This window comes from Salvelinus sp. IW2-2015, linkage group LG26, assembly GCF_002910315.2.
Source record: "Salvelinus sp. IW2-2015 linkage group LG26, ASM291031v2, whole genome shotgun sequence".
Taxonomy (NCBI): Eukaryota; Metazoa; Chordata; class Actinopteri; order Salmoniformes; family Salmonidae; genus Salvelinus; species Salvelinus sp. IW2-2015.
The window spans coordinates 39,984,407-40,112,015 of NC_036866.1; the positions used below are offsets into that span (position 1 = coordinate 39,984,407).

The window sequence follows — 127,609 nt, forward strand, 5'->3', positions numbered from 1 at the left end:
CAACAATCAGTCCAGGTGGAGTTATCACCAACCACATGAGTAATGGRTGTTGGAACCACCTGAAAGACGCTTTCAGATGAACCGTGTTCAGCTGCTCACAACAACCCTCAGTGTGCTGACTGTGCACCCAAGCTGCAGGAGATTTAGGCTTATCAGACCAGAACAAACCCCTCCTGTCTCATTGTGGCGTGTTTAGGCACTGAGGGCTGGTTACTGCTACTCCTCATTGTTTAGAAACAGTTCATGTACTGAGTGGATCATTACAGAGCAGACTCCAGTGCTTCCACATGCCTACACGCAACTTGTGTCTAACAGACTCTCTGTAGAGGATTGGAATTTTGGTAAAGAGGCTGGGAAAACAAAGACTTGCCTACAAAGAGTGCATGCAGCATGCTTCCATCTGGTGGGAGTCTGCTCAGAGTCTCAAACAAGGTGTGGAACTCATCGGGGAATATGTGCGCCGGAGAACCAGGAGTGAGAGAGTCTTATTCCATTCATGTATCAATGATAAGTCCATTCAACATTTTGTTTATTTTGTCTTTAGAATTAATATTATTAAGTGCCTATTACAGAGATAATGTGTATCTGATAAAGATAATCCATCAAAAATATGTTTTTGCTGTACGAACGGTTTCCTGCAATTTTCATCAAAGCGATGACTTAATGAAAGTTCACGACCCAAAAAAAGCACTRTGCTGATTTACAGCGCCATTAGTCTGGTCTGTTTAATTAAGCCAGATTTCATTAGCACGTCTATTACACAGAAACAGTGTGATTTAAGAGGTTTACCAGACAGGTGTACAGAGGGAGAGTGTGTGAAAATGACATGCTWTCATGAAAGGTTAGGGAGGTCTGGAGTGGAGGTGGCACAGGAACCAGAGATATATCAAGTAACTTTACAATAATGGGCTCTGTAGGCTATACCGTTCATCTACTCATGATCATTGCCAAGGGCTGCTTAGACAGTATGCCTAAAACGATAACTACTCATTGGGCTCTTGTAGCAATTAAGTAAAATATGAACTTTGATGCATTTAGTTTTAAGTCAGATATTGATCGGCGTGTTTTTTTCTCCCGTCTTTCCCGTTTTTTCCAAAGTCCCGTCTCGTGATGCCCTGAACGCTCCTCTTGTCAGCTCTGACAACAGACAGCAGATACATTCATCTCAGCAATGAGAGTTGTTTTGAAAAACAGAAGACACTTGTTGAATCGCTATGTATGAAGTGGGTGAAACAGTATGTAGGTAGGGCAGGAGTCTCTAAGGTGCAGGGTAGAGTACCAGATGGTAACCGACTAGAACAGTGACTAAGGTTCAGGGCATTGTATTAGGCGGAGCCCGGCTAGTGGTGACTGTTTTAGTTGTTTTGAAAAACAGAAGACACTTGTTGAATCGCTGCTTACAGTGAATAAATATTGAACTCTGACCATAATTATGATGATATTACTGTATGCAGGAGCGTATAAAACTATAACTTGAACACATCATCGGACTGTCTGAACCCACACAGTACAGTGTGGCAACACCTTCACCTTTAACAGTTTGTGAACACACAGTATACCGGCTATAATTTGTGATTTAACTGTCTTTAATTGGCAATGAGATGCTCTTTAACCTGGGACACCTTGTGGCACCTGAGTTATGTAATGTATGGAAAAAGTGTGTACAGTACTTGTACATATGAATCCTGTCTCGAAAAAACAAGCATTTCATTTGCCACCACATGGCCATTTGCATTATCAGTCTAATTGTAAACATATTGCAGTGTATAGCAGGAGTGTCTGTGTGCGTGCAAAACTCAGTCTAAACAAGTCCATCTGATATCTTGTTGTACACAAGTCATGGAAAATGTCTGCTTTTTTTTCTTCTCACCCTCCCTGCATTCGTTTATAGTGTAGTGGCATTCATATGAAATCATTTTAACATCTCCAGAGTGCAAACAAAACAAGGGCAGTAATCAAATCAAAATCAATTCAACGTTTTTGGTCACGTACACAGATTTGCAGATGTCATCGCAGATGCAGTGAAATGATTGTGTTTTTAGCTCCTAAAGTGCAGTAATAATACCTATCAATAAAAAAAAAATGTTTACACACATAAATGAACAAATTAATATATATACAGTTGAAGTCAGAAGTTTACATACATTTAGGTTGCAGTCATTAAAACTCGTTTTTCAACCTCTCCACAAATTTCTTGTTAACAAACTATAGTTTTGGCAAGTCGGTTAAGACATACTGTATACTTTGTGCATTACACGTGATTTTTCCAACAATTGTCTACAGACAGATTATTTCACTTATCATTCACTGTATCATAATTCTAGTGGGTCAGAAGTTAACATACACTAAGTTGACTGCATTTAAACGGCTTGGAAAATTCCAGAAAATMATGTCATGGCTTTAGAAGCTTCTGATAGGCTAATTGACATAATTTGWGTCAATTGGAGGTGTACCTGTGGATGTATTTCAAGGCCTACCTTCAAACACAGTGCCTCTTTGCTTGACATCATCGGAAAATCAAAAGAAATCAGCCAAGACCTCAGAAATAAATTGTAGACCTCCACAAGTCTGGGTCATCCTTGGGAGCAATTTCCAAACGCCTGAAGGTACCACATTCATCTGTACAAATAATAGTACGTAAGTATAAACACCATGGGAGGAAAAAGGGGGAGGCTTGCAAGCCGAAGAACACCATCCCAACCGTGAAGCAGGGGGTGGCAGCATCATGTTGTGGCGGTGCTTTGCTGCAGTAGGGACTGGTGCACTTCACAAAATAGATGACATCATGACGTAGGAAAATTATGTGGATATATTGAAGCAACATCTCAAGACATCAGTCAGGAAGTTAAAGCTTGGTTGCAAATGGATCTTCCAAATGGATAATGAGCCCAAGCATACTTCCAAAGTTGTGTCAAAATGGCTTAAGGAGAACAAAGTCAAGGTATTGGAGTGGGCATCACAAAGCCCTGACCTCAATCCTATAGAAAATGTGTGTGCAGAACTGAAAAAGCATGTGCGAGCAAGGAGGCCTACAAACCTGACTCGATTACACTAGCTTTGTCAGGATGAAGTGGGCCAAAATTCACCCAACTTATTGTGGGAAGCTTGTGGAAGGCCACCTGAAACGTTTGACCCAAGTTAAACAATTTAAAGGCAATGCTACCAAATACTAATTGAGTGTATGTAAACTTCTGACCCACTGGGAATATGATGAAAGAAATGAAAGCTGAAATCAATGATTCTCTCTACTATTATTCTGACATTTCACATCCTTAAAATAAAGTGGTGATCCTAACTGACCTAAGACAGGGCACTTTTACTAGGATTAAATGTCAGGAATTGTGAAAACTGAGTTTAAATGTATTTGGCTAAGGTGTATGTAAACTTCCGACTTAAACTGTATATATTTGGCTCATGGCTCATCTAATATAACGTTTTTTTTATTGCTAGGTATTACTGCACTGTTGGAGCTAGAAACACAAGCATTTCACTGCACCTATGATAACATCTGCAAATCTGTGTATGTGACCAATAAACTTTGAATTGATTTTAGAATGCAAAGTCCCGTCTCGTGATGCCCTGAACGCTCCTCTTGTCAGCTCTGACAACAGACAGCAGATACATTCGTCTCAGCAATGAGAGTTGTTTTGAAAAACAGAAGACATTTGTTGAATCGCAGCTTACAGTGAATAAATATTGAACTCTGACCATAATTATGATGATATTACTGTATTCAGGAGCGTATAAAACCAGGATGAGCCATGACTAGAATACAGTATGAAGTGGGTGAAACAGTATGTAGGTAGGGCAGSAGTCTCTAAGGTGCAGGGTAGAGTACCYGATGGTAYCCGACTAGAACAYTGACTAAGGTTCAGGGCAGGGTATTAGGCGGAGCCCGGCTAGTGGTGACTGTTTTAACAGTCTGGTGGTCTGYAGATAGAAGCTGTTTCTCAGTGTCTCGATCCCAGCTTTGATGCATCTGTACTGTCACCGCCTTCGAAATGGTAGCGGGGTGAACAGGCCGTGGCTCGGGTGGCTGAGGTCCTTGATGATCTTCTTGGCCTTCCTGTGACACCGGGTGCTGTAGATGTCCTGGAGAGCTGATCACAGAGCCCTATGGAGAGCCTCTAGAGAGCCCTATGGTTGCCGACGGTGCAAATACCGTACCATGCGGTGATACWGCCCGACAGGATGCTCTCAATGGTGCATCTGTAGAAGRTTGTGAGGMTCTTAGGGGCCAATACGAATTTCTTCAGCCTCCTGAGGTTGCCACGCTGTCTGTGTGACGCTTTCAGGTTGTCGGTGAGCTTTAGACCCTCTCCACTGCAGGCCCATTGATGTGGATGGGGGCGTGCTCTCGCTTCTATCTTCTATAGTCCACAATCAGCTCCTTCCTTTTGTTAACATTGAGGGAGAGGTTATTTTCCTGGCACCAATCCCCCAGGGCTCTTACCTCCTCCCTCTAGGCTGTCTCYTCGTTGTTGGTAATCAGGCCTACCACTGTTGTGTCGCCATCAAACTTGATGACTGCGTTGGAGACGTGCGTGGCCACGCAGTCATGGGTGAACAGGGAGTACAGAAGAGGGCTGAGCACCCACCACTGTGGGGCCCCTGTGTTGACGATCAATGTAGCYGAGGTGCTGTTGCCTACCTTCACCACCTGGGGGCGGCCCGTCAGGAAGTCCGGGACCCAGTTGCACCGAAAGGGGGTTCAGACCCAGGGCTCTGAGCTTAGCGATGAGCTTGGAGGGCACTATGGTGTTGAAGGCTGAGTTGTAGTCGACAAACAGCATTCTCACATACCACAAAGTCAAAGATTACGTGATGAGTGTAAAAACACTGCAGTGCATCAGACGATTACAGAAGATCGAGAGGGCAACAAGTACAGGGGAATATAAGAACATACAAACTGGTGGATCATTATGGACAACTCCCCCAGGTCAGCAYAGACATTTCCAGAGCACCTCTCCTGCGGTCATTCTACCTCTGAGATAAAGAGGTGGTTTGGTCTCTGGATGTGAAGGGGATGTGGGAGAGACACACAGGGACAGAAATAGCTGCTGGCGGGCTCTGGGATTAGAGGAGGTGGTGCTGATGGGTTGTGTGTGTTTGTGGGGAGGGGGGGCACAGCTGGCCATGTGGAGGTGAGAGAGGGGATAACAGGATACACAGGAACAATCACATAAAGCCCCCGCAGAGGGTGCCAGTCAATAGATAGAGGGAGAGATAGATGGAGAGGTAGAAAAATATCCCAAACTGGACAGTGGCAGCAATAGAGAGAGCTGCTCTGGTCTTGTTCACAATTACTGTGCTAAGTGTAGACACAGAACAGTAACATATTATACAGTACCAACCAGTCTAAGAAAAGCCTAGTCAGAGGACGCCTTAGAAACCCACCCAAACAAGGGCTAGGTTTAGGGCTACACTCTTACACTCCAAAAGGGTTCTTTGGCTGTCCCCATTGGAGAAACATTTTTGGTTCCAGGTAGAACCCTTTTTTGGTTTCATGTAGAACTGTTTTTGTTCCATGTAGAACCCTCTCCTGAAAGGGTTCTGCATGGAACCCAATAGGGTTCTATCTGGAACCAAAAAAMATTCTTCAAAGTTTCTCCAATGGGGACAGCCAAGGAACCATTTTAGGTTCTAGATAGCAAAAAAATATCTAAGAGTGTAGGGTAACGGTTGACCAGAGATGTGGACACAAACCTATGGTTAGAGATGTGGCCATGAAGCTAGGCTTAGTGTTATCTAGTAATGGTAGCTAATACACTTATTCACACTGGGACAATAGTGCAAGTCCTGACAAGTCACTGAGTGTTATGATTTGTATCCATAGCTGTGGGAAGTAGGGGTGCTGAGGACGCTGCAGCAGCCCTGATAAATCACAATAAATCAAATAATAATAATAGTAATAATAAATAAAATGAAAAAAATATTATTGCACTAGGCCTTTATTACTCCTGTATGATCTGAAAAAAATACTAGTCAGCAGAGAGAAATTCTTCACCCTCAGTATACAGTGCTCCCAACCCTGGTCCTCGAGTACCCCCTACAGTACACCTTTTTATTGTAACCCAAGCACACCTGATTCAACTTGTCAACTAATCATCAATGAGTTGAGTGAGGTGTGTTTGTCCAGGGCTACAATGAAAATGTGTACCGTAGGGGGTATTCAAGGACCAGGGTTGGGAAACACTGCTGTAGTAATCCTCAAATACTTTAAATGCTTTGTCCGGCACACTGAGAAAATCCTACATTAGAGTCGTGGTCGACAGCACCCCCACCCCAAAACATTTTCCCGCGGCCATGCCTTTATCCCTTTGTCTCAGTTTAGGTCTGGCAACCTACCCCTGGAACGTAGCCTAAGATGTGTTCATCAGAAGAGTTCATACTCTATGACACAGAGATCAACCTATTGGTAACATCACTGCAATCTCTCTTTCAAGAGTAAAAAAACAGTTGTGCCGTCGTCAAAAACACCAAATGTTATGAGGACGTATCATCTAAATACACCTTGCAATGAAAAGGAATCATGGTGTAGGCGTACACCCAAACTTTTGTCAATACATTGGTACATTGAGATAAATACTTTTTGTCCCAGAAAACAATTTCACATGGAACGGCTTAATATTCTGTGCTTTCACACAGGCTGTAAAATTGTATTAAAGGTTATTTCCAGGTCACTGACTTCTTTAAAACAGAGGACAATATTCTGTGCAGAAAGCTGCTGCTGTCCACCGCTACCATAAAAATACAAATTGCCTGCAGGATATGGTTATATTCTGTAATCAATTATCTTGGGGAAAGTCTCGCAAAGCCAGCTAAACTAGAAGAGAGCCCCAATCGATACACAAGACCAGACAATGAGATGTCATATTCAGGAGACTTAGATGACAAAATGGCATCCTTTCAGAGAAAAGCATGCCTGGCTCTTGCTTTCTCTCCCATTATTGAAGTGCAAGCATCTCTTCCTGAGTGCTACCTGTAATTGTGGCGGTGCTGCGAGGAGTCATTAGTGTGGAAAGGAGACAACAGTGTGTGTGTGTGTGTGTGTGTGTGTGTGTGTGTGTGTGTGTGTGTGTGTGTGTGTTGTTTGTTGCCTGATGTGTGTGTGTGTGTGTGTGTGTGTGTGTGTGTGTGTGTGTGTGTGTGTGTGCGTGCGTGCATGCTTAGAGTGCTGATATTGCATCCCCTACTGCCTGATCATTTGCATTTAATAAAGCAAAAAAACATTCGTTCCCGAAACTCATGAAGTAGGTCTCTGTGTTATAATTGCCTTACATTGCCTCTCCATCAGTGATTTAAATTACCCACAGTGTATTTCTTGTGTATCCTAAGATAAGTGACATATTCTGAAGAGAGGGAAACGTTACGCTGAAGGAGACTAGCAATACATTGGGGATAAGTGATCACTGCAATGACTGTTACGATTTCATAACATGAACAAAAATGGCCTACATCTGACAAAACATACAKAGAGACATACACACACTGCAGAAACGTTTGTAAGATCTGTAAAGTTTTAAGTGCCAAAGGCTTACATATTTCATCACTCTCCTGGCTCGCCATTTCTGCCCTCCCCCTCTCTCTCTTCCGCTGTCTCTCTCTCTCTATCACTCACTAGCTCTCTCTCTCTCCCCCCTGCCCTCCACCTCTCCCCCCTCTCTCTTCACTTTACAGGTCTTCACATTACTATTTAATCAGAGCCTCTCCTCTGCCAGGTATATTCAACTGTAATTACAGTTTCAGTTTCTTATTAGCAGATAAGACTTTGATAATGGGCCCTGGGAGGGAAACCAAACCTAATTAATTCTGCCCAAACAAGGTGTCTGGCTAACTCTCACCGCTCCCATATTACACTGGAACAAACGGCTGTTGAGATCAGCGTCCCAGAACAGATAAGAGGAAAACTGCAGCCCTCTACTGGCCTGTCCCTCGTAGTTTACAAAGACAGCCATCTAGAGCGAATGGCACCCTGTCATCATCCTGGCTCAACTGAACCAGTGTCTCCCCCTGTGGCTTTGAATCTAACAAGGACATCCAATTCTCTCAATGAATGACATCCGCTATGAGGCAGTGGCTTCTTTCCACCATCTCTCCATTTGGTCCTGCCAATTACAAGGAGACACTCAGGCTGCGTTCCAAACACAAAGTAGACAGCCCTTGGCCCTCTGCCATCAGCCCTTGAATTATGTTTTACATTGTCACATCCGAGTGTAACTTAAATGTCTCTTGCCCAAGCGAGGGAGAGTGATGATCTAAGAGGCAACGTCCTTGATGGAAATCTTGGAAGTTGTGCCTAAAAGCAACCAACCTAAAGCTATTGATGTACCTAGAAAGCTAACCTAACCTGAGTGGTGTTTCTTTCTTTCCGGTCCTTTACCGGATTGGTTCTCTTTTGCACAGTTGAAACAAAGAGAGGAATAGGCGGGAGCTAGCCACCCGGCAGTTCCGCTCTATGGACAACGATTCCCGTTATTAGGACGGAGACATAAGCATCTCATCATTATATCCATATCTCTGGCCTTACTGACTCCCAGCTGAATGAGGGTTGGACGATAAGAGCTAAAAAAACATGAATTATTCTTACAATGATGGCTCAAAAAATATGACAAACTGAGAAAGACACTGGTAGTAGTTATTCCTGTTTGAAAATTGTTCACTCAGATTATATTGAACATTTTGAAATAAGTCCCATAATTGAGCATTGGGTGATTACATTACCAGTAGGCCCTACATGTGATATTTTCAAAAAAATGACTGATATAGCCTATTTACTCAAAGAAGGGTAGTTAGCCAAGTGGTTAAGCATGTTGGCCCAGTAACCAAAAGGTTTCTGGTTCGACTCCCTGAGTGGGCTAAGTGAAGAAATGTCAATGTGCCCTTGAGCAACGCACTTAACCCTAGTTGCTCTGGATAAATCAGGGTTTCTTGAACCCAATCCTGTTTTGMTTTTTGCCCTAGCACTACACAACTGATTCAAATAACAAACTTATKATCAAGCTTTGATTATTTGAATCAGCTGTGTAGTGCTAGGTCAAAAAKCAAAACGTGCACCCGGGGGGCCAGGACCGAGTTTGGGAAACCCTACGCTAAATTACTACCGTAAAACGGATTGTGAGATCGGAGAAAATGTTAGCTAAATATTAAGAAAAAAAAATCGGGGGAGGTTCTCTTCTGCACTGTTCAACCAATCCGGTAAATGTGAAGGAGGAGTTAAGATGGAGTGTCGCCTTGTTAATATTCCGGATAGAAACAACTTCAGAGAGCTAACGTTAGCTAGCCATGCCTGCTACGTTAGGTTACAAGCTAGCAAATGTGCCGTAGCTAGCTGCTATATGTTTCACCGGGGACTGTAAATAGCAAGGTGCACATCCAAAAGCAGAAGTTGTGTCACAGGCTCTCTTCCTTTTCACCTGAAAACCGATTGTCTCGGATTTTTGCTGATGGCACAGAGGGTGTGGTTTCCAATACTCCTGATAGGTTGATATTTCATTGGGGGTGGGAGTAGAGAACGTAGACAACAGATGTCTAGTATCATAATCCCTTGACACGGTAGTGAGAGATAAATCGATCTGTTGGTTTATTATTGTGGGGTTTTGGTTGCAATTAAGCATGTAATCTCCTGTTACTAGCGTTTTAAGAAATCCAGTGATAACCTGCAGGAGCTCGTTAAATTCTGCCTGTCCGTTGTAAACGACCCAGTATGATCGGCACATTGGCGCTTTGAATCATATCATCAGTGGCCGTCATGTCTAGCTAGCAATTAGCAATTTCGCACATTTTTATATTTTGTGACATTTGTTGGGTATGGTTACGAATAACTCAGAATTGTCAAATATTTTATTTACGGAATTTTGCAGTTTGAGTTTGTTTGTTCATTGATAGTGCTATCCGGGATCCTTGGGACGTGCCTACCCTAAACCCTAACCATTTTACATTTCAACTTCAATGGGGTAGGGCTGTCCCAAGGACCCCGGATAGAAAGGATGTTTGTTCATCACAGCCTGATTTTACGATGAAGTGAAATAGAGTGGTGGACATAGTGATCAGACTGGTTCCACCAGGCTAGCTCGCTGCCATGCCATTTTTTCTCTCGTTTTTAGATTGGCACGCTGTGCTTTGTGACAACAGTAAAAAGTTTTTTCTTTGTTTTTATAGCTAAAGAATCTCTGTAGTTTTCCTTCCATTTTTAAAACTGAAAAACGCAAGTAGGCCTAACCTATGTGGAATTCTCCATAAAAATACATTCTTAGTACACTGCAGTTAGAGCAGCAATTTCCCCTGTGTTCCCATTCTCTATCAAAACGTAAATCCTCTGAACAGTTTGAGCCCTGTGCTCTGATCTTTTGCTGAGTTCCCCAATTTCATAATTCTCATTTGTTTGCCTTTCAGTGATTGCTCATTAATTACTGTGAGAAGCGATTAAACATCTCTCATTACAGTGGGCCTCCCAGGCAGATGAGCTGAGCCAGCACTGCCTGAAGGGCCTCCAAGCCCTTATTTACACACACACACACACAAACTGCTGGCCTAAAGATGCTGTTCTGTGCAAATCTGATGGACAAGTGCACAGTCCAAGCAAAATCAACTCCAGCAGGCGGTGAAAGGATTAAGAGGCAAGCCATCCAAGGACAAAACAGAACATTCTCAAATCAAAATCCTTCGCAAGCACAAAAGAAAGCTGTCGGATTTTTCCATTCAAAGTTACATGTCCTTGGGCCATTTGGAAGACAGAACAATTAAAAATGTGTTGTTCTGATAAGCTAATTATCTATCTACAGTACCAGTCAAAAGTTTGGACACATCTACTCATTCCAGGGTTTTTCTTTATTTTGACTATTTTCTACATTGTACATTTGAGCTATAAGACACCAATATTGAAAGGGGTGTTGGTTGTTTTGCTCAATGAAGCACACAAGCTTCACAGGAGTGAAGGCACAACGTGCATAAGGGGGTCAACAGTGCCATGAATAAAGTGACCAAACTTGTGTCTAAATTGTATCTATTGTATCTCAGATATAGGATAGACATTTCAAAACCTTATTCTTCATGATACATTTTTGGACTGTCTGTTTTGCCATGTACAAATGTGATACTCAATGCATTTCTATGGGCTATAGCAGTAAAGGACAAATTCAATGTTTTATCAAATATTTTTTTATATAGAGTAACAGTCAAAAGTTTGGACACACCTACTCATTCCAGTGTTTTTATTCTTACTATTTTCTACATTGTAAAATAATAGTGAAGACATCATAACTATGAAATAGCACATATGGAATCATGTACTAATGAAAAAAGTGTTAAACAAATCAAAATATATTTTAGATTTTAGATTCTTCAAAGTAGCCACCCTTTGCCTTGATGACAGCTTTGCACACTCTTGGCATTCTCTCAACCAGCTTCATGAGATAGTCACCTGGAATGCATTTCAATTAACAGGTGTGCCTTGTTAAAAGTTAATTAGGGGAATTTCTTTCCTGCGTTTGAACCAATCAGTTGTGTTGTGACAAYATAGGGATGGTATACAGAAGATACCCCTATTAAGTCCTTATTATGGCAAGAACAGCTCTAATGTGACCCATTTCAGGAAACTAGGCGTATGTCATGGGTCACTACTTCACACGAGAGCCTTTTGAACGTAATCTTTTTTTTTTTGCAAAATGAGTTTTTTTGGCAGCAACGCCTTCTGTAACATGTGAACTTTCACGTGCCTTAATAACAAACGTGTATGCCATCTGTAAATACGAATAAAATTGTCAATTTACGAGCCTAGTTAGTTTAGCCACAGAAAAAGTCAGCAACCTTCCCGCTAACCATGCTTGGCTGAGATAATGAGTGGGCTGGACATGCCGGGAGATGAGTTTGGATTGGACTGCCATATAGCACGCTTCTGTTTATTTGAGCTGGTTAGTATGTGTAGGTAATCCTGTCTAACACAGCTTTTAAAATATATATATGTTGCTTAGTAGAACTGCATAAGTGTTGCTCTCCACTTTCTGGAGGACCGAGTTTTGAAATCAGTGGAATTAGAGTATGGTAGCTAAGGAGATGTATAAAACACCTGTCTCCAGATTACATCTTCAAACTAACGGCAACCATGGCATCTGTGACAGAGAGAAGTGTCCAACCATGATGTATATGGATAAGATAGTCTAGCTAGCTACATTTTCAGATATTACACGTTTCTAATTTTGACGAAGTTGTTTTCATTTCAAGTTAAAGTGTCTGGCTTGCTAGCTAAAGTTACGTGTATTATCATATTATTCGTATCTCAGAGCCATTTGCTTGGCTAGCTATAGCCCAATGTTAGCTAGCTAACATTGAACCTGGTTGGTTAGCTACCTGCAGATTCATGCAGGGTAGTAACATCATGAGTTGGAATTATGTTTAATTGTTTAGCTAGCTAGCTACATGTCTAAACAAAAGACTCATCAATGAAAGTGTCCATTTCAATTGAATGTCACTGCGACAACTGTTGATAGACGTAACTTAGCTGATAAAATCGCTCTGGCTATCTACTCCGATTTCAGACCACGGGTAAGATAGTCTAGTTACAGTAGCTACATTTTCAGATTTATAACATTTCTAATTTTGACATAGGGTAGTAACGTCATGAGTTGGGATTATGGTTAATTGTCTTAACAAAAGGCTCCACTATGTAAGGAACCATTTCGGGTGAGTTCGTAAATTCAGTCTGGCTATCTACTCCGATTTCAGAGCACTCTCGTCTGAGTGTGCCAGAGCAGCAGAATAACTCATTAATTTACAAACACTCAACACCCGTTGAATATGGCCGGTGTCAGGAAACGTTGGCAAAAAAAAGCCTAATTCAATTGTTGCCAGCAGCACTGTTACAGTCACCAACACTCTGGATAACATGAAAACAGTTTAACCAGCTCTGCGAGGGCGAGTAAAATGGTCAGAGTGGGGTGTTCTCTCATTTCTCTCATCTCAAGCTAGCCAATGTTAGCCAGTTAACTTGGGTGCTTGACTGCCGTTGTGAGGTCAGAACGTTCGGATCAACCCTACTCATCGGCCAGATCGTCCAGGGTGCGCTCTGAATACGCCGAGAACGAATTTACGAACGGACAATCTGACAGCACAGTTGCAGTCACCAACGCTCTGGATAACATAACAGCCTAACCAGCTCTGCTAGGGCGAGTAATGTTCAGTGAGCTGTTCTCTCATTTGTGTCTGGAAGTATTTTGCAAGTTAGCTTGGGTGCTTGACTGCTGTTGTTAGTACAGAACGCTCGGATCAACCCTTAAAGAGATGGGTGAGGCTGAAGCTTAAGAGGGTGTGAATAGGTGATGCTGAATGGGTGTAGACAAAGAAGAGCTCTCCAGTAGCAGTACCAAAATATTCAAAGGCCATTTTCTCAAAAGTGAGTTTACAAGTTTATCAACTTTCTAAGCAGAATTACTTTCCCATTGCTCCTCAACTGTAGTGTATGATATACCATTTTATAGCTCTTTTATCCAATGAAAAAAACACAATTTCAAATTTTGCTGCATAAGACCGATTTTAGCCAGTCGGTCACAAATAAGCAAAGAGAAACAAGACATGAAAGTCAGTCAATCCGGAAAATTTCAAGAACTTTGAAAGTGCAGTTGCAAAAACCATCAAGCACTATGATGAAACTGGCTCATGAGGACCGCCACAGGAATGGAAGACCCAGAGTTACCTCTGCTGCAGAAGATAAGTTCATTATTTTATTTATTTATTTTATTTATTTTATTTATTTTATTTATTTTATTTATTTTATTTAACCTTTATTTAACTAGGCAAGTCAGTTAAGAACAAATTCTTGTTTACAATGACAGCCTACCAAAAGCCAAAAGGCCTCCTGCAGGGACAGGGGCCTGGGATTGAAAAATAAATAAAAAATACAATATAAATATAGGACAAAACCCACATCCTAACAAGAGAGACAACACAACACAACATAAAGAGAGACCTAAGACAACAACATAGCAAGGCAGCAACACATGACAACACAGCATGGTAGCAACACAACATAACAACAACATGGTAGCAACACAACATGGTACAAATTAGAGTTACCAGCCTCAGAAACTGCAGCCCAAATAAATGCTTCACAGAGTTCAAGTAACAGACACATCTCAACATCAACTGTTCAGAGGTGATTGCGTGAATCAGGCCTTCATGGTTGAATTGCTGCAAAGAAACCACCACTAAAGGACACCAATAAGAAGAAGACTTATTTGGGCCAAGAAACATGAGCTATGGACATTAGACCGGTGGAGATCTGTCCTTTGGTCTGATGAGTCCAAATTTGAGATTTGTGCTTCAAACCGCCGTGTCATTGTGAGACGCAGAGTAGGTGAGCGGATGATCTCCGCATGTGTGGTTCCCACCGTGGATCATGGAGAAGGACGTGTTATGGTGGGGGGTGATTTGCTGGTGACACTGTTAGTGATTTATTTAGAATTCAAGGCACACTTAACCAGCGTGGCTACCACAGCATTCTGCAGCGATACGCCAACCCATCTGGTTTGCGCTTAGTGGGACTATCATTTGTTTTAAAACAGGACAATGACCCAAAACCCACCTCCAGGCTGTGTAAGGTATATTTGACCAAGCAGGGTGATGGAGCGCTGCATCAGATGACCTGACCTCCACAATCACCTGACAACCCAATTTAGATTATTTGGGATGAGTTGGACCGCAGCGTGAAGGAAAAGTAACCAACAAGTGCTCAGCATATGTGGGAACTCATTCAAGACTGCTGGAAAAGCATTCCAGGTGAAGCTGGTTGATAGAATGCCAAGATTGTGCAAAGCTGTCATCAAGGGTGGCTTGATGATCAGCAAAGGGTGGCTACTTTGAAGAATTTGAAAAATAACACATTTTTTGATTACTACATGATTCCATGTTCTTTCATAGTTGTGATGTCTTCCCTATTATTCTACAATGTAGAAATTAGTACATTTAAAGAAAAACCCTTGAATGAGTATATATGTGTGTGTGTGTTTCTAGAGGTCAATGTTGCCATTATGGTGGTTAATTCATTAATGATTTCACCTTCTGTGTGCGTAGTTTGGTCCAGTTCAGGGGTAGTATGGATCCATCATGACAACCAGATGTAGATCAAGCAAYACACTAAGCTATCAGGGATTGAGAGCAGTGGAGTCTGCTGAGGGGAGGACGACTCCATTCCAGCCATTGTTATGAGCCGTCCTCCCCCCAGTAGCCTCCACTGGTTGAGAGGCACCCTGTTATTAAAGTTGGATATAATCCCATTGCTTTTGCAGAAGCAGTGGTCCTGGAGGCTGTGCTCTGTGTGTTGACTACCTCAGTAGGAGAGAGGAAGAAACAGATCAAAACCATGTGGTGAAGAGGGGATTGTTTTTGTCACTGCATCACTGCCTGGGGCTTGTTCCATGGTCAGGGAGATGAGACGCGACAGACACCTTGGCAGGTAGGGACATCAGATCCAGAGCCGCAGGGGATGGGTTACCTGGGTATTGTGTTGTTGTTAAACAGGGTTGTCTCAGCAGCAGCAAGATAAAGAGCAAGCAATGACGTCATTCCAACCAGTGTTGCCTGCTGGGCAGGCCCATTAGACAAGAGCCATGTCTGGATAACACTATAACGTGTTTGAGAAGAAATCCAGGGGCATCATGGGAGGAAAATAGCATCTAGACCTCCATTAATGCAAGAAATGTTTTGCAAAAGGAGAGTAAGATGAAACCTTAATGCATTAGAGGAATTCTGCCTCCCCCTTATGGAAATACAGGAGAACTGCCAGTTGAGAAGCACACATTTACTACGAGCTGAGTGTGTTTTGGTTCAAGTTGGTTCAACTTCTTTAACATCATTGTGCGATCCTGGTGCTGTCCTATCACAACCACGAAGGGCGCTCCAATCGTTTAAAACAGCACTCATCAAGATCTGTTGCCTACGCCTAATAGTCCTACTCATCACGTATTATTATTATTACAAATAGAAGATGATCCCTTTGCACAATGGTGGTCGTTTAGAAAATCTCGATCAAAGCTGAATTACTGAATGATTGCCTCGCTGCTTCATGTCACGAGAATCTGTCTATGGGAGATTACATAACGAATCACTAGTATTTTACATAACAGAACCGAATATAATAGCATAACATACAACATACAAACATTTTTCTTGAGACAATATGTGTGGGCATAGGCAGACGTTGGAGACAATTGGAGGATGCATTTTATGCATATTCTATCAGGGCTCTCCAACCCTGTTCCTGGKGAGCTACCATCCTATAGGTTTCCATTCCAACCCACATCTAGTGCACCCGATTCTAATAATTAGCTGGTTTATAAAATGAATTATGTTAGTTATAACTTGGGTTGAAGTGAGGGTTGAAGTGAAAACCTACAGGAGTATAGATCTCCAGGAACAGGGTTGGCGAGTCCTGTTCTATAATGATACATACTTCATTTACTTTTTTGTTGTTGCGTTCCCTCACCTAAAAAAGTCAAGGTCCATGACGTGGGTTTCAGTGCTCGTAGAAAAGTCAAGAAATCCAGTCAAGAAAAGTCCTTTAACAGGCTAGAGCTGCGGTCTTTGTAAATCCTCCAATGTCACTGGTCYAATGAGTTTCACACTGGGGAAGTTCTGCTCTTTACACAATGGGAACAATGCACGTTAGATGACTGTGAGACCCTGACATTTATTCAGTGAACTAGTAGAAAATGTCAAACACTGAAAATGTCAGACACCTCCCTCACATGCAGGTTTCTACAGTAGGGGAGAGTGGGGTAAATTGAGCCAAAGGATTAGTTGAGCCACCCCTTGTTTCTAGGAAACCATACACAAAGTGAATCATGTGACCAAATATTTAGTAAGAGGTCATCATTTCATGGAGTCTGTGAAGGAAGAAAACACATGAAAAAAGTGGTAAGCAAGTTAGGTCATTTAAAAAAAACTGATTTTCACAAAGTCAAATTAATTTATTAATGTTATAGGTTTCATGATGATTATATCTAAACCCCAACATCAGTTGGGGTCTCTATAAGCTACAATATGAGGTTCTAAACCTAGCATGAATGTCCATTTTTGTAGCCGTGTTGTCCAATATAGTCAAAATGTTTGTCTTGGGGTAAGTTGAGGGGGGGTGGGATAAGATTTGAATCCCGAGCCAGCTAGGTGAAAAATCTGCCGAAGTGCCATTGAGCAAGGCACTTAACCCTAATTTCTCTTGTAAGCCGCTCTGGATAAGAGTCTCTGCTAAATGTSAAAAATGTGAAATGGAAGGGTAAGTGATATTGAATAGAGAGATCTATATCCGAATGTTGGTCTACATTTATGATGTGCAATATACCACAACCCCATTCCATTAATTAAAATTGGACCTACCAACACCATCACCCACTGTCACAGGACACCATCACCCACTTACCCCAAGGCAGCTCAACTTACCTTGTCCCTATGCTCAACTTACCTCATACCTGGGGTAAGTTGTTTCAAGAGAACACTTTTTTTGGACAAGCTATATTTTCAAAACTGTAATGTTTACATGAATTCTGATTATTRCCAGGGATATACAACATCCTGAAATATATGTACAGTAGATATCTTTGTTAGAAAGAATACTATATTTCCAGTAGGGAAGCTGAATATAAAGAATGTCTCAACGTACCTCACTCTCCCCTAACTATTCTTTATTCAGAGTTGCAAACTGTAATGTTCCACACAAGAAACAAATTCTAAGTTGTAAATGTATTGTTTTTTATTTCACCCAAATTCTGCATAACTACATCCAACTGCATTCTGCATGACATGATTCAAACTGCTGTGCCTTCCGACACCTCAGGGGCCTATAATCACATTCCATCTCAGAAATGTGTCTGATAAAAGACGCATCAACAGTACATCAACTTGTGTCAACTCATTCATTATGTTCCCTTTGACTGTRTTAATCAATCATATTTTCCATTCATTAGCTTGAAATATGGGTAACTGAACATACCAATGATTTTATTTTAGCCAAATGGGAGTACCTTTTGTCTTTTAGCGATACAAGTGATAATGATGATGATTCCAAGCACCAACCAAATTGTTTGTGCTTGACAAAGGCCAAGATGTTAAATGTATAGGCTACATTATGATTCCTTTTCAAGTCTCAACCACATTGTTGAGTGAAACTTTACTGTGAATAAATCTGGAAGAGGAATTTTTACAAATGTATGAGTAGAGGTGAAAAGGGATGTAGTATTACAGAGCAAATCATATAGATTCTCAAAAGGTATTTGCGTTTCAGCTTTTTAAAATGTCATCATATTTCCTTTGGAATATTACGCTTAACCTTTTGGAACTACATCTCCCAAAATAATTGATTCATAATTTTGTAGAAAAATAGTAAAATAACATTTGTCAAACTGGGTAGCAACAGTTGAGATCCATTTAAAGACACCTACCCAGTCAAACAAATGGACTAGATACTGACTTTGCATTTGCTCCATTATCATTGAGTATGACTCAAATAATTTGTTTTTAAAAAATCTAATATTTCAAATATGAATATTGCATGCTTTAACAAAGTATTCGCATTGATACTGCAGTTTTGTAGGGCCAGGTAATCTAAGAAAGTGCTATGTTCATCTAATCCATACTAAACTAATGTCGTACCTACATTGTGATAGACCAAACTGTATTTTCTATTTCCTATTATATCACATTGATTAGACCTTATTCTGTTACTATTTCAAAGTGTGAACGCTTTTCCAATGCTACGTCATTATCAGATATGCAATATCAGCGCAGTAATACACATCGCCAAGTCTGGTAACATCTTTTGGTGCACTGATGAACTGAACTCGTAGCATGTACAGTACATGGTAAAGGGCCCTAGCCATCACGTTTTCCTTGTTTTGAGATTCTGGAAACTCAGTAAATACTAGTAAAACATAGAATTATCCATCATTTTGCTTATGTTATGACCGAGTGAGTAATTGTGCATATACCAGCATATGCACCGACATGAATACATTCGAAATGTGGTATTTGTTTTACACTATGTGATCCTGTGTTGGTACCCTTTGACAAATTAGAAAATAGGATTGAAAGCAATCTGACCATCCTTCAAATTCAAAAATGCAGTAAAGCAAGTCAACATGTCTAAAGAAAATGGTGTCAAAATATACAAGAAAATCTCTCGCTCTCTCTTGTCTCTCACGGCTGGCAGAAGTCTCGTCAATAATTCATGTCATCACGTTACATAATATATTTAATCAACACACCTGTGGCCCATCCGACACCCATCTTCTTTACCACTCTGTCCAGTGAACGGATAGGACCCAATATAAGTCAACATTTCCGAATACAAAACCGTAACACGTGAGGAACCATCGTAAGATCATTTGTGTGCAGCAATATACGCCTCTATCCATCTTTTCATAATCATGGTCAGTAGACAAACTTCATGAACATATGAATGACAGAACAGGTGACCGTTGTTTTTTTTTTACTGTAATCTGATTGGGTAAAGGTCATGAGTACATTTTAAAAATACAGAATGACATAGCCACTCACACCAAAGCCTTTCTTCGCACGTTTTTTTTTTTTGTTGGGCCTTTTAATAAGGTGAGCGCACAACATACACTCACTAAATTATTTTCCCCTTTTAAAAAGAAGTAAAGCATGAAAGTAAACGACAAAGCACACAAATATCCAACAACTGAAACTGAGAGACTAAGTTAGTTTTTTAAATACACACAAACCACCAGTAGTAGGTACAACTCTTCTGTCCATTAAGGAATTTGGATAATCAAAAAGCACAGTTAGTTAGACCAGCTTTGCCAGCCCTGTCGTTGGATGGTGTGGACCAGGGTAGAGGATGTATGTGGCACTACCATGAGGGATAGTGCTGCTGTACTGTAGTCTAGGCCATCCTCTGCTGGCTGGTGGCAGTTGACATGGAGGCTGTGAGGTCTGGGAGACCTGGGGCTCAGAGAGCAGAGCAGAGAGGGCCTGGCTGGGCTGAGGAGGAAGGCCAGGGGCCAGTAGCCAGAGCCAGGGGTGAAGGGCAGGGCGGGGTGCTCGAGTCCAGGGGTACTCAATGTGAGGGAGGGAGGCCCTACTGCCTAACCAAAAGGACACCTGGAAGACAAAGAGAAGGAAATGGAATGAGAGGAAATGAGCCACAACAACCCTGTACATTGATCGGAAAATTCTGTGTTGTGTTACCCACCGAAATATATGCTGTCTCCACTCAGCTCCAAAGACCATGTAATCTCAACAAATGGTTTCTAAATGACACGGATTCTGCAAAGAGAAGAGACTGATTTAAAACAGYGACAAATAGTGGGGATAAATCCAGATCAAACCAACAGAGTTATATAGGGACAATATCAGAGGATATTGTTTGGTTCAGATACTAACAGTATTTACAGTATCATTCCACTGGTGTGGGATGTCCTCGGGTTCTGGTGGGTAGGACATCCAGGATGGGCTTCCATACGACGCTGGTGGAGGCATGACAAAGTAGTCTGAGTAACCAGGGCGGTTGGCTGATATGGCGTAGACTCCTGTCATTGGGTTTCCTGTATGAGATAAGCAGTGTTTAGCCAATCAGAGGCTTGAATGAGTGAACTGAAGCAATTTGACAGAGAAAGGTATACATATACATTTACATGTATATACGTATACATTTACTAGTCATAATATATATATATATATATATATAATATTTATTATTCTGACCTGAGTAACTGGTCATGGACTGGTCAACAGTAACAGCAGGGAAGGGCGCTCTGTTGATAAGCAGATAGGGGGCACCATTGTGCTGACTCTGCATCTCAGAGGCCTCGGAAACACGAGGCTTCAGGCTGACATCGGGTGAAGAACTGCAGAACAAAGACAAAAGCCTTGCAATTCATACATCTCACCACTGGGTGGCCTGTAATACCGCACACGCAAACCTGGTAAGAGTCAAGGCATTCAAATGAAGATGCTGTTTGTTTTAAATAATGCGGAAAAAAGTACAGCTCAGAGTAGAATTACAACACAATGCACGAACAGTATAACATCTAAAGCCAAAGGACTTAAACTAAACAATTTTTCAACTTCATATTCATCATCTCTAGCACCATCCCAACATCAACACCAATGGCAAAAAATGGCACATTTCTATGTTTGTAGTAAAAAATATAAAGAAAGACAAGTGTTTCTAATGACATCATCAACCAATTAGCAGGCAATTAGCAGGCAATTAGTAGGCAAAGCCTCCTCTAAAACTGATCAAACTCACACGATGCACACCGATGACGTCCTAGGAAACGCTTATCTTCCTCTATATTTTTAACTACAAAACATAGAAATGTGCCATTTTCACACGTGTTGACGTTGGGGTGGTGCTGGAGATGATGAATACGAAGTTGGCATTTTTCTTCTCCGTTTCCCTTTAAGCGATAGACAAAAATATCGGGGTTGCACTACAAGGATACACAGTGCACTAGTTAAGTAGACTCTCAAAATAAAATAAAAATAGGTTGGGCATGTTTAGCATTGGGAGGATGTGAATATATCAGAATMAATGTTATGTTCATCAGTTTACTGTCTTTCTAACAGCTAGAGGAGTGTTGAAGGGAAAAGGAGGAGGGCGGTTCGTACAGCCTCATTGAGGTCCCGGTTGGGGGTCCAGGCCTGGAGGGTATCAGAGGAGGTGGCGGTCCAACGCCCATGTCAGGAAGCTGAGTGAACCTGAAGCCCTGCAGCACCAAGCACAACACACACACACACAACATAGTTAAATCAGTGTGTAGGTGTTTAAACATATGTACTGTGCAGCTACTCTCAGGATTTTTGTTCGGAGCACCACCATAAGCAATTCTACAAGAGCACACGTACACAAATGCTTCGTTCTAAATAATGTGCTTTACATTGCACAGTCTAATCAATGCACTCACAGGTTTGGGTAAGCTACACTGGTGGATCTCCGGCCCGTAGGCAGACCCGCGCTGGTGGCCTCCTCCGCATGGATGGTTCATGGTGCCAGGGGCGCTGGTCACCCCCTCGGAGTAAGCGCTAGTGTGGCTGGGATTGTAGGAACTGTGGAGGTGGGGGTGAGGGTGGTGGTGGTGGTGGTGGCTGGCAGGCGAGGGCTCGTCTGGGGCCAGCCCAAAGGCATTACCCAGCAGGATATGCATCTGCTGCCGGACCTCGTCGATGGAGGGCTGAGAGCTCAGAGTGGACGAGTCCGAGAGACCTTTGACCTGATGGCTTCCACCATAACCCAGGGAGCACATCAGTCGGTCCACGTTGGTCTCCTGGAACGTCTCTGGCTCTGCCTGACTCACAGGAAGACAAAATACACACACACACACACACGAATCGTACACATACATGGTTATCCATTTGCAATTTAAAAGCACCGAACATTCAGAGCTATTAACTGGTATCGAACTTCCAATCTAAATCACTGAACAGGCTATAAATCATATTCACTGTCATTGACATTCAGCAAGGTTCAGGCAGCATAAAGAACGGGCTCGCAGGCTGCACTAGATGGAGGTTTTAAAGTTCGGCTGAAGGTAATCCTTTTCATTTCAGCCATGGAGCTTAAAAGTGAGGATTGGGAGAGATAGGTATAATGGGAAAGGCTTTGTCCTAGGGTTTTCCCTAGGTTATTGCACCCCAGTTCCAGAACTTCTCTAGGCTCAACCACCTTTGCCCCTGCAGTGACTCCAGGAGTACGGTGTTAATTTTAGGACATTCACCCTGCAGTTACTTCGGCAGTACGGTGCACATTTAAGGACATCTATGTCTCATGGATGCAGTGATATTCAGTGATGACTCACGTCATAACCGCTGTTGCGGATGCCTCTCCTGGACCTCTCCCTGAGGACCAGCAGGTCCATCTCCGTCTCCACGGGGCTAGGGCTGCTGGCGACCAGGGACTGACGGCTCCAGTAGGCTGGCTCTCTCGACGGGGGGTGCCTGAAGTAGGGATATCATAGTTGCGGTCGTCATTGTTATAGCCATCATTAATATCATCATCATCATCAGTAAAAAATGTCATCTGCAAACATCTACAGTTGGGCTGATTCAATGATTTCTCTGCGCTGCAGCACAGGTTTATACTGAACACCTGGATATACAAAATGGACTTACAATGCTCCCTTACAGTAATATTTCAGACAGTTACTAAACAGGTACCAGGGAGAAGTGGCAGTCAAGCATCGCGTCAGCAGATACTCTCGCCCAGACAAAGCACCGGTGCTGCAGCACAGGCATTTTGAAAAGTGACTTAAAATAGTGGATCTGCATACGCTGAACGCCCACTGAACGCCCACTCAAACATGAAATGAATGCTTCCTGTATAGCATACTGTATGTCTCTTGGCATATTACCTCCTGATGTGGCATCCTGCATAGGAGGCCCTCTTCTCCTCAGCAGTCATTGGCTCCTTTGCCATCTCAGGCCTACTGTGCCTCTCTCTGGGGTTGAATGGGTGGATGCCATTGTCTGTGATGGGGAAATCACAGTAGCCTTTTCTCTTGGCTTTCTGGCGTACTTTGTTCCTGTAGTGTTCGATGTCGGTTTTCTGCTTGAGCCCCATGTTTGCCTGTGGACAAAGTCATTTGTATCCATTACATTTGTATATTGATTCTAGTTTGGCATTGCTTGGTATTATGAGTATACTTGGTGAGGTTCCTCTTCCTTATAAATAAACAACTGGTTTCAATTCCATTCTTATTTCCCCTTGGCTCTAACTCATTGATGTTTGCAGATCTGTAGTCCAAGTGCAATATACAGTAGCTCCACCTCTACACTGCCTGTTCTGTACCTATCCAGAACTATCTTCAGATCTGCGTATAAAGGGTTGGGGCCAAGGGGAAGGGAGCAATTTGGGACAGGCTGGCAGACTCAGTATGACATCATTGCCAGCAGGCCGGGGACGGGCTCTCACCTCCCCGTTGAGGACGACTGAGTCCTGGCTGTGACTGGAGGAGGATGGGTAGGAGTATGTGGGCTGGGCCGCCATTGGCTTGATGGTGATGAGTCGCAGTGAGCCAGTGTGGTCGGCTCCTCTACGCGGCATCTGCTGGGGTGAGAGGGACATTGGGCTTATTTAGCACAGCACTAGGCTAGCCCAGCTACTACTGATGTCCTGCTGTTATCCCCACTACCACTGCCTGTTACTTGCAGCTAGACATGCGTGGTTGTGGTGTGTGTGTTGTCCGTGGTGTGTGTGTGTTGTTGTGTGTGTGTGTGTTGTGGTGTGTGTGATGTGTGTGCCGTGCGTAAGCTGGGGCTGGTCGTGCGTGCGTGCGTGCGCTGCGTGCTGCGTGCGCGTCGCGTGGGCGGTGCGTGCCGTGCCGTCGCGTGCGTGCGTGTGTGAGAGGGGAGAGAGAGCACCGTGCTGAGTAGAGGGCATTGTGTCCATGCATATATGTGTTTATTTACAATTCATTAGCTCACTCGCTAATTGGTCCTACCAGTTGGTCTCAAGCCTGTGTGATTCGATCACATAACATAATGTCAGTGGACAAGCAGCAGTAGCCTACAGTAGCACAGACGTCGCCTCTCTCTCAACCGTTCCTCTTGGTCAGCAGTATCTTCCTTTGGTGCATTCTTGCTGTGCCGCCAGCCCTCCGTGCCCCAAGCTCTCTGCCCGTGCTTGCAGTTCCCGGATTCGCTGCTTGCCAACCGGGAGTCCGTCCATCGCTTTGGCAACCGTGCTTCGGGTAACCCATAGCAACAGAGGCAGGCAGTGGTCAAAGCTCTGTGCCATACCAGTATTTTCCAAAGGTATAATGCTGCTATCCCCCACACCAGCCCCCTGGCCACAGTTTTAACCCGCGAAAGACTCGATGCCAGTGCGTAACACCACCTTCAGGTTGGCTCGGCTAGCTAAACCGGACCCAGGCTAGCACAATGGGTGCTCTCTATCTTATGCTAAAAATATCTCCCCTCGGCTAATCTTTTCAGAAGTAACCAACAAAGGCAGATCACAAGTGACTAACACACCAGTCTGCATTTGACTGATGTCATAATAAGATAGCTGCTGGACAACAAGCTACACACATCAAATGTCAGCTTCCATTGATCGAACATTCTCATTCAAGAAATGTGATGAATCAGAATCATTCTATAGGCGTGTACGTTACGCATTCAAGAAATTGCAAAATGAATCACATTCGCCATTCATAGGCTTTGTAATAATGACCGGACGCCGCTGGCGACTACATACCGTCATATGAGCCATAGAGAGAGAGAGAGAGAGAGAGAGAGGAGAGAAGGACAGCAAGAGAGGAAGAGAGAGAGTAGAGAGAGCCAGAGAGACACGCATGAGAGCGCACGGGGAGACGAGGAGACCGATCGGCAGAACGAGCGAAGCGAGAGCGAGGAGAGCGGAGGAACGGATGAGAGGGGAGGCAGAGGAAGAGAGCAGAGACAGCGAGAGCGGTGAGACGACGGAAGGCAAGAGAGCGAAGCAGAGCAGACGAGACGGAACGGAGAGAGACGAGAATAAGAGAGAAAGGGGCGGCCCAGAACGAGGAGAAGACGCAGGAGAGCAGGAAAGGACGAGGCAGGATGAGAGAGCGAGGCAGAGCGACGGACCAGAAGAGAGAGAGGAGGAGCAAAGACGAGGAGACGAGGAGGGAGAAGCAGACTGAGAAGAGGGAGCGATGGGGAGACGAGGAGAAGAGAGAGAGAGAGAGAGAGCAGAGAGAGAGAGAGAGAGAGAGAGAGAGACGAGAGGAGAGAGAGAGAAGAGAGAGAGAGGAGAGAGAGAGAGAGAGAGAGAGAGACAGATGAGAGAGAGAGAGAGACGAGAGAGAGAGAGAGAGAGAGAGAGACGAGAGAGAGAGAGCAGAGAGAGAGAGAGAGAGAGAGACGAGAGAGGAGAGAGAGAGAGAGAGATGCAGAGAGAAGAGACGAGAGAGAGAGAGAGAGAGAGAGAGAGAGAGAGAGAGAGAGAGAGAGAATGTCTGTATTCCTGTCAACGTGAGCCCAGAAAAACACTGAATCAAACATGGCCCTGGAAGCATCTCTCCAGGCTGTGTAGTTCACTCACGTTTCCATGCCCAGTGTTCAGCCTCTATTCACTATACACCACTGTGTGTTTACCCCTTGTTTGTTTTTTCCCCAGTTATTATTCTCAGTATCCTTTCAAAGGCGTTTTAATGTATAATCATCACACTGCAGAATCCCAATGACAGCAGCAGAGGAGCTGTGTTTGTAGCCTTGTGAAGCCTTGCTAATCCCAATCTGAATGAGCCCTGGGGTCCATCCAAAGGGTGACTGGAACAGCAGCTGCCGCAGCAGCAGACCTGGGTTCAGATACTATTTCAAATCGTTTCAAATACTTGATCAGTGTTTGATTGAGCTTGCCTGGTTTAATGAATCAATAGAACAGTCAAAAACGACAAAGCCCACTCGTCTGGTACTCCTGGCAGGCTAGAGCAAAGCAAATACTCAAAGTATTTGAAGGATTCACAGTACTATTTGAACCCAGGTCTGCACTGCAGTGCCTTCAAGGCCCAGTAATCATTGCAGCAGACTCATGTCACACCTCCAGCATGGCGGCCGTAAATATGYCACTAAAAAGTCCAAGTGGGTCTAAATCAGCCAAAGATAGGGGAGATCTGTTGGACAGCTGACAATGACTGATGTTTTGGGTTGGGTCGGTAAAAAAAAAAATCAAGCCTTTGGTGGTCTGTACATTTCTTCCAGTGTGTTAGAATGAGCATTTTATGCATTGTAAATTCAAAGGAAAGATGGCTCAATAGGCAGCTCAAGCTTAGCTTTGGCTGCGTTTAGACAGGCAGACCGATTCTGATATTTCTTTCACTAACTGGTCTTTTGACCAATCAGATCCGCTATTACAAAGATCTGATGTGACAATATCTGGTGTGATTGGTAAAAGACCAATTATTGGGAAAAAATATCAGAATTGGGCTGCCTGTCTAAACACAGTCTTTACTGTTCTACACTAGAGGGAAGAGAGAAGGCTGTATTCATTTTGTGGCACGGCAATAACGCATTCATGAATCACATGTTTTTCATGACAAATATTTCTTTCTATTGCCTTTTCCTAGTGATAGATGGCTACAATTCTTGGAATTGGCAACACCCAGGCAAACTGTAAGCCAGTCAACATGAGCAGATTTAAGCAGATTCTATGCAATCTGTCCAAGACTGTCATATTTCTGCTGCATTTTCCTTGACTTAAAGTATTGCCACAAACAAATCCAAATGTGTTCTGGTAATCTAAAGAAAACAGGGAGATCATTCTGTTTAAATTGAATTCAGTGTTCTTCTTACCCTTTGTGGATGATGTCAACAGAAGGAGGTCTTTTAGAGGCGGTCCCATCCTGGTGCACCTTCCTGTCCAATGACAACGGGGCATCTCTCACTGGGAGGCCCAGAACCAGTGTCTCCTTGGTAACAGAGATGGTCTCCTCACCTTGCTGATGGCCCATGTGCTTCTTGGCATAGTCAAATCCCTGCACATGCTGGGACAGAGAGGGTTTACGATGACATATGATCTATGGTAAAGTAAAGGAGTGCCTTAGGAGAACGACATTTCATTTACAGTTAAGGTAAATGAGCAAAGTTGGCTCGGTGAGCTCTGATTTCTCTCAGTCAGCGAAGAAAAGACTACTAAATGTTAAAACGAAATGTCTAATGGCACCTTTGAAGTTGGGATATATTGGAAGAAAGAAATGGACAATTAAATTGGTTTATGATTTATATTGTACCTAGGCAGTTTCTTTGTTTCACCAAATTACTCTCATTTCATGAAGCCTCTCTGCATTGCAAAACAGCGAAAGGAACAGAATYTACAGATGTATTTGTTTTCAAATTCCATTTTTTTAATACTAATTTTGGAAAACTCTAAATATGTAAATACATTTTCTAGTGCATGTGGGGATAGAAAGGGAGAATACAACCTCACACAGCTTTAATAATTAAACTGTCTTGCACGGTGCCATCAATTGTATCATCAACACCTGGTTGTGAGATAAATCGATACACTGTTTGTGCAGACATCTTTACCTCATCCTGAGATGAGTGATATTTCACAACAGTGAGAGTCTGGCTGAGATAATGTATGAGACCAGCATGGTTTCATCATATTGGACATTCACAGTTAGGGGGAATGTTTCTACAGATMAACCTTGAATTTCACTGGCAGGAGGCAGACCTCTCTGTCTACTTGATGCGGTTAACTTTATAAATGGTCTCCTTTCATCTTTCAACTGCCCAGTTTGATAAAGACATGGAGTTGATCCGAGACTCTGCACAAGGCTACTCTGTGATGTACTGGCCAAAGATGGATTCTGTGTTTTGACTTGGGCTCCRTTGGTATACTGATGGAGAAGGAGAGGTTTGATTTTAAAAAAGCCAAGGGACTTTATGTAAAGAGACCTCATGGTAGAACCACTCGAAACAACMCAATTATGATTGATATGTCAAAAATAAAGCCACGTGACGGACTATACCACATACTGTATTTGGAGAGCAATGAAATACGCTCACATATTGAATGATCAACACAAAAAAACACCCATGCAGACTGAAGCCATGCCATTGATTTGCAGCTTTGTGTTGTTGTCCCACTTTGATGGATAATGATGTGCTGGGACTCGTGTATCAGGAAGTCCACTATCTCCCTAACGGGTGATGCTCTGCTTGGCGTTCTGTCGTCATTCCCAGAACGTTTGGACACAAACACATTCCACGGCAACAGACTGCACATATGTGCAGCGTAGTGGAACCAGAGAGCTCAACTCAGCACATTTACCACTAACGTCCTTTTGTCATATCGCCACGAGCTATTCATAAGCCAAGTAATTAGAAGAACGTGTGTCTAATTTGCGCATGCGTGCCACATCTCTGGATCAGAAAGGGAAAGAGAGAGAAATCTGCCTCGCAGCATCGCATGCGAATCTCCTATTTGGTACCGTTTTAAATCATTCATGTCACATTCAAAACCAACCCAGTGACATTAAATGTTTACAAACAGTTTCACAAATCAACAAAACCTTGAAGCACTGTACTCGCACATGTAAAATACAGTTGGCAAGTATGGTGCTATTTGGCCACGTTTTGGGAGAAAAGTCCTATCCAACTGTCCTATTTTTACTTGACACTAGTGTATCTCTGACCTTGTCCTACASCATAAACTGGAGCTAGCGCTTGTCTTTCCCCATCCAGAAATATGCAATTAAGTATACATCTGTTCTTCTGGAGGGAGTGATTTTGTTATGACGTACAGAAATTACACTGAAATCAGCTGACTTTCTCTGCTGCTGCACGAGTGCACGTTGAGTCGGAAAGGTTGCGGGGCAGATTTAGATATGAATCTAAATGGCACAATATTTAATCCAGTAACAAAATTACTGATCGCTTGGATTGCGTCACTGAGCCACTGGCTGGTATGAGATGAGTAGAAGCCTGGTGGATAAGAATCATTACTATGCATCGCAAGGCAACAAGGATGTATAAAATGGCCCACTGATCGTAGACGATGAGCCATGGTGAGCCCACTCCATCCCTTCCATTGATTTCCCCCAGGCACTGTCAACATGCTTTATTCACAAATAACACTCAGTCAATACCTGGTGGTGATAACTGCCCTCCCTCCGATAGGATGTCTAAACAAGAAGACAATTAAAGGGACATTTAGCCGAGGATTCATTTCCATCACATTAACCTGGATTCTTATTTTGTCCCCCCCCCATCATGCTTATTGAGCACCCATCACTATCGTCACCGTTGGCTATGAGTAATTGAGCGAACGCAAGACGAAGTGTTAAGACCTGCCCAGATGTGACATTTCTCTGAACTGCATGTTAAGATTTTAAGAGATATGTAAAGTTCACCTTGGAGCGGGGTTTGAAGCTCCTGAAAGCATTGGTCTTGAAGATGACCCTGTTCCTCTTGCACAGGATGGCGGTGACCATGGCGACAACGACCATCACCAGGGCAACAGGCGTCAGCACAGCCATGATCCACAGATTGGCAGGCGGGACCTTTACCACAGCTGTCGGGAAACCATGGAGACAAAATAAATAAACGCCTACACACACACTATCTATCAATATGTATTTTTGTTTGCAATCATTACAAAATGATTGAGGCACACAGCTATTCAACAGGCTACGAGACAGATAGAAGTGCTTCAGCCTGAGCAAAACTAACATATACTGCAATAACTCCTGTGCATCCATCTGTTTATGACTGAAAAGCTAGTTCTGTACACTTCATGTAAGAGAATAATGTCAAGGCTGTTTGGTAAAGATGTGTAAAAAAATAACCTACGATCAGCTTGGAGCAGGACAAAGTAGCCCAGAGTGAGGGCCATGGTTTGGGAATCCAAGGTACTGAGGGTCTTAGCTGCAGTGGTGCCAGTTATGGGGGCACCGTTCAGTTGGGCATAGTAGGTCATTTCGGCTGAGTTCTTCGGCCCAGGGAGTCGACGAATGCCAACCATCTAGACAAGAGCCACACAATTTGGAGGATTCAGTGCTGTCATATGGCATGAAAGAGCCATTGCAAAAAATACAATAGCAATAACTATGTATCTGAAGGGGCAAACACTCAAAAAAGAACAGCACTCAGGGAACACACTCATGGGATGAATATGAATCAGTGGAATTCATTGTGTTTTGGTATAGATCAAATGTTTAATGTCCATAATACGTCATCATGGTTTCATCAAGGGCTGTGATTAAAGCTTGCCATAAAGAAGGGAGGGTGTTAAATGGAAGAGATCAACATCCGTTACTGAGCTCTCCCCCCCRTCATAAAACCTGATCATCTGTGACGTTACATAAAAATGTTAATCTGTGACAAAACCTAAAAGGGGACATAGAAATTACGTGAGTCTTCATTAAAATAGTGAAACTCTGGGGCAAGTGAACATAAAATGGGACTGAGTGGTTTATCAGTGAGTGAACATGCAGTCCCCTGTGTGTATGTGTGTGTGTGCGTGCCCGCCTCACCTGGACGGTGTAGCTCCCGACGGTGGTGGCCCTTCTAAAGCGGCTCCCCTGACTCCCCTGACGCCCAGACACCAAAAACAGCTCAGCCAGCCGCTGCTCCATTAAACTAGCAAAGCTCTGATAATTCCTCTCCAGAGATGAGCTGTCAACATCCTGAATTACTGCAGAGCAGTGGAGTACAGAGTGAGAGAAAGAGAGAGAGAGGTGGAGACGGGGAGGGGGACGTGAGAGGGGAGAGGGGGGAGAGAGGGAGTGCAGGGAGGATGGAGGGAGGGAAGGAGGGAAGGAGGAGAGAGGGAAAGAGGGAGAGTTGGAGAGGGAGAGAGGGGGGGAGAGGTAAGAGGAGAAGAGAGGGATAGAGAGGTGGGATAGGAACAGAGGAAGAAAGAGAGGTTTGGTCATTCCTCAATTTAAAACTTGTAAGTCATATTATAGTAGGGCTGACCTGGGCGCAGTGCAGTCTCATCACGACAGTGGCAGAAAGGTATGCCATTTAGAGTCCTCTCACAAAACAGGGCCTCCTTCACACTGAGCATTTATCCGATGTGATCTCACAYAAACAGATGTCAGGAAGCTCTAAATAATGCATCGATAGGATTCGGAAGGAAAGGAGGAGCTCAAAGATGTTGGGAGAAGAAACACCACAGGCAAATGTACACAACACACAGTCGACCAAAGCACTAACTAACTAGCAGTTAGTGAAAATCAYTGACAGTTTAAATTACCTGTGATCACCCAGTAGTGCTTTGTGGCAGTGGATGTGTTGAGGTTGTGGTACTCTAGTGCTGTGGAGTGAAAGGGAGAGAGAAAGAGAGAGGGAGAGGGAGAGCAGAGATGAGAGAGAGGTTACAGAGAGTAGTGTAGGCTTGGGCAATATACCGTTTATACCGTATACAAGGGGCTGCAGGGGTGCGTGCTAGGCCACTGCTTATAACAATAAGTTAAGTATAACTACAAGAAATCTAAGATGTGCCAAATAAATMATATCCAGCTCCGGAGTCCAGCTATGCATTTGGTTGGCTGACTTGAAAGCTACGTGGCTAGATACCAAGATCAAGCCTCTTGGTTACAGCAGAGACATTCAATCCCCTTCTGGATCAAGATCCCTGTTGCCTAAATAGTTTTGTGCTTAAAAAATGCATATATACAGTACCAGTCAAAAGGGTTTTTCTTCATTTTACTGTTTTCTWCATCGTAGAATAATAGTGAAGACATCAAAACTATGAAATAACACGATGGAATCATGTTGTAACCAAAAAAGTGTTAAATAAAGATTTTAGACTCTGCAAAGTAGCCAACCTTTGCCTTCATGACAGCTTTGCACACTCTTGGTATTCTCTCAACCAGCTTCATGACCAATGCTTTTCCAACAGTCTTGAAGGAGTTCCCATATATGCTGAGCACTTGTTGGCTGCTTTTCCTTCACTCTGRGGTCCAACTCATCCCAAACCATCTCAATTGAGGTCAGGTCATCTGATGCAGCACTCCATCACTCTCCTTTTGGTAAAATAGCCCTTACACAGCCTGGAGGTGTGTTGGGTCATTGTCCTGTTAAAAACAAATGACAGTCCCACTAAGCACAAACCAGATGGGAATAGTATCSCTGCAGAATGCTGTGGTAGCCATGCTGGTTAAGTGTGCCTTGAATTCTAAATAAATCACAGATAGTGTCACCAGCAAAGCACCCCCACACCATAACACCTCCTCCACCATGCTTTATGGTGGGAAATACACATGCGGAGATCATCCGTTCACCCACACCGKGTCTCACAAAMACATGGCGGTTGGAACCAAAAATCTCCAATTTGGACTCCAGACCAAAGACAAATTTCCACTGGTCTAATGTTCATTGCTCGTGTTTCTTGGCCCAAGCAAGTCTCTTCTTCTTATTGGTGTCCTTTAGTAGTGGTTTCTTTGCAGCAATTCAACCATGAAGGCCTGATTCACACAGTCTRCTCTGAACAGTTGATGTTGATGTGTCTGTTACTTGAACTCTGAAGCATTTATTTGGGTTGCAATTTCTGAGGCTGGTGACTTTAATGAACTTATCCTCTGCAGCAGAGGTTACTCTGAGTCTTCCATTCCTGTAGTGGAATTTTCCTCTTTCCAGTTTCCTCATAGTGCTTGATGGTTGTTGCGATTGCACCCCCCCACACACACACACACCTTGTCACAACACAACTGATTGGCTCAAACACATTAAGAAGGAAAATAATTCCACAAATTAACTTTTAAGAAGGCAAACCTGTTAATTGTAATGCATTCCAGGTGACTACCTCACAAAGCTGGTTGAGAGAATGCCAAGAGTGTCCAAAGCTGTCATCAAGGRAAAGGGTGACTGTTTGAAGAATCTCAAATATAAAATATATTTTGATTTGTTTAAGACTTTTTTTGGTTACTACATGATTCCATGTGTTATTTTATAGTTTGATGTCTTCACTATTACTCTGCAATGTAGAAAATAGTCKAAATAAAGAAAAACCCTTGAATGAGTAGGTGTTCTAAAACTTTTGACCAGTAGTGTATAACAAGGCAATTAGAAATGCCGGACGGGCAAATTTGTCTTACTTGATCACTACTAATCAGAATTATTCGAGTGCTCTTCTCGATCAGTTGATGGCCTGATAAATCCAAAACTATGTGAACTTTCTTCCACATCTAAATGTGATGAGTTTGTGGCATATTACAGAGATACGATAAACAACATTAGGCTGGGTATCAGTCAAGCAAMACCTGATGACAGGCTACCACGCAAAGGCACAATGGATGTATTTGACCTGGTTGACACAGACATGCTCAGGAAAGTGATATCACAACCTCAGCCATCTACCTGCCTTCTCGATCCTATCCCCAGCACCTTCGTCCAAAATGGTTTTAATTGCATATCTGAAGAACTGTAAGCTATTGTTAATCATTCCCTGGAGAAATTGGTGTTCAAACAGCAAAATTATTTTTAAGTGCCAGCTGTATTTWAAAAAAAATAATACAATATGGTTTACGTGCCAACCACAGCACATAGACAGCCTTAGTTCAAGTGATAAATGATCTTAGAGCCAACACAGGCCAAACAGCTCTCTGTCCATGTACTCTTAGGTTTAACCTCTACAGGATTGGTGTATCCCTCTCGGGACGGTTGAGCTAACGTAGGCTAATGCGATTAGCATGAGGTTGTAAGTAACAAGGACATTTCCCAGGACATGGACATATCTATGGGCAGAAAGCTTAAATTCTTGTTAATCTAACTGCACTGTCCAATTTACCGTAGCTATTACAGTGAAAGAATGCCATGCTATTGTTTGAGGAGAGTGCACAGTTATGAATTTGAAAGTAAAAAATAAACCAATTAGGCACATTTGGGCAGTCTTGACACATACATTTTTACATAAATGCAATGGTTCATTGGATCAGTCTAAAACMTTGTACATACACTGCTGTCATCTAGCGGCCAAAATCTAAATTGCGCCTGAGCTGGAATAATACATGATGGCCTTTCTCTTATTATCTTTTATCAGATCTAATGTGCTATATTCTCCTACATTCATTTCACATTTCCACAAACTTCAAAGTGTTTCCTTCAAATAATATCAAGAATATGCATATTGTTGCTTCAGGTCCTGAGCTACAGGCAGTTAGATTTGGGTATGTCATTTTAGGTGAAAATGGAAAAAAAGGGTCCGATCCTTGTGCTGCATTTGACACTGTTGACCATGATGTCCTTCTGGACGGACTGGAGATGTGGGTTGGCCTCTCCGGTCCAGTTCTACATTAGTTTACATAACTCAGAGAAAATACATATCAAATGTTGAGTTCCACGAGGTTCGATTTTGGGTCTGATACTGTTCAGTTTATATACTGTATGTTACCCCTTGGCAGTGTTATCAGAAAGTGCAGCATTGATTTTCACAGCTACGCAGACGATACACAACTTTACATTTCTGTGTCACCAGACGACTTTAGCTCCACAGATAAATTATTATACTGTATTAGTGATTAAAATACTTGGATGGCTCACAACTTCCTCCAGCTAAATCAAYACAAGACCGAGGTACTCATTGTTGGAGCCAAAGCACAGAGAGAGAATCTGGCCCTACATTTGAATTCACGGGCAATAAAGATAAAACACCAGGTAAAAAACCTAGGTGTTACTTTAGATTCTGAATTTGTTTTTTAAGAATGTGACTAAAATAGCTTTTTATCACCTGAGGAACATTTTCTCTCTCTGGCTGATACAGACAGACTCATCCATGCTTTTATTATAAYCAGGCTTGACTACTGTAATGCTCTCCTGTCTGGTCTACCCAAGAAAGCCATTGGTGAACTGTAAAACATACAGAATGCTGCAGCACGGGTACTGACCAAGACCAGACGGAGAGCACACATTACACCGGTTTCAAGGTCTCTGCACTGGCTGCCTGTGAGTTTTAGAATTCATTTTAAGATTCTTCTATTGGTTTTTAAATCAATCCACGACTGTGCACACTAATACATGTCAGACATGCTTTTAAGTTATGTAKCCAGTAGGTCCCTCAGGTCCTCTGGCACTGGCCYTTTAACTATCTTAAAACCCAGGACCAAGAGGCATGGAGAGGCAGCCTTTATTTATTACGACCCCAGTCTCTGGAATTGCCTGCCAAAGAAACCTGGAGGGGGCCGAAACTGTGGGGGCCGAAACTGTGGGGGGCCGAAACTGTGGGGGCCGAAACTGTGGGGGGCCGAAACTGTGGGGGGGCCGAAACTGTGGGGGGGGGGGACGAAACTGTGGGGGGCCGAAATCTTAACACATCTTTTTAGCTCCCCTTATTCCTAAGGGTGCTCTTTAGTTGTTCAGTTTGTGTTATTCTTTGTGTTTTTTATATTATGCTTTTTGTGTAGTGGATATCTTAGGTTTTATTTTCATTGTTTTTATTAGTGTTTTCCTGTAAAGCACATTGGGTTGCATTCCATGTCTGAAATGTGCTGTATTAATAAAGCGTGATTTGATGGGTTCAAATACACTGAGTGTACAAAACATTAGGAACACCTTCCTACTATTATGTTGCACCCCCTTTAGCCCTCTGAACAGCCTCAATTCGTCGGGGCACGGACTCTACAAGGTGTCGAAGGCGTTCCACGGGGATGCTGGCCCATGTTGACTCCAATGCTTCCCACAGTTGAGTCAAGTTGGCTGGATGTCCTTTGGGTGGTGGACCATTCTTGATACACACTGGAAACTGTTGAATGTGAAAAAAGCCAGCAGCGTTACACTTCTTGACACACTCAGACTGGTGTGCCTGGCACCTACCCCATTCAAAGGCACTTACATATTTTGTCTCGCCCATTCACCCTCTGAATGGCGCACATACACAATCCATGTCTCAATTGTCTCAAGTCTTAAAAATCCTTCTTTAACCTGTCTCCTCCCCATCATCTACACTGATTGAAGTGGATTTAATAAGTTACATCAATAAGGAATCATAGCTTTCTCCTGGATTCACCTGATCAGTCTATGTCATGGAAAGAGCAGGTGTTCCTAATGTTTTGTGTACTCAGTGTATAAATAGAATATTATTTGATCTTCCCTTCGTGCTCAAATCATCCATTTTCTAAAGAAACACCCAGAAGGTGCTGCAAATGATTGCAGGTTAGCATGAAGTGAGCTAATCAGCCTCCTCTCCACTGCACAATATTGGACCATAACTTCACCTTTGTCAATTAGTTCAACATCTAATTATCTACTTACATCTAATTATATGCTGGTATAATGAAATAAAGACACTATTCATATTTTCGTGTTCAGACCACACACTTACAAACACACAAACTCAAGCTTTCGCTGAAGGACAACACTCAGTGGAAATATGACATATTTCTGTACAAAAAATGAAGAAAACAAGAAGAAAACGCCACTGGAAACTTCTATCACGCAAACCCTTCCCATGATGCCCTGGGGCACTTACGCTCAGCGATGATGAGCGGGGGGAAGAAGAGGAAGTAGCCCACCAGCTCTGCGGTCAGCTGGTTCAGGAGACCGCTGGAGACGGTTCCGTTCAGCACCGCGTTCTCATTCTTCACCACGTAGACCAGAGACACGGCAGGAGAGCCAATCACCTGGGCGGTGCTCTGGATCTGAACAAACACAGACGAGGATGTTGTACAATATCAGACATGTCGAAGGAAATACAACACGCTAAACAGGTATGCTAATTGCGTGGGATTGAATTTGGCCCAAAGTCATTAACACACCTCCACAGAAAGGCCGTTGTAAGATTCCAGCACTTTGTCCTGAGCTTCCTCAAATGCATTCTCCAGCCGTTGTTCCATCATTTGAACAAAACTGCAAGAGTTGACGTTGTCTTCTGGCCCTACGAACCTGAGAACTAAAACAAAACGCAGAGCAACAATCAATATACAAGTAGAGTACATTCAGTTACAGTACATAAGAGCGCAGTACTACATTTTCTACAATCATGGTCACATCATTCAGCAGTGTTACTGCGTTGGATGTGTTGTTGTGGAGTGTTGTCCCTATTGGGCCTCACCTGTTTTGAGCTGCAGATGGACACTGAGGCTGGAGGCCCAGGGGGCTACAGGGAGCAGAACAGCCTTCACCAGAGGACTGTGCTGCCGGATGTCTGCCAGCACTTTGTCAAAGCCATAGGCATTCATTGTCTCCACCACCACAGATGCTATGTAGACCGTTTTCCCACTGGCTACATAGTACCCAAGAGTGACATTATGAGGGCTGCAGAGGTCACGTTCAACCTGAGAAGAGAAAACGTGTTGTTTATATCTTGATCGCTATCGCTAACACCCAACACAATTGCAGTGGGTCAAGACTAGTGTTTCTAGCCCTATGTACTACCACTCACTCCTCTCCAGTCTCCACCAGTATGTGTTAGCTAGCTATCCCCGGACACATAACTATGCAGCTTGTGTTTGTGTTGTTTCCTGCTGATCACTTCCGGGCTCAGTAATAATACATGGGTTCTGATGGGGAGAGAAGAGGACTGGGATAGAGTAGCAACCACTGAATTACACCTCAGACAGACAGACAGACAGACAGACAGACAGACAGACAGACAGACAGACAGACAGACAGACAGACAGACAGACAGACAGACAGACAGACAGACAGACAGCACAGACAGACAGCACAGGTTTTTTATTAATGTTTTTAAGAGAGAGAGAGAGAGAGAGAGAGAGAGAGAGAGAGAGAGAGAGAGAGAGAGAGAGAGAGAGAGAGAGAGAGAGAGAGAGAGAGAGAGAGAGAGAGAAAAATAACACATATAGATGTGTGTATGAGACAGAGAGCACAGAGAGAGAGAGAGAGAGAGAGAGAGAGAGAGAGAGAGAGAGAGAGAGAGAGAGAGAGAGAGAGAGAGAGAGAGAGAGAGAGAGAGAGAGAGAGAGAGAGAGAGAGAGAGAGAGAGAGTAAAATAGAAAGACAGTAACACAGAGAACAAGAGAACTGAATAACGGACATGTCTGAAGAGGAGCTGGTAATAATAGGTTTTAGTCATTCAGCTAGTAGGGTCAATAAAGAGCTATTCTCTTCACATACTGTTAACAGCCTCTATAAAGCAAAGCCTATTCACCATTCAAGATGCCATTTATCATCATATTGAAATCCTTTCACCGTTAGTCACTTCAGTCTCCTCCTCTATCAAAGTGAGAGATTGTACCCCATGAATAGTATGGCTAAGAGGGGTGCCAGAATAAGTAAATACACTCACTATAGTTCCTAGAGCTATATTAGTTACTCTGGCCATCTAGAGTAACTAATATGAAATCCTTGTCCAACAACGTGAACATGGACTATCAACATTTAAACAGGACTACGGCACTGTATTCTGTATTTGATGTAGTCGATTTTCTTCTCCAGTTACACTACAGCAGTAACAACATCCGAACACAGAGAGTAGAGTGCGGAATAATACGGACCTGGACATAAACATTGGTGTCATTGAAGGCCCTCTGTAGAGCATGGGTGAGTCCTTTAGACAGATTCTGCCTCGTCATGATATCAAGCCTGTTCCTCCACAGCTGCATGGACAAAACTTTGGAGGAAAACAAACAGTTATATATATATTTTTTTTATGAAGGTCTTCATTAGGGATGTAATCATACGGTGGCATCTCAAATCTTGTTTAATTTATTTGGCGAAACAGAGTACACTAACGAAAGGTTTTCAAACTGAGCTGCTGTTGATTGAGAGCCCATACTGTACCTGTTTTGACCCAGGTCTTCTCAGTGATGTTACATGGTAGATGCTCCCCTTCAGGACTGGTGGGGGTAGGTTCAGTTGTGGTCGGTCCAGGGGTTGTTCCTTTAGTGGTGGTGGTGGGGATCGTCAAAGTGGTAGTCGGTGCATTTGTAGTTGTAGTGGGAACGGTTGTGGTTGTGGTCGTGGTTTGGTCAGTTGTGGTTGCCATCACTGTGGTCTCTTGGAGGGTGGTCACTTCCTGTGTGGTCGTAGTGGTCCAGGTTGTGGTTGTAACAGCCTCTGTGGTCGAAGCTGTGATGGTCTGGGGTGTCACAGTTGTGGTGGTCACGGTCAGGGGCGTGACGGTTGTGGTGGTCACAGTTGTGAGCTGTAGACTGTCATTGGTCACAGTGTCTGGTGTTGGGTTGGTGTGTGCTGCTGTGGTGGATGGTGTAGTGGTGTTGGTGTCAGCCCTTGCGGGTGTAGTGGTGTTCCATGTGTGAGTGGAGAAAGGACTAGTCACATTGTCTGGGAGGATGGCGTCGCTCTCCCCCAATGTGGCCAGAGAGGACACTGGGACTGTAGGTAAATCTGGGTTCGCAGGCAAACTGCTGTCTCCCTCCTCTGCAATGAAAGATGGAGCAGCGTTTAAATGATGCAAAAATCGGTTCATATCAGGTCATTCATGTCAGGTGAAAAATGTCCCGTTTGGATGATGTCCCATAATGTGAGGATGAGGTCAGACCTGGAGAGGCAGCATGATGGAGGGGATGGAGCAGGGTAATGTGGGACTGAGCTGGACCAAAAGAAAATGGGATTTTGAGGGAATGAAGGTGCAGAGCATAATGATGATGACGATGATAATGATGACAATGATGAGGATGATGATGATGACGACAACGATGATGACAAGAAACCAAAGTGTGTAGAGACACTAACAACAGTCATGAGGCTGTATGTACGTACATAACATTCCGATTGTTTTTTTTTCCCTTCTACAACAAGATGGGGTTGATTATTGTTTGAAGACGTGTCCTACCTGGGCTGATGTTTGAGGTGCTGTTGGTTACAGGGGCTAAAGACAAAGGGTCTGTTGTTCCTGCTGTTTGATTGTCACTGTTGATGGCTGAGGAGGAGGCTAAGGAGGAGGCATTAGCTAGCACTGACGGTTGCACAGGCTGCTCTCTGGTGCTTTCTGCTGTCACCCCTGATGGGTCTGTTGGGTCCGTGGGTATGGCTGGAGGGGCCCGGGGCCCGTCCTCCACTGGCGTTGCCCTGGCAGAGGGTATAACGGAGGGACGGTGGGTCTGAGGCGGCAGGCCGCATGCCTTGATGACTCGTTGTAGTGCCCTTCATCTGGAAAACGAGGAGAGAGATGGGACGTAAACAGCAACTGAAGCATGTAGATGTAGCATGGAAATGTAGAGAACACATTCTATATGGTCACCTCTCTCCCCGCGGGCCGGCGCGCGCCGCAGCACCACACACACACACACAACACACACACACACACACACACACACACACAGCACACACACACACACACACACACACACACACACACACACACACACACACAGCGCATACATTCAGGCACGGATAGAGGTTTACCTGTGCCTGAGCACCTGCCCCTTTGCCCTCTCACTCTCTTTTGGGTATTGGTATCATTATTATTTTTTTGTATACAGTTTATGTCGTTGGCCCCAAATCGTTGTGATGTCGTGAAGTTCACCACCCCCCCCACCCCTAACCCATCTGTTGGTCTGTACGGAGCTCACGTGTGCCCTTTTTTGCCTTTTCCCAGTCTGCCCTGCAGGGTACAGAGATTGCGTGTGCCCAGTATCCAAACATGCATGGCTTGAGAATTGACCGGTCGAGTGTGTGTAGCAAGCTATTTAGTTTAAATATCAACATTAGGCTACTACCACAGCAGCATAACACTTGATTTAGGCTACATCATCATCAATATTCAGTCTGGTTGGCCTACACACAGCAGCAATTCATCATTTATTTCCTTATAGAATCATAGCTATGGGAAAGGTGCTGGAGGTACTGCAACCCCCTGATGAATTTAAATACATTTGCCAAAATTATAGAATTAACTGCCGTATGTTCAAATGTAAATTAAATCATTCAGAACAGCCTACTACACCATGAGTAGGCTTATAACATAGACACAGAGGAGCCATAGCTTCTTTAAAAAAATGGCCTACCTGTGGATTGTATGTAGCCCAATAAGAAGGCATAGCCTAGGCTTGCAGTCTGGGAACACGCGATAAATCTATCAGTGAACAGCATGCAGACAAAACAGGCCTTTCACTAAATTTCTGGAAATGGCTCCTACAGAAAAGAGAAGACTATAATCTGTCTGCTGTAGGCTACCAAAATATTCTCTTAACATCCAAATAGGCCCATTGAGCAAACATTGTTTTACAAAGCAAAACAAGAGAGAGATAGGCTTTTAGCACGAGTGCATCAGCCATCAGCGAGTGAGCTGCGCAACGTTAGGTATTTTAGTGAAACTGGAAAGCTTTTTTAGSACTCCTCATATTCAGACACCTAGGCGTAGGCTAATCTATTGATGGATTCAAGATGAGATCCTTTTGATTGATTGTAGCCTGTCGTGATCATTTGTGAGCTATTGAAAAAAGTTTCTGTGAGGTATTGAAAAAAGATTCTGTGAGGTATTGAAAAAAGATTCTGTGAGGTATTGAAAAAAGATTCTGTGAGGTATTAAAAAAGATTCTGTGAGGTATTGAAAAAAGATTCTGTGAGGTATTAAAACAGATTCTGTGAGGTATTGAAAAAAGATTCTGTGAGGTATTAAAAACGATTCTGTGGGGTATTAAAAAAGATTCTGTGAGWCATTGAAAAAMGWTTRTGTGAGGTATTAAAAAAGATTCTGTGAGGTATTAAAAACGATTCTGTGGGGTATTAAAAAAGATTCTGTGAGWKATTGAAAAAAGYTTCTGTGWGGTATTAAAAAAMWTTCTGTGAMGTATTAAAAAAGWTTCTGAGGTATTGAAAAACGATTCTGTGAGGTATTAAAAAAGATTCTGTGAGGTATTAAAAAAGATTCTGTGAGGTATTGAAAAAAGATTCTGTGAGGTATTAAAAAAGATTCTGTGAGGTATTAAAAAATATTCTGTGAGGTATTAAAAAAGAGGCTCACAGGTAGTTTAACCACCATACACTCAAATTAGCCAGCCAGCCAGCCATAAATCATGAGTTAGAAGGTTATGAATATTAGGATGTATCATAAAATTATTATTAAAGAGCACTGAAGCTAAATCGCAATCAGTAAAACAAATATTTAAAGAGCTAACTAGCAGATTTACATCAATCATCAACAATTTGGAACACCTGCCCCCTGAAAGGTCTGTGCATGGCCCTGCATGCAGTGACGTGGGCTGGTGTAGATAAAATGGCAGGGCTGAATTCTTGTCCCAGTCCACCCCTGGCTTCACTGACATACAAGGACTGTTTCCAATAGACCATTCCCTTAATGTCAATCAGAACTTAACCAGAAGGTGGTTACCATGTTCTTAGAATATTTAACATTAATGTTCCTGTCACGTTTCTTGGAAACGTTGCAAAAGCATACCTGCATCTAGTTTTTTATGGGTTAGGAGAATATTCCATCAACGTCCCACCAAACATACACAGTACATGGGTTTCAGGGTTTTTCTTTCTTTTTTACTATTTTCTACATTGTAGAGTAATAGTGAAGACATCAACACCATGAAATAACACATATGGAATCATGTGGTAACCAAAAAAGTGTTAAACAAATGAAAATATATTGTATATTTTATATTCTTCAAAGTAGCCACCCTTGCCTTGATGACAGCTTTGCACACTCTTCGCATTCTCTCAACCAACTTCATGAGGTAGTCAACTGGAATGCATTTCAATTAACAGTTGTGCCTTGTTAAAAGTTCATTTGTGGAATTGATTTCCTTCATAATGCGTTTGAGTCAATCAGTTGTGTTGTGAAAGGGTAGGGGTGGTATACAGAAGACAGCCACTACTAAAGGACACCAATAAGAAGAAGAGACTTGCTTGGGCCAAGAAACATGAGCAATGGACATTAGACCGGTGGAAATCTGTCCAAATGTGAGATTTTTGGTTCCAACCGCCATGTCTTTGTGAAATGCAGAGTAGGTGAACGGATGACCTCCTCATGTGTGGTTCCCACCGTGAAGCATGGAGGAAGAGGTGTGATGGTGTGGGGGTGCTTTGCTGGTGACACTGATTTGTTTAGAATTTGCTCAGTGGGATGAGTTGGACCGCAGAGTGAAGGAAAAGCAGCCAACAAGTGCTCAGCATATGTGGGAACTCCTTCAAGACTGTTGGAAAAGCATTCTAGGTGAAGCTGGTTGAGAAAATACCAAGAGTGTGCAAAGCTGTCATCAAGGCAAAGGGTGGATACTTTGAAGAATTTAAAATATTAACTACATGATTCCAAATGTGTTATTTCATAGTTTTGATGTCTTTACTATTAAAATAGTCAAAATAAAGAAAAACCCTTGAATGAGTAGGTGTGTCCAAACTTTTGACTGGTACTGTATATACTGTATATATTTTTGTTTTATGTACAAGGGTCCTAACATTAAAAATCAAATAGCTAAATGGTCCATTTTATGACCCTCTTAAAATAATTCCATATGTTAGCTAGGTTTTGCTTCTGGGCAGGCCGAACAAGCACATGACCTAGAGATATCCCTTATTGGGACAGTGATTAAGGTGTTTGTCATTGGCGCTGGTGGCCTGGGTTTGAGACCTGCTAGGGGAGTCACACTACTCTCACATTCTTAGCAACATATGTTAATATCATTACTTGGCAACATTTACAACACCCTCATCTGGTCTAATTAAAATCAGTTCCTCATTGAAAGATGAGAATCTGTAGAATTCTACTTTCAGCACAAATAATATTCACTATCTCTCATAAATGATGAGTATTTATTCATTATGAATAGCTGAGCATCTCTCCATCGTCTTCTTGAAATGCACTTTGAAGTAAATCTCAGCTCTCCTAAAAGTACACTCAAGAAAAACTGTTTTATTGATTATAGTGATTCAGGAGTAACATTAAGACCGGGTAAAATGCCCCACCAACATTTAGACCACTACACAGAAATGTTCCTGCAATGTTCCCATGAAACGTGTCTACAACATTAATATCTTATATTCTGAGAACATGTTAACCATGTACTGTGTATGTTTGGTGGGACGTTGATAGAATATTATCCTAACCCTCAGAAAACTGGACACAGGAATGTTCTTGCAGCATACAATGAAATGTGTCTCGAATATGAATATAGGATATTCTGAGAACATGGCAACCACGTTCTGTTTGACATTTAGGGAACGTTCTCCTAACTCTAATTCCAAAACATGCAAAATAGCTTCTCAGGAGAGTTTTGCTTACATACATAGAATGTTCACCTAACTAACTGAGAACTGGACACTTAAACATCTAACAATACAAAAACCTTCTCTCTCTCCCTAGAATTGTTAACTGGGAAGGCAGGAACACATTAATTCTCCATTTGACTCATCAATCCCAGAGGCCTGATGATGACATCCTGACTGTCCCCCTATGTTTCTCATCAACATCGTCTCACTCTATAKCTACATCTTGAAAGCATGAAATATTGTTCTCCAAAACGCAGCCTGGCCGTGCCCCCTGTCAACAACATGAGTGGCACGGGGAGAAACCGACTTCAAACTATGGCGCAGAACATTTGAGGATACAAACACTTCTTAGTCATCCAGGAGCAGTATTATGAAACCGTGACGGAGGACAAATAATCTTAATAAGTAGGTCACTTATGTTTTGTTCAGGATAAGCACAGGGAATTAATTTAGATGCTCTCAAGTACATATCTGGGGCACACATAAGCAGCTGCTGTGATTTAAAAAACATATCATCTCAACCTACGAGGGAAAGCTWGTGCGTTGAATCTGTGCTGATACGGTGGTGGTGTTTTCAAAGACATCTTTCCTCGGTACAAGTGAACGATGAGGAATGGGCAGCTAGCAGGGTTTATTGCCTTCTATAAGGGAGACGATTAAATGCTGGCAAACCTCCAGAGCGCATTTGTACTTCCATACCGAGCACATGCTTCCCCCACACTCTAAATCTATTCATTGGAGGATTGTTTAATTAAAAGGAAGGATTTCCGAACCAGGCTGGCTTTGTACAGTACAACCAGGCCTGTGCTTACATCCCCAGGATGCAAGCCCACTGTTTTCCATTAACACTACCTACTGGACTGTTCATCTCAAACAATGAGTCTAGCAGGAACTAGCAGCGCTTAATCCTACAAAAAGCTCAGATGAACCAATCATTTAAAGCCCTACATGAATATATATATGACAACGAGTTTGTACGTTCTTTATAGCAAACATGATCATTAGATATTTATCCTAAAAGACCCTATAGCCTCAGCAGTGAGAGTGTGACAGTATTTGGTGTCTTCAAGACAGGACACACTGAAGACCTCTCCTGTATCTATCCTATACCCCCACAGAAAGCCACCTGCTCTAACAGGGTGCAACATAAGGGCCCTCCCTCAGAAGCACTGAGAGATCACTGAGAGGCTGAGCCATGGCAGTAGACACCAAAGCTCCTCCATTGGGCTCCTATGACAACACATGGCAGCTCCAGCCGTCCTGGGATTCATGAAGAACCTCTGCCCATTCAAAACAGTGAGCCGTTGGGGCAGGAAAGAGGGAAGCATGGAGAAACACAGTGCACCACCATCCAAGGCACAGGTGGTGAGGAGGGGGCCTTTGGGAAGTGTCCAACTGAAATTAAACCCATTGCGACAGTGTGGTGTGCTTTCCATGGAGTGACACCTTTCCAACAGGATGTACAGATACACAGTTCCTGAAACTATTCATAGTGTCCATCTGTCTCTCTGGGTTGAATATTGGATCTAGAGAGTAAGTTACACTTCTACAGTACTTTTCAGGAAGACTACAGGACCCAAATGCAACAATTAACCTTGAAAAGGATGATTAGAGCAATTTATTCCACAAGCAAAACACAGGAAATGTGAATATGAAAAATACAAAAATAGGTATCACATTTTATTGTACTTAGCAAAACTGCACGAACCTAAGACTCCCTAAGCTATGTTTTATCACAGCTACAGTGGCAACAAAAAGTACACTACCGGTCCAACATTTTAGAACACCTACTCATTCAAGGGTTTTTCTTTATTTTTACTAATTTCTATATTGTGGAATAATAGTGAAGACATCAAAACTATGAAATTACACATATGGAATCATGTAGTAACCAAAAAAGTGTTAAACAAATCCAAATATATTTTATATTTGAGATTCTTCAAATAGCCACCCTTTGCCTTGATGACAGCTTTGCACACTCTTGGCATTCTCTCAACCAGCTTCATGAGGTACTCACCTGGAATGCATTTCAATTAACAGGTGTACCTTGTTAAAAGATCATTTGTGGAATTTCTTTCCTTCTTAATGCTTTTGAGCCAATCAGTTGTGTTGTGAGAAGGTAGGTGGGATATACAGAAGATAGCACTATTTGGTAAAAGACCAAGCACATATTATGGCAAGAACAGCGCAAAAAAGAAAGAGAAACGACAGTCCATCATCACTTTAAGACATGAAGGGCAGTCAATATGGAACATTTCAAGAACTTTTAAAGTTTCTTCAAGTGCCGTCGCAAAAACCATCAAGCACTATGATGAAACTGGCTCTCATGAAGACCGCCATAGGAATGGTAGACCCAGAGTTGCCTCTGCTGCAGAGAATAAGTTCATTAAAGTTACCAGCCTCAGAAACCTCCCTACTCTTCTACATTTGCACACACTGTACATAGATTTTTCTATTTTTCTTTTCTATTGTGTTATTGACTGTACGTTTGTTTATGTGTAACTCTATGATGTTGTTTTTGTCGCACTGCTTTGCTTTATCTTGGCCAGGTCGCAGTTGTKAATGAGAACTTGTTCTCAACTGGCCTACCTGGTTAAATAATGGTGAAATAATAAGAAATAAAACTAAAGCAATTGCAACCCAAATAAATGCTTCACAGAGGTCAAGTAACAGACACATCTCAACATCAACTGTTCAGAGGAGACTGTGTGAATCAGGCCTTCATGGTTGAATTGCTGCAAAGAAACAACTACTAAAGAACACCAATAAGAAGAAGATACTTGCTTGGGCCAAGAAACACGAGCAATGGACATTAGACCGGTGGAAATGTGTCTTTGGTCTGGAGTCCAAATTTGAGAGACACGGTGAGACACAGTGTGGGTGAACGGATGATCTCCGCATGTGTGAGTCCCATCATAAACATGGAGGTGGAGGGGTGCTTTGCTGATGACACTGTTTGTGATTTATTTATAATTCAAGGCACACTTAACCAGCATGGCTACCACTGCATTCTGCAGTGATACGCCATCCCATCTGGTCATTAAATCAAATCAAATCAAATGTACTTATATAACCCTTCTTACATCAGCTGATATCTCAAAGTGCGATACAGAAACCCAGCCTAAAACCCCAAACAGCAAGCAATGCAGGTGTAGAAGCACGGTTTGGGTTTGGGCTTTGTGGGACTATCATTTGTTTTTCAACAGGACAATGATACAACACACCTCCAGGCTGTGTAAGGGCTATTTGACCAAGAAGGAGAGTGATGGAGTGCTGCATCAGATGACCTGGCATCCACAATCCCCTGACCTCAACCAAATAGAGATGGTTTGGGATGAGTCGGATCCCAGAGTGAAGGAAAAGCAGCCAACAAGTGCTCAGTATATGTGGGAACTCCTTCAAGACTGTTGGAAAAGCATTCCAGTTGAGCTGGTTGAGAGAATGCCAAAAGTGTGCAAAGTTGTCATCAAGGCAAAGGTTGGCTATTTGAAGAATCTCAAATATAAAATATATTTTGATTTGTTTAACACTTTTTTGGTTACTACATGATTCCATATGTGTAATTTCATAGTTTTGATGTCTTCACTATTATTCTACAATGTAGAAAATTATACAAATAAAGAAAAACCCTTGAATGGGTAGGTGTTCTAAAACTTTTGACCGGTAGTGTATATGAATGTCTGCAGAAGTTGGTCATAAAATTTGATCTTCATCTAAGTCACAACAATAGACAAACACAGTGTGCTTAAACTAATAACACACAAATTATTGTATTTTTCTTGTCTATATTGAATACACAATTTAAACATTCATAGTGTAGGTTGGGAAAAGTATGTGAACCCCTGGGCTAATGACTTCTCCAAAAGCTAATTGGAGTCAGGAGTCAGCTAACCTGGAGTCCAATCACTGAGACGAGATTGGAGATGTTGGTTAGAGCTGTCCTGCCCTAAAACACTCACAAAATTAGAGTTTGATATTCACAAGAAGAATTGCCTGATAGAAACTATGCCTCTAACAAAAGAGATCTCAGGAGACCTAAGATTAAGAATTGTTGACTTACATAAAGCTGGAAAGGGTTACACAACTATCTCTAAAAGCCTTGATGTTCATCAGTCCACGGTAAGACAAAGTGTCTATAAATGGAGAAAGTTCAGCACTGTTGTTACTCTCCCTAGGAGTGGCCGTCCTGCAAAGATGACTGCAAGAGCATAGAATGCTCAATGAGGTTAAGAAGAATCCTAGAGTGTCAGCTAAAGACTTCTGGAAATCTCTGGAACATGCTAACATCTCTGTTGACGAGTCTACGATACATAAAACACTAAACAAGACTGGTGTTCATGGGAGAACACCACGGAAGAAGCCATTGCTGTCCAAATAAACCATTGCTGCACGTCTGAAGTTTGCAAAAGTGCACCTGGATGTTCCACAGAGCTACTGGCAAAATACAGTTGAATTGTTTGAAAGGAACACACAACACTATGTGTGGAGAAAAAAAGGCACAGCACACCAACATCAAAACCTCATCCCAACTGTAAAGTATGGTGGAGGGAGCATCATGGTTTGGGGCTGCTTTGCTGTTATTAGTTTAAGCAGACTGTGTTTGTCTATTGTTGTGACCTAGATGAAGATCAGATAAAATTCTATGACCAATTTATGCAGAAATCCAGGTATTTCCAAAGGGTTCACATACTTTTTCTTGCCACTGTATGTCATCTCACTTGCAGATAAGAAAAGGGAATCATCAAGTATGGACAGAGTGCGTTCAGCATGCAGTGACAGCAGGGCTTGCAGATTTGAGCTCTAAGCGATATGAAAGTTCAGCTGATATATCACTGTTTTGTTTGTCAAACACAACAGAATATGGCACCTATTTACCCTGAGTGGTACTGCACAGACACCTGCTAAGCATGGTCACACTGCAGCTCAGCATGCATCTTCAGTCACAGCATAGCAACAACATTGCCTTTTAAAGATGGGGAGGTGGGGAGAGGTCTAGCCGCAATAAAGAGATGCTCTGCTTTTTTGACACCACACTCAAAAAGCAAGTTCTGCATGCTCTAGTTTTGTCTAATCTTGATTATTGTCCAGTCGTATGGTCCAGTGTGGCAAGGAAAGACCTAGTTAAGCTGCAGCTGGCCCAGAACAGAGCGGCACGTTTTGCTCTTAATTGTAATCAGAGGGCTGATATAAATACTATGCATGCCAGTCTCTCTTGGCTAAGAGTTGAGGAGAGACTGACTGCATCACTTCTTCTTTTATTAAGAAACATTAAGGTGTTGAAAATCCCAAATTGTTTGCCTAGTCAACTTACACAAAGCTCTGACACACACACTTATCCCACCAGACATGCCACCAGGGGTCTTTTCATAGTCCCCAAATCCAGAACAAATTCATGAAAACGTACAGTATTATATAGAGCCCTTATTGCATGGAACTTGCTTCCATCTCATATTGCTCAGATAAACAGCAAACCTGGTTTCAAAAAACAGATAAAGCAACACCTCACGGCACAACGCCTCTCCCCTATTTGACCTGGATAGTTTGTGTGTATGTATTGATATGTAGGCTACGTGTGCCTTTAAAAAAAATTGTATGTAGTTCTGTCCTTGAGCTGTTCTTGTCTATTGATGTTCTGTATTATGTCATTCTGTATTATGTTTCATGTTTTGTGTGGACCCCAGGAAGGTTAGCTGCTGCTTTTGCAACAGCTAATGAGGATCCTAATAAAACACCAAATACCAAAAGGCTGTTGTTCCATCTGAGTCAATGGAATTCTATTCACAGTAATTCAATAGTATTGTTACTAGTAGTCATTAAATATCACTAATCAGTAGAATCAAAGCAAACAACCTAGGTTACTGTAATTGCATGCACACACAAAAAAATCGTAAGCTAGTGCCACTGTCTCCCAGGTAAGACATTACCATAAATGACGATCTGAAGATAGATATTTTTGTTCTCCATTTCACACTTGAAAGAAAACGCACACCAATTATTCTTACGATAGGAGCAAGGTATTAAGTTATGACAGTAAACCCTACAGCACACTAACTCATGGAAATGCCAACCTAAAGTAAAATCAGAGCCTGAGTTTTGCACAGCTTATGATTAAGGAGAGTATTAAACTTTTTTTCGAAAGTTGAAAAAAAGCCAATGATGTGATGTTGTGACAGTGACAGTGACAGTGACAGTGCTGCACACACGCTGCTAAAGACAGCTGTGAAAAAAGATTCAGCTGCAGAATAAACTAAGTGCCAAATTCGGTTTGATCTCTTGTTGGAGCCCAGGCCCTGTGTGTATGACCCATATTGCAGTGATCACACTCCTGGGTCCTGGGAGAATATGATGGACATACTCTGGCTCTTCAGTTATCACACACTTAAAGCCACAGTCTGCAATATTTGCTACTGCCTGCAATATTTCCCAAACAATTAATGATTGATTAAAGTGGCCAGTGATTTCATAGACTTGAAATCACTGGCCACTTTAATAATGTTTACACATTTTGCATTACTCATCTCATGTGTCTATACTCTATTCTATTCTACTGTATTTTAGTCTATGCCGCTCTGACATTGCTCGTACAAATATTCATATATGCTTAATTCCATACCTTTACTTTAGATTTGTGTGTATTGTGGGCATTGTCGTGAAATTCTTAGTCATTACTTGTTAGATATTACTGCTCTGTTGGTGCTAGAAACACAAGTATTTCACTACACCCGCAATAACATCTGCTAAACATGTGTATGTGACCAATAAAATGTGATTTGATTTGATACGGTGCCTTCAGCAGGTATTCATACCCCTTGACTTATTACACATTTTGTTGTGTTACAGCCTGAATTCAAAATGGATTAAATATTTGGTTCTCTCATCCATCTACACACAATCCCTCCAAATGACAAAGTGAAAACATGTTTTTAGAAATGTAAAGCTGTGAGTCTTTCTGGGTAAGTCTCCAAGAGCTTTCCACACCTGGATTCTGCATTTTGCCCATTATTCTTTGAAAAATTCTTCAAGCTGTGTCAAATTGGTTGTTGATCATCGCCACGCAACTATTTTCAGGTCTAGCTATATATTCTCAAGTAGATTTACTGCAAATATAAACTGTAACTCAGCCACTCAGGAACATTCACTGTCTTCTTGGTAAGCAACCACTGTAGATTTGGCTTTGTGTTTTTAGGTTATTGTCCTACTGAAAGTTGAATTAATCTCCCAGTGTCTGGTGGAAAGCAGACTGAACCAGGTTTTCTTCTAGGACTTTGACTGTGCTTAGCTCCATTCCGTTTAGTTTTTACCCTGAAAAACTCCTTGGTCCTTAACGATTGATTACAAGCATACCCATAACATAATGCAGCCACCACTATGCTTGAAAATAAAATATGGAGAATGGTACTCAGTAATGTTTTGTATTGGATTTACCCCAAACATAACGCTTTGTGCTTTGTGTTCAGGACAAATGTTATTTTTTTGCAGTATTACTTTAGTTCCTTGTTGCAAACAAGATGCATGTTTTGGAACATTTTTATTCTGTACAGGCTTCCTTCTTTTCCATCTGTCAATTAGGTTCGTATTGTGGAGTAATTACAATGTTGTTGATCCATTCTCAGTTTTCAGCCATTAAACTCTGTAACTGTTTTAAAGTCACCAAATCCCTGTGGGGTATCTTTCCCCCTCGGCAACTGAGTTAGGAAGGACACCTGTATTTGTGTAGTGACTGGGTGTATTGATACACCATTCAAAGTTAAATTAATAACATTAATAACTTCACCATGCTCAAAGGGATATTCAATGTCTGCTTTTAATTTTTTACCCATCTAACGATAGGTACCCAACCTTGCGAGGCATTGGAAATTGTGTTTAGGCCAGTGACCAAAAAATCAAAATTTAATCAATTTAAAATTCAGGCTGTGACAAAAATACCCATAGATTCTTGAAGAATATAAGTTATAAGTTTTAGCTTAGTACAACTGTGTTATAACACAAGATCGCAAAAAAACAACAACGAATAAGCCTACTTGTTAAACTTCCAACCAAAAACTAAAATGATTTGGTGTTAAAGAGCCTGGAAATGTATTTCATTGGAGGAATAAACAAGGTAACTAGCACATTGCACACACATGAAGAATGCTTTCCAAATGTGATAAACAAAACTAGGTTGTTATGTCAATGGTGCAGATGGATAGCAGCTCATCTGTGTAGGCATTACATGGTCCCATGTGACTAGACAAGACAATCATGTGACCATTTCCGGCTCGGGGTATGTCAAGGCAGTCTAGCAAAAACAGAGTGAGACATTCTGAGCCACGACAATTTTAAAATTGGTCACGTAAGGACATARTGAGAGAGTGGAAATGATGCAGTTGACAATCTGGCCATATGGTGATCAGGCAGGCAGCAATGAAGAATCCACTAAGTGAGCTGCACTGAGGAGAGAGGCTCCTTTGACTTTTTCTACTGCATGCCTTTGATTTGGAMGGGACACTGCTGGGAGAGCTCTAGTCTAGCACTGTAGCTCATGAAAAGCAACACAGAAGGGGACACAGCAAACAGCATTACAGTACATCGCCCTAAATCCACCTTGGCAAACAAACATATCCTGATCCTGCCACACTGGCTTTCTACAACAAACCTGATGGCTTGCGGGACAGTGATAACGAATGGCGACAAAGATGGATGGAGCATGGATTTCAGCAGGCCTGGTTCGTTTTTGTATTCTGAATCGGGCTCAGTCTGGCTCTGCAGCCTTCTCCTTTGGTTAGCATCACAGCAGCCAGGGACTGAAATATTGAGAGCTTTCTAAGCTCCTGCAAGAGAGAACATGTGAGATTCCTTCACCTCAGTGCATACTAAGAAACAGATGCTTCAAGCGTCAAGTCCCAGGGATGCAGCAGGCAATCACAACCCTATTAAAAGTGAATGAGTGTCTTGCTCCTCCAGTACGACCCTGCAAAGGAGCAGCGAGAATTTTCTTTCTCATAGCTGAGGAGTCGAAACCGACCTCAGGGTACCAGAAGTAAGACATAGACACTGGGAAAGTTAGTTTCACTCTGCATTAGTTCTTGTTGAATTGTTCTTTGTAGCCTACTGATCCTCAGACAGACAATATCATGTCCACGTGAGTAAGACTCAATCATAAATATAAGACCAACACTAAAGACAATCCACTTAATTTCCAAATAATATCAGAAGCAACGTACGGCCTTTTGACAAAACAAGATAGTGACATGATTGGTGTTGGCAAACACATTACTGATCATACAGAAATAAAACATTTTCATAAAAAAATATATGTAATTTAAACAATTCAATACAACATGCCTGTTTTAAAACTGATTTCCTTACACTAGCCTTCTATAAGACCAATTTGTATATTAAGAATATTTTTTCAGTCCGGATATTTTTTTTTAAAGGTGTCAAAAACATTTCTTATAGCTTCTCTCAAATTCAGATATCGTGTGAGGAATTCACAGTTATTTCACTACAGTATGATCAACTGACAGAACTGGCACTGAGGGTAGAGCGAAATTAGAAAAGTAAGCCACCTGAACTTTTGTAGCTAAGTGACAATGCACGCACCAACGCACGCCACGCACGCACGCCACGCACCCGCCGCACGCACGCACGACGCACGCACGCACCCGCACGCACGCACGCACGCACGCAACGCACGCACGCACGCACGCACGCACGCAGCACGCACGCACGCACCGCACGCACGCACGCACGCACGCACGCACGCACGCACGCACGCACGCACGCACGCCGCACGCACGCACGCACGCACGCACGCACGCACGCAACGCACGCACGCACGGCACGCACGCACGCAGCGCACGCACGCACGCACGCACGCAGCCACACACACACAACACACACACACCACACACACAACACACACACACACACACACACACACACAACACACACACACACAGTACACTGGCAGGCATGTACACAAACCATATTTTTGATTATGAATTCCTATTGACTCAAATGGCCAAACACAGACAGTAAATCATAAAAGCCCCTAGCAACAGCCTATCCCAGGGAAGCAGAAGCACTTCAATTGATAAGACTTTTAACATGAAAGTATGCATTGATTTTTCATAACAAATGCCAAAACTGCTGCAGGACCACGTGACGCCACTTGTCCAATGAGGAACCACTAGCCATGCTTTGCCCTTTCTTGTCCCCTACCCTGGAACAATACATAATAATATAAGCCATTTAGCAGACACTTCTATCCAAAGCGACTTACAGTCATGCGTGCATACATTTTACATACAGGTGGTCCCGGGAATCGAACCCACTAACCTGGCGTTACAAGCGCCATGCTCTACCAAATGAGCTACAAAGGACCCTGATTCATAACCTACTGTAGTGGGAGACTTGCAGGTACATATGGTGTGAGCATTAGAAGCYATTTCATCATCGTTTCTGGGAATCAGAAGCATTAACCTAACAGAGGCCACCACATGATCCCCTGACTTTCCAACCCCTCTTAGGAAACACATTTGTTAACTGGCTCTGATTCCATTGCATATAGTATTCATTAGAAGGCCAGGACTCAGTTGGCTGTCCTTTCCCGTTATATAATAGACACAGTCATACAACACACAGTGAGAAGGATCTTTGCAGCTCTCCGCCAGTTGAGGATACAGCAAGTGGGCTCTAAACGGACGTTAAAGTTGTAGGGAATAATATTTCTCAGATTCCAAACTCATTGGGGTTGTGCCAACCAGGTTTCATTCGCTTTACCTTCAGGGTATACAGCACAAGAAAATGTACATGCAAATTCCAAATACCTTTACAGCCATATATTTAAGCTGTGCCAAATAAATCACCACACAGAGCTTCTGTATGTCAGTGCCGAAATGAATCAAAGCAGTTACTTTTCTGTTCCTGTTTCAGTTTCTTTGAGTTTGACCTGCTGATCTGCTCAGGTCAAAGGTGAGGCCAGCCAGACAGCCCTTCTCTTTGTGTTTCTCTCTTTAGTCGGTACTGAAGCCTCCCAGGCCAACACAAAGTGAAGACTGCTGCTACATAGCAGGCAGCATCTATTAAGGCCGTCACACAGCCGTCACTGTGAGCGATGACGAGAGGTCGCTCTAATACATTGGGAGTTCAGAGATGCTCAAGGAGACGGAGACATACATCCATTCTTCATTCAATCTTGAGGGACTTGATGAAATGTTCATGCAAGTCAAGAGCATTCACTGGCTGTGATTTTTACTGAAAAATCTGTTACCTAATGTGTTGGTTTTGGGGTCAACGCTATTCCCCAAGGAAAGAAATGACAAAACACTGTGTCTATGAATATGGACAATCTCTGGGGACGTCTAAGCTTGTCAGATACAGATTACATGGCTCTCAGAATTACAGCTTTTAAAAAGGGGACACAGTAGCTGGACTTGTAGCTGCTGTGCAGACTCCAAAGTACAGACATTTGGAAAACACACATACACAGTATAATATACTAACATGTATTTATGTAATAACATGTATTACCCACGAATACATGATATTGTGCATATATAATTACATCTTCTGCATCAAGGATTACACTTCATTACAACAACAAAAACACAAACTGTGTTTTGAACATACTCTCATGTTCAGAACACGATATAGAATTCCCCATAGATCGGGAAATAACTACTATACCTAATTGGGATTAGAAATCAAATTAGCCAACAAGCTCATCCCAACCACATGATTTGTAGAGGCTTGTCATGCATAATGTATTTAATGTACAAGGGAAATATCTATTTAAGATCTGACACAGTGAGAGGGGCTCTAGCAATGCATAATTAACTTTCACAGCACAGGCAATCACCCTAATGAAGCACAGCAGAGTGCATGGGGCAAGGTGCTGTACAGGCCATGTTTGAGGCGGATCTATTAAAAAKACTAGGTATCCAAGCAACCCAACTATTAATCCAAATTGTGGGCATCTTATTATGGGGTTGAATAAAGCCAGTGTTTCCCAAACTCGGTCCTGCACGCCCCCCCGGGTGCACGGTTTGGTTTTTGCCCTAGCGCTACATAGCAGACTCAAATAACCAACTCATCATCAAGCTTTGATTATTTGAATCAGCTGTGTAGTGGTAGAACAAAAAACAAAATGTGCACCCAGGGGGTRCCAGGACCGAGTTTGGGAAACTCTGGTATAAGGAGCTAACAAGCAGGACACATAACAGAGGCCCACATTTTCCCYCCATCATTTGAGCTACACATTCTTCATCAAGGACACCACTGAGCAATTGGAAAGGGGTTCTATAGTCTATCTCTACCTTTTTATTTTTCATCCTCTGACATGTCAAATTGTATGATTTGAAACCTAAAAAATCGACCAAACTGTGCCATGCTGTTTCCTATGATTGGTATCAACACATATATATATTTTTAAAGAAATCCCATTGGAGCAGCATGCATAAAAATCAGAAACACTATGAAAGACTAAATCAGCAGAATGCGAGTCCTGGTTAGCATAATTGATCAGTGCAATTGATGAAGACAGATTAAATATTATTGGGAATTCATTGCCTTGCGACCAGCAGCAGCTGTCATTATATACTCTGCAATAAATACACTGGCTTTTCATTGGATTACCACCACTAAACTAGTAGTGGGTTACTGGTTGTTTCAGCAGCCTGCTCCAAGACCAGTGTGCTGCCCATTTTTCCACACCAATACTGATACAGCAGCAAGACATGACCACATCATGGACATCATGGTTAAAGAAATGTGAAAGGTCTAGTTGTGTGTAATGGTAGAACAACACTGGAAAGAAAATGGAGCACAAAATTCAGTGTTTTCTTGTGAAGAAAGGCTTATAGGCCTAGGCATGCACTGTACTGTATCTCGAAAAATGCCTGTTGATGCTGTCGAGCAGTGTGAAATCCTATCTTCCATAATTTACACAAAGAAGCATTTTGTTTGCACGTACTATTCGATTCACACAGCACTTCTAATCATTTTAAATCAATCTTAAACTATTGTCTAAAAGCAGACACAAATTGGAGCGTGTACTGGTTATTCAGATGCTATAGGGCAGGCTATATATTTCCCAGTCAGAAGAAAAAGCATTAGACAGATCAGTTCCCATGGCAACAAGGCACAGTGAGCTCCATGTTGACTCAAAGGAACAGCTCAACCCCCCCATCCTTCAGGAAATACAGAAAAAACACCTCATTCTAAAAATGGTACGTGGATCTAGCCCGCCCTGGATCACAGCCAAACGCCAAATTCCAATATTGTTTTATGAATGGAGGAATAGGGGTATATTATGGCAATCTGAGAGGACTTGAAAGTGTATAGGTCAAGCCCATGGCTAATTCATGAGCTGTTTTTCCTACTTGAAGGAACAACGAGATGAAAACAACTACCTATGGTTAAATTATAGGCTAATAAACACCAGGTACAAATCAGAGAGGAAAATAAAAAACTAAACCCAATTTAGGCTAGTGGCTAGTTTTTGCTTCTTATGACAGCTTTATAAATAATGAGTATGAACGTTTCACGAGTTGTGTTCTTTTTTTCTTATATATTGTGAATAACCTCCACAAATGTTGCCAACACTGTCGATCAAGTAAGTTAGTATGGATATTATCAAAAGCGCGCTTCTGCGGCGCGCGCACGTTGCAGTATTGACTGCACACAGGCATGCAACCCCAGGCACAAAGGCCACTCCAGCGGTTATTTTACTAATTCGAAAGACAGTGTCTGGGAGGCTGCATTATAGAAAATCAACATTCATATTGATTTAGGGACGTTCAATAGCTTGAATGTGTCTGCGACAGATAACACGGCTAGTGGGACATTTAGATCATGCAAAAATAGGCGCAATGTCATCATTTACGCACAATAAACCACTACTACCCAAATTTTTTGAATATAACAAATTATGTGGATTTGTAAAGTGCCCTCCACAAAGGCTACATTGCAAGTGGCGATTTTTTGGTTGTCTTCTAAAAACTAGATTGCTGTAATACATTTCCTACATCGACAAAAATAACTAGAAGGTGGCTACTTTCTCCACGGTCATTATCCCCGTGTGTGAGCTGATAGTCATAATATAGGGACAGGGTACAAAGAGTTCCACCAACCTGAAGAGCAACCAATTTGGGGTACGGCTCTATAATAATACAGCCCAACATCTCAATGAAGACCAATTAGTTTGTCCAACCAAAATCAAGAAAAATATTACTCGAACAGGTTGTCATCAACCAAATAAGTCTTACCATCAGCAGCTAGGACCGACGGCATTAAAAGCAAAACCATTCCAACGGATAAAATACATTTAGTCCACATTCGATCCAGCCCCAGTGTTTTTCCGTTTTTCTGGAAACATAAGGTGGATCCCATCCCCATACCTATCCATTCAATCGAACCAAGCGCGCGAGCATTGTTTATACCGCTGGCGATCAAATCATCGAGGCTGTTATACGCATGTTTTGAAGCCATTTGTTTATCCTTGATACATCTAACAGTCTTAATCTTGTAAAATACATTTGATCAATCCTTCACTGCGGACAATGAGCGGTTCTGCGTAAGCCCGTCTCTCCCCGAGGTTGACACAAAACGGCAGCATTGACACTTGTGTGTAATGCGTCTGTAGGGCACACTCCATGCACCACGTCGACCTGCTAGCGCGTAATAAGCTATTCTCTGCGAAAAATTAAAGATGCACTCATATCCATAGTAGTGAATTCATTCATTCTGACGAAACAAACGTCTCCCATTGAAAAAACGAACTGAGAAATCATACTACACCGTCAGAATATTTACTTTCAAACCCGTCATTTCACGCCAGTGACGCCAGCATTGACTGCTAAAAATATTTGCATTCTCAGTGAGACGACCGCTTGTGGGTATAGATGGCAAACCAAACTAATAAGTAATCAATACTAAACCAACTGGAAAACGCTAATTCTATCACCAATTTGATTTGCATGAATTAAAATTAGGCTTCAAAAGGACAGGTTGTCACCAGGGGGCAGCCAGGGCGGGCCAATGGTATCGCATACATAAGTGATGAGACATTTGAGATCTGGGTTGTGAACAGCATTGCATAAYCTACATGTCATTTAAAAAAAAATTGGCCTGGTTTCAAAATGACAGCTTATATTATATTAACATGTCTGCTATTATTTAGAACACTCCAGGCATCAGCTGAGGAACATTGTGTCATGTAAATCATAGTGATGTAGCATGCCCTATACTGTACGTGGTCAATGCAATCAACATACAGGTAGTGCTTTTCTACTCTGCTTGCACAGGGTGGTGCTATTGGCTTCGACCCGTTTCATCTACTGTATTGTACTGCATCTGAAATTGGACAAACTGTAAAATACAAGTTAGCAAAGCAAATACCTTGTGCAAAACTGGAGTAACACAGTGACAAACAAGATGGCTGAAGCAATATCATTTTTTTTTTATTCAAAGTGAATCTTGACAATAGTACACCAATTCTTAATTTGACACTCGCCAATATTCACCAGGAAAACCCGCTTTTTGTGACAAAGTACATAAGGCTTGGTCACATTGAAATCACTGAGAACTAGAGAGAAATACGACCGCAAACTGTAAAAGACATTACATCCAAAATAATAAATTGTCCCAGTCCTCATAATGTATATATATATTGCACAGTGCATTTGCTACATGGCAAACTAGTGTAGCATAAAATCAAAAGCAAACAAAATCATAAAGCCACAAAAACTACACATTAAACCAGTAACAGTTCCAATCAAGTCTATATGCTGTGTTGTTTAGATAGCGTATATTATCCAATAAATTGAAGTGAAATACAACTTCTGCTAACAGGTGAAATTACTGCAAAAAAGATCCAAAGCAATCAAACAAAGTGGTAAGGATTGGAAGGTTAATACAGTAGAATACTGGACAACACAAAAGACCCTGAATGAATCATATAGGAAGTCATAAAACAATACAGTTGCAGTATATGTGACAACTTTGGACCTAATATTTACGTGGGATGTTAAAGCAAATACCAACAAGTGATTCATCAAAACTAAGGCTGCTATATGGATGTTTATCATATACCCAGAATAGAATTCTCTGTAGCCATCAAAAAAAAAAAAAAAAAAAAAAAACATTTTGTCAAGTCTGCAAACCAACATATGCTCAACTCCACATATACATTCACATTGTATGTAAAGCTTTGCATTTCTGCATGTCCAATAAGAGAGAAACTGCGTCTTGGGTGAAGAGTGTAAAAAAATATTCCCTGACTAAGAATAACATTGTATTTTTATATTCTTTAGAAAAGCTTTATGGATTCAGACCATATGGTTAAGGTTGCGCATTGGGGTCGAGTGATCTGAAGATAGAAGCCAGCACCCATAAGAGCTTCTCAGAGAGAAGAATGCATTGTATTTGTCAGCTCTACTATACTGTACACGAGTCCAAAAGCAGAATGCTTTCTCACTTGATGGCAAACATGTAAAACATATTTGGATTTGGAGACAGGCTGCAGAAGTCCTGAAAAAACACGAGGCTGCTTAATCCTAACATCCTGCCACTTGGATGTGTAATACTCTATTCTGTTGAGGAGCATCCACGTCTGACTCTACTGCCACCACTCTGCAGGAGAGGGGACTGCCTAGGGGTAAGGGAGCTATCACCAACAGTTATTCTCTGGATCACAAATCTGAAAAGGCACTAGGTTGTAGACAGTCAGAATGAGAAAAATGCATCCGTGTGTGTCTGGGGTTGTGGAGCTAGTGAGTAAACAATCTCTCAGTCCACAATGTAATGAAAGACTACAAAAGGAGTAGCAAGATTTGAAAGCGAAAAAGATCAGTCATCATCCCCCTTGTTTGGATTAAAGATTTAAGAAAAATCCCACCCATATGCCTCAGTCAATCAACTATGAAAAGGTCAGAATAATCTGTAGAAAATCTGTCTCAATCCACTTTAGATACAAAAAGTGGGCTTAGAACATTTTTTAAGGCTTAAAATAAATGCCTAGGAAAAAAAATCATAGTCAAAGTCCACAGAGCACAGGAATTTCATGAAAATTGAGTGGGATTTTGCTTTATACCGAACCTGATGAGCATATTGAGAGTTCAATCAATTTGAACAAGTGCTTACCGATGCATTTCATAACAAACAGTACGCGTGTGAAGGCCTCTCTGTAGCCCAATGTTTAGATAAGGACCAAATAGATGTGTTGCAGTAAATATATCTGCATGGTAATACAGATCTGTCAATGATAATGTGAGTAAGATATAGGCTCTTGAGCGTGTTAACAGAATAATAACTAAAACTCAACACAAAATCGTCAACACATCAATTACTGTATGCAATGATGAACCCAACCTATAATTAATAAGAGAAAATACTGATGCTATATGCGCACACAAAAAATAAAATATAAAACCCAACAAAAAAAACGCTAAATTCCATTACTTGCAATACAGTAGATACAATCGCACTTCAAAACGTCAAAGCAAATATACAGAGGCACTAACAAGTCTTAATGCCATTAAGTATACTCTATACTAAAATAAAATCCACCTCTATTATATGGTAATTAAAACTATACAAAAGTAAGAACGCAGAGTAAGAACTAAGTTAATCATTTTGATGTGGCAATCAGTACATAGCTAGCAGCTTATCTAGGATACATTCAATACATAATATCATACAACTTGCCCAAAATGCTGAAAATAAAACCTCAAACCTTTTAAAAATATATTTCATCTCGATGACTCCAGAATACTTGAGGTCAACGGAAAAAGAAAGAGTAGGTAGCTTGCTTAGGATATGAATTAGTCTTTGGTGCTGAAAGAGCATTTTCATTTGAAAGTAAGGAAAGACAAAAACCTAATGCAAGCACTTAAAAACAAAATTRACACAAAAATATATTTCCTCCCTGACGGAATGTAGAAAATAAGCACTAAGCAGTTGACGACGACAAATCTTTAAATGGAACAATGAAAGCAAATTGCACTCAACCAACACACCTTGTCAAGCACTACATAGTCCAGCAATTATACTGTAGGTTGATAGATGGGTATATCAAACACTGTATAGGTGTTCTGAAGATAATGAGATCATACTGTACTAAGAACCAACCAACTATTTGCATGTTTGTCGATAGTCAACATTATGCCTCACATCAGTATTAATCTAAGAAAAAGGCTGTAAAAAACCATAACACAGCAAACCAGCGCCTAATATCTAGATTGTACTGCAATTTCAAAAAAACAATGTCAATACTGTTAGTAAATAAGTACTAAGTGACTAGAAATTGATTATCAAATATTAAAATCATTCAAATTGTGTTTTATGTACATTAGTTCATTTGGGAAAAGTCCAAACCAAATAAACATTTGCCACAGCAAAGCATGCCGGCGTCCTCTGGTAAAAGAAGCCCAACTACTCAAATATACAGTGAGGCCAAATAAGCATGACTTATTTGATTATCTGATAAGCATATCAGAGTAAAAATTATCTTCAAGTGCTGCAGTCCAGTACATTTTATATTTATATACACGCGCGTGCGATAAGTAACATTAACAACCTCATATATTTAAGGCACTAGTAGGTGTGGGAACAAGTTACGATGCAGCAAGTCTCACAGTACACATATAAAGAGTGACATCTAAGCATCTGTCAACGACTCGACTAAGTTATTTTGCCCATGCGACGTCATGCAGCGCGTGGAACAACCTTTTCAGACCACTGACAGTATCACACTGAAAACACAGAGGACATTAGCAAACAACACAGTAACACCTTTACACCACAATGAACCAACAAACGAACGGAGACAAACTTCTGCTGTCCAAGCACTGGAGACTGGGATGGCTTAACGAGTGATGTGATTAGCACACGTGCTAGATAGAAGGCAATACAGAAAAACAGGAAAAGGGGGGGTTGAGAAAACAACCTCTAACCCCCTCCATTTGACCCATTTCATAGAGAGAACCATTCGATCCAAATGACAAAGCAGAGCAAATGTGCAAAAACACATTAAAAGTGAGAATTTCTTAATCATTCACTGATTCATTCATTCTTTTCCATGATGTGTTTATAACTATTATATATATTTTTTAAAGCTAACGGTTTCAATTCTATTATCATCACCATCAACCAACATAATTTGTAAAAGTCAAAGGGGATTCTTTATCTGTCATAACTTGAGAGATGACAGATGAAGGCCTTGGTTGTAGTTGTCACTGCTGGCTGCCTCTGCTGGCCCATGGCCCTGGGTGGCTGGTTCTCAGATGTAAGGGTACTGGTTGAGTTTGGTGGGGCTGAGGGGAAAACCTGTATAGGCGGGCGAGGCGATGTAGGAGTGTGGTGGAAAGAGGGGTTTGTACTGGCCCTGGTGGTGGATGGTGGGCGAGGGCAGCAGCCGGTGGTTGATGCCCATGGTCACCTGGTGGACAATGCCGTAGGTGGGCTGCAGGACGGGCCGCTGGGCACAGGGCGAGGCCAGAAGGTGGGCGACGGGCGCCGAGGGAGGGTAGGAGAGTAGAGCGGCCTGGGGGTGGTGTCCCGAGTTGTGGGTGGGGCTGCTGTGGGGGAGGGTGAAAGCGTGGCTGTGCACCGTGGGAGGGATGTAAGCGTGTGGTCGCCGGTGCTGCCCATAGTTTCCGTTCCACTCCTTGTTGCAGGAGCCGTAATGCTGGACCTGAGGGTGGGCAGAGGAGAGAGAGAAACCGTTAGACACCACTACAAACTAAGTCGTTCTAGATAAGAGCACCTGCTAAATTACTCAAATGTTAACAAAGTAAAATGATGCCGGTAGAATTAGATTTGAATGTCAAAACTTGGAAGAGACCAGTAAGAAGGGGGGGACTGACCTGGCCAAAGCCCAGGGGCTGCTGCTGGAATGCGGTCATCTTCTGTTGCTGCCGGGGATGGAGAGGTGCGGAGTGGTGGTTCAGTCGTCCGGGGGCGCAACGCCCTTTGGACTGGCACGAGATTTCGAAGACTGCAAGAGAAATCAGAAAAGGGATCGGTAAGACTAACAGATAAAATAAGTATTTTAATATGACAGGGTAAAACAACACCAATAAGGACCCACTGGAAACGAGAGCATGCCTTGCTGAAATAAACACAGAGAGAGAAACTTCGGCAGACAGAAATAGAATTGCTCCTCCTTGCTAGTGGTAATGAAGCCCATTAGTAAGAGTATTCATCTCGGTTTCATCCGCATGGCCCACTAGAGAGGATCTCTATTTGGCACCAGGTCTGAGGCTTACGATCAGCAGATGGCACATGGATTCGATTTCAGGGCAAAGGGCGGCAGGTAGCTTAGCAGTTAAAAGAGTAGGGCCGGTAAACGACAGGTCGCTGGTTCAAATACCCAAGCCGACAAAAAAATCTATCGATTTGCCCCTGTAGCGTCCGCACGTTTTAACCTACAGAATATTATGACCACTCTATGGAAAGGGGAGACTCATGAACACAAGTGCAATGGGACTCGTCTGAAGGTAACTGGTACCAGTTTTTTTTWAATTATGGAAGTATGAAGGTAGTTTTGTGCCTACCCCAAAAAAGGGGTTAAATGTGCACAAAAATATATACTGAACAAAAATCTAAGCGCAACAAGTGTTGGTCCCATTTTTCATTAACTGAAATAAAAGATCCAGGAAAAAAAGATCCTTTCCATATGCACCAAAAGCTTCTTTCTCTCAAATTTTGTGCACAAACTTGTGTACATCCCTGTTAGTGAGCATTTCTCCTTGGCCAAGATAATCCATCCACCTGACAGGTGTGGCATATCAAGAAGCTGATTAAACAGCAGGATCATTACACAGGTGCACCTTGTGCTGTGGGCAATAAGAGGCCACTTTAAAATGTGCAGTTTTGTCACACAACACAATGCCACAGATGTCTCAAGTTGAGGGAGTGTGCAACTGCCACGATGATTGCAGGATTGTCCAACAGAGCTGTTGTCATAGAATTTTACGTAAATTTCTCTACCATAAGCCGCCTCCAATGTTGTTTTAGWAGGTGGAATTTGGCAGTATATTCAGTTTTAAAGCAAATTTTCTGCAATTCCATGAATTTTGCCATGCGGTGTTCTTTTGCTCAAACAAAATAAATACTGCTAAAAATTGACTGTTTTCTCAATTTTCTATTCTCTGACTGCCTAGCCATTATTTTAGTGATTGTTAGTTCTCAAAGATTATATTATTACAAAATATATAAGTCCATTATCTTTGACTTACCGCCCCCCCAAAAAAACATGTATTTATTTTATACTGCTTGGATGTAGGTGGCAGAAAAAACCCTGCCATTATGCGCAGTATATGAAAATTCAAGAACATCTGACAGTGCAGATGGATGGTTTGAGGTTGATCATGTCTGGATTGTGGCATTACCAGTGTCTTAACTTCTCTAGGATAGGGGCAGCATTTTCACTTTTGGATAAATAGCGTGCCCAATTTCAACTTCCTTCTACTCATCCCCAGAATACAAGATATGCATATTATTAGTAGATTTGGATAGAAAACACTCTGAAGTTTCTAAAACGGTTTGAATCATGTCTGTGAGTCATGTCACAGAACTTATGTAGCAGGCAAAACCCCGAGGACTAACCATTCAGAAATTTCTTATTGAATTCTAAACAATTCACAAACAGTGTCACCAGCAAAGCACCCCTAAACCATCACACCTCCTCCATACTTCACGGTGGGACTCACACATGCAGAGATCATCCGTTCACCTACTCTGCGTCTCACAAAGACACAGCGCTTGGAACCAAAAATATCAAATTTGGACACATCAGGCCAAAGGACAGATTTCCACCGATCTAATGTACATTAAATCGTGTTTCTTGGCTAAAGCAAGTCTCGTCTTCTTATTGGTTTCCTTTAGTAGTGGGTTCTTTGCAGCAATTCGACCATGAAGGCCTGATTCACACAGTCTCCTCTGAACAGTTGATGTTGAGATGTGTCTGTTACTTGAACCCTGAAGCATTTATTTGGGCTACAATTTCTGAGGCTGGTAATTCTAATGAACTTATCCTCTGCAGCAGAGGTAACTCTGGGTCTTCCATTCCTGTGGCGGTCCTCATGAGCCAGTTTCATCATAGTGCTTGATGTTTTTTTTCAACTGCACTCGAAGAAACTTTCAAAGTTCTTGAAATTTTCCAGATTGACTGACCTTCATGTCTTAAAGTAATGACGGACTGTTGTTTCTCTTTGCTTATTTGAGCTGTTCTTTCCATAAAATGGACTTGGTATTTTACCAAATAGGGCTATCTTCTGTATACCACCCCTACCTTGTCACAAAACAACTAATTGGCTCAAACTCATTGAGGAAAGAAATTCCATAAACTAACTTTTATCAGTTCAGAGATCAGTTTATCCAGGCCTTTGCATTACACAAAACTGAAACAAAAGATTACTGTATAGGCCTATTCTTACTGTTAATACTGAAACAATTTTGACTTGAAATTCTCCAAATAGAAACTGACCCGTTCTGGCTGTGTGCTGGTCCATGTTGTTGTTGTTCTGCACCACCCTCATAGGGGGCACCACCATGGTTCTCACTGGGAGCTTGCTGGGCTCGTTCTCGGGGTCCATGCCACGCGTCGTCATACCCAGGGACTGATGGTTGTGGTTGCCTAGGTAGCGGCTCTCCAGGTAGGGGCTGTGGCTCTGGCTGGAGTCCGAGGCGGGGGAACCGTCTACCGTCTCGCAGCCGCTCCCATGACCATCGTCCTCAGACATGCTGAAAACAGACAAACACAATCAATAACAGAATAGCTAACAGAACAACTAAATGCCCAGGTGTGCCACTGATGATCAAGACTTTTGCCCCTCAGGCAAGTTATCAAAAGTTGTGCAGTTTGGCAGTACCTGTTGGGCCTCTTGCAGGGGGACGGGCTGGACTGCACCGAGGCAGAGGAGCTGGTGCTGAGGGTGCTGTCTGGGCTGCTGAGGGAGCACACCCTCTCCATGTTCAGAGAGCCCTTACAAGCCTCGCAGTCAGAGCCGCCTTTGCACCTGCAGGAAGAATCCTCCTCCCCATCCGTGTCACTGCTGATACTGATTACGCTGAGGGTGGGGCTGGGTAGGTCATCGATGACCACAGACTCTCGCTGCTGGTGGGACATATCTATCCGCTCGTCCTCCACTGCCTTACAGCAGCTCACTTCTTCATGCCTTTCCTGCTGAACCTCCACAGGCCTCTCCCGATGGGACGAATCACCTCCTCCTGTGTTACTAACACGGTCGGACATCTTTGGAGATCGGCACATTGAGATTTGGATGTCCCTGTTGTTGTGTGAGTAGTTCATGCTCCTAATAGGTAGTAGAGTAAAAGTTGTTTATCCGTACATTGACTATTGTTTATGTAAGAACAATATGACTATGCTTTAGTAGTACACTCACTAAAAGGGAAAATCCACTCAAAACTATACATTTATACTTTTTTTATTAGTCCATTATAGTCCAAAAACAGTCAAGATAAAAATATTAGACTTTCAAGAAGCAAAGTGTCAACAGCCACATTATCATGATGATGCAAAATCAATAATTTATCAAGCCAGAAACAATGAACTCGGGTCAATTCAACAGCATTGATTTGCCATGGACACTATCTAACTGGAACATAGAGGAGAAGCGTTGGGCTGAAGAAAGAAATCTCACCTGTTCTGACTGGGCTGGTTCCTCTTGTTGGCGTGCGGCTGTGGCCACACCACGTGTGCAATGCCAATGTTGATTGGTTGTGGACCGGACATGGTCATTTGGTTGGTTAGAATAGGCTGCATCATGTTGGTGTAATGATTGCTGTGTTGCCGTACTTTCCTTTAAAAATGCAAAACAACAACATTATATACACATTTTATCTCCACAGTACAAAGGGGCAAGTGAAGTGTTAAAAAGGTAATATCTTCTATGGTAAACTAACTCACCCCCAGTCACTGAGCCTCTGTGGTCCAGCCACAGTATCAGAAGCCATAGCGGTGGTAGGAGGAGCCACTTGCTGCCAGGCTGGTACCAGGATTTGCTGGCCTCTACTTGGCCACGGTTGCTGCAAAGAACAAAGACAGGAATCATTAACACGCCATAAACCTTTAAGATGCGGTAAGGGAAGCGGCAAACTCCTGAACCGCCTCACTTGAAAGTGTTACCTCCGACTAGCATGAGTCAAGGACCTCAACTAAGTGCAGTGTGGCATCTGACCCCTGTATACAAATATCCCCAATGTGAGCCAGTCTCACCTGTGCCATAACTCCAGGTCGCATCTGCAAAGGCTGTATGGGAGGGGCTTGGTTCACCATTGGTATCGTGCTCTCCATCCGAACTGCATATCCTGACTGGTTTGGGTTACCTACAAAAACAACAAGCATAGCCTAGTATTGGATTTGAACTTTGATCAACATGGCCACTGTAAATCCAGCATTAATATTGTATCTTTCATGAAATGACTTGACTGTGTGCTAATTTGAGGCGATCCATACCTTGCATGGTTGGGGGGCAAAGGATGAGGGCTGGCTGAAAGGAGTCGTTACACCCAAACTGACCATTTCCAGTCTGCAGCATCCCAGGATGCATCCCAGAGGGAGCAGACTGCGTCAAAGCCTGCTTGGGGGGGAGGGGGGGTTAAGTTTAATCAACTTTTCTTTTCATTATTTACTTCAGACACTGAAGTGAGAGAGACAGCAGTACCATTAAGGGTAAATATTAATAGCAATTCAATAGCACCAATAATCCTGTAGGTGGCAATATTGGTTAAATAAGAAGTCTATTTACCCCAACCATAAATGTAACATAGATTTCCAGTTTACATCCATTCAGACCATACATTAAGCTTCTTGTAATTGTGATGAATAGATTACCTGGGAGTGAACCGATCCCATTTTACTGAAGGCCATTGGCAGTCCAGCTGAGTTGGTTGAGGGTCTGTGGAACGGCGCTTTGTTGCGGTTGAGTGTATCGTAAGTGTTGGGACGTGATTGACAGGCATCCATGATGTGGAAACACGATTGAACACTGGAGAAAAGGGAGGAGAACGGGTGAGATGGACGATCGGGCAGAGCGCATTCATGGAACATTGCAGCCTACTTCTGATTCGTGTCCATCTGTAATCAGTTTGTAGTTAATTTCTTGGTAGAGCATGGAAGAGCTTTTGTTGGTTTGTTATGTCATTGTTTATCCCTAGGTTAGACTTACTGATTGCTGTGGGGGAAGTCAAGAAGGTGCTGCATGGTGACAAAGGGATGGTTGAGGGCATCTGAGGGAGCGAGCCTATTCTCAGCATCAATCAGCAACATGGTCTTCAGCAGGCCCACAAACTCCATCCGGTCTGCCTTCTCTGCCAGCGAGTCACTGCCCTCCATATTCAGCACCAGATTCACCTAAGGCGGCAAAACCAACATCTTTAGCTACTATGTATCAAAATACACAGGTATTCACTTGTCACACTACTGTATCATATGGTCGTTTTCACAAATCATAATTTACCTGTACGCAAATTCGTACTTTGAATGATGTGATCATCTGACACATTTAAGCAAAGTTCTGTACTCACATGTGCTATGTCATCCAGACTGCTAAAAATGTACTTCCTGGCCTCTTTGGATTTCATCCCCGTCTCAGTCTCATGCTCCTCTGTCGTCTGCAGAAACAGAAAATGTGAGGGGTCTTCAATTGTGAACATGCATTCTCTAGAATTCTACCTAGCGTACTCAGAACTGGGTCTGTTGATGGTTTATGACAGGGGTCGGCAACAGGCGGTTCGGTTTTTGGCCAGTGAGTGATTTATTTTTTTGCAAACACAAAAAAATAAAATCACCAGTTCAGCAAAAAATAACAAATATTCAGGAAATCTGTTCAAGTATTCCCACAAATAAAATACATATGTGATCGTGTCTCAATGTAATCAAATACAATACATTTTTTGGCTTAGTTGTGGCCCATTTGCAGTACTCAAAATTATTACAATTATGTTCCGGCCCCCCTACCATCTGCTATGACAAAAATCATCCCGCGGCTAAATCTATATTGAACAAAAATATAAAAAAACGTAACATGCAACAATTTCAAAGAGTTACAGTTCATATAAAGAAATTAGTCAATCGAAATCAAATTAATTAGGCCCTAATCTATGGAGTTCACATGACTGGAAAAACAGATACGCATCCGTTGGTCACAGGTAACATAAAAAGGTAGGGGTGTGGATCAGAAAACCAGTCAGTATTTGTGGCATGTTGTCCCACCCCACTTCAATGGCTGGCAAAGTTGCTGGATATTGGCGGGAACTGGAACACGCTGTCATACACGTCGATCCAGAGCATCTCAAATGTGCTCAATGGGTAGCATGTCGTGAGTATGCAGGCCACGGAAGAACGAACATTTTCAGCTTCCAGGAATTGTGTACAGATCCTTGCGACACGTGGCTGTGCATTATCATGCTGAAACATGAGGTGATGGCGGCGGATGAATGGCACTGACAATGGGCCTCAAGATCTCGCCACGGTATCTCTGCATTCAAATTGACTTGGATAAAATGCAATTGTGTTCATTGTCCTTAGCTTATGCCTGCCCATACCATAACCGCCACCACCACCATGGGGCACTCTTAACAACATTGACATCAGCAAACACTCGCCCACACGATGCCATACATGGTCTGCGATTGTGAGGCCAGTTGGACGTACTGCCAAATTCTCTAAAACAACATTGGAGGCAGCTTATGGTAGAGAAATTAACATTCAATTTCTAAAGCAACATCTCTAATGGACATTCCTGCAGTCAGCATGCCAATTGCATGCTCCCTCAAAACTCTGTGGCATTGTGTTGTGTGACAAAACTGCACATTTTAGAGTGGCCTTTTATTTTCCCCAATGATCATGCTGCTTAATCAGCTTCTTGATATGCCACACCTGTCAGGTGGATGGATTATCTTTTCAAAGGAGAAATGCTCCATAAATTTGTGCACAACATTTGAGTGAAATAAGCTTATGTGCGTAAGGAACATTTCTGGGACGTTTTATTTCAGCTCAGGAAACATGGGACACATCACATGTTGATGTTTATATATTTTTGTTCAGTGTAGTTGCCTAGCCCTGGTCTAGGATGCTCATGTTCAGGAATCAGAGAGTGTCAATGTTACCTTCAGTCTCCAGGCAGCATAAGGCGAGTCGGACTCTTTGCAGAAGAAGCGGGATGTCTTGGTCCCCGCGTTTAGCAGTTGCTCCCCCGGCAACACTTGTGTCTGAGATATGTAGCGAATCTGTGGAGGAGAGAGACAGAGGAAGACAATATGATTGCAGCGTTTACATCATATTCCTGCTTGTTGGACCTACTAATATACAGTTCCTTCAGAAAGTATTCATACCCCTTGACTTATTCCACATTTTGTTGTGTTACAGCCTGATTATATTGATTTTCTCACCCATCTATACACAAATACCCCATAAAAACAAAGTGAAACCATTTTCATTTCATTAATTTATTGAAAATGAAACTAAATGAAAATGTAATCTCATTTATACAAATATTCACACCACTTTGCTATGAAACTCCAAATTCAGCTCAGGTGCATCCAATTTCCTTTGATCATGCCCTGCCTAGAGCTGGCCGTCCAACCAAACGGGCAAGAAGGACCTTGGTCAGGGAGGTGTCCAAGAACCCAATGACAGAACTACAGAGTACCTTGGCTGAGATGAGAGCTCTACTATACTATACCAATCTGGGTTTTATGAGAGAGCGGACAAATATCATAATGTAAAAGATCCTGTGGTCTGATGAGAAAATTTACCCTCCATGTCTGGAGGAAACCAGGCACCGCTCATCACCCGTCTAACACCATCCTTATCATGAAGCATGTAGGCAGCTTTTCAGTGAGGAGGGACTGAGAGTCTGGTAAGGATAGAGGGAACAACGAATGGAGCCAAATCCTTGAGAACCTGCATCAAAAAGTACAAATAACCTTGGAATGTAAATCTTCGCCCCAGTCTAACAGGACAATGACCGCAAGCATACAGCCGAAGCCACGTTGGAAATTGCTTCAGAACAAGAATGTGAAAATCCTTGAGTGGCCCAGCTAACGCCCAGACTGGAATCCCAGTGAAAACCGATGATAAGACTTGAAGATGGCTGTTCACCACCACTACCAATCTAACTTAACAAAGCTAGAGAAAATCTACAAGGAAGAATGGGAGAAAATACCCCAAATCCAGACATACCGAAGTCGACTGAAAGCTGTAGTCACAAAATATTGACTCACGGGTGCGAATACATATGAGATATTTCTTTAATAAATTTGCCAACATTTCTAAAAACATGTTTTCACTGTCATTATGGGGTATTGTGTGTAGAAGGATGATTTTTATTTTATTTTTTATTTTATTTTATTTTTTAAATCAATTTCGAATTTAGGCTGTATGTGGAATAAGTCAAAGGGTACGAATTCTTTCTGAAGGCACATCTACAAAGGAATCACCAACATTAAGGATAATGGAAAAACATGTCAACTTAAATGACTAAAACCAGATGTAAAGTATGTAGAAAAAGATAATGGACTTATATTTTCAAATAAGATAATCTTTGAGAACTAACAATCACCACAATAAAAGCTAGACAGAGAATCAAAAATTCCCCCCAAAAATGTGTATTGTATTTTTGTCATTGAATAGGGACCCCACTTATTTTGTTATGTTTGAGTCAGTCAGATAGCATAAGCCATGGCAAGATGTGTGGAATTGCAGGAAATTAACTTTTGTTACTGCAGTCAACAGGAGGGCCTCTAAAAATGGTGGTCGGCGACCGCACCATTGGCCATGGCCATGCCCCAGCCACGCCAACCACCCAAAATCCCATTTTGATCTTTAGAAAACCCATATAGCACTACACAGATATTCTTCAAACTAGACAATAGTATTTTAATGCAGGACGTAAATAGAGCTGACCACTGCACTGCTATTGATGGCATGCGATGACTGGACCGCCAAGTGTGGTGATGGAGTTCTGTGTGAGGTTTGTGTGAGAGGTGTCGAGCAGAACTTCCCATTAGCAGCATTCCGTCACCCCCACATCGGGAGCCTGACACAGGCACACGGCTATCCCAGCCCTCCCAAACATACCCGCAGAACAAAGACACTTAAGCCAAACAGGGTGTTTCGGTCTCTACGAATCCAACCTAATCAAAAAGGTTACATGTAGGTCTTCCAAACGGAGTAAATAGACACACGTCATACACTTGTAAAATATAATCCCAGTAGGAATATCAGTTACTCTTCTATTATAGTACTGCTGCTCATCCCTTGCTACTTTGCCAGGTCAATATGCTGAGAGCCACTTGACATGCCCAGGACAGATGTAATGTGCTCCAAAATTGCCATGGAAACCTTTCCAATCCCACAAAGTGGAGGTAGGGTGACCTAGATAACTGCAAAAAAAACAAAATCACCTTACAAAAAGACATGTTGCTCATCTGGTAACATAGCAAAAACAATAATGAAGAGATCTACTTATTATTCAAACAACGTCATTGCTGCCCATGAGATCATTACTAAAATTGTTTTAAAAACAGCAATAGAACAGACTTAGATTTTTGGACACTTGATCTCCTGTGGGAGCAGTGACACTGACAGTATGACAAATACAAGTTAGCATCTGTCCCTGACAGTAAAGCCAGTAAGGCCTATTGCTCAGAAAGGGTACGTCATAGCTACCCTCTTCCAGCCAAAACACTGTGCCTTAGAGCTGCTAAAACTACAAGACCAGGCATGTGTTAGGACAGGAGGCAGGGGTTTTTCCTCACTCTGCAAAGCTGCCGCTGTATCTCTCAACACAGCCAGGAGACCGGCGAGATTAACTGGCTCTGTTTAAGGCTTGATGATTTGGATGTTATAGAGATTCAAATTGGGTTGCCACAACGCTGCACAAACACAGTGAGAGCAATGAAGTGAGAACCTGCTGATGGTGCAGGCTTGGGGTMGMGTSMGGGGGGGGYGGGGGGGTCGAGGTGTGTGTGTGTGGTGTGTCTAGCATTAGGCTTATAAATACATTTTGCTGTGTGGCATGGAACTGGACCCAGCGCTGGTGCGGTGCAGCAGTCAGCGGGGCTCATGGTCAGCAAAGCACTACTGCCTGGTCGTGGTCCAAATGACCACTAGACACAAGAATGACAGCCCTACCCCAGCACACCACAGAGCTTTCCCATGGTCTCCCCTTTAAGCTGGGGGACTCAGTCCCAATCACGTAGTTACTGGCCTAAGGGAAATAATCAAAGATGACACAGCCAATTTCCTGTTCCATTAATGTCCAGATTAGACATTTTGTATTCGTATACTTCACTGCTTAGAGAGCACCAACAAAATAAGACAGGGTTTCAATAAGAAAACAAACGAAAAGTGGAGGCTTTAACCATCACATTTAGAATCAAAATGCACCAGCACACAGGCATCAGGGGCTGTTACACTGCTCCAATGGTCTGTGTGTGGCCCGTCTTCACTGAGATGTCAGTTCTGTCAGTATCGTTCTCTTCCCTTGACAGTCTGCTAGCTTTGGCAATGTCAGGCAGGTGCTTTGATTTACCTGGTCATACTCCAGTGCTCCTGGGTAGAGGGGCCAGCCCAGAAAGAGCTCAGCGATGACACAGCCCAGGGACCACATGTCGATGGCCTCACAGAACGGCAGACCCAGGATGATCTCTGGAGCCCTGTATATAGGGAACACAAACAGGAAACAGTTTAGTGGGGAGCACTTTCAACAACCATTGTTAGACTAGTACACACATACACAACAGGCATTGGATTTGTTATACTCATGGGAGGGCAGGGAACTCAAGATCTTAACTAACATGATTTATTGTGGGAACTTGTGTATGAAGACCATGAGGTCACACAAACAAAACGCAGTATGTACATTGAACTCCTATTAGTTCTTCACAAATACTGAGACAGAGCACACACACACAAAAAAAACAAATGTTTAATCAAGCTGAAGAGTGACGCTCGTGGACTTTGACGGCCATCAAGCAATTTTGCGGGCATTACCGCAAGGTTCCACTTCCATATAAAATGAAGGCCAATCAATCAGATACCATTTTAAAACCAAGGCTGAGCACAGCGGCTGCCTTGACAGATGAAACATCCATTGCCTAGCGATGGTCAGATGCAACACCCTAATTCGACCATTACAGCGTGACACACAAGGTAATCTGTGACGTCCTACTGTCATCACTCGGTTTTGATATCCTGCTGGCAGGAAACGTCTGTCGACGGATAAATGCTGAGACAAATTCAGCGAGAGAAGGTGTGACAAAAAAAACAGGCTCTTAGTTTTAGGGAAAGGGCAGATACCTAGTCAGTTGTTCAACTGAACGTATTCAACTGAAATCTTCCACATTTAACCCAACCCCTCAATCAGAGAAGTGCATGCAAATTGGGAGGTTATATCCAGTCGCGGTGGGCGGGTAAAATAACTGGGTAAGTTGTTTGCTCTATAACAGGTTAGTTCTTATGCCTTGCCACCATGATACAGTACATTCTGAAAGTATTCAGACCTTAACTTTGTCCACATTGTTACGTTACAGCTTTATTCTAAAATTGATTAAAACATGTCAATCTACACACAATACCCCATATCGACAAAGCCAAAACAGGTTTTTAGAAATATGTTTAGCAAATGTATAAAAAAATGTAAAACAAATACCTTATTTACATAAGAATTCAGACCCTTTGCTATGATACTCTAAATTCAGGCGCATCCTGTTTCCATTGATCATCCTTGAGATGTTTCTACAACTTGGGAGTCCACCTGTGGTAGATTCAATTGATAGGACATGATTTGGAAATGGACCCAACTGTCTATAAAAAGGTCCCACAATTGACAGTGCATGTCAGAGCAAAAACCAAGCCATGAGGTTGAAGGAATTGTCCGTAGAGCTTCGAGACAGGATTGTGTCGAGGCACAGATCTGGGGAAGAAACATTTCTGCAGCATTGAAGGTCCCCAAGAACACAGTGGCCTCCATCACTCCTAAATGGAAGAAGTTTGGAACCACCAAGTCTCTTCCTAGAGCTGGCTGCCCAGTCAAACTAAGCAGTCGGGGGAGAAGGGACTTGGTCAGGGAGGTGACCAAGAACCCAATTGTCACTGACAGAGCTCCAGAGTTCCTCTGTGGAGATGGGAGAACCTTCCAGAAGGACAACCATCTCTGCAGCACTCCACCAAAACAGGCCTTTATGGTAGTGATCACACAAAAGCCACTCATCAGTAAAAAGGCACATGACAACCCGCTAGGAGTTTGCCAAAAGGCACCTCAAGGAAACCAGATTATCTGGACTGATGAAACCAAGATCGAACTCTTTGGCCTGAATGCCAAGCGTCATGTCTGGAGGAAAACTGGCACCGCTCATCACCTGGCCAATACCATCCCTAAGGTGAAGCATTGGTGGCAGCATCATGCTGTGGGGATGTTTTTCCTCGGCAGGGACTGGGAGACTAGTCAGGGTCGAGGCAAAGATGAACGGAGCAAAGTACAGAGAGATCCTTGATGAAAACCTGCTCCAGAGGATTCAGGACCTCAGACTGAGGCGAAGGTTCACCTACCAACAAGACAACGACCCTAAGCACACAGTCAAAACAACGCAGGAGTTGCTTCGGTACAAGTCTCTGAATGTCCTTGAGTGACCCAGCCAGAGCCCTTGAGAGGATCTGCAGAATAGAATGGAAACTCCCCAAATACAAGTGTGTCAAGCTTGTAGCGTCATACCCAAGAAGACTTGAGGCTATAAATCGCTGCCAAAGGTGCTTCAACATTGAACTGAGTAAAGGGTCTGAATACTTATGCAAATGTGATTTCAATTTCAAATTTTTATACATTTGCAACAATTTCTAAATTATGGGTTAGTGTGTGTAGATTGATGACGGGGGTAAAAACTATTGAATCTATTGCTGTAACGTAACATTTTGAAAAAGTCAAGGGGACTGAATACTGTCCGAAAGCACTGTGTGTATAGGCCTAATGCCGAGACAATAAGACAGAGGCAGAATAAATTCAACCACACCTTTGTTTCGTCACAAAACCAGAGAGCAATACGTCAGGTGAAGTCCACAAAGCATTTTACATGTATCAAACAGTTACATGACCTACAGCAGGATCAAGCAAGTTAATGTTTCCTACATTTTCAGATTCTAAATCAACGGTTGTTTAGTAACCACGGAGAGTTACTGCAAGTCTAAAAGAAAACAGGAGCTGCCTCCACTATTCCAGCACCATTTCAACATCAACTCACTTATGCTTAGTCTAATATAGTGACAACTAAAAGATACCAAAAACAATTAAGTCCAAGCTAAATATGAAGTAGCTAAATATGGTTAGCATCACCGTTATAAGCATTGGCCAGTGTGGAGAACTAAGTAAAACCACAAATCCAAATCACTATCTCCATGCATGGCTTATTTTAGGTAAGGGACAATTTTAGGTAGCTAGGTAGCCAACCACTGGAGGTTAACGACACAAAGATGCAACAATTCAAGTTTTTCTGTAAATTCCATTCTGTTTTTGATGTGATTGGTGTGAAGCCAAATCCAAACTGGCTTCCGTTAACACTTTTTAGCTCAATGCTGGTTGGCTATTATTTTTATGAAACACCGAGACAACATTTTATCTTTCATGTTCTTTTTTTAGGTACATTTTTTGGGTAAGCCTGGCATCCATGAGTACACGCCACTTGTTATATAGTCTGTCATATTGTGCAGCAGAGACCTATAAAACTTCAGTTCAGATACAGACAAATAGGCCATCTGTAATTATTTCAGGCAAGAAAGAATGAACTACTTTCTCAAAACCTATTTTGGACATCTGAAGAGTGGGCATGGCTATGAGACGTCTGAAGAGAGAATATCAACAGTACAATCTGATATTGTGACCATGGGCACCCTCTCTTGCATCAGCAGTTAATTATGTGCCCTGATGACAGCATGGCTTAGCACACCCAGCATACGGGAAGAAGAGATGCAGAGTTACTCTATATCCAGCCCTGGACAACACTGGCAACAGCTGAGGGGGATCATGTACACCCACAGGGTGTTCGCCTCAGGCACCATTGTGAATAAGAGATAACCAGACATAGTATAAAACCTCAGCTATCTGGGAAAGTAACACCTGTTATAAAAGGCCTTTCTCTAACAGGAAGATAAGGACAGTTCATGTTTTTCTACCCTGTGCTGGAAGGGGAAGCCACAAATAACTATTTCCTGTCATTCCTAAAAAGAGCAGAAAGTTAGAGTTATGTAAAGCAAAGAAAGGACAAGGGACATTGAGAAACACAAAACATTTCAACGTCAGTATCCGTCGCTTAACTTCACTAGGGTAGGGGGCAGCATAGGGAATTCTAAAACTGTTTGAATGAGGTCTGAGTATAACAGAACTCATATGGCAGGCAAAACCCTGAGAAAAAAATACAACCAGGAAGTGGGAAATCTGAGGTTTGTAGTTTTTCAACTCATTGCCTATCAAATATACAGTGTATATTGGGTCATATTGCACTTCGTAAGGCTTCCACTAGATGTCAGTCTTTAGAACCTTGTTTGACGCTTCTACTGTGAAGTGGGGGCAAATGAGAGGGGATTGAGTAAGGTCTCTCCCAGAGTGCCATGAGCTGACCACGCGCGTTCACGTGAGAGGTAGCTTGCGTTCCATTGCAATTCTAAAGGTTGGAACATTATTGAAGATTTGTTAAAAACATCCTAAAGATTGATTCTACACATCGTTTGACATGTTTCTACGGACTGTAACTTTTTGACTTTGTCTGCACCTAGTGATCGCCCCTCATGAATTTTGATTACTGGGCTAAACGCGCGAACAAAAAGGAGGTATTTGGAGATAAATGATGGACTAACAAATCAAACATTTATTGTGGAACTGGGATTCCTGGGAGTGCATTCTGATGAAGATCATCAAAGGTAAGTGAATATTCTGTTGACTACACAACATGGCGGATATCTGTATGGCTTGGTTTCGTGTCTGAGCGCTGTACTCAGATTATTGCATGGTGTGCTTTTTCCGTAAAGTTTTTGGAAATCTGACACAGCGGTTGCATTAAGGAGAAGTGGATCTAAAATTCCATGCATAACCGTTGTATCTTTTAGCAATGTTTATTATGAGTATTTCTGTAAATTGATGTGGCTCTGCAAAATCACCAGATGTTTTGGAACTACTGAACATAACGCGCCAATGTAAACTCACATTTTTGGATATCAAAACTTTACCGAACAAAACATACATGTATTGTGTAACATGAAGTCCTATGAGTGTCATCTGATGAAGATCATCAAAGGTTAGTGATTAAATGTATCTTTTTTTTCCTTTTTRTTTTTACTCCTGTACATGGTGTGCTTACGGCTAAGTTCAGAAGAGTCTGTTATATCATATTACAAAATGTCCCGTTAGAGATAAAGCCTCGCCTATATAACACCAGCATGAACTAATATAGATAACATGCAAGTAACTGATTAATCCAGGCTGGAGCAGGAAGTTCATCACCAGAGAACGTGTTTCCTAGGCTACTGTGACCGAGGATCTGACCGCCTGGTCAACAAGGCCTGGGTATCCGCCTCCCTGTGGTCCAGGGGAATTCTGCACACTGCAGCTGTTCTGGGGAAAACACATGTCTTCCACAGGCCCAGGAGCAGGGAATATCTAACCATGGCCCTAACTAAACTCAATCTACTAAAATAAACACTACATGTGTCAGGGGAATGCCGATTAGGGGGGAGCTGTGGGGGGGTTTCCTCAACCTGTCAGCACAGCTGGGTGCAGGCGAAGACAATCTCTGAGCGACATTGGCTCTCCATTCCTACATCAGTTTATTCCAGTTCAGACGGTTCTCACGCTGTGTCTAGAGACATACGGCTCTACATACAGCTCTCCTGCCACGGTTCTCAACCTGCTGGGCTAAAAATACTCTGCCTCATGGGGTGTGTAGCTAGAAATCTCCACAGCTGATAAACACAGCTATGTGTTCTTTGGAAAAACTTGGAGAATGTTTAAATGTAGTACATCAACCTTCCATTGAGATGCCTTAACAGAAGTCAAGGATAAATGACCCAATTTAGCCCATTACCCAAGCAGCAAGAACAGAAGCGCTCTTTGATGCAAATACAGGTAACAGACAAAATAAAAGGAAACGCCAACATAAAGTGTCTTAATAGGGCATTGGACCACCACGAGTCAGAACAGCTTCAATGCACCTTGACATAGATCCTTCAAGTGTCTGGAACTCTATTGGAGGAATGAGACACCACTCTTCCACAAGAAATTCCATTATTTGGTGTTTTGATGGTGGTGGAAAAAACTGCTCTCTCAGGTGCTGCTCCAGAATCTGCCATAAGTGTTCAATTGGGTAGAGATCTGGTGACAGACGAACATGGCATAGTTTACATCGTTTTCATGTTCAACAAACCATTCAGTGACCTCGTGCCCTGTCGATGGGGGCATTGTCATTCTATGGGGGCATAGCCAAGGTCGCCATATTTACACATGACCCTAAGCATGATGTTAGTTAATTGCTTAATTAACTCAGGAACCACACCTGTATCCCTCATTTACTCAAGTGTTTCCATTTTGCCTGTACTCTTAGAGCAGAACAGCGTATTAATTTTACAGCCCTTCAAATTCACAGAAAGTCAGAAATTCCTCCATACAGATGCCACAGGACACTAAGACTAGTTTAACAAAATGTTTTGTTAAGACCTAATGTTGGATATTTAGAAAGAGGAGATACGATCATTTAAGCTAGTGCGTTCTTTATGGGTTGTGGCTGAAGTGTGCGTGAGTGAGTGGCTGAACCTGTGAATATATGCATATACATAGACCATTTGTGTAGCGCTCACACCCAGCGGGGAAAGCATACCGCTCATAACTGAACTCCGGCAGTGTGATAAAGGCTGCAGCCACGGCCTGCCTTTCCAGAAGCTGCCCGTACAATGCACACACCATATTTGATGGAACACAGCACTTTGTGGAGCCTCGTAGGGGGGGGGGCAACCATTTCCAGAATTAAAATACACTGGACCATTCACATGAGAGCTGCCTTATCTGGGTAAAAACAGACCAAACTGACATAGCTAGAATACTATGATGCCAAAAGAGCATTTGGAATAGCAGCTAAGAATGTAGATTAGATTACYCAGGGATGGAAGATATTAGCTTCTAGCCAACAGCCACACACAACAACAAAAAAATGGGCATCATTTACTTTACTCAACGACCATTAAATATCTTCCATGCCTGATTGGGTGATTAAACAAACGGACTAGAGCCTCTGCACCAGCAGATAACTGCTCTCCAACTCGAGAAGGCACAGAATGAAGACCAGCGCTCCATTGAACCCATCTGCAGTCTGTCGACACAGGACATTGACTGACTTTATTAGGGACTCATCAGCAGCATCAGCCCAGACATGGCCAGATGACCCTCCTTTAATGTGCCAATTAAGAAACAGGTCTTCATCAAGCAGCCACAGGCCATTGTGTTCCTGACCATTTCTACTTTAATGATGTGTACTGCCAAGGGCATGTTTCTCTGATCAAAACAGCAGCCCTGGCTGATCAGACCACACGACCTTCTCTCTACTGTGGGATTGGATAACCATGGAAGCTTCAATCTTTGACTTAAAATTAGATTGTAAAACAGTGGTAGGGCTGGGCAGTAAACTGCATTTTACTATACACATCAGTATTGATGCACAGACCGGTCTGGATTTCTATTTTACCTTACATAATGGTATTTGTCAATGTTTCGTATGTTAAACAGAAATGTAAAATTGATGAAAGTCAAACAATTCTGGAAATCGCCAATTCTTACTGCCAGTAAGAGACTGCTAACAGTCAAGAACTGCCAATTTGCTGAGAAGCATCCAGCTGCAGATGATGCATGCTGACGCCGCCTGGTCTGCGAACCTCAAAATTGTATTTTTTAGATAGTATGTGTGCGTGCAAACGGTAGACGTTTGTTGGTCGCGTGTATCGCACGAGTCAGTAGCTTTGTTGCAGGGCATCAGTGTGCYACGCACACACCAACTGTTGGTGGCGGTAACGCACCATCCTCTCCGGCACCATTAGACCCGTCTGAGCTTGTCTGTGTCCTGAGAAGGACTGAGAAGACTATCTGCTGGAGCCAGACCCTATTGAATTTGCTAGCAAGAGCTTTGGGTATGCATGCACATGTACTTTTGCACCATGAATAGTGCCTGTGAAGCAGCACTGGCGCTGAAGGTACTTTTGGAATGTGCACACATGCCAAAAGCACATTATTATTTTTTAAATGTCTTTAAATCGGCACAATACCCCTTGTGGCAAAAGTAAGAACTGCCATTGAATCCACTGAAAATACATGGTCAATAACAATGTTGTTTCCATCCACAGTAAAGTCATAACGTATATAAAATAAACGACAGCTGTGATGGAAACAGGAAGTACAATTTAATAAATGCCGAAAGATACTGTAATTTGTTAATTTGACATGGTGGGATCTTTGTAAAATTCATTATGCAAGAAATGGCAGTGGAAAAGCCTTTACAGGCTGACTATACCGCTCGCTCGGTTGCAAAATAAATTTTGAAATCTATATTATTCAATTATTGCACCAACGAGCGTCTGCATTGCCAAGGGCTAAAATAGAAGTCAGTTCTATTTGTGACGCAGATCGCGGTGCAAGTCCTGCCTCTCCCATCTCCTCATTGGTTTATAGAAGCAGGTTCCCACGTGCCACCTCATTGGTTATACCCACGTGGGTGACTGAAAGACGAACACGGTCAGTGGGGTAATGCACCTAATTTATGAAAGTTGCCCATCGCAATATAAAGTCAAGAGAAGAAAAAGCCTAGGAGGAGAGATGACTAGAAGCGATTCGGTTGACCGTTGTGTGGATTCATTGTCGGAGTAGAGGACCTTGTGCATTTCAGGTAAAATAACTCTTGTTTATATCCCAGGACAAATTAGCTAGTAACAGCAAGCTAACTAAATAGGACAAATTTGCTAGCTAAATAGGACAACTTAGCTAGCAAGTGCAAGCTAGCTAGCTAAATTGCCATAAATGTTTAATGCTTTTCGACCTGTCCCCAAATTAATGTAATTGGTTCAGAGTTTGTTTGGATATTTTAACCTGCGTGTCGTGAACGCGTTTGGTGTGGGGGGACAAAATACATGTATGCACGATGGCGCACGCGAGCAGCCGGTTTGGGTTCCGTGTTAGGCGCAAATATTAATGTAATAAACATGATATGGAAGTAAACTTGGAGTCAAATGATGACATGGCGTACGGTCCTTCTACTACGACTCGGGGAAACCATGCAGTTTATTAGGCTACAGATTAAATAAGTGATGAACTTCACAGGGTGGTGAATGTGCACGGTATGCGCTTGATGCTCCTTTCCAGTAAATGTTGGTTTTATTCTGGTGACATTATGATCAATGCTCGACTCCCGTTTGACAAATACATACATTCTTGCACTTACGCATAATAATTTTATCATGTTGACCAAGGTTTCCCCAACTTGCAGCCCACGGGTGGTTTTATTTGGTCCCCAAAGTTTGGAGCAAATACATTTTTGCTCAAGTTGGAAATAAGACTAAAAACACCAGCAAATCAACTACAGGTGATTTTAATATTTTGGAAATCTGTTCCAAAGTATTCCCACACAGAGATGTACAGTTGAAGTCGGAAGTTTACATACACTTAGGTTGGAGTCATTCAAACTCATTTTTCAACCACTCCACAAATTTCGTGTTAACAAACTATAATTTTGGCAAGTCGTTTAAGACATCTACTTTGTGCATGACAAGTAATTTTTCCAACAATTGTTTACAGACAGATTATTTCACTTATAACTCACTGTATCACATTCCAGTGGGTCAGAAGTTTACATTTACTAAATTACCTGTGCCTTTAAACAGCTTGGAAAATTCCAGAAAATTATGTCACAGCTTTAGAAGCTTCCGATAGGCTAATTGACATAATTTGAGTCAATTGGAGGAGTACCTGCGTATGTATTTCAAGGCCTACCTTCAAACTCAGTGCCTCTTTGCTTGACATCATGGGAAAAATCAAAAGAAATCAGCCAAGACCTCAGGAAAAAAATTGTATACCTCCACAAGTCTGGTTCATCCTTGGGAGCAATTTCCAAACGCCTGAAGGTACCACGTTCATCTGAACAAACAATAGCACGCAAGTATAAACACCATGGGACCACGCAGCCATCATACCGATCAGGAAGGAGACGCATTCTGTCTCTTAGAGATTAACGTACTTATGTGCGAAAAGTGTAAATCAATCCCAGAACAACAGCAAAGGACCTTGTGAAGATGCTGGAGGACAGTGGTACAAAAATATCTATATCCACAGTAAAACAAGTCCTATATCGACATAACCTGAAAGGCCGCTAAGCAAGGAAGAAGGCACTGCTACAAAACCGCCATAAAAAAGCCAGACTACGGTTTGCAACTGCAAATGGTGACAAAGATCGTAGTTTTTGGAGAAATGTCCTCTGGTCTGATGAAACAAAAATAGAACTGTTTGGCCATAATGACCATTGTTATGTTTGGAGGAAAAAGGGTGGGCTTGCAAGCCGAAGAACACCATCCCAACCGTGAAGCACGGGGGTGGCATCATCATGTTGTGGGGGTGCTTTGCTGCAGGAGGGACTGGTGAACTTCACAAAAATAGATGGCATCATGATGTAGGAAAATTATGTGGATATATTGAAGCAACATCTCAAGACGTCAGTCAGGAAGTTAAAGCTTGGTCGCAAATGGGTCTTCCAAATGGACAATGACCCCAAGCATACTTCCAAAGTTGTGGCAAAATGGCTTAAGGATAACAAAGTCAAGGTATTGGAGTGGCCATCACAAAGCCCTGACCTCAACCATATATAAAATTTGTGGGCAGAACTGTGTGCGAGCTCTGTCAGGAGGAATGGGACAAAATTCACCCAACTTATTGTGTGAATAAGACATTTGACCCAAGTTAAACAATTTAAAGGCAATGTTACCAAATACTAATTGAGTGTATGTAAACTTCTGACCCACTGGATTAAATGTCAGGAATTGTGAAAAACTGGGTTTAAATGTATTTGGCTAAGGAGTATGTAAACTTCCGACTTCAACTAATATATATATATATATATATATATATATATATATATAAAATATATATATATATATATAACTGCTCAAAAAATAAAGGAACACAAAAATACACATCCTAGATCTGAATGAATGAAATATTCTTATTAAATACTTTTTCTTTAACATAGTTGAATGTGCGGACAACAAAATCACACAAAAATGATCAATGTAAATCAAATGTTATCAACCCATGGAGGTCTGGATTTGGAGTCACTCAAAATTAAAGTGGAAAACCACACTACAGGTGATCCAACTTTGATGTAATGTCCTTAAAAAAGTCAAAATGAGGCTCAGTAGTGTGTGTGGCCTCCACGTGCCTGTATGACCTCCCTACAACGCCTGGGCATGCTCCTGATGAGGTGGCGGATGGTCTCCTGAGGGATCTCCTCCCAGACCTGGACTAAAGCATCCGCCAACTCCTGGACAGTCTGTGGTGCAACGTGGCGTTGGTGGATGGAGCGAGCATGATGTCCCAGATGTGCTCAATTGATTCAGGTCTGGGGAACGGGCGGGCCAGTCCATAGCATCAATGCCTTCCTCTTGCAGGAACTGCTGACACACTCCAGCCACATGAGGTCTAGCATTGTTTTGCATTAGGAGGAACCAGGGCCAACCGCACCAGCATATGGTCTCACAAGGGGTCTGAGGATCTCATCTCGGGAACCTAATGGCAGTCAGGCTACCTCTGGCCAGCACATGGAGGGCTGTGCGGCCCCCCAAAGAAATGCACCCCACACCATGACTGACCCACCGCCAAACCGGTCATGCTGGAGGATGTTGCAGGCAGCAGAACGTTCTCCACGGCGTCTCCAGAACTCTGTCACGTCTGTCACATGTGCTCATGTGCTCAGTGTGAACCTGCTTTCATCTGTGAAGAGCACAGGGCGCCAGTGGCGAATTTGCCAATCTTGGTGTTCTCTGGCAAATGCCAAACGTCCTGCACGGTGTTGGGCTGTAAGCACAACCCCCACCTGTGGACGTCGGGCCCTCATACCACCCTCATGGAGTCTGTTTCTGACCGTGTGAGCAGACACATGCACATTTGTGGCCTGCTGGAGGTCATTTTGCAGGGCTCTGGCAGTGCTCCACCTGCTCCTCCTTGCACAAAGGCGGAGGTAGCGGTCCTGCTGCTGGGTTTGTGCCCTCCTACGGCCTCCTCCACGTCTCCTGATGTACTGGCTGTCTCCTGGTAGCGCCTCCATGCTCTGGACACTACGCTGACAGACAGCAAACCTTCTTGCCACAGCTCGCATTGATGTGCCATCCTGGATGAGCTGCACTACCTGAGCCACTTGTGTGGGTTGTAGACTCCGTCTCATGCTACCACTAGAGTGAAAGCACCGCCAGCATTCAAAATGACCAAACATCAGCCAGGAAGCATAGGAACTGAGAAGTGGTCTGTGGTCACCACCTGCAGAACCACTCCTGTATTGGGGGTGTCTTGCTAATTGCCTATAACTTCCACCTGTTGTCTATTCCATTTGCACAACAGCATGTGAAATTTATTGTCAATCAATGTTGCTTCCTAAGTGGACAGTTTGATTTCACAGAAGTGTGATTGACTTGGAGTTACATTGTGTTGTTTAAGTGTTCCCTTTATTTTTTTGAGCAGTGTATATATATATTATCGTATACAAAATGTAAGCAAGGTTTGAAATTATTAGGTTTTAGTCAAATTCTGTTCCGGCCCCTTGACCATCTGCTCAAGAAAAATATAAAAACTAAATTCCGAAGGGTGAATCTAGTTGATGATCCCTGACGTAGACTACCCTATCCACAGAGCCTACCAGCACTATCTGCCAGCTGTTGGTTAAGACCAGAGTAGGCACAATTGAGACAAAACTAAAATCGGTAGAGTTTAAAATCCATGGAAACACATTGAACATTGGATTTTTATTTGGTGAACGAAAACTTAAGCGAAAAAGTATATTGAATGCACTGTTATTTATCCGCAACAAGTCAGTTTGGTGGAAACACACCACTGGTGGAAAATTGCAGATATTTCCTTTGTGCGGATCCCCAAAAATATATTTTTTAAAAATGAGTCTCACCTTTCCACAGACAGTTCATATTAGTGTGTATCCCAAACTGTTCGGACGCTACAGACAGAAGTTGGCAGATCGGCTGTACCGACTTCAGACGAGTCACAAAACGCTTGTGGGGGTCTTACAGGCAAAACAGAGGACACCATCGTGTTAATGAGAGTCATCTTTCCAGAGGGGTCATAGTAGTTTGTAGGCCAAGCCTTTTAAAACGCTAAAGACAAGTATTTTGTGTAGATCTTTGACAAACAATGACAATTAAATCATTTTTAATCCCACCTTGTAACACAACAAAATGTGGGAAAAAGTCAAGGGGTGTGAATACTTTCTGTAAGCATTGTGCATTTTTAGGCTATTCAAATAACAGATGAAACTCTTACATATTATTTTATTTATTTTTAAAATCGGGGGACAGCCATGCATAAACCAATGAAGCGTAGCCTTCAGTCATATTCCTAGCCTATCAAATGGAGAGCGAGCGAGCGAATATAGGCATTTTTTTTTTTTTTTTTAAACAGCTAGACAAGATAGTAAGTCGCCCAACCCTAACCCAGACACTGTGATATGGACAGGGTAAAGCAATCAAACACAGAGCAACAATATCATTACATTTTAGTCATTAAGCAGATGCTCTTATCCAGAGCATACAGGAGCAAATTGAGGTTGTGCCCTGCTCAAGGGCATATAAAACACATTTTTCACCTAGTCGGCTCGGGGATTCAAACCAGTGTCCTTTCGGCTACTGGCCCAACGCTCTTAACCACTACGCTACCTGCKGCCCCATGAGGGCCAGCATGCTTACCGAGACAAATCACAAAGTAGAACAATTGCATAGAGAGCTCCATACCAAGATGAGATGCACTACTATGCTGGTAACTATTAGTAGGATACACAGCTAGCTTCTCTACACTTTTTGGTGTAAATCTTCAGATCGGTCTTTACAGCTTAATCAAAGCCAATGCGTAATTTAAACTTCCCTCATTCCCTGCAGGCATTTCTATACACCAAGAGTCAAGTCAATTGCCAGACCTCATCGAGAGACTGGCCTCTGGTCAGAGGAGACTAAGCCCATGGTTAAGACATCCGAGGAGGCTTGTTACACCACAGTTCTGTGATCTGTTGACATGGGATCAGATCAAATACAACTACGCAGGTCATGGATTAGATCATGTCCAACACCTTGTGATGAAAACTGCAGTTTGCCCTTAAGTTTAAGAGGGCACTTTTAATATGGACAAAATAGCCTTGGGTGGAGAGAACCAGGGAATGTCTATTGAAATCAAAAAGACACTTTTAGCAGGCACCTGGGCAAGTGAAATTTGTTTTGCCTAAACTTTTCTAATTTCTAAAGTTTACTAACGCTCGGTACAGAATGTTCAGAGTTTAAGGAGGTAGTGTTCAAACACATTGTGAGCCATTCCTGGCTCTATGGAATGGGGTCCAACCTAAAACATAACAGCAGGTATATGCATGTTAAGGCCATTCAAGTCTGCCATACGACAGAGCAGACATGAAAAATGTGCTTTATGAACCAAAGCGAAGAGGAAGAAAAACAGTGATGTTGCATAATGTTGAGGGAGGGAGTAATTCATTTTACTGTGGCAAAGGCAAATAGCTCTGGTTAACGTCAAGCAGCTTGTATTGCACCCACAGACTGATCCTGTCTAGGCTTGCATGCAAGCATTTCACAAGGCATGTACCCAAAGAGAAAAGGCCCTGAACGTGTTGTTCCAGGAAGTTTATGGCTTTTAAATTTAAAAAAAAGTACAAAACCCATATCCCTACCCTATAGCATACTAGGCAATAAGACCAGCGCCTCCTATTCAAAGCTTAACATCGGACTCCGCGCAAGAAAAAACATATTGTTGGATATTTTCCTAGCAAATAGAATTAGAAAGACAACTGCGGAGCACTAATAGGCCTATATCCCAGTTATCAGCACTAGATCAATAAGCATGACGTAGGAAATACATTGACCTGGTTGTGTACACAGAGATCCGTGTCATATCAACAACAAAAAAGAAAATGGCACAGTAACATTCTACAAGTCTAAACTAAATATGACGACCAACAACGTAACCGGCTAGACGACAAGACTGAAGCAGTATTCCTTCCTTCAAAGGCAACAGTCAGCCATAAAAGTAAGGTTCTCCCCTGAGCTGGCACAAGATAAGCTGGTTATGTGGAAAGCACACACGATCTACATCTTAAGAATCCGCACCTTTTTTTCAATATTTGCTTAAAATTACATACCAAAATATAACTGCCTGTAGCTCAGGACATGAAGCAAGGATATGCATATTTTTGATACCATTTGAAAGGAAACACTTTGAAGTTTGTGGAAATGTGAAATGAATATAGGAGAATATAACACATTAGATCTGGTAAAAAGAAAATAAGGGAAAAAAGTGTTATATTTTTTTGTACCATCATCTTTGAAATGCAGGAGAAAGGCCATAGTGTATTATTCCAGCCCAGGCGCAATTTAGATTTTGGCCACTAGATGGCAGCAGTGTATGTGCAAAGTTTTAGACTGATCCAAATAACCATTGCATTTCTGTAAAAAAAAAGTGCATCAAGACTAAACCAATTAGGCACATTTGGGCATCAAGGCTTTCTTGGCGTTTCAGCTCTGTTCTAACGGTCTGTAATTACCTGGCTGTGTTTTAGTGGTGCTAGCCTAACTGTTACAAAATCCAAAAGTCATGGAAGTGGAAGGGAGAAAATGTAGTTCACAATACAGTGTGAGAAGCATTTTATTCCAGATAGTCGTTATCAAGATTTGATCTAGGAGCTGACAAACTGTAAAACACTGATGAAAACCGGTTTACCTCCATCGCTAACATTTGACAGAGTCTTGTCGTTGTCAAACAACAACAAAAAGAGTGGCTGAGCAGTGATGCCACTTGTGGTAGTACTCCAAGTAGGGCTGGTACAATTACAGTATAACCGACGGTTATGGCTGAAGACAGTAAATAAAATATCCCCCATAACCATGGAACGAACAGCTGACTGGAGACGTGACGGCTGGGCATTCGTGCGGTTGAGTCAGTTTCTGCTGTAACATGGACTCCACAACGTGATGAAACTTTGTTGCTCCTTGCTAAAACATGCAAGCTGTTGCGGCAAACAAGTCTTCAGTAGCCTAGGCAACGTCCCCCTCCCTGCAGAACCAGCACATGCAGTCAGGAGCGGAGAAGGAGAAATGTGTCTTTAAAAGCAAAAAATGAAGGGCTCACTGCTAATGATAATTAGCGCAAAAATAACAGCATGGACACCGCAAACCCTGCATTTGACAGCCCTGGGGCGGTACAGGGAAAGTCCAACCTCAGGGCAAGGCTAAACCACAAAAAACTACTGACCAAAAATAGCCTAGCGCTCAGAGAAAGTACACTAAACCCCGGTTATAGCCTGTTGCCTTGAAACCTTGCATGAAGGCAAACTCTTTGGCTGTGTAACTCCAGACCTCTCTTGTCCAAAAAACCTAAAAAACACACACACACACCGGAGCTGGTGGTTGAATTATTCAAAAGAGCACAGTGCTCCATTTATTCTGGGATAAGAACCTGAGGGGGAACACTGCCCAACTACAGCTAGAGGAGGCTAAACATCAGAGAGTAAAAAAAAAAATAATAATAATAAAAAATAAAAATAAACTTTTTAACTACACTTAACCCATATCTTAACCACAAAATTAAAAAAACATATTTCCCACAAGAGAATGATTAACTGACTAACCTAACAATTAATAAGCCTACATTACTGGAGTCACTTCACAATGTCATATTTACAGATTACAATACAGTAGGAACATTAGGTTTATACAGTTGAAGTCAGAAGTTTACATACACCTTAGCCAAATACATTTGAACTCAGTTTCACAATTCCTGACATTTAATCCTATTAAAAATTCCCTGTTTTAGGTCAGTTAGGATGTAAAGCAGAGGCACTGAGTTTGAAGGTAGGCCTTGAAATACACACACAGGGACACCTCCAATTGACGTCAATTAGCCTATCAGAAGCTTCTAAAGCCATGATATTTTCTGGAATTTTCCAAGCGGTTTAAAAGACACAGTCAACTTAGTATATGTAAACTTCTGACCCACTGGAATTGTGATACAGTGAATTATAAGTGAAATAATCTGTCTGTAAACAATTGTTGGAAAATTACTTGAGTCACGCACAAAGTAGATGTCCTAACCGACTTGCCAAAACTATAGTGCTAAAACGTAAGAAAAGCCCATTGGGCCTCAATTAACAAAATGCTAAGACAATTTGCACAAACTAATAGCGAAATCGTTAACCAAATGCTAACGTGCGAAAACGAACGTAAACAAAATCGCAAAGACAGGCAACTCGAGCTCAAAGTTAAGCATAGCTAATAGCTACCAAATGTCATTTTCTGTGAGTGTGGACATTTACAAGCAAAAGTGAATGAGATAAATTGTGCAAATGAACAAAGTTGTGATGCACGCTTTTCTGAAGGAAAAGCAGCGTGTGTACACGGAGCAGAGTGGAAAAGAACGGAGAAAAAACAACAACACTAGGGGTAGAAAAAAAATGGTATCTGTACAGACTACTCATCCAGAGCTCTTTGACTTATAGCAGTAAGCCATTATAAGATATGATAGCAAACACTCAGTAGTGAATTGCATACAAGTGTAACTTTATCACCTCATATCACAGACTAGCTGATAGATACAGAACGCTTGGACTCATCAGCTCCCGCCGTCTCCCATTTACAAACAAACACGTGACTGGCTAAACTGTCCTGGGGAACTACAGTAGACTTCATAATGTGACAGGTGAAATGAAGAACGCGATCTGCTTCCTCTCCTAACGTATTGCACAAGCTGACTGCAAGTAAACTTAAAAAGTAGCTACAAATATTCAAAAGTCGTGAAAAAAAAAAAACTTCCAATAAACATTTCTGACCGTATTGAAAAACCACCCTGTGGCTTTTTCCAAATACCATTGTATACAGCATAAACAGTATACCGCCAAGTACAACCATAAGAAGTATTTTAAAATGTTTAGTTTGTTCTAAAAGGATGAACTTGTTACCAGTGCTCCTGATTAGGCCTAAATTAGGAATGGTATCCATATTTATGCAATTGTATCTGTTTTCTCCCATCTCAATAGGTTCAACTTCATTTTCTCATAAGAATACCACACTCAAACTTTCACTACATGTGGGCTGGAATCAAGAGCACACATGCCCAAATAACATCCAAACCTGAAAAACAGGGCAATGAAAACACACCCAGCGGTCAAATTCCTCAAAGGAGGCGGCCAGGTGACAGGCACATTATTCTACTTTTAAGAGAACGAACCCCCCCCCAAAATGTTTTTATAAAGTTATCCTAGAATATTCAGAAAGTATAATTTAATCTATAAACTGATCTGAGATCAGCCAGAAGAGTGTGACCCTCGAGGATTTACTTCTGGCATGTTTTACTGTGGTCCATGCCAGCAGCTTACCATCTGTAGCAGTCAGACTGCACTGTCCAACACCCAAAGGCTAGGCCTATTTCTAGCAGCAGTGTATCATGCTCAGCGTCTCTTACACTCTCCTCAGCCAAACTGTAACAACAACCTCAACCCATAGTTGAAGAGAGAACTCAAGGTAAGTGCAAACTACACTGAACAAAAATATAAAAACGCAACATGTAAAGTGCTGGTCCAATGTTTCATAAGCTGAAAAAAAAGATCTCAGAAATGTTCCAAATGCACAAAGAAAATGTAGCTCTCTCAACTGCACACAAATTAGTTTACATCCTTGTTAGCAAGCACTTTATCATTTGTCAACATAATCCGTCCACCTGACCGGTGCGGCATACCAAGAAGCTAATTAAAGTGCATTACACAGATGCACCTTGTGCTGGGGACAATAAAAGGCCACTAAAATGTGCAGTTGTGTCACAACACAATGACACAGATGTCTCAAGTTGAGGGAACGTGCAATTAGCATMCTGGCTGCAGGAATGTCCACCAGAGGGGAAAAATTGGGGGAAAATTGACTGGCTCCCAAGTGTGTGGGCCTATGCCCTCCCAGGCCCACCCATGGCTGCGCCCCTGCTGAGTCCTGTGAAATCCATAGATTAGGGCCTAATGAATTTATTTAAAATTGACCGATTACTCAGCAAAATCTTTGAAATAGTMGCATTTATATTTTATTCAGTATAGCTACCACACATCTACCAGATGCGGTATAATTAAATGCAGTCTCTCATAGTGCGCTCGGAAAGCATTCAGACGCCTTGACTTTTTCCACTTTGTTACATTATACAGCCTTATTCTAAAATGTATTAAATAAAAAATCCTCAATCTACACACAWATCAGYRCTTTATGGTAGAGTGGCCAGAKAYAYGCCACTKAGTTAAAGGCACAGCAGCCCACTTGGAGTTTGCCAAAAGGCACCTAAAAGAACTCTCAGARCATAAGAAACAAGATTCTCTGGTCTGATGAAACCAAGATGGAATACTTAGGCCTGAATGCCAAGCGTCACATCTGGAGGAAGCCTGGTACCATCTCTACGGTGACGCATCATGCTGTGGGGATGTTTTTTCAGGGACTGGGAGACTAGTCAGGATCGAGGGAAAGATGAATAGAGCAAAGTACAGAGAGATTCTTGATGAAAACCCATTCCAGACCGCTCAGGACCTCAGACTAGGTGAATGTTCACCTTCCAACAGGACAACGACCCTAAAACACACAGCCAAGACAACGCAAGAATGGCTTCGGAACAAGTCTCTGAATGTCCTTGAGTGGCCCAGCCAGAGCCCGGACATGAACATCTCTGGAGAGACCTGAAAACAGCTGTGCAGCGACTCTCCCCATCCAAATCAGACAGAGCTTGAGAGGATCTGCAGAGAAGCATGGGACAAACTCCCCAATTACAGGTGTGCCAAGTTTGTAGCGTCATACCCAAGAAGACTTGAGGCTGTAATCGCTGCTAAAAGGTGCTTCAACAAAGTACTGAGTATAAGGTCTGAATACTTATGTAAATGTGATCAGTTTTTTATTTTAAATAAATGTGCAAAAAAATAAATGTTATTGCTTTGTCATTATATAGGGTAGTGTGTCGATTGATGAGTGGAAAATTAAACTATTTATCCATTTTAGAATAGGTCTGTAGCGTAACAAAATGTGGAAAAAGTAGGGGTCTGAATACTTTCCGAATGCACTGTCTATGTGAATTAGAGTTCGGAGCAGTCTGACCGTACGTCGGATTGATGCCTTTCTAAAAACAAATTACTGTGTAAGCCCCTCAGGTGTGCTTCGTCATGACAACCCAGCATACGAGCCTGACTATGCATAAAGGCTGCTCTTCACCATGGTCAATCAATAACAGTGTGTATTACTGGCCACATTGACAATAAGAAAAACGGAGGCATGGGTTAATGGCATAGCCCAAAACCATAGGCAAAGACACACCTACGCATATGCGCAATTACTTTAATCTAAAAGGTCTGCGCACATAACATTTAGCAACCGTCCTCATTTATTGTTTCTGTCTGATGTTTTAACAAGAAATTAAGCTACCTGCCCATATAAGATATGTCTATGTCCCAGAAAGTTGACTGTTGTATACAACGTTTTCTAGTCACATTACTGCATATTAGGAAACAACCGTCCCAGTATAGGGACACTGATCCTGTAGAGGTTTTAAGGGTATTTCACCAAGCCCTCAAGACCAGGGTTTTCCTGCAGTCCATGGATTTGCATAACTGATGTCAGAAAAGAGGTTACCATTTGAAACATGCAGGTACATATATAGGTCACTTTTATGGGAGGCAAAGTGAAGAAGACTGCAAACAGCAGGTACAAATGAGAGTAGAGGCAAAAGGCATCATAGTGACTTTGAAAAAACTAAACGAGAGCTTTTAAAGGCACAGTGCGGTACCTCGGAAAACTCACTTTACATGTTCCGATAAAAAAACACCAACCAGTAGTCTCCAAGGCATTCCTAGTCAATCACCAAACATTTCAGCAATATATATATATTTTTTTTTAATTAATAAAAAACACAGCGCTGTTGGCGATAGGTGCACTTGATTCAGCAGCCCTAGTGCCGGGAAGGAAAAGTGTTCCCATTTTGAGCCATTTGTGTTTGAAGGTCGAACTCCACCTACCTGGCAGGCCCGGAGAGCAAATTAAGTCCCCTTACAGGCCTACCGCTCTCCAATCAGATTGCAGACAGTGATCTGAGTTCAGTTACCTCATGCCATAGACTGTAAAAAGCCTTGAACGCACAGCAAAGCTGATGTGAGATTTCAAAACCACGACTATAGAGACTAGAGGTCAACCGATTATGATTTTTCAACGCCGATACTGATACCGATTATTGGAGGCCAAAAAGCCGATACCAATTAAATCGGCCGATTTCTAAAATGTATTTGTAATAATGACAATTACAACAATACTGAATGAACACTTATTTTAACTTAATATAATACATCAATAAAATCAATTTAGCCTCAAATAAATAATGAAACATGTTCAATTTGGTTTAAATAATGCAAAAACAAAGTGTTGGAGAAGAAAGTAAAAGTGCAATATGTGCCATGTAAGAAAGCTAACGTTTAAGTTCCTTGCTCAGAACATATGAAAGCTGGTGGTTCCTTTTAACATGAGTCTTCAATATTCCCAGGTAAGAAGTTTTAGGTTGTAGTTATTATAGGAATAATAGGACTATTTCTCTCTATACCATTTGTATTTCATATACCGTTGACTATTGGATTGTCTTATAGGCACTTTAGTATTGCCAGTGTAACAGTATAGCTTCCGTCCCTCTTCTCGCTCCTACCTGGGCTCGAACCAGGAACATATCGACAACAGCCACCCTCGAAGCAGCGTTACCCATGCAGAGCAAGGGGAACAACTACTACGTTTGAAACGCTATTAGCGCGCACCCCGCTAACTAGCTAGCCATTTCACATCGGTTACAACAGCCTAATCTCGGGAGTTGATAGGCTTAAATTCATAAACAGCAGAGCTGCTGGCAAAACGCACGAAAGAGCTGTTTGAATGAATGCTTACGAGCCTGCTGGTGCCCACCATCGCTCAGTCAGACTGCTCTATCAAATCATAGACTTAATTATAACATAATAACACACAGAAATACGAGCGTTAGGTCTCGAAAACAAAACATTTATTCTTTCAGTGAAATACGGAACCGTTCTGTATTTTATCTAACGGGTGGCATCCATAAGTCTAAATATTCCTGTTACGTTGTACAACCTTCAACCTTATGTCATAATTACGTAAAATGCTGGCAAATTAGTTCGCAATGAGCCAGGCGGCCCAAAGTGTTGCATATACCTGCGTGCAATGAACGCAAGAGAAGTGACAATTTCACCTGGTTAATATTGCCTGCTAACCTGGATTTCTTTTAGCTAAATATGCAGGTTTAAAAATATATACTTCTGTGTATTGATTTTAAGAAAGGCATTGATGTTTATGGTTAGGTACACATTGGAGCAACGACAGTCCTTTTCGCGAATGCGCACTGCATCGATTATATGCAACACAGGACACGCTAGATAAACTAGTAATATCATCAACCATGTGTAGTTATAACTAGTGATTATGATTGATTGATTGTTTTTTATAAGATAAGTTTAATGCTAGCTAGCAACTTACCTTGGCTTCTTACTGCATTCGCATAACAGGCAGCCACCTCGTAAGGCAGGTGGTTAGAGGTGGTTGGACTAGTTAACCGTAATGTTGCAAGATTGAATCCCTGAGCTGACAAGGTAAAAATCTGTCGTTCTGCCCCTGAACAAGGCAGTTAACCCACCGTTCCTAGGCTGTCATTGAAAATAAGAATGTGTTATTAACTGACTTGCCTAGTTAAACAAAGGTGTAAAAATATATATATATAAATAGGCGTCCAAAATTACCGATTTCCGATTGTTATGAAAACTTGAAATCGGCCCTAATTAATTGGCCATTCCGATAATAGAGACTCAATGATTACAACAAAGAGCTGCTTTTTTTATGAGTAAGTTCATGTGTAAGTTGTTATTCGGCCCTGTCAACACTTTGTTCAACACTTTTATAAAGCCATGAAATGTGTGTTTTCCCTACTTCCACTCATGCTACAACCAGCTGCAATGAATGAGTATTGCAAAATGTTTTCGTTAAGTTTCCGTGGCTTGTGTCTTATTAAATATCAAGGAATATTGCACTTTCTCTGATCTCGGAGGCAGAAATAATGCAGTGCGAGTTAAGTTTCGCCAGCTGGAAGACTGTGTCCCATTTTCTCAGCGGAAGGAGGGAGAGCGGAGGGGACGGTGTCTGGTGAGAGGCAGCCTCACGGCTTCTCCCTCCATCCCCTCAGACTGACCATCAGATGCAGGCCATCAGTTCAGTAACAAAAATGTATATATTATGCTCACTCAGCTGTGCCACAAGTAACACAACAAATTATCTATTACTAGTGTATACCAAAGATGTTGAAATAGTCTGACAAGAACAACATTGGCAGGGCAATTCAAGCACAGCTGTGATAATATATTGGGCCTATAGCCTACTGCACAAACCTCATTGCTACAGAGCTGTTTTTAATTGGTTAATGTTGCATAGGCTTATGTTTAAATCATATTATTTAAAAAATGTGAATGGTAGATCACAGCTTACATTTTGACTCAGTGACCTGGACTCAGAAAAGTTTGGTGACCACTGCTATAAAACGATAAGGCCTAAACTACATGTCACAGGCAGCAGTCTATGCATTGTAATTTGAACACATTTCTGATTTAATCCAGCAGTAATAGTTGAGAGCTGCATTCCGGGCCTAGTTGAGAAGTAAAAAAGTATAGCTTTAGTCACCTCCAAAATGTGAAGCACTATGAATGAAGTAATATCCCTCTTATGAAACACTCGGTTTCAACCTTCAGTTTATGCACTCAGTTCCTCCTTATATCTATTTGACTGATAACCTGAGTGCAACAAAGTCACACATGGGTTCCGTACCCTCACTGAAACATTACATAATCAACATCAAGAAAGTAGATAAGTCCAACACCTACATGAGCAGCGTAGGGGGAGGTTTAGCAGGTGTGCAACTGCAGGGGTGTTCACATACTGCTGTCTGCGTAGGTTGAGTTCACTGGACATACTGGCATGTCTACACATAGATAAACTACAGTTATCACAATGAAATGGAAATATTAATCCAAGAGAAGCCAATTGTTCACTGTGTACAGTTCATAAGGCAGGCGACCAGCCTTAGCTGTTGTGAACCTCATGTCAGCCTCCGACACATGCTCCATGGCTGGCTGAACATGAGAACTGCTGTTCCCAATACCAAGATGCAGATAGAAAGAAAATAAAAATACCTTGGTGCCGTGTGCTGCACACACACGTGCACTCTAAAACAGAGGAACGTCCAAATGCCTTTCTCCGGTCTCTAAATGTGCGTTTACACGCAACATTCTTCACCCCGCCTACTGACCTCTCTGGCTATATGCAGCCAAGCCATGAGAATAAACTGGCCCTCTAAGCTCTTCATAGACCAGGACCATTTCTGAGAAGCACCATAACACCGAAGCGGGTCACGGAGGTATGTTACGTAACACTGTTTCAACATTTCACATACTTGATAAATTGGAAGCATAGGCCTATATATGGTAGTGGCCACAAGGATTAGACATTGAGAATTTTCCATGTGTCTCATCCGGAAACATGTAAAACATTAAAGGCATTCTTGTTCATGTAAACACTTCTGTTCCTTCAACAGGTTACGTAATGTAGGCCCATTTGGGCGTAACCATCTGATGGTTAACAGAGGCAGTGCAGGGAAAGCGTTTGCATGCCGTCAAGCTCCCTCTGAAAAATCTGCAGGTTATTACAGGGCCCTTTGTTCATATTACATAATGGCCTAAATGCATAAAGCTCTGGACAATAGACTAACCCTTGTGAAATGCTACCCCTGTATCTTGAACTGGTCAGCGCTTAATTGGTAACCTAACTGGAGTTGTGCTGATTTGTCATCCCAACTTTTAAAATATTTCATATAAAGGCATGAACAACACTCTATTCATGTAGTCAGGTCACAGTACTAAACTGTATTATTGTGACGTAAAAGGGCAGGCCCAACCTACCTGTAGTAGCGTGACTGCAGGTACGTGGAACACACAGCTTTGGACACGTGGCTGGCCGAGCCAAAGTCGATCACTTTCACCCGGTAAGGTTGTCGCACCGGGTCCACCAGCATGATGTTCTCCGGCTTCAGATCAGCGTGGATCAGGCCCAGGCTCTTGAGCTTCTTCAGCGCAGTGGCCACCTGCTGTAAGACCGGCCGGATCACCTTCAGCGGCAGCGGGCTGAACTTGTTCTGCTTGAGGAAGTCATAGAGGTTCTGCTCAAGCATCTCAAACACCAGGCAGGTGTGGCTGCGGTGCTGGAAGCACTCAAAGGCCCGCACCAGGTTATGCTGATCTGCGTTCTCGCCACTCAGACGGGCAAGGATGCCCACCTCTATCTGGCCCTGTCGCGCATACGATGGGTGGTTCTTTAGGATCTTGATTGCCACGACCTCTCCTGTGCCCCGCTTCCAACACTTCACCACCTGTCCGAAGGTGCCGCGCCCCAGGAACTCCAACACCTCGTAAGTGTTCTTCATGGAGCACAAGACCTCGTGCTGCACCAACTGGTAGTCCCCATCCCCGACCACATTGCGAGCCCCAGTCCCTCCCCCATTCTGTTTACGGGGCACTCCCCCCACCGTGTTCCCTATGTTAGTTTGCAACATGGCAGGTATCATGGAAACGTCCTCCACTATCTGCATGGCTTTCCCACTGTTCTCCGGGTGCTCACCCTGACGTTTCAGCCCACATTGCAGGGGGCTTTTCAACAAGTTCAAACCTCCCCCGCTCTCTATCTCCTCACCTCCTTCACTGCTGCTTCTCTGGCCACAGTCCCCTCTACCCAGTCTGACTGCCCCTGTAGCTCCACTGCTGTTCCGGCTTCTCTGGACAGTTGCCTTGACAGGGGGGACCCTGGTCCTGGGTCCGAGGTGTTTTTTGGAGCAACTCACTGTGTACTACTTTTAGGGATGCAGCGGCCTGCAAAGATATGTCCTGCCCACTCAGGGGTCTACAAGATGTTGAAGTTTGTCTTAAATGGAGGATATTGGTAGGCTGGGCAATGCCAAAATGTATTCCAATTATATAGGTCGACAGGCTCCAATCATCAAAAAAAAAAAACAGCTGTTGAGCTCAACTCTGTTTCTTCACACTGCAAAAGGCACTCGTTTGTGTTTGATAAAGATGTGGTGGGTACACCAACATTTTTGAGGCCATACCTGTAAGAGAGAAGGAATGGGAAAGATTAGTTTACAACAATTACCCCAGCTCTGGTTTTGCAGGCAATAACTATCCAAAATACATTTTTCACGCTGTATAATAAAACTTAGCCAGCCACGTTGTTGTTACGTGGCTGATTGTTAGGCCATCTCAACACAACTTCCAACAAAAATTGCTATGGAGGAGGCAATTAGACATTTCAGTTAGATCAGATAGCATGTGGTTTCCAGAATTTCCATCGGTTCTCCATAGCAAGCTCGACCGGAGCACATTCAGCAAAAAACTAAAACCATATCAATGTAATGAGGGGGGAATCCCATCCCTCTGTGGGTGAGCTATGCTGTGTCTGTCTCCCTCAGGCAGGAAAAGCAGAGCAAGCAAAAAAGGGAACTACAGTAGATGGGGGGGGGGGGGCTTTATTCAAACAGCAAACTGTGTGACACTTTAGACCACAAGCAAACAGACAGCCAACCTGCCAGCCTGTCAAAAGCTAACCTTTCAGCATTACCTTTTAAAATGTCTCATCTTGTCAATATAGTCTCTGGAGTACCAGCACTTGTTAGATCATCAAAGTTTGGAAACATGAACGTTTTAGCTGTGCTGCAGATTCTATCAGAGTGAGTGTTTGCTTCAAACAGTATGGAAAGGTTTTATGCTGACAGGGCAATAGTTACACCATGGGCACAAATACAGTGCCTTCAGAAAGTATTCATACCCCTTGACTTATTCCACATTTTGTTGTGTTCCAGCCTGAATTCAAAATAGTTTAAATAATTTTTCCCCCGTCACCCATCTACACACAATACCCCATAATGACAAAGTAAAATACATTTTTTTTTTTAATTGTTAGCCAATTTATTAAATAAAGATCTAATTTACATAACTATTCATACCCCTTTACTATGATGCTCCAAATTGAGCTCAGGTGCATCCAATTTCTTTTGATCATCCTTGAGATGTCTCTACAACTTGTAGTCCACTTGTGGCCAAATCAATTGTTTGATTTACGAAACACCTCTCTATAAGTTCCCACAGTTGACCGTGCATGTCAGAGCAGAAACTATGCCATGAAGTGCAAAGACCTGTCCATAAATTGAGTGTTTTCAATAATAGTGGTCTTCATCATTGGGAAATTGAAAAAAATGCAAAACTACCCCGACTCTGCCTAGAGCTGTCTGACCAAACTGAGTAACCGGGCATGAAGGACATTGGTCAAGGAGGTGACCAATAACCCAATGACCACTCTGACAGAACTACAGAGTTCCTTGGCTGAGATTGTAGTCCTTCTGGCATGTTCTCCAGTCTCTACAGCACTTCAACAATCTGAGATTTATGGGAGAGGCCAGAAGAAGCCACTCCTGAGAGAAAAAAACACGACAGCACACCTTCAGTTTGCAAAAAGGCACAAAGATTCTGTGGTCGGAGGAGACAAAAATTTAACTCTTTGGCCTGAATGCAAAGCACTATGTCTAGAGAAAACCAGGCACAGCTCATCATCCGTCTAACACCATCCCTACCATGAAGCTGGCAGCATCATGCTATGTGGATGCTTGTCAGCAGCAGGGACTGGTACAGCTTAAGGGAACAATGAGTAGAGAGACAAATACTGGCAAATCCTTCATGAGAACCTGCTTCAGAGAGCAAACGACCTTAGACTGGGGCAAAGAATTACATTCCAAATGGACAATGACCCCAAGCATACAGCCAAAGAAACGCTGGAATGGCTCCAGAACAAGAACGTAAAACTCCTTGAGTGGCCCAGCCAAAGGACAGACTTGAATGCCATTTGAAAAATCACTGTCCACAGCTACTCCTGAACTAATTTAATAGAGCTTGAGAAAATCTGCAATGAAGAATGGGAGAGAAATCACCAAATCCAGATGTGCAAAGCTGACAGACATACCCAAGACGACACAAAGCTGTAATCATCGTAAAAGGTGCTTCTACAAAGTATTGATTCAGGGGTGTGAATACTTATGCAATTGAGATATTTCTACATTTAATTTTCAATACAGTTTTAAAAATCATGTTGTTTTCACTTTGTCATGGGTTATTAAACAATCTTGAATTCAGGCTACAACAAAATGTGGAATAAGGGGTATGAATACTTTCTGAAGGCACTGTATGCCACGTTCAGACAGACGAAAGGGTGTGTCTTTCGTATTGAAATGGATTTAGTTTAGGGAGGGGCATGGTTAATCGAATATCCGAACAGACGTTAGTATTCAATTACCGTTAAACTACAAATAATTAAGCCCCGAGTCTCAAATAGCCGCCTGTGTTTTAATAGCTGGGCAACGGAGTTCATATTATATATATATATATATATATATATATATATATATATATATATATATATATATATATATATATACACACACACACACACACCTACTCATTCAAGGGTTCTCTTTAATTTTACTATTTTCTGCATTGTAGAATAGTGAAGACATCAAAACATATCGAATCATGTAGTAACCAAAAAATTCTTAAACAAATCAAAATATATTTCATATGAGATTCTTCAAAGTATTCCAAATTTGAGATTTTTGGTTCCAATCGCTGTGTCTTTGTGAGACGCAGAGTAGGTGAACAGATGATCTTTGCATGTGTGGTTCCCACCGTGAAGCATGGAGGTGGCGTGATGGTGCTTTGCTGGTGACACTGTCTGTGTTTTATATAGAATTCAAGGCACACTTAACCAGCATGGCTACCACAGCATTCTGCAGCGATACGCCATCCCATCTGGTTTGCGCTTAGCAGGAGTATCATGTGTTCAACAGGACAATGACCCAGGATGTGTAAGGGCTATTTGACCAAGGAGAGTGATGGAGTGCTGCATCAGATGACCTGGCGTCCACAATCACCCGACCTCAACCCAATTGAGATGGTTTGGCATGAGTTGGACTGCAAAGTGAAGGAAATGCAGCCAGAAAGTGCTCTGCATATGTGGGAACTCCATCAAGACTGTTGGAAAAGCATTCCAGGTGAAGCTGGTTGAAAGAATGCCAAGAGTGTGCAAAGCTTTCATTACGACAAAGGATGGCTACTTTGAAGAATATAAAATATTTTGATTTGTTTAACAGTTTTTTGTTTACTACATGATTCCATGTGTTATTTCATAATTTTGATGTCTTCACTATCATTCTACAATGCAGAAAATAGTAAAAATAAAGAAAAACCCTGGAATGAGTAGGTGTCCAAACTTTTGACTGGTACTGTATATATAGATGGCCTATTTTAACAATTGAAAGGCTTTTGTCTAAATTAAATTATCCTTGACATTTTTACCAACAAGTATACCCCATGACATTTGAAAGTCTTAATTGAGTAAAAACAACTTTTAAAACGCAGTTTTTAATAATGGTGCATTGAGCTACTGCTGCGCATTTAGCCCCCCAGGTTGCCCTGACATTAGTATGCCATTTCCCCCCCACTTCAAAAAGCAATTACAGGCACTCACCTAACAGTTTTCACAATACCTGACAGATGAATGCAAAACACTCACCCCAAAAACTTTTGTTACAGAATCAGTTATTATGGTGAAAATCTGACTTTTCATTCTGTATTGCTTTTAGCCAAACTACCGGAGAAAAGCAGCATGCCCGCTGTCTAGCATTTACATCAGCGGTCTCCAACAGGTTAATTGCGCACTACCAGTAGCTCGCTGAAAGTACATGCAATTTTCACATGTTCCACCGACAAAAATACTTGCCCCAAAACCTTCAATTAAATGTTAACTGCAAAGAAGGCTTACCTGGCAGAAGTATATCATGAATAAGTGTATCTATTATTTGTTATTTGCAAACGTTGCCATGAAATGAACAGCAGCAGTTGAGAACTGTCACTTGACCAGCAGAATAGACAGCACATTCTTCCCTCGCTAGATCTGCAACGTAAAAAGGGCCAGAGGTGCAATTTAACTGATTCCAGATCTTCTGTGATTTACACATCGACAAGGACTCAGAACATCACATTTTGTTGTTCCTTTAAGAGGGGCGGCAGATAGCCTAGTGGTTAAGAGCGTTGGGCCAGTAACCGAAAGGTTGCTAGATCGAATCCCCGAAAAAAAATCTGTTGTTCTGCCCCTGAACAAGGCAGTTAACCTACTGTTCCTAGGCCACCATTGTAAATAAGAATTTGTTCTTGATTTCCCTAGTTAAATTGTAATTTTTACTGAAAAAATATTCTACAAGGAAAAATATAATTTTGGAAAATATCAAAACACAATATAGAGTTGTTTATTAGCCACTATTTTATCAGGTATATTGACAGAAAACAGAGTGCACTTTTTCTTGTACACTAAGGACCCGGGGAAGAATTGCTAGGGAGAATAGGAGAAAAGAATGTGCCTATTTGAAAGGAGAAAATGACTAAAAATGAGTAGCTCACAGTAAGTAAAACATTTTTTTAAGTAGCTCTCATGTTGGAAATGGTTGGAGACCCCTGACAAACATCATTCTGATTGCTCGATTGTCAAAATACAAAATAAAATAGCTACTGACTATCAGAAAATCCCCAAAAATTAATATGAATAGTAACATAATATGAAATGCCCATCCCTACTTCAGTTCCTAATTTAAATTGGAAAAACAAACAGATAACAAAAAGCAGATTGCTAGTTGCATCACACATGAACTGAAATGATGTCATCCTACAAAAAGGAACAGCGCAAAATAAAATAAACTGATTACCCAATGAAAGGTTCACTTCACACTCAGGGGTACCCTGTGGTGATATAAATCAGAACAGCAAGTCTTAATTCTTTATAATTATTTACATAAACCTTGTCCAACACTTACTAGTTATCACACTAGCTAAGTACAAAAACAGAGTCAGCTGCAATGCCTTCTGTCCATACACGCAGTAGCTTGATTCCCCATCGTTGGTAGGAGACCCTGGTCTAGTGTTGAATTACACTCCTCACCATTTCAGGATTGTAAAGGCTGCCTGCTGTAAGAGGCCACTAGTAACTAAGTCAAATCACTAGTGACTGACCTTTCTGTGTAAGTAATCAACAAATGGGTGGGGGTGCAAACTGAGGAGGGGTATGGGTGGTTGATAAGGCACCTGTTGACAACGTAGCTTTAAGTAATTTCAAATAAGTAGCTAACGTTAGTAGTGCCAAGGCAGAAATCCAATAGTATGTAAGTTACATAGTTAGCTAGGTAGTTAATGTTTTAACTAGCTATATGTCTGAGGGATAAAACATTGTTATTATAAGTTAGATGGCTGGTGAATGTAAGCGTTCATCTTGTCAGTTAACGTTATGTCACAACAAGAGGAAGGACATGACTGGGACTTCTCGTTACCCCCCGAGTGGATTACTACTCAGTGCAGTAACGTTACTGTTGCTATTCCACGAAATGTAGTTAGTTAACGTTAGCCATTCCATGACGTTGGCTAGCCAGCTAGTTGGTAGGCAATAATTAAATCACCCAAAATCAGATAATTAAAATGTACATACAATGTACATACAAACCAATGGACGAATCAAAAAGGCAACCCATGCTGACGAACAAACGTTTTGCTAACATTAACTATTGGCTAGCAACTAGTTAACTAGTTTGACAGATTTGCTAACGTTAGCTAGCCAACGTCTACGTTAGGCATTGAAGTCAAACTATGAGTAAAACTAACAAGCTAGCTATTTACTAGTTACGAAATGCATTGAAATTCGCACAAATGGCTTGATAATTTTAACGTTAGCATACATAAACGTTAGCTATCTTTATTAACAGTAGTTAGTGACAGAATACAGTTAGCAGGGCTTCTCTGAACATGCTAACGAGTTTAACAAGTACCCACACCATGCTCAGTCTGCCTGCAATGCTGCCATCTTGTTCTCCTGGACAACGAGGCTTTCGATAAACCCACCATCTCACACATTTTAAACTCCAAATAACTCACGTATTACACCATTAAATGAAACCAGTCTTCGTCCACAGCGTAGTCAACAACTGCCAGTTTCGCAAAAAAAGTGGCTCTTGTTTTCGTTTCAAGGGTAACGAAGCCCATATTTCTAATCTTAGTTGGGACCAGTTATCACAGAGAACGTACAGTTCCAGCACTTTGCTCGTTATTTCATCAAGTAGCACGAGCTATGTTGGAAGCCAGCAGAAAAAAAGTCTCCCCACTCCGTTGCGTGTGCAATAATTGAGAGTCATAGAACAAGACCAGAGAAATCAACCATCGACACATTACGATCTGACTTCTGAGCATGATATCGTCAAAGCCGATGACCGAGTTCTTTTTGCATGGCCCGGTTCCCCATGGTAGCGGAGTTAACTGATTTTAGACCATTCCATTGGTCCTTAAGTGAAATCGCCTTTCACCCGGGGCACCGGGCCAAGCAAAACGAACTGCACCAATTGTAATCTATGAAGAAAATAACATTTATGAAACATGATTTATAAAAAGAAAAAAATACAATTATGACAAATTTGAGCAAATATAAACAGTCCCCATAGCCTCAGTCACGTGATGTATTTCCTCAGTTACTAAAATCCAATTATAAATCAGGTTTACCAACCTAATTAGGACAGTAAAATCATTTTTTTTGACCAATGCATGGTCTACGGTCTGTTATAAACTGGGTGGTTCGTGCCCTGAATGCTGATTGGCTGAAAACGGTGGTACATTTAAGCATTAAGGCATCTCGGGGATTTGTGGTACATGGCCAATATACCACGACTAATGGCTGTACACAGGCAAACTGCATTGCGTTGTGCTTTTATGAACAGCCGTGGTATATTGGCCATATACTACACCCCTCATGCTTATTGATTAATTATAGTATCAATTTCAAAATGAACTTTAGTTACCTCCAATATCTAATGCAATTAATGCAATTCAATTTAATCTATTTTCAACGGCAAGGTGAAGACCCCACCACATAAAACATCATAAATAGGATTTGTTATTCAGTGCAAAATGCAACAAAAATATTGATAAGGACATTTCTGCATTCTATCCATAGCTAATAATAATAATAGTAAAATAATAATAGGCTGTGTTATATTATGAGAAATTCTAAAATAACCCTCCCAGGCCCTCAGAATGCCCTTCTGTTTCAGCAATTGATAAAAAGAGAACACCTCTGTCATTTCCCCACAGCAATACATTAACCTTTTCCTAGATGATAGCGCTGGCCACTTTAATGTATGAATAAACTTGATTTGAATGTCTGTTTCAATATTGAGTATTGTTTCCCTCTGCTGTTAGATATGTGTATTGCATGCAACTCCAAATTGAAGGCTCTGCTAGTCCCAAAAGCATGGGGTTTAAAACAAGTGTATTTTTCAGCAAAGGAAATAAATATACACTACAAGTCAAAAGTTTGGACACACCTACTCATTCAAGGATTTTTCTTTATTTGTACTATTTTCTACATTGTAGAAATATATTTAGATTTTAAATATAAATATATTTTGTATTTGAGATTCTTCAAAGTAGCCACCCTTTGCCTCAATGACAGCTTTGCACACTCTTGGCATTCTCTCAACCAGCTTCATGAGGTAGTCACCTGGAATGCATTTCAATTAACAGGTGTGCCTTCTTAAAAGTTAATTTGTGGAATTTCTTTCCTTCTTAATGCGTTTGAGTCAATCAGTTGTGTTGTGAAAAGGTAGAGGTGGTATACAGAAGATAGCCCTATTTGGTAAAAGACCAAGTACATATTATGGAAAGAACAGCTCAAATAAGCACAGAAAAACAAATGCCCATCATTACTTTAAGACATGAAGGTAAGTCAATCTGGAAGATTCGATGACTTTGAAAGTTTCTTCAAATGCGGTCGCGAAAACCAAGCGCTATGATGAAACTGGCTCTCATGAGGACCTCCACAAGAAAGGAAGACCCAGAGTTACCTCTGCTGCAGAGGATAAGTTCATTAGAGTTACCAGCCTCAGAAATTGCAGTCCAAATACGTAAATGCTTCACAGAGTTCAAGTAACAGACACAACTCAATTGTCACACACCGTCTCTATTTCACCTGTCCTTGTGCTTGTTTCCACCCCCCTCCAGGTGTCGCCCATCTTCCCCTGTGTATTTATACCTGTGATTTCTGGTTGTCTGTGCCAGTTATTGTTTGTCAAGTCAACCAGCGGTTTTGTCTCAGCTCCTGCTTTTCCCCAGTCTCTCTTTTTCCTCACCCTCGTGGTTTTGACCCTTGCCTGTCCTGACTGCTTGCCCCTGAGCCTGCCTGACATCCTGTACCCATACCTCACCTCTGAATTAACGAAATCTGCATGACCTGACCTTAACTGCTGTCCTGTACCTTTGCCCCACTACTCTGGATTATCAACCCCTGCCTGCCTTGACCTGTCGTTTGCCTGTTGCTGTAATAAACATTGTTATTTTGACACAATCTGTATTTGGGTCTTACCTTCAAACCTGATATCAACTGTTCAGAGGAGACTGGGTGAATCAGGCCTTCATGGTCGAATTGCTGCAAAGAAACAACTACTAAAGGACACCAATAATAAGAAGAGACTTGCTTGGGCCACGAAACATGAGCAATGGATATTAGAACGGAGGAAATCTGTCCTTTGGTTTGTTGAGTCCAAATTTGAGAATTTTGGTTCCAACCGTTGTGTCTTTGTGAGACGCAGAGTAGGTGAACGGATTATCTCTGCATGTGTGGTTCCCAACGAGGAGGAGGAAGTGTGGGGGTGCTTTAATTGTGACACTCGTGATTTATTATGAATTCAAAGCACACTTAACCAGCATGACTACCACAGCATTATGCAGCGATACGCCATCCCATCTGGTTTGCGCTTAGTAGGACTATCATTGGTTTTCAACAGGACAATGACCCAAAACACACATCCAGGCTGTGTAAGGGCTATTTGACCAAGGAGAGTGATGGAGTGCTGCATCGGGTGACCTGGCCACCACAATCACCCGACCTCAACCCAATATAAATTGTTTAGGATGAGTTCGACCGCAGAGTGAAGGAAAAGCAGCCAACAAGCACTCATGAAGCTGGTTGAGAGAATACCAAGAGTGTGCAAAGCTGTCAAGGCAAAGGGTGACTACATTGAAGAATCTCAAATGTAACATTTCTAATTTGTTTAACACTTTTGTTTTTGGTTGCTACATGATTCCATATGTGCTATTTCATAGTTTTGATGTCTACACTATTATTCTACAATATAGTAAATAAAGAAAATCCCTTGAATGAGTAGGTTTGTCTAAACTTTTGACTATGTGCATACTATCGTTTGGGATCACTTAGAAATGACCTTGTTTTTGAAAGAAAAGCACTTTTTTCCCATTAAAATAACATTAAATTGATCAGAAAAAGTGTAGACATTGTTAATGTTGTAAATTACTAATGTAGCTAGAAACGGCTGATTTTGAATGGAATATCTACATAGGCGTAGAGGCCCATTATCAGCAACCATGACTCCTGTGTTCCAATGGCACGTTGTATTAGCCAATCCAAGTTTATCATTTTAAAAGGCTAATTGATCATTAGAAAACCCTTATGCAATTATGTTAGCACAGCTGAAAACTGTTGTTCTGATTAAAGAAGCAATAACACAGGCCTTCTTTAGACTAGTTGAGTATCTGGAGCATCAGCATTTGTGGGTTTGACTACAGGCTCAAAATGGCCAGAAACAAAGAACTTTCTTCTGAAACTCGTCAGTTTATTCTTGTTCTGAGAATTGAAGGCTACTCAATGCGCCAAATTGCCAAATTGCCTTTTCTGTGGCCTACAGGCTTGAGATAAAATGTATGACAATGTAATGAGACAGGCTATATGATCTGATAAATCTGCATGATGTGTCTAACACAAATGGTGCCCAATAATAAACAGGACAGGTCAAAGTAAAATGGACAACATGGAACGGATAATCAGGATACTCACAACTGCTGTCCAGGAGCTTTACACCGTGGGCTAAATTGTCATGATAAGTGGTTTCAAGTTTTCATCCTTCAATTTTTGACGAGCTGATCATTACATTTTAGTCATTTAGCAGACTCTCATCCAGAGCAACTTACAGGAGCAATTGGGGTTACATGCTTCGCTCAAGGGCAAATCAACAGATTTTTCATCTAGTCGGCTTTGGGATTCCAACCAGCGACCTTTCGGTTACTAGCCAAAACACTTAACCACTAGGCTACCTGCCGCGAAAAAGAAAATACTTACAGTGCACTCGGAAAGTATTCAGACCCTTTGACTTCTTTTTATACATTTTGTTATGTTACAGCCTTATTCTAAATTGATTCAATTGTTGTTTTTGTTCCACAATCTACACACAATACCCTATAATAACAAGTCAAAAACAGATTTGAGTTTTTTGCAAGAATGTGATGGAGTGCTGAATCAGATGACCTGGCCTCCCCAATCACCCAATCTCAACCATATTGAGATGGTTTGGGATGAGTTGGACCGCAGAGTGAAGGAAAAGCAGCCAACAAGTGCTCAGCATATGTGGGAACTCCTTCAAGATTGCTGGAAAAGCATTCCAGGTGAAGCTGGTTAAGAGAATGCCAAGAGTGTGCAAAGCTGTCCTCAATGCAAAGGGTGGCTACTTTGAAGAATCTAAATTCTAAAATATATTTTGATTTGTTTAACACTGAGTTACTACATGATTCCATATGTGTTAGTTCATAGTTTTGATGTCTTCACTATTATTCTACAATGTAGAAAATAGTAAAAATAAAGAAAAACACTTGAATGAGTAGGTGTGTCCAAACTTTTCATTGGTACTGTATATTTTTATTCATCAAAAAAAAAAAAATGCGTTTTCAGGGGTGCTGCAGCACCCTCGACACCCCTACTTCCCACGGCTATGCATTGAAGGAGAGTTAATGTTGCATGGAATGAGTCAAAAGATCGATGGACATGCAGTAGATGTTGAGAAAACAATAAGTTAAACAGTAACATCAAGCTCTTACAGTATATACACATTTGTATGCATGACTGGTTTTATCTGCATCTATAGCTGGGTTTCCATCCAATTGGGGACAGATTTTAAATGCGAATATTCAAAAATTCTTAAAAAACAATATGTACATTTTCCCACCACAGACGTTTCCATCAAATTGGCTAGTGGCCAATAAAAGGCTGTGCCAGATGACGTAGTGCCGAATAAAACATTTCCATCGCATTTTCAACTCTACTGATGGTTTTGTCACAAAACATTTTGTGTAATATTGCGAACGTCCCATTCTGGTGAGTGCATGGGCGCTCTAGCCAACTGCAGATACAGTCTGGGTATAGTGTGGGTATAGCCTACTACATGATAAGATTATTATGGACAAAAGAGCGAGATTATTATTATTTGTCAAACGGCAGACAAMCATCAATTATCATGTCAACAGAATAAGACCCTCGATAGGTATTGGAAATGAGCATCAAGCTCATCGCCGTGCACTTTCACCACCCAGTGAAGTTCATAACTTTTCATCTGTCTCCAATCCAAAACTAAATCTAGAATCGGCTTCCTATTTCGCAACAAAGCATCCTTCACTCACGCTGCCAAACATACCCTCGTAAAACTGACTATCCTAKCGATCCTTGACTTCGGCGATGTCATTTACAAAATAGCCTCCAACACTCTATTCAGCAAATTGGATGCAGTCTATCACAGTGCCATCCGTTTTGTCCACCAAAGCCCCATATACTACCCACCACTGCGACCTGTATGCTCTCGTTGGCTGACCCTCGCTTCATATTCGTCGCCAAAACCACTGGCTCCAGGTGATCTATAAGTCTTTGCTAGGTAAAGCCCCGCCTTATCTCAGCTCACTGGTCACCATAGCAGCACTCACCCGTAGCACACGATCCAGCAGGTATATTTCACTGGTCACCCCCAAAGCCTATTCCTCCTTTGGCCGCCATTCCTTCCAGTTCTCTGCTGCCAATGACTGAAACGAATTGCAAAAATCACTGAAGCTGGAGACTCATATCTCCCTCACTAACTTTAAGCATCAGCTGTCAGAGCAGCACACAGATCATTGCACCTGTACATAGCCCATCTGTAAATAGCCCATCCAACTACCTCATCCCCAGATTGRTTTTTTGCTCCTTTGCACCCCAGTATCTCTACTTGCACATTCATCTTCTGCACATCTATCAGTCCAGTGTTTAATTGCTAAATTGTAATTACTTCGCCACTATGGCCTATTTATTGCCTTACTTCCCTAATATTACCTCATTTGCACACACTGTATATAGATCGTTTCTATTGTGTTATTGACTGTACGTTTGTTTATTCCATGTGTAACTCTGTGTTGTTGTTTGTGTCGCACTGCTTTGCTATATCTTGGCCAGGTCGCAGTGTAAATGAGAACTTGTTCTCAACTGGCCTACCTGGTTAAATAAAGGTGAAAAAAAAAGAATAAAAAAGAAAATGTAGCCTTACCTAATAAATTGCATGCTTTCCCGACTCGTAGTGGGAGGATCACAAAAGATCATTACGTGACTCCAATATGATCAATATTTGCACATAGAAACATTTCCACTGCCATGTCTCGCATAATACATTTTAGACAGAAAAAGATCCACCCTTGTCTAGTGTATTTTGTTTTGTCGAGATTTGAAAAGTTTACAGACAAATTTGCTGTTTCCATCAGGCCTGTAAATACATTTTTTATCCAACATGTACTTTACTCACATAAAAAGGTTGGATGGAAACCTGGTTTGCCAAAAAGCAAACAGAGCTTGTAAAAACATGGTGTTTTAGACTCTCTCTACCATACCTGCTGTCTCGACCTCTGAATGCCAGTGGTGGAAAAAGTATTCAAACGTCATACTTGAGTAAAAGTAAAGATACCTTAATAGAAAATGACTCAAGTAAAAGTGAAAGTCACCCATTAAAATAATACTTGAGTAAAAGTCTAAAAGTATTTGGTTTTAAATACACTTAAGTATCAAAAGTAAAATTATTAATAATTTCAAATTCCTTATAGTAAGCAAAGCAGAGAGATAGCCTTGGGCACACTCCAACACTGACATAATTTACAAATGAAGCATGTATTTAGTGAGTCTGCCAGATCAGACTCAGTAGGGGTGAGCAGGGATCTTCTCTTGATAAGTGCGTAAATTAGATCATTTTCCTGTCAAAATGTAGTACTTTTGGGTGTCAGGGAAAATATATGGAACAAAAAGTACATTCTTTTCTTTAGGAATGTAGTGAAGTAAAAGTTGTCAAAAATATAAATAGTATAGTAGAGATACCCCCCAAAAAACACAAGTACTTAACACCACTGCTGAATGCTTGGCTATGAAAAGCCAACTGACATTTACTCCTGAGGTACTGAACTGTTGCAACCTCTCTACAACCACTGTGATTATTATTTGACCCAGCTGATCATCTATGAACATACTGAAGACGGTTCAGTATTACCTTTTGTCCTTTCATTAAAATTGTTAACATGTTTAAACAATTACCAAATCATGAATCTACAGCTGGTCACATGAAGGTGCAAGGCACCAATCATGATCACTGTCAATAACCAGGTTCCCATCCAACCTTTTTATGCAAGTAAAGTACATGTCAAATGTAAAAAAATTATGAGAGGCCTAAAGACGCTAGACAAGGTGGAATTTGTGTTGGTATAATGAATTATGCGAGAAATATCAATGGAAACACTTTTATGCGCAAATATTGATATAATAACCAACACATCAAAGTAAACTTGGGAGTCAAACGATGACATGTTGTGGTCCTCCCACTACGACTCGTAGGGAAAGCATGCAGTTTATTAGGCTAAAGATAAAATAAATTAGTGATGAAGTTCACAGGGTGGTGAAAGTGCAAGGTGGTGAGCTTGATGCTCCTTTCCAATAAACATCGAGGGTCTTATTCTGGTGACATGGTGATCGATGCTTGTCTGCCGTTCGAGATATATCAAATAATCTCGCTCTTTTGTCCTAATAATCTCATCATGTAAACTATACGTGCGCACTAGCCAACAGCGATGCCGATACCAGAGTGGGCACACTCACTATATAATCCAACATTTTGTGTGTGAAAACCATCAGTAGAGTTGAAAATGCGTTGGAAACCCATTTAACTTGTTTATTTATTTTTATTCGGTACATGGGAATTTAACCGCAAAAGCTATTTTTAGTTGCACTACATCATCACGCACAGCCTTTTGTCTGTCAATTTGATGGGAACACATCACTGTTGGGAAAARGTGCATATTGTTTTATGCAGATTTTAGACTATTCGCATGAAACTGTCGCCAATTGGATGGAAACCTAGGTAGCGATGTGTGCTTTACAGTATACATAGCAGTTTACAGTGGAAATAAATATCCAACAAGGAGGGTCTCTACACAAAAAGTCCTCTTATGTTCTCCCCTTTACCATCGAGGACCACTTTGGAAACGTGTATTAAGGAATACTTTTTAGTGTTATCTTCTGGGAATAAATTCTACATCTTGCTGTATATGTTTTTAAGCAATTCAATTCATGAGTAGCCAGTACCAAATAGTTTCCAGATGCTATCACAGAACTCCTTATTTAATACAAGTAAAAGAAAACATGCAGTTTTGTATTATGCTTTTTTTTACCCGTGTTTGTCGTACCAATCCAGAAACAGAGGAACCATCATCAAATAAGTAACATGTGAATGCAACAGCGCTTGTGTATAAGTATTTTCATATCAATTAATACTGGCATTGTACAATACTGTCATTATTACATTATCTTTAGCCATACAATGGAAAGCATGGATAACCTACAGTAATCCCATTTTAATTAACAGTTCAGTGTTAAAGCCTAGGTGTCATGACTTTCTCCTTCTTGCACAATCTCCTGAAGGATCTTTTGGTAGAAAGGGGAATAGACCAACTTGTTGAAGTGGACCAGACGGCCAAACTTCATGGCAATCTCTTCCAGCTCTTTGCTGACTGGAGCTAGGCCCCCTGGCAGGGTTGGAGCACTCCTGTGACTGGACTCCAGGAAGGCAAGCAGGTAAGTCTGGATGCGGGAGCCTGAGTAAGGAAAGAATGTTCATGCTCAGAGGGTTAAAGTGACACAGCGTAACAAACTAGGTATGCTATCATCACAAGCACATCGTGTCATTGGCATGACCACACATGTAAACGATGATCAAATAGACAGAAGATACAGACCCAAATTATATTCTGCACAGAACTTCATTGAGGGGAATTGGGGATGGCATTGGCAAAATACATTCAACTATGGTTAGATTACCTATAAGCCTGCGGATGGCGTTGTCTGGGAGAGTAACAGCCGAGATCTGGCCTTTTAGAATGCTCTGCCGGTTGGTGGAGAACGGGGAGAAGCCATGTTCAGACAGACATCCACTTAGCTCCACACACATCCTCTCTCCAATGGTAGCCAAGGCTTCATCTGCACTGAAAGACCTTCAGACCAAAGTTAAGAGTTGGGCGAGTTCATAAATTCCTAAAATGAATGAGGGCTCTGGGTATTATGTATGACGAACAAGAGTAGTCACTATGCCTAATGTCATAGACCATGGTTATGAGTATATTCAAGTGTGTGTATGATCATTCAAACTGTGTGTATTTAAATGTGTACTTACGGCATGTGCATCTCTGTGAGCAGAACCCCGATGGTCCTCTTCAGTCTGTCCATAAGGCCTGGCAGGCCTGAGATGGCCTCTCCCGTGGTGTTGTACACTATGAGTAGCACAGACGCCACCAGAACCAGCTGCTCCAAGTCCTGCTGCATTTCCTGGAAACGCACCTGGTCCATGAGAAGAGTCTGGGACAAAGGAAAAAGAGATAGAACATAAAAAAGCGATGATTTGATTTGGAATTTTAGGTATTAAAAAAAAGATATAGATTTGATCAAATATTGAATTTGGCCTTTACTACTATAGCCCATAGAAACGCATTGAATAAAACATTTATAAATGGCAAAAAAAGACAGTCAAAAAATAAATAATAAGGAATAAGGTTTTGAAGTGTCTGTCCTTTATCTAGGAGATATAAGAAAGCTCAGGAAGTATTGTTGGGTTTTTTGACATACAGTACTTAACCCCTTATTATTGTTGGCACAAAACGACCTCCATACTTCCATACATTTGTATGGGTTACCTTCAGACGAGTCCCATGGGGTCATATTAGTTTGTAGCCCAAARGGTTCGGGCGTTACAGACAGAAGTTGGCACATCAGCGTTACAATTCAGATGCTACAGATGTTTTTGTGAGATGATCTGGATTGTTTCATGGTCTGAATACCGCTGTAGCTCAGCCACCTTCCCCCGCAGATGCGGAAGGCCAACATAGGCGAATGCGGTGGACTGAAACGCATATCTCTATCTTAAACTGATGGATTTTAAAAATGGGGGATTTTTTAAATTATGTTACTTACGACACCGCATCGCGGTCATTTTAATCCATAGAGACGTGAAGACTTAAGACATCAATAGACTTAAGGATTATTAACCACTGTTAGGCCATTGTTTGGCTTGTGTAAGGTGTATGACAGACAAGCCTACCTCAGGGAAAGGATCAGAGGCGTGGTTCCATTTAAGCAGACGCAGGTAAGCATGGTTGTGCACAGCGAGAGGAGTGGGTAAACTACCCGCCCCACCCGCTTGATCTTCATGAAGTACACATTTAGCAGAGTCTTGAAGCCACTTCTCAGTAAAGTCTAAGGCGTCTGAAAAAGTCTGCATGTTACTCCACAAACATTTACATCATCTACAGTAAGAGCCAGCACAACATAGCTTAAGTAGGATTTTGCTCAACCAGGAATGATTGAAGCATTAGTGATTAGCAATGATCAGTTGTGAGACGCTCATGATGTACTCCTTACTGGGTTGTTTTTCAACAAACTCCTGGAATTTCTTCCGTTCGTACTCAACGGATTGCTGCAGGAGGTGGGGTCGGATACTGCTGACGGCAAAATTGGCCATATCAAGTTTCATTTTATCCATCACTGGAAATATCGCCCTATGAGAGAGAGTATGAACATGTTTAAGTACTGACAGGGATGAAGACATTCCAAGCACAAAACTTAGCAAAATAAGGCCTTATGTTAGAATGACAAAAAGAGGGAGACATCAATTGTGACACATTAACATATCATTGAAAAGATAACCCCATTCCAGCACTAAAAAGAATTGACTGCCGATTTACTTTAACAGAGGCACAAGATCTGTGATTTCCCGAAGCTTCCGGATTTCCTCATCCCGGCTCGGAGCGCAGAGTGAACCCATCATACCAATGACAAACTCAACCACCTTACTGATGTCCAGAGCTCCGTTCTCTGCCTGCTGCTGGATCAGAGAGAGGTCTAGCYCCTCCTCAATTCGCCCCCTCAACCGACCATGACCCGGAAGCAGAAAGGACAGCAGAGTCTACAGTGGTAGAGAGAGTGACCGTTTAATGAAATTTGCTCTTCTGAATGATAAAACATAGATGCGGTAAAGAGGTCAATGGAACTCGACCAAAACAAGTTAAGTTGTAATGTCACATGCACAAGTACAGTGAAATGCCTTTCTTGCAAACTCAAACCCCAACTATCAATAACAATGTATCACTAGAAGAAGAAAAAACACGAGAAATAAGAATAGGAAATATGGAAACATGTGGGGGAAAGATCCCGAATCTCCTCATTGCCCTCCAGCAAAATTAGCCTACATTTAGGCTATTGTTAATACTGTATGTGTATTTCACACGAGGTAAAAATCGGAGTATAATGCTTGTATGGACTTCAACACCAATACATGTTCATGTCATCGTCACCAATCAACCGCATTACAGTTAAAAAACGACTTTGAATACCACCTTATGATTTCTCCATGCTAGCTATGCTACCAGCTCATACGAACTGGAGTTACCATTTAGCAGTCACTTTTTCTAAACCTGAAAAGGGACTACTAAATGTTATGCAGCGAAAACATATCCAAATCGGACTTTAGCAACCACCCTTTGGGCCTGATACAATACATCAATCGTGACGGATTTGACGAATATCTACTTTGTTAGATCAGAATTGTTGAATGTATGCCAATCAGGCGTCATTCTTCTATCCCACACGGTCTGCGGTCCATAYACCTCTTTACTGCATCTATGGCCTAGCAACAGCTGTCTTACCTCTTTGATCTCAGCAAGAAGTTTGATGGCGTGATTATATGATGGCGGGTTCTCACTCAGTTGTGCCTCTAGAACGTCCCAGAATGCTTTATGCATAATTTCCTTCACTCTTTTTTCCAAACTGGGAGCATAGCAAGATAAATAATTAAAAATGGCAATACAAAATGCAAAAATAGCATATTTACAAAATTGTGGATTCTAGTATCAGTACATCAGGTCTTATAATTGTGCATGGCACAGCAATCAGAATACATAGTGACAGCCACTTCTATAAGACTATCCATTGAGCTCACCTTCCTTCTGCTGGCTCTGAGGGCTTCACCTGGAAGTCATTATTCACTACGATCTCATGGGCCAGGGCCATGTTGGTCACACCTTTCGCCGTCTCCATGAGCTCCTCCACTGACACAAATCTTGGTGGGCTGGCTGTGAAACAGGGGTGCAATGGCAACAGGTTATGCAGCTCTCAAAAGGGATGTGGACCAACTTCACCTTAAATGACATCTGTTCGTTTTGGACTTCAAATAGTACACCTGATTTTGAACCATTAAGGCAGCTGGGTTGCGGCTAGACACATAAATTGTCAAAATCATATTTTATGGTCGTTTCAGGGAGATTTTTTTTATTTTAACTAACCCTAAACATACCTTAACCCACATTTTCTAACCTGCTACAAAAAGTAAATTATGTTTGTAGCTGTATACCATCTAGTTCTCACCCTATAGGTGCTACTCACATTGTGGGGTGTTCCCTCTGTGAGGACTAGGTGTGCCTCTCCGGACGCTCTTACTATGGGACTGTTCAGAGGAGTCAGTTCTGTCCTCTCCACCCCCAGGTTTGTCAGAGTCCTTGGGCATGTTGCTCCTCTCACTTGAGTCCCGGGACTGAAAAATTTAAGTTGGGATAAATTAGGATAAGAAACATATTCAAATACTTTCAGTTGTGTGATGGCTGACCACTAGCCTCTACAAATCAGAGAGTGGAAGACTCTCTCGTCTCTAACATGTAGGCTCACTTTTTGTGTTCAGTCCCATCACAAGTCAGACTGTGGAATAAACTTCACTTGAACATACGTCACCTGTTGTCCTCTGATTTTGGCCTTATGTAGGAGGTAATCTGAGCCAAAATAGCCACAGAGTAGTGTTATTAACACTACTTTCAGTATGATGGTCTGTAAGTTGGTTTGTATTTTCAATGCTGCCGCAAATCACACGCGATTTGCACAATATGTCAACAATAGCCGAGTTTAACCAAAGCACAGACCAAAAGTTGTCCCACACAATCATCTGGCAAATTCCCACACAATCAGCTGATTGCAAGGGAAGAGCTTTGGTCGAGAACATTTGGTTACATTCGGCTATTGTTTACATACTGTGCACCACGTGAAATGCATCAGGAGATGGAAAATACAAGCAAGCAACAGAACCTAACGGTGCCGCAAAAACTCGGGTAAACAACACTTTCCTGTGGTTACCCTATCTCCAGTTCCTACCTCCAAAAGGACCAACAGCACGGACAACCGATAACGTACGTTTAAATATCACTGTATTCAACATTCTGGCTTGTAGAGACAGACTACAGCGTTTTTTACAGCGACGTCTTTCAGACTGATAGCATGGAGTAACCATGGTAACAGGCTGATGTTTAGACAACCTGACCCCAACACAAGGCAAGCATTAAGACAACTTAAGGCAGACAGGACATCGCACCATCCTAATGGTGTGATTGCAAAACAAAAACAATCAGAGCTCTGTGGCGTCTGGTCATAAGATCACTGGCGCATAACAAACAATGCACAGTTCTGTCAAGGCTAAACCAATAGTGTGATTTCAATGACGTCACCGAGTCCTTACACCTCGACAGCAGAGACAGCCTAACTTACGTCATGAGCTAGCAAGCAAAAACACTATTATTGTGAGCAACATACCGTATACTGTGGTTAGCTAGCTAGCAGCGTAGATTTCTTTGGTCCTACTTTTGCCAGACCTGAAGTGAATGGACAGTGGAGTGATGGAGTAGTAGTCTCTCTGCTGGCTGAAAACAAAACAATAACGTTACCTACTGCCTGATGTTCATCATCTGGCTGCTAGGCTAACTATAGCTTCGATACAACCAATATAGTTTTTTACAGCACAATGTAAAAACTATCTAGGTTGCATCGAAGCCAGGCTCGCTAATGTTACATGTAAAATAATTAGAATCAATTTGGTTACCTAATCAAAGTGTACTTCTGGCATGGTGAATGAAGTTACATAGCTAGCTAAATGCGTTGTTGATCTCTGGTGAAAATTAAGGAAGTCTTCCGGTAGTGGGTTGGGCCAAAGTGACGTCAAACTTCGACCACTCTCGTCGTGAGGTCCTGCTAAATAAATTCTCAGACGGAAGATGGCTACAATATTTATGACTGCAATGTGTCCCTCAACACAAAAACACGGAAACTTAAAGAAAAATAAGACTGATGCAATCAGAGTTCTCCCACTCGAGTTAAATTCAAATACCATCCATCTCCATGTATTAAAATACTTGGATTATTTAAATGCAATTCATAATGCATGTTTACAAAGTTTGTCCTAGGCCTATACAAACATGTACAAAGTGTGATCTTTTGACAAAATTGACACTGGCTACACACTGACAGCAGACATAGAAAGGATCCATTCTTCTCTTTGGCAGAGTACTTTGGATCACTGGAGGATGGTGGGTGCAGGGCCGATTCCAGGCATAATCGGTCGCTTAGGAACCCCAGCCGCTAGGTGGCCCCGACCAAAATAATTAAATATACACTGAGTCAAATTATGAACGCAACAAGTAAAGTGTTGGTCCCATGTTTCATGAGCTGAAGTAAAAGATCCCAGAAATGTTCCATACGCTCAAATCTCTCTCAGACTTCAGTGTTTTCAAAACAACTTTAACCAGCTCCAACTGGTAAAAATCGATTTGAATTGTCATCCAACTCGGGAACTCTGCTTCTTTCTAGAGCTCCGACTTTCCGACCTGAATATCACTGACGTCATGATTTGACCTAGTATTTTTCTGAGTTCCCAGTTGTTTTGAACGTGGCATGTCACCCCTACTCTTACGATAAGTACTATGGGATCTTTACTGACCACAGAGAGTCAAGACGATAATTTAACGTCCCATCCGAAAGACAGCACCCTACACAGGGCAAAGTCCCCAATCACTGCCGTGGGGAATTTACATATATATTTTTAACTTCCAGCAGCATCTGGTGTCCCATCCAGGGACTGACCAGGACCAACCCTGCTTAGCTTCAGAGGCAAGCCAGCAGTGGAGATTACGTGACTCAAGGTCATGTGGAATTTTACTGCGGTCATGACTCATGACTGCTGATGTGACGGTAATACAGTCACCCCAACAGCCCTATGCACAACTGAAGAATTTTGTCACAAACTGTCAGAAACCATCTCAGGGAAGCTCATCTGCGTGCTCGTAGTCCTCACCAGGGTCTTGACCAGACTGCAGTTGGGCGTCATAACAGACTTCAGTGGGCAAATGCTCACCTTCGATGGCTACTGGCACGCTGGAAATGTGTGCTCTTCAAAGATGAATGTTGGTTTCAACTGTACCGGGGAGATGACATGTGTATGGCGTTGTGTGGGCGAGCAGTTTGCTGATGTCAACATTTCCCCCGGGTGGTGGTGGTGTTGTGGTATGGGCAGGGATAAGCTACGGACAACGAACACAATTGTGTTTTATCGATGGCAATTTGAATGCACAGAGATACCATGATGAGATCCTGAGGCCCATTGTCGTGCCATTCATCCGCCACCATCACCTCATGTTTCAGCATGAGAATGCAAGGCCCCATGTCACAAGGATCTGTACACAATTCCTGGAAGATGAAAATGTCCCAGTTCTTCCATGGCCTGCATACTCACTAGACATGTCACCCATTGTGTCACATTCGTCGTATAGAGGAGACCAAGGCYCAGCGTGATTGGAATACGTTCTTCCTTTTAATAAACAAAGAACACTTAACAAACTAACAAAGTAACAAAATGAACGTGCCGCTAATAAACACTGAGTGCTGACATTCAACTACATATAGACAATAACACACCAAACCAAAATGGAAAAAAGTCAACCTAAATAGGATCCCCAATCAGAGACAACGATAAACAGCTGTCTCTGATTGGGAACCAATTCAGGCCACCATAGACCTACATTTACCTAGACAATACCAAAACCCCATAGATATACTAAAACCCCTATACAAGACAAAAACACCCATACCACCCTCGTCACACCCTGACCTAACCAAAATAATAAAGAAAACAAAGATAACTAAGGTCAGGGCGTGATACATTGAGCATGTTTGAGATGCTCTGGATCAATGTGTATGACACCATGTTCCAGTTCCTGCCAATATCCATCAACTTTACACAGCCATTGAAGACGAGTGGGACAACATTCCACAGGTCACAATCAACAGCCTGATCAACTCTATGCAAAGGACATACAGTACATTCGGAAAGTATTCAGACCCCTTTCCACATTTTGTTACGTTACAGCCTTATTCTAAAATGGATTAAATTGTTTTTTCCCCTCATCAATCTACACACTATACCCCATAATATCCCAGACATCTTTGCAAATGTATAAAAAAAATAGAAAAAGACTGAAGAATCACATTTTCATAAGTATTCAGACCCTTTACTCAGTACTTTGTTGAAGCACCTTTGGCAGCAATTACAGCCTTGAGTCTTCCTGAGTATGATGCTACAAGCTTGCCACACCTGTATTTTGGGAGTTTCTCCCATTCTATTCTGCAAATCCTCTCAAGCTCTGTCAGGTTGGATGGGAAGAATTGCTGCACAGCTATTGTCAGGTCTCTCCAGAGATGTTCGATTGGGTTTGTCCGGGCTCTGGCTGGCCCAGTCAAGGACAGTCAGAGACTTGTCCCGAAGCCACTTCTGCGATATCTTGGCTGTGTGCTTAGAGTCGTTGTCCTGTTGGAAGGTGAACCTTTGCCCCAGTTTGAGGTCCTGAGCGCTCTGGAGCGCTCTCTACTTTGTTCATCTTATCCTCGATCTTGACCAGTCTCCCAGTCCCTGTCGCTGAAAAACATCCCTACAGTATGATACCGCCACCATGCTTCACCGTAGGTATGGTGCCAGGTTTCCTTCAGACGTGATGCTTGGCATTCAGGCCAAAGAGTTCAATCTTGGTGTCATAAGAACAGAGACTCTTGTTTCTCATGGTCTGAGTCCTTTAGGTTCCTTTGACAAACTCKAACGGGCTGTCATGTGCCTTTTACTGAAGAGTGGCTTCCTTCTGGCCACTATACCATTAAGGCCTGATTGGTGGAATACTTCAGGGATGGTTGTCCTTTTGGAAGGTTCTCCCATCTCCACAGAGGAACTCTGGAGCTATGGGTGACCAGGGTGACCATTGGGTTCTTGGTAACCTCCCTGACCAAGGCCCTTCTCCCCCGATTGCTCAGTTTGGCCGGGTGGCCAGCTCTAGGAAGAGTCTTGGTGGTTCCAAACTTCTTCCATTTAAGAATGATGGAGGCCACTGTGTTCTTGGGGACCTTCAATGCTGTAAAACATTTTTTGGTATCCTTCCCGAGATCTGTGCCTCGACACAATCCTGTCTCGGGGGCTCTACGGACAATTCCTTCGACCTCATGGATTGGTTTTTGCTCTGACATGCACTGTCAACTGTGGGACCTTATGTAGGCAGGTGTGTGCCTTTCCAAATATGTCCAATCAATTGAATTTACCACAGGTCCAATCAAGTTGTAGAAACATCTCAAGGATGATCAATGGGAACAGGATGCACCTGAGCTGAATTTTGAGTCTATAAGGTATTTGTTTTTTTGTTTTTTTATACATTTTCTAAAGTTTCTTCAAACCTGTTTTGACTTTGTCATTATGGGGTATTGTGTGTAGATTGATGAGGGACCTTTTTTATGTCATCCATTTTAGAATAAGTCTGTAACGTAACAAAATGTGGAAAATGTTAAGGGGTCTGAATACTTTCAGAATGCACTATACATGATAAGATTATTATGGACAAATGAGCGGTAGCTAAGCATCGATCGTCATCATGTCACCAGAATAAGACCCTCGATAATTATTGGAAAGGAGCATCAAGCTCTTCACCTGGCACTTTCACCACCCTGTGAAGTTCATCATAATTTATTTCATCTGTAGCCGAATAAAGTGCATGATTTGAAAGAAGAAAGGCTTTTGAAAAAGTAACAATTTTTCATAAAATTATACCGTTTTCTTAGCTAGCTAAGTTGTTTACCTGTTGCTAGGCAGTTGCTAGGGACATTCCTGYAAGAAGCTAGCTAGCTAACAAGGAGTGTCTAGTTGGCAGAAGAGAAGAAGGGACAAAGAAGGGACAAAGTGGGACAAAATAAGGARAGAAYAAAYGGGAAAGGGGACATTAAGGTGAAGCAGTCCTCTAAAGACACAAAAGACAATAATACAAGAAACAACACTTCTATTGCCTCTCCCTRTACGATACGCACTTCCGGTTTGGTTTGGAGCGAGTAGTTGCATTCCGCTTTGCTCCACAGGTAGTATTACAGGTAGTATTACATTTCATTTCATTACAGTACAACAGTTTGATTTGTTTGATCTTAGCTGGCTACATAGCCGTCTTTGTATCCAAGATAATTGTGTAGTCTAGAGTAATTGTAGAGGTTACCTAGCCAGCTACACTTTCAAACAAAGTCAACAACGCAGCCACTGCTAGCTAGCCTATTTCACCAGCCAGCAGTACTATATCATTTTAGTCAATAAGATTTTTTGCAACGTAAGCTTAACTTTCTGAACATTCGAGACGTGTAGTCCACTTGTCATTCCAATCTCCTTTGCATTAGCGTAGCCTCTTCTGTAGCCTGTCAACTATGTGTCTGTCTATCCCTGTTCTCTCCTCTCTGCACAGACCATACAAACGCTTCACACCGCGTGGCCGCTGCTACTCTAACCTGGTGGTCCCAGCGCGCACGACCCACGTGGATTTCCAGGTCTCAGGCAGCCTCTGAACTGCCGATCTGCGGCCAACAAGGCAGAGTTCATCTCAGCCTATGCTTCCCTCCAGTCCCTGACTTCTTGGCACTGACGGAAACATGGATTACCACTGATAACACTGCTACTCCTACTGCTCTCTCCTCGTCTGCCACGGTGTTCTCGCACACCCCAGAGCTTCTGGTCAGCGGGGTGGTGGCACTGGGATCCTCTCTCTCCCAAGTGGACATTCTCTCTTTCTCCCCCTGACCCATCTGTCATCGCCTCCTTTGAATTCCATGCTGTCACAGTTACCAGCCCTTTCAAGCTTAACATCTTTATCATTTAATCGCCCTCCAGGTTCCCTTGGAGAGGTTCATCATGAGCTTGACGCCCTGATAAAGTTCTTTCCTGATGATGGCTTCACCTCTCACAGTTCTGGTGTACTTTAACCTCCCCACTCTACCTTTGACTCATTCCTCTCTGCCTCTCTTTCCACTCCTCTCCTCTTTGACCTCACCACTCTCACCTTCCCCCCCTATCACAAGGCAGGCAATACGCTTGGAACCCTCTATCTGTTACTGATGCTGTTCTTCCACTTAATCTCATTGCACTCCCTCCAAGTCTCCGACACACTACCTGTAATCCTTTTCCCTCTCGCTCTCATCCAAGCACTTGTCCACACTGCCCGCCTACTCCGGATGGTTATCGCGCGGTCCCAACCTTTCGCTCTCTCTCCCGCTACTCTCTCCTCTTCCATCCTATCATTCTCTTCCTCTGCTCCAAACTTCCCAACCCTATCTCCTGATTCTGCCCTCCCTCAACCCTCCTCTCTCCCTTTTTTTTTTTTTTTTTTTCTTTTGCATCCTTTGATCTCTATGTCCCCTATCCTCCAGCCGGCTCGGTCCCTCCCTCCTGCTCCGTGGCTCGACGACTCATTGCAGAGAGTCACAGAACAGGGCTCCGGAGCCGAGCGGAAAATGAGGAAAACGCGCTCCCTGCGGACGTGGCATCCTTTCACTCCCTCCTCTCTAACATTCTCCTCTTCTGTCTCTGCTGCTAAAGCCACTTCTACCACTCTAAATCCACAGCATTCTGCCTCTACCCTAGGAAGCTCTTTGCCACCCTTCTCTCCCTCCTGAATCGTCCTCCCCTCCTCCCCCCCTCCTCCCTCTCTGCTGATGACTTTCCGTCAACCATTTGAAAAGAAGTCGACGACAATCCGATCCCGTTTGCATAAGTCAAACGAAACCGCTGGTTCTGCTCACACTGCCCTACCCTGTTGCTTTGACCTCTTTCTCCCCCTCTCTCTTCAGATGAAATCTCGGTCTTGTGCGGCCGGCGACCCAACAACCTGGCCCGCTTGACCCTATCCCCTCCTCTACTTCTCAGACCATTTTCCGGAGACTTCTCCCTTAAACCTGCACCTCGCTCATCAACTCATCCTTGACCGCTGCTACGTCCCTTCCCGTCTTCAAGCGAGCGAGAGTTGCACGCCC

The 127,609-nt window shown here is 42.2% G+C and overlaps 3 protein-coding genes across 3 annotated transcripts; all 3 read right to left on the reverse strand.

The window, feature by feature from the left end:
* Positions 1-17,728: 17,728 nt before the first annotated feature.
* On the reverse strand, positions 17,729-41,005 carry LOC111952224 (UPF0606 protein KIAA1549L-like). Its single transcript, XM_023970775.2, has 23 exons — positions 40,929-41,005; positions 40,190-40,500; positions 39,175-39,774; positions 38,889-39,004; positions 37,487-37,709; positions 37,191-37,324; positions 36,905-37,073; positions 31,694-31,753; positions 30,969-31,129; positions 30,286-30,457; positions 29,847-30,007; positions 29,583-29,618; positions 27,283-27,473; positions 26,531-26,558; positions 23,921-24,052; positions 23,361-23,575; positions 22,809-22,947; positions 21,918-22,298; positions 21,622-21,719; positions 20,713-20,855; positions 20,392-20,552; positions 20,201-20,274; positions 17,729-20,109 (listed from the first exon to the last, which is right to left on the reverse strand). The coding sequence occupies exons 1-22, from the start codon at positions 41,003-41,005 to the stop codon at positions 20,245-20,247; spliced, it is 3,738 nt and encodes a 1,245-aa protein (XP_023826543.2). The 3' UTR covers positions 17,729-20,109; positions 20,201-20,244.
* Positions 41,006-59,993: 18,988 nt separating this feature from the next.
* On the reverse strand, positions 59,994-109,280 carry LOC111952225 (homeodomain-interacting protein kinase 3). The gene is made up of 15 exons (XM_070435029.1): positions 109,224-109,280; positions 99,868-100,808; positions 75,117-75,240; positions 71,689-71,808; positions 70,105-70,191; positions 69,747-69,931; positions 69,413-69,566; positions 69,035-69,155; positions 68,795-68,904; positions 68,486-68,604; positions 68,220-68,378; positions 67,428-67,871; positions 67,043-67,299; positions 64,419-64,549; positions 59,994-64,246 (listed from the first exon to the last, which is right to left on the reverse strand). Exons 1-15 carry the CDS (start codon positions 109,278-109,280, stop codon positions 63,833-63,835), a joined length of 3,423 nt encoding a protein of 1,140 aa, XP_070291130.1. The 3' UTR covers positions 59,994-63,832.
* A 2,482-nt stretch (positions 109,281-111,762) lies between these two features.
* Positions 111,763-121,450, reverse strand: tcp11l1 (t-complex 11, testis-specific-like 1). Its single transcript, XM_023971991.2, has 11 exons — positions 121,341-121,450; positions 121,055-121,161; positions 119,864-120,011; positions 119,421-119,553; positions 119,128-119,248; positions 118,168-118,388; positions 117,845-117,981; positions 117,525-117,688; positions 116,604-116,785; positions 116,252-116,424; positions 111,763-116,028 (listed from the first exon to the last, which is right to left on the reverse strand). The coding sequence occupies exons 3-11, from the start codon at positions 119,982-119,984 to the stop codon at positions 115,814-115,816; spliced, it is 1,467 nt and encodes a 488-aa protein (XP_023827759.1). The 5' UTR covers positions 119,985-120,011; positions 121,055-121,161; positions 121,341-121,450; the 3' UTR covers positions 111,763-115,813.
* Positions 121,451-127,609: the final 6,159 nt, after the last annotated feature.

Bases quoted from the DNA above. Each gene is read 5' to 3' on its own strand.
- LOC111952225 (XM_070435029.1), bottom strand. From the start codon at position 109,280: ATGTCAGGCAGGCTCAGGGGCAAGCAGTCAGGACAGGCAAGGGTCAAA. The intron at 69,567-69,746 runs GTAAGTCTAACC...CCTTTTCTCCAG, and splicing joins GACTTCCCCCACAGCAATCA to TGTTCAATCGTGTTTCCACA. The intron at 68,379-68,485 runs GTGAGTTAGTTT...GCATTTTTAAAG, and splicing joins CAGAGGCTCAGTGACTGGGG to GAAAGTACGGCAACACAGCA.